General features: G+C 40.1%; 2 protein-coding genes across 5 annotated transcripts; one reads left to right on the top strand and one right to left on the bottom strand.

Moving 5' to 3' along the window:
• Positions 1–5,297: 5,297 nt before the first annotated feature.
• Positions 5,298–73,597, bottom strand: ccdc63.L (coiled-coil domain containing 63 L homeolog). Of its 4 annotated transcripts, none has more exons than XM_041568436.1 (15): positions 73,415–73,597; positions 69,335–69,409; positions 65,585–65,681; positions 62,701–62,890; positions 61,373–61,489; positions 54,348–54,461; positions 51,399–51,466; positions 50,396–50,583; positions 45,859–45,993; positions 39,017–39,099; positions 36,769–36,937; positions 27,035–27,198; positions 22,899–23,002; positions 16,779–16,872; positions 5,298–5,844 (listed from the first exon to the last, which is right to left on the bottom strand). In XM_041568436.1, the coding sequence occupies exons 2-15, from the start codon at positions 69,399–69,401 to the stop codon at positions 5,758–5,760; spliced, it is 1,677 nt and encodes a 558-aa protein (XP_041424370.1). In that variant the 5' UTR covers positions 69,402–69,409; positions 73,415–73,597; the 3' UTR covers positions 5,298–5,757.
• Positions 73,598–85,605: 12,008 nt separating this feature from the next.
• Positions 85,606–111,293, top strand: emp3.L (epithelial membrane protein 3 L homeolog). The gene is given in 5 exon segments (NM_001087148.1): positions 85,606–85,656; positions 105,551–105,636; positions 106,247–106,349; positions 107,164–107,304; positions 109,287–111,293. Coding segments are annotated over 4 exon segments (492 nt in total). The 5' UTR covers positions 85,606–85,656; positions 105,551–105,558; the 3' UTR covers positions 109,457–111,293.
• The last annotated feature ends 7,884 nt before the right edge of the window (positions 111,294–119,177 follow it).

Here is a 119,177-nt window from a genome sequence, read left to right as displayed (position 1 = left end):
CCACTGGGCAAATACCCCCACCCTAAAATTCCCTAGAACACAAGCAGGACAGTGCAAATATAATCCCTTCTAAGCAGCCCAACCCATAAATAAGTACATCTGGCCGTTTTTCCTCTGCAAGGAGCTGGAATGACCCGCATCTAAAAATGTCTCAAGAAAGAGACCATAAAGGGGACATTTGTTCTCACAAGGAGAACCTGATGTCATTGCAATCGCTTTAAATAGACAGAATTACAGGGGCAGGCTGCCCGGCTCAGTTTATATTTCTAACAGGGAGGGGTGGAAACCTGTAGCTGGAAAAACAACACATGAATCAGTTTACACACATAGGAACAGAAATAGTGTATTGCTGCCACAAAGCTTTGTGGGTTACGTGGTTTTATCTCTAGAATCCAATGTGGCTCTGTGTACAATCAACAAAGAGGATTTTTTTTTAATCAACTTTCAGAGAGGCCCCTGAACAGAAGTGATCTCTGTATGAGAACTAGTACACTGCACTTCTGCCAGGATGTATCATAATAAATGAACCCTATTAGCTTCTCACAGTTGCCTGAGTTTTACACTTCAAGCCCATCTTTGAAGTCCAGCCTATGGTCAGGGCTCATCTGAACTCAAAACGTAGTTACAGATATAGGCACATTTGTTTTATGAGTCATTCAGCTATAGTTGTATATAGGGCCAGAACTAGGGGCAGGCAGAAGAGGCAGACAGGCGTGTGACTAGGGCACAACTATGATGGGGGTTAGGTAAGAGTAGGCGATAGATAGATAGATAGATAGATAGATAGATAGATAGATAGATAGATAGATAGATAGATAGATAGATAGATGATAGATAGATAGATAGATAGATGATAGATGGACGGACGGACGGACGGACGGACGGACGGACGGACGGACAGACAGACGATAGATGGATGGATGGATGGATAGATAGATAGATAGATAGATAGATGATAGATAAATAGATAGATAGATAGATAGATAGATAGATAGGACATGAAATAGCTTGTCACACCAAATCTAACTATGTACACCTTCAAGCTGGGCTTCAGGTATTTAGGAGAGCAAATAGTCATTATTCTCTTAGTTTAACCTAACTGGCTTTCAGGCATCCCACCTGCTACTGCAAATCCCCCAATGGGGCCAACCCCACAGTTTGGGAACCACTATTTTATCTGATCCTGAAACCTTATTGCCCCTAAGGCTATGGGAAGATGGAGCGTTGGCTCTGCTGCTCTCAGTCTGCATATTTTCTCAGGCTGTGAGAAGCGGATCCACTGAGATAACAGGGCTCATTGACGAATGCAAGTGTATTGGGTAAGTGCAATTTCAGGTGCAAGACCCTATGTGTTTTACCCACAGTGTTTGTTCAGCGTAATTGCTAGCGATGCACCAGATCCAGGATTCGGTTCAGCATTCAGCCAGGATTTCGTTTTTTTCAGTAGGATTCAGATTTGGCCGAATCCTTGTGTCTGGCCAAACCAAATCCGAATCCTAATTTGCATATCCGTGGCAAAGCAGTGACAAAACTGAGGCAATTGCAGGCAGTGTGTTAAAAGAAGCACAATTGTGCGTACATTTTGGTCTGACATTCTTTGGTGTCGGGATGTCATCATTTCCACTGACAAAATGAGCCCCCACAGCAGTGAGATACAATCTGCAGAGCTGTCGTTTGCATTTAACGGATGATCAAGGCAGGAAATTAATTTGATAAAAATCTTGTGACATTTACATACAGGAGAAGCAACACTACAGTCATCTAGTAAGGAAATGAAATAGTCACTACAATTACATATAATAATAATAATAATAATGATGAGTTACTGGTCCTCTAGTAAGTAAATGAAATACAGTCACTTAAATGATATATAATAATAAGAAGAATAAGAAAAATAATGACAAGTTATAGGTTTCACAAAGAAGCCTGCATTGCCCTCTGCTGGATGTAAAGCTAATGACACACGGCTGTGCACGCTACATTAAAGGGGATCCTGTCATCGCAAAACATGTTTTTTTCAAAAACGCATCAGTTAATAGTGCTGGTCCAGCAGAATTCTGCACTGAAATCCATTTCTCAAAAGAGCAAACAGATTTTTTTATATTCAATTTTGAAATCTGACATGGGGCTAGACATTTTGTCCGTTTCCCAGTATGATGTAGAGCAGGGATCTCCAACCTTTTGAAGTCGTGAGCAACATTTAGAAGTAAAGGGAGTTGGGGAGCAACACAAGCATGAAAAATGTTCTTGGGGTGCCCAATAAGTGCTGCGATTGGCCACTTTGCAGCCTCTATGTGGATTGTCCACCTACATTGAGGCTCTGTTTGGCAGTGCAGCTGGATGTTATACAACCAGAACTTGCCTCCAAGCCTGGAATTCAAAACTTAGCACCTGAATTGAGGCCACTGAGAGCAACTTGTTGCTCACGAGCTACTGGTTGGGGATCACTGATGTAGAGAGTGATATTCTGAGACAATTTATAATTGGTTTTCATTTTTTTTATTTGTGTTTTTTGAGTTATTTAGCTTTTTTATCCAGCAGCTCTCCAGTTTGCAATGTCGGCAATCTGGTTGGTAGGGTCCATATTACCCTAGCAACCATGCACTGATTTAAATGAGAGGACCTTACTAGAAAGATGAGAAATACAAATTAGCAATAAAAAATAAATTTGTAACCTTGCAGAGCATTTGCTTTTTAGATGGGGTCAGCGACGCCCACGTGAAAGCCGGAAACAGTTAGAAGAAAAGGGCAAATAATTATAAAACTATATAAAAAAAAATAATGAAGACCAAAAAGTTGCTTAGAATTGGCCATTCTATTACATACTAAAAGTTTACTTAAAGGTGAACCACCCCTTTGATAAATCTGCCCCTTACTGATGAATCTTCACAGATTGAAATGCTTATCCTCACCTAAATGATGGCAGATGTGATTGGCAGATCTGGAAACTTGATTGGCCAATGCACCAGATGGAAAATAAATGGGGAGACACAGCTCTTTACCCCCCTGCTTCTTTCTCTTCTTTTCTCTTTCTTTCTTTGCCCAATGAGCTGAACGATAGAAAGGTGATTATTCCATATCTCAGTATCCCAGAAGGGAATGATACCTATTGACAATATGATGAAGTGTTTGCTGGTAACACTGGATGTCACTGTTGCACCATAAACACTGCAGATCTAAAAGCTCCAACCCACTGAGGAATCTCTATTATTAGGCTGGAATAATAAATATTAGCATTACCTCAACATTAACTGCATGGCCTATCCATTCTATCTAAGCTTGATGTAGACGGGTTGCTTGATTTCTACCAGATACAGGATCTTTCTGTAATTTGGATCTTCATACCTTAAAAAATTATTTTAAAGGGATTGTTCACCTTAGTATTTTAGTAGGATGTAGAGAGGGATATTCTGAGACAATTTGCAAATGGTTTTCATTTTTTATTATTTGTGGTTTTTAAGTTATTTAGCTTTTTATTCAGCAGCTCTGCAGTTTGCAATTTCAATGACAAAATTAGAGGAGGTGGTGAAGTCCTCAAGAACGATTTTAAAAACAGGTGAAAAGTTGAGGGCGGGGTCTTCCAAGGTAATTTTCTCCGAGATATTACCTGTGCCACGAGCAAGAAGACAGCGGGAGCTTAATGCGTGGCTGAGAGATTGGTGTAGGCAGGCAGACTGGCAATCTGTGGGTTCTGGCAAATGCCAGAGGGGCTGCTGTAAGGTGCCATAGAAAGTCACTATTTAGTGGGCTGTTTACATAGTTACATAGTTATTTAGGCCTCTGTGTGGGCCGATTGGGCCTCTGTGTACCTGAAATGCCAGGGCCTATTTTATTTCTTAGTCTGAACCTGGGTGTAGGGGAAGGGGTTTGGGTTTTTGGAGAACTGGGCTGATTTCTCAGTCGGCTACAGGCTCTTTGCCAGGGATGGGCTGCACCTCAATGATGATGGTGCAGCTGTTTTGGGAGAGAAGATGGCTAGAGGGTGGGAGAAGATTTTAAACTAGGTTGGGGGGAGGGTTCAGTAAAGGATCCCGTGGAAGACAGGTTAGATGAGATAGTGGGCAAAGGAAGGGAAAATGGGGAAGGAGATTTGTTGGGGGTACAGGGAGGACCACATGTTGAACAAAATTCTCACACTGGTTAAATGTATGTTTTCCAATGCGAGATAAGTTTGACATCCATGGTGGGCAGATTATTTGAAGGCTTGTTAAAGGGCATGTAAAGGCAAAAACATAAACCCCCATTTTTACTTTCTTTAATGAAAAAGAAACCTATCTCCAATATACTTTAATTAAAAAATGCGTACTGTTTTTATAAGAAACCTGACTGTATGCAGAGAAATTCTCCCTTTATTTACTGCTGTGGATAGGAATTGTCAGATGGTCCCTAACTGCTGGGCAGGGAAACAATCATACTTATGAACAGCAGGGGGAGCCCCCGCCTTACTCCCCAGCCATGCAGAACTCAAGCAGCTTTGTTTATGACGATCCCTAAGCAGCCCAGACCACACTGAGCATGTGCACAGTCTTAGTCTTGCAAAGATGTATAACAATGTTACAAGATGGTGACCCCCCGTAGCCAACTTTGAAAGCATAAATCATTTGTTTGATTAGGCTTGTGGTGCAGTAAGTTCATGTTTATATTCAGTATACAAAATACAGCATTTCTAGCCTTATTCTATTTTAGACTTTACATTCCCTTTAAGGGATCACATTCAAAATGTTGTCCCAGTGAATGGCATTATGAGCAGCAATCAGCATGGCTTTATGAAGGACAGGTCATATCAGACATATTTGAATGCTTCTTATGATGTCAGTAAGATTTTTCCGGGTAAAGTGATTACACTGCAATTCTATTAAATATTTTTTTTCTTACTGTATTTAATAACATAAAATAAACCTCTGGGATCATTCATTCAGACTGCTGACTATATGTCAGGTAGGCTCAGAGAATAGCTGCAGGGGTAGAAGCGGAGGGAAGATGTGGTATATAGAAAATAATATATTGTAGGTCAAAATTACGTGAGTTCACCAATGCTCATTTTTGCAAAGCAGGGAAATGTGAATCTGGAATTTTCTTGCAATGTTTAATGGCTGCAGGAATATGTAGTCATTATGGGGCAGATTTATTAAACCTGCCAAGTTCATGTATAAGTCAATGGGAGAGGTCCAGTGACCAATTTGAAGATGTTAATAGCCTTCCCGACATTCGACTTTTTTTTGGAGCAAAAACCCAATTCGAGTTTAGACAAATTTGGTTCGAGTTTTCAAGTCGGTAATTTTCATTTGAGTTTTAGATTTTTTTTCGAGTATATTCGAATTTATTAAAGTTCAAAAAAATCACACAAATTCGATATTTGACCTTTCATAAATGGGCCTTCCCGTGGCTCCTCTGTCAGCAGTTCAACTACTGTCACTAGAAGGAGCTTTTGAAGTGTGTGTTTTCCTGTATGAAATTCGCCTGTATCTGGAAGGGTGGAAAAGCTACATAAATAGGTCAGTTCAGTAGATGAGTGGTCACCAAATTCTGCATCATACCCCTGAGAATATAGAAGTACTGGTAAACACCTCTTATGTACTTGCTGTGTTATTTTAACCATTAATAAGGCAAAAGAGAATGGAGAGCTTGGATGCTGTTCCCATATGAACAGTGTTATAATAGCAGAGCTATTTAATAAGATTTAACAAACAATATTTTGATTATATGATCAGCTATGGTGGGAATGTAACAAGCTGCACATATTGTCACGCCTGGCCATCATTTCTTGGTAGTGGCTGCCATCTTAACTGTACCAGTCTCATTGGAGTTTGATTTTCTTGTTGCCTTCTGTTCCTTTTTCAGCACCTGGAATATAAAACAGGAACAGTTAAGCATGAGTAGTGAAACTCCATTTGGAGGAAACAGAAATTCAAAACCAGGCAGGGCTTTTGGAAGGTATATTTCCCTTTTAAGCATTCCTCATACATAAAATTGCCCTTGAAGGTATACATTACTGATTAATATAATAGACCTTTAAAAGGGTGGTTCATGTTTCAGTTAACTTTAAGTATGTTACAGAATGATCAAATCTAAGCATCTTTTCAATTGGTTTTCATTATTTGTTTCTTGTAGTTTATGAATTATTTGCCTTTTTCTTCAGACTCTTTGCAGCTTTCAAATGGGGGTCATTAACCCCGTCTAAAGGCTACAAATGTATTGTTCTTGTGTAGGGAATCAGACAAATACTTTCCCTGTTTTTCTGTCTGTGACATCATTGAGCCCATGTTACAGACTGGAGAGCCATCCGTTCGGCTGGGCGCCCCAGTGCATCCTTGGGAGAGGGGGAGTGCCTGACTTTGGAGCCAAATGTACAGGGTTTACGACAGAGCTTTTATAGGAATCCCTGCTGCAGCAGCTAGAGAGAATCATATCTGTGGAGAGTGCAATGGCTGCTTAAAAGGAGTTTCCAGGAAGAAGGAAAAGGAAAGGCTGCGTTTTGTTCTACTTTGAGGAAGTATTTGAGCATCAAGGAGAGCCAGTTTCTATCTCCTGCCTGTGGATACTTTGGCCACTGTGTGTTTCCCCAGGGTGAGGACAGGTCTTGCTCGTGTACCTGCCACATGTGAGGGGCTACTACTTTCAAAGGGAAAGGTACCTTGGGGCAAATAGCGTTACCAGGGACATAAGACATCTTGGGGAAGGGACCGATTTATTTTACATTTATCCACCCGGTGTGGAGTGTGGGACTGTATACAATGTACACCTGTAGTTCACCAATCCTGCAACTGGTGGTGAGTTTCTTCCGTTGACCCGACCGGGTCCCTTAGCAACGTATGTATATAGAAAACGGATCCGCACACACTCTGGTTAATGCAGTCGGGGAGTATACCCTTTTATTTAGCCACCAAACATACACCAATGTTTTGTCGCTAAATAAAAGGGGATACTCCCCAACTGCATTAACCAGAGTGTGTGCGGATCCGTTTTCTCGACACATGAGTGTGGGACTGCGGCATTAAGAGATTGTGCCAGGGGTAGATAGTCTACACATATTCCCCAGAGTAAAGTGATATTGTGTGATTTGCATTTACAGTTACTAAATACAGTTTTACATAAATGTTTATATTTGTTTTATTGCAAACTGTGTTTTATTCTTCCGAGTAGAAACCCCCCTGAGGTATGCGCCTTGGTGTTCCCTAGGTGGAGGCACTGCGCTGTAAATCCCTGTTTCCTGTACTTTTCATATGTAAAAGGGACTCAGGGCCCTGTATTGCCAAGGGTTAATTGTTATTTAAAGAGACAGTAACCAAATTAGGGTTATACTTGCTACTTATTATTACACATCTTTCTATTCAGGCATCTCTTATTCATACTCCAGTCTCTTATTCAAATCAATGGACCCTAGCAATCAGATTGCTGAAAGTGGAAACTGGATAGTGGTAGAATAAAAAGCTAAATAACTGAAAAACCACAAGTAATACAAAATGAAAACCAACTGCAAATTGCCTTGGAATTTCACTCTCTATATCATATTAAAAGTTAACTCAAAAGTGAACAACCCCTTTAAGAATTCCTCATACATAAGAGGACCTTGCAGGTACAGGTATGGGACCTGCTATACAGAATGCTTGGGACCTGGGTTTTCTAGGTAAGAGGCCTCTCCATAATTTGAATCTCCATACCTAAGTCAACCCCAAAATAAAAATTTGCCTAATAAAAGAAAATGTCAATTTAAGCAAATTTCCAATATACTTTCATTATTTTTCAGTGCTTTTAAAGTTTTGTAAAAACAATTGCTATTGAAAGCAGCATTTGCTTAACTCCTGTTCTTTCTGTTATTTGGATCTCCATACCTTAAATCTACTAAAAAATATGTAATAGAAATGCAATAGAATTGGTTTGCCTCCAACAAAGATTAATTATATCTCAGTTTGGACAAAGTACAAAGTACTGTTTTATTACAGGGAAATAATAAAAAAATGTAATGATTTGATTAAAATGGAATCTATGGGAGACGGCCTTCCTGTAATTCGAAGCTTTCTGGATAACGGGTTTTAATGTATGCATTTCCAATCGTTCATCGATTAATATAGTATATGTTTAAGGAATAGGATACTAGAATGACAAATCTAAATGTCACATCTAATGGCTGAAAAACATCATCTACCCAATTAGAAGCAACATGTGCCCTATAAATGTTAGTATCTCCCTTTGCCACCATTCTAACTCTGCCTGAGGCAAGAATTTCCTTTATGGGCCAATTATATCCAAGAGATACCATGCAAAAAAAACCCAGAAAAACAATGACCCCTCTTGCTAAGTAAATGACATTTTGCATGTGGCACTGGATACAGTGTAGAAATGACAGTTTACATACATTAATGGAAGAAGAATCGTGACTCTCTAAAGGCTCCACACAAACTCCCATTAAGATTTTCTGAAAGTGAATAAAGACCATGTGGAGAATACAAGAAAGGAATGGTTTCTGGCACAGCAAGGGCCGTTCTTGGCTACTAATGCCGTTTGCTTTGATGACTTCCCTACAGTAGGCCGCTACGATTAGCCTAATGCTTAATGTGTATTTTTCTTTCCCCGTGTCTTTAAATTCCTTCATATTACGGGAGAAAACGGGTAAAAGAGAATGTAATTTGCTCAGCGGTGTCACTGGGATCATGTAATCAAGCTGTGAAGGAATTGTGCCTGGGGCTTTCCTGGGGCAACAAGGGAACGGATAGATAGTGGTAATCAAGCAGCTCATCTGTGTCATTGTCACATTAATATTGTATCATAGGGGGAAGGGGGGATGGTTAAAAGGAATGAAATGAGCTGCAGCGGCAGGAATGTTCTGCTACATGATCCATGCAAACTTGGGGCTCAACAGGGAAGACCTGCCTTTAATTATATCTCTGTGGATCTCCAGGTTGGAATCAGAATGGCAAGCATATAGCATAGGATTCATTTACAGTTTAGGGCTCTATAGAATTCCCTTAGGCATGTGCTTAATTATGTATGAATTAGACATCCGTAGGCATTTCTCCTGCACATTTGTACCTGTATTAAAAAAACAAAAGGAATATTTAGGTAGTAAATCCGGCTTGGCTGTAGATGACGGGGTGCATGATGTAGATGATGGCCGAGCTCTTTGGCTTTCTCATCACTGAGAACATGGAGGCCTGAAAAGTTGTCTAACTAGCATCACTAGCAGGTCCAGAATGAGATTCAAAATAGGCACTGGCATTCCATGGTATAAGTATGGGACCTCGTAATTCGGAAACCCGTTATCCAGAAAGCTCCAAATTACGGAATGGCCATCTCCCATAGAATCCACTTTATCCAAATAATCCAAATTTTTTAAAAAATGATTTCCCTTTTCTCTGTAATAATAAAACAGTAGCTTGTACTTGATCCCAACTAAGATATAATTAATCCTTATTGGAAGCCTATTGGGTTTATTTAATGTTTACTTGATTTTCTAGTAGACTTAAGGTATGAAGATCCAAATTACAGAAAGAATTACGTTATCCGGAAGACCCCAGCTTCCGAGTATTCTGTATAACAGGTCCCCTAACTGTACACAGAGGCCCAAACAGCCCCCCACAGGTCCAAGCAACAGTGACTGTCTATGGCATCTTACAGCAGCCCCTCTGGCACTTGCCTCAATCCACAGATTGGCCTGATCTGGGCCTGATCCCAAGTACAGATGATCTGGAAACCCAAAAGGGGTTGTTCACCTGTGAGTTAAATGTTAGTATGATGCAGAGAGTGATATTCTGAGACAATCTGCAGTTGTTTTTCATATGTGGTTTTTAAGTTATTTCGCTTTTTATTCAGCAGCTCTCCAGTTTGCAATTTCGGCAATCTGGTTGCTAATGTCCAAATTACCCTGGCAACCATGCATTAATTTGAATAAGAGACTGGGATATGAATGGGAGAGGCCTGAATAGAAACATGAGTAATAAACAGTAGCAATAACAATAAATGTGTAGCCTTACTAGGGTTGCACCAAATCCAGGATTCGGTTTGGGATTCGGCCTGGATTTGGCCTTTTTTTATCCACAGGGGAGGATGAGGCATTTGGATTTAAGGGTATGTTTTAACATGACTTAAAGTGATGAGAGATTTCCATACAGTGAGCACCAACCATTTGGTTTTTTGGTGTGCTACCACCGTTAATGTGAATATGATCTTAAAAGTTCTTGTGGTAACATGGGTGTAGTTTACAGTGGGTGTTGTTTAAAATAGGGGAGTGGCCAACACTGACTTCCATTATCGGCCCTCCACCACATAGGCCAGTAAAATTCTGGCCCTTGGTACCACAGAAGTTGGACAGCACTGGTACAGAGTACAAGCAGTGGTTATTTATTGCAGGGAAACTGCCATCTCATTTGCAGGCAGTTATTTTGAACACACTGAGATGTGTCAGACTTGGCTCAAGACAAGGCGGCCATCAGCAACTAATGAGACAGCGACGCATCAAGCCCTATCACGCATTTGTCACTCTTCCCTCAATCCGTGTCCAAGTCAGGTGTTCAATATTTGATGGGAGAAATTGATTTATTTTAATTACATAAGCGCCTTACCGGCTTCACATTTTCAGATGAATTATAAATACGTTGCGCCAGCAAATAACAAAATGTCCATTGACCCTTAAAGGGAACTGATTCTGGCATGCAGGCCTCATTTCCATTACAGGTAGTGCACCCGTTATCCAGAAACCCAATATCCAGGAAGCTCTGAATTATAGGAAAGTTGTCTCCCACAGACTCCAGTATCAAAAATTCGAAAACATATTTTATTCATCTCTGTAATAATAAAACAGTAGCTTGTACTTGATCCCAACTAAATAATTAATCCTTATTGGAGGCAAAGCAACCGTATTGGGTTTATTAAATGTTTTGAGTTTTTTTTTCAGTGGCTTTTGCTCGAAAAGCAGATTAATTTGAGCAATTCGAGTTTTTTCACCATAAACTCGATTAATTCGAGTACAGGTATGGGACCTGTTATCCAGAATGCTTGGGACCTGGGGTTTTCTGGATAATGGATCTTTCTGTAATTTGGATCTTCATACCTTAAGTCTACTAGAAAATCATGTGAACATTAAATAAATGCAATAGGTTGGTTTTGCTTCCAATAAGGATTAATTATATCTTAGTTGGGATCAAGTACAAGCTACTGTTTTATTATTACAGAGAAAAAGGAAATCATTTTTAAAAATCTGGATTATTTGGATAAAATGGAGTCTATGGATTTCGTAGCTTTCTGGATAACAGATCCCATACCTGTATTTGAGTTTTTCCCCCCAATGGCACTGATTCGAGTTTTTTCATAAATTACAAAACAATTGAGTTGAGTTTATTTAAGGTATAAAAACTAGGGATGCACCTATTTTGGATTTGGCCGAACCCCCAAATACTTCGGCCAAATACCAAACCGAATCCAACTCCTAATTTGTATATGCAAATTAGAGGTGGGAAGGGGAAAACATTTGTTAATTCCTTGTTTTGTGACAATAAGTCAAGCGATTTCCCTCCCAGCCCCTAATTTCCATATGCAAATTAGGATTTGGATTTGGTTCGGCTGGGCAGAAGGATTCGGCCAAATCCGAATCCTGCTAAAAAAGGCCGAATCCCGAACCAAATCCTGGATTTGGTGCATTCCTAATAAAAACCTCACAAACTTGACCCTTGATAAAGCCCCAAAGTATATAAATCCAAATTATGCAAAGTCCCTTTACCTGGAAATCCCCAGGTCTCAAGCATTCTGGATAATAGACTCTATACCAGTATTGCAAAATGTTGGGGCCTGCTGCAGCAAGTGCCTGGAAGTCTAAACAGGGGGACTGGGATCCGTTATCCAGAAAGCTCTGAATTATGGGAAGGCCATCTGCCACAGACTCCGTTTTAAAAAAATAATTAAAATCTTTAAAAAATGTATTCCCTTTTCTCTCTAATAATAAAACTGTAGCTTGTACTTGATCCAAAGTAAGATAAAATCCATCTTTAAAAAAAGGCAAAACAATCATATTGGGTTTATTTAATGTTTATATTTTTTTTCAGCAGGTAGGGAGGTAAGGTAGGGAGAATCTGCATTCTCTAAGGTTAATCAAAGGAATAGTTCAGTGTAAAAATAAAAACTGGGTAAATAGACAGGTTGTGCAAAATAAAAAATGTTTCTAATATAGTTAGTTAGCCAAAAATGTAATGTATAAAGGCTGGAGTGACTGGATGTGTAACATAATAGCCAGAACTCTACTTCCTGCTTTTCAGCTCTCTTGGTTTCCACGGATTGGTTACCACCCATACCTCCCAACTGTCCCATTTTTAGAGGGACAGACCCTGTTTTGACAGCTCAACCGTCAGTCCCTCTTTTGTATCGGAAAGTCCCGTTTTTCTCTGCACTGAACAGCCAGAAAAAGAAACAAAGTTTCTAACTTAATTGGCTTTTGGCAGAGAGCCCAGAACAGCCGCAGCACAAAAGATACTTTTGTAACAATTTTGAGATAAGCAAATAAGTAATTGTACAATATAAGATAGCAGATCCCTTGGGAAAAGTTAAACTCACAGCTTAAAGGGCAATTCACCTTCATTAGCAAACCTTTCATAACCTGCCAAATTTTGTAAAATTAACATGGTAATTAGGGGGTGTGGCCACAAATATGGGTGTGGCAACTTGTTGTCCCTCTTTTTATTTCCAAAATGTTGGGAAGTATGTACCAGGCAGTAACCAATCAGTGACTTGAGGGGGGCCACATGGGTCATAATCGTTTGCTTTTGATTCTGAGCTGAACGCGGAGGATCAATTGCAAACTCACTGAACAGTTATGTCCCATGTGGGCTCCCTTATAGTCACTGACTAACTCAGAGTTAGAGAGCTGAAAATCAGAAAGTTGGATTCTGGCTATTATGTTACTACTTTTGCTAACTATCTTCCAAGCTCTGCCAGTGTTATAATTGCTCAAAGTTGCACCTCAGACCCTGAAGGTACAATTGCTGTAGGTACAATTTATAATGACTATAGCATTATACAAATTTGTAAAAGATTTCCCTTCCCCTGCAGGATTGTGATTTTATGGGATACACTGGGCACTCAATTGAAATGCTTAGCTATTACTCTTGTATAATGAGCTAGCAACCTAATTGTGTTACCAGCTTGATACATGGTTTATTTACATTTGTAAATCTGTTGGTATTTGTTATTGCACTTTTCACAGTGGTGAGCAGGACTGCTCGGCGGCACCTTTAAGAGCCTGAGGGTAATTGGAATTAGGGAGAAAGGTTGGACTGCTCCGTTTGAAAGATTTTCCCCCTGTTTCATGGGACACTCCGGATAAGATGCCTCCAAGCAATCAAGGTAGAAAGGTCAACAGAAAACACAAAAGAGCTTCTTATTGGAGATGACAGCTGCTACAGGGCCCGGGGCTTTCACTGATGGGACTGTAATAAGCCATCACTTCGAAATATATTTCATGCCTTACCTTATTTCTGTGTAAACAGGTTAATTTAATAACCAGAGTATTAAGAGAGATGTAGAACTAGTGGGGGTTAAAAATCAAATTTATAGTGCTATCTATATTTTTAAAATGAACCTAGACATATAAAGGTGTGGGTTGGCTGAAACAAGAAAAGCACAATTTTATTAGAATATTTGTTTGCCTGTTATTTGCCTGTTATTATAGGGCCCTAAACTGAAGCTTAACACAAGAAAAGGGTGAAAACCTCCATTAAATATATACAGGTATAGGATCCCTTATCCGGAAACCCGATATCCAGAAAGCTCCGAATTACAGAATGGCTGTCTCCCATAGACTCCATTTTATCCAAATAATCCAAATTTTTAAAAATGATTTCCTTTTCCTCTGTAATAATAAATCAGTTACTTATACTTGATCCCAACTATATCCAGCATATTGGGTTTATTTGATGTTTAAATGAATTTCTAGTAGACTTAAGGCATGAAGACCCAAATTACGGAAAGATCCTTTATCAGAGAAAACCCGAGGTCCCGAGATTCTGGATAACAGGTCCCATACCTGTATAAATAATGTATTACATTACCATATATAACACATTGCACTGAGAGTTCTATGAAGTTCTCTTTTTGGTCTAAAGAATCCAGTTGCCTTACATTTAGGGGGTTATTTATCAAAGAACCAGTTGTGAAATTTTGACAAATATGAGTTTATTTTCACTAGAAAACTCGAATTTGTATTATACCCAGATGCGGCAAAAAGCCAGAATCCGAAAATCCACCATTTCAGACTTATTGAGGTCCTGTATAAGTGAATGGGAGAGGCACCTATCTCGAGTTGAAGTTTTCGTGGTTGGGTTTAGCTCGAAAATCGGACATTTTCTAGAATTTTGGGCAAAAACTCAAAACATTTTTGCAATTCAGGGTAAAAAAGCCAGAAAAATTTGAGCGATTTGGGTTTTCGCTCGATTTTATAGAGTTTTTCCACGATCCCTTTACGTCAAGTTTTTTTTTATTAATAAATAAACTAAAATTGGGCATGGGAGTTTGGTCATGTTTTTTTTTAATAAAATATGAGATAAATTTGTATTTTAGTAAATAAACCCCTAAAAGGGACTTTAGTTTTTTTTATGTTAAGTTCTGTAAGCTTAATTTATTAAGTGTGGTGTCCAACCTGCAAAAATATTTGGACTTGCCTGCCCAACACGTAAGGGCAGATTTATCAAAGGTTGAAGTGTAAATTCCAATTTTAAAAATTCTAATTTCAAGCTAATTTTTGAGTACTTCGACTAGGGAATAGTCAAAATTTGATTTGAATTCGAAAAAAAATCATATATTCGAATTTCAAAATTTATCATGTACTGTCTCTTTAAAAATTCGACTTCGACCATTCGCCATCTAAAACCTGCCGAATTGCTGTTTTAGCCTATGGGCGACTTCCTAGAACCTACTTGGAGTCAACTGCTGGACTTTTGGAAAAACTTTGTATCGAATTCGATCAAATTACTTAAATACTTACGATTCGAATTAGATCAAATTACTTAAATTCTCTACGATTCAAATTCGATCAAATTACTTAAATTCTTATGATTTGATCAAAAACAGACCTATTCGGCCAAAAAAAACCTTAGATTTAATTTTGGTTGGTCTTTTTGATTTAGAATTTCAACGTTTTTCAAATTCGACCCTTGATAAATCGAGAGGCACATTTATCAAAGGTCAAATTTCAAATTCATGTGAGTTTTTAAAAACTCCCCTAAACTCCCATAAAAATATATTTAAAAGATCTAATTTTTTAAACTCGGATGAATGTAATACGACAGATTCGAAAACTCAAATCAAATTCAATTTGAATTTTAAAACCTCAATACAAGTTTTTTCTCCAAAAAAAACTTGAATGTCAGGAAGGCTGCAAACAACTCCAAATTGATCCCTGGATCTCTCCCATTGACTTAAACAGCATTTTGACAGGTTTTTGGTGGCGGAATTTTTGAATTTGAGTTAAAGGGCCAGCGTTTGATAAATCTCAAAAATCGAATTCAAGTTTTTTTTAAAAAAAATTGAATTGAATTTAAATAACTCCCTAGTTGAATTTGACAGTTTTGACCATAAAAAAACTTGAAAATTGTAATTTCAAATTTTCAATTCAACCCTTGATAATTCTGCCCTGTAATGCCCATAGATACAAGTCTTTGAACTCCAGAATAGAGCTAAATATGGCAGTGCTGTATTCATGAGAGGCAGGTTATGGGTGTAGCTGTTGAGAAGCTAAGCTTAGGGGTCGTCAATAATTATCCAGCAGAAAATGAGGTTCCCCTGTAATATAAGCTGATGCTACAGGGCTGATTATTAAATTCTGATGCTAATTGCACTGGTTTCTGTGCTGCCATGTAGTAATTATCTATATTAATTACTAATCAGCCTTATATTGTGACATTTCTATTCTATGTGTACTGTATATTGTGAGTGGGTCCCTAAGCTCAGTAAGTGACAGCAGCACAGAGCATGTGCAGTGAATCAGCAGAAAAGAAGATGGGGAGCTACTGGGGCATCTTTGGAGACACAGATCTTTACTGCTAAAGGGCTGCGGTTGCCTTGGGCTGGTACAGAAGCACAAAACATCATGTACAACATTTCTAGCGACTTCTTTAGTTAAGCTTTACTTCTCCTTTAAGCAGTGGCATAACTGACTGCAAACACAACTGCTAAGACTCTCTCTCTCTCTCTCTCTATATATATATATTAATATAGTTTAGGTTTTGAAAAAGGTCTTAGTTGGCCTGTTTTTTAATTAACTTAAATAAAATTATGGTTTTAAAATAGAACCTTTGGAAAGGTTCCCAGTGTGCACTCATTTCTGTTTGGACAAATATCATTACGTTTAATTGAGAAGCACCTGGTTTGTTTGCCTAATACAGTGGAATGCAGAAAAAACAAGGATTTTATATATATATATATATATATATATATATATATATATATATATATATATATACCGTATATATATACAGTATAAAATAAATAGTGTAAAAAGAAAAATAGTCCCATTATTTCTTGAACTGTGATCCGATCTAGCGATACCTGACCTGCCTTTCTCCTCTACGTGCAACACAGCAATCAGTAGTTTTCCCTTCATTATATGAGTAATTGAATCTCCTGTCTGTGATTAAATGCAGGAAATGGAAATGACTTCCCACAGAGATTATTAATGGCATAAGTATAATCCATTTTCTAAGTGCGTCTCGGCATGTGCTGACAAATGCGCATACATATCCATACATTTTGTCAGCAGTAACCTGTTGGGAATTGTGTGCCGTTTCATATTCACCTACCCCCTTCATGATTCTTTCACGGAGCTCTGTGTGCGTTAGGGGTCTCTCTTCCTCCTCTGCTGATGGGAATTCTATGTCGCTGTCATGATCCTCCCTGGGAAAAATCAGCACATAAATCAATCACAAGGATATTATTTTATTTATCATGCCAACCAGTTACACAGCACTTTATAGATACCTGGTCATCATTCCTATCAGTCTCTGCCCCAGAGGAGCTTACAGTCTAATGTCCCTATCCCATTCACACACACTATGGTTGGTTAACCTGCCTGTATGTTTTGGATTATGGGAATAAACTGGAGTAACATGAATCCAAAACCAACACAGATGCACTGGGAATAATTAAATCCAGTTTTATCCCACACTCCTAAAACATACAGGCAGCTTAACTGGCTCATGATGAAATAAACCTTAGAGTGTGACTGTGAATGTGATGGGACCTCAGATTGTAAACTCCACTGGGGAAGGGAATGCTGTGAATTTGATGGGGACCTTATATTGTAAACTCCACTGGGGCAGGGACTGATGTGATGGGGACCTTAGATTGTAAGCTCCACTAGGGAAGGGACTGATGTGAATGTGATGGGGACCTTAGATTGTAAGCTCCACTAGGGAAGGGACTGATGTGAATGTGATGGGGACCTTAGATTGTAAGCTCCACTGGGGCAGGGAATGCTGTGAATTTGATGGGGACCTTAGATTATAAGATCCACTGGGGCAGGGACTGATGTGAATGTGATGGGGACCTTAGATTGTAAGCTCCATTGCGACAGGGACTGATGTGATGGGGACCTTAGATTGTAAGCTCCATTGGGACAGGGACTGATGTGATGGGGACCTTAGATTGTAAGCTCCACTGGGGCAGGGACTGATGTGATGGGGACCTTAGATTGTAAGCTCCTCTAGGGCAGGGACTGATGTGTAGGTCATAGGAATCTTAGATTGTAAGCTTCACTGGGGCAGGGAAAGATGTCAATGTTATAGGGACCTTAGAATGTATGCTCTACAGGAACTGATGTGAATGAAGTATAAAGCACGGTGTACATGTGTTATATCAATAACAGAATAAATAAAGAACTGTATTCAGCTATTAGCTAGATCAGACCAAATTCAGGTCAGTGACAGCTATTATGAGTTAAGGTAGGTGACATGACATGATTTGCGGGACACAAACAAATATGGCGGCAAAAACTGCGTTAATATTTCCCAATGCAGGTGTTAATTCCAGCGCAACGTTCCCACAACGGCTCTAAGTGCAAGCTGAAAGGTTCATATTGGTTCACATGTCACATATCTTGCATAAAGAAGCTTAAAGGAGATGGAAAACTAAAACTAAGTAAGCTTTATCAGAAAGGTCTATATAAATGCACAAGTAAACTCTCAAATTAATGCTGCCCTTAGTCCTCTGTCAAAAGAAACACGGCATTTCTTTCCTTCTATTGTGTACTCATGTATCAGACTTCCTTCTTTCAGCATAAACCTCCAGGGCTAGGGCTTGAGCATGCTCAGTCTGCTACTTTCTCCCTCTCCCCTCCCTTTTCCCTCCTCTCCTCCCTGCTGTAATCAGAGCCCAGAGCTGGGAGAGACTCAGGCAGGAAGTGATGTCACACCAAACTAATATGGCAGATTCTAGAGCTGTTTACTCAGGTATGGTAAAGCATTCTGCATAATAAATATAGTATTAAAGCTTGCACTATTGTGGCTAATCTATTGGCTGAATGATCTCCCTGCATGCATGCACTTGCACATTGCTTTGCTTGCACATACGTTTTGTTTTTTTCCACCAGGTTTGCTGCTCTGCACCGAGCTGCTATGTTCTGTGTAAATGCAAAAATGATCAATTTGTGCTTTTCTGCCTCTATATATTATACCTGTATCAGCTAGTGGGCAGAACTTTGCACATGGCATCTAATGACCACTAAATCCCTTCTTTCAGAAAAAACCAAGTCCCGCGCTAATGAGATGAGCAGCAACAGTCTATTACACATGCTTTTTGGCATTTAATGGAAGATGTGCCAGCTACAAAAATAATAATAATAAGCAGAGCCTTTGTAAACATAATGATGAAAAGATTACATTATCTATTGGCTACATGACGTATAAATTACCCTCAAAAGCTCCTTGCAAAATAAGAGCAGAGGCAGCCACGTACAAAATTAATGCCATTAATTTCCTAGACAGCTGCTATCCACAAATATGCACATTCTAAATGTAAACTATAATTATAATGCCACTCTACAACAATAACTTCTCGGCTTCATAAATCATAAGTGCAAGCTCATAAACTATGGAAAATTAGGAAGTTCTCTCAAAGACAGGCTGCTTCTGTTCGCGTTGGGGCGACCCAGGCACACAAACTGTTACAAAAAAAGAAAAGGGCCTCAAGGGAACAAGATATTGTGGTGTAGGCCAGATTTTTGACCAATGCCCACTGCTATTAAAGGGCATTTAAAGTCTAAAATAGAATAAGGCTAGAAATGCTGTATTTTGTATACTAAACATAAACATGAACTTACTGCACCACAAGCCTAATCAAACAAATGATTTATGCTTTCAAAGTTGGCTACAGGGGTCACCATCTTGTAACTTTGTTATACATCTTTGCAAGACTAAGACTGTGCACATGCTCAGTGTGGTCTGGGCTGCTTAGGGATCATAAACAAAGCTGCTTGAGTTCTGCATGGCTGGGAAGTAAGGCGGGGGCTCCCCCTGCTGTTCATAAGTATGATTGTTTCCCTGCTCAGCAGTTAGGGACCGTCTGAAAATTCCTATCCACAGCAGTAAATGAAGGGAGAATTTCACTGCATACAGTCAGGCACAGTTAGAAAGAGAGACGTTCCAAAGGAAAACAAGAGTTCTGATGTTGCTCTGCTTAAAAGGGATGTAAAGGCAAAAAAAAAAATCCCATTTTTACTTTCTTTAATGAAAAAGAAATCGATCTCCAATATATTTTAATTAAAAAATGTGTACTGTTTTTATAAGAAACCTGATTGTGTGCAGTGAAATTCCCCCTTCGTTTTACTTGCTCTGACTGCTGTGGATAAGAAACTTCAGATGGTCCCTAACTCCTCTGCAGGAAAACTGATCATACTTTCAAATGGCAGGGGGGAGTCCCCCACCTTACTTTCTAGAACTCTAGCGGCTTTGCTTGTTTCCCTGTAGAGAAGCAAGCGTCTGTGTAGAGATTCGTATTGGATTTTATTTGTTATTTGTTAAATGTTTCCAACTCCAGTGGCAGGGACAGAGATCATATAGCTAGATTTAAACATAAACTGGGATATATGTACAGCATACATAGGTTGTATTTTATCTATAGTTTCCTAGTGACTAGTTTAACCCTTTACGTGCTACGTTCTTTTGATAATCACTTCATGTTGCTAGCAAACACAAGGCAAGGCATAAATTATAAGGTTGTAGAATGTATACTGCACATTGGTACGTTAATGTCAGCACAGGGCCAGACTGGGCGAGCAAAACAACGGGGAAAAAAACACGGTGGGCCCTGATGGCCCAGACCCGTAAATTCTATGGCAGAAGGTACTTAAAGGAAAGCTATACCCCCCAAACAATGTAGGTCTAAGTAAAAAGATATTGCATAAAACATATAAAATATGTAAAACCCTGCTTCAAGTAATAAACCTTTTCCATAATAATACACTTTTCTAGTAGTATGTGCCATTGGGTAATCATAAATAGAAAATTGTCATTAAACAATGGCCGCCCCTGGGATGGTATGATTCACTGTGCACACAAACACACAAAGAAACCATACTTGTTAGGTCAATTGAGCCAATTAACAGGCAGAGTTCTGTCTTTTGCTTCCACACTTCTTCCTGTTACAGTTAGAGCTGCAGTATTTCTGGTCAGGTGATCTCTGAGGCAGCACACAGACCATCACAAAATGGTGGCTCAAGGCAAATGATATAAAAGGACAATATTTACTTAAATATATATTCCAGTTTGGTAAGATTCTTTAATATGCCACTTAATATGATATGAACTATCTGTTGCTTAAGTGTTCATTTTGGGGGTATAGTTTTCCTTTAAAGAGTTAAGTGAATGCATTTCTGTTCCAGATAAAGACACTTGCTGCACTGAGCCTGATACAACTGATACTAACCATTGTACTTGTTAGGAAGAAGAGGCTATACAATTAACTAATAGTTTCCTGGTCCTGTACAGTATTGAACAAAGGCAGTAGGAGAACTAAACTTGTTTAAAGTAAGCTCAGGATATAAAAGGCTTAGCGTTGTTCCTGGCCTAAATTCCATAGCTTCCAATTAATGACTCCAGTTTCCGCCCAAGGGAATTTTGCTTTTTAACTTATCAGCTCAAATCAATAAAAGGCCAGAAGTAAAATGAATCAATGCTAATGGTGTTTAGCTGTTTTTCTCGCTTAGGCCAGAACAATTGTAAATCTAATGATTTCTCAGGAGATCTAGTAGATACCCAGTTGCAGTTCTAGGGGAAGCGTGGAGCTGATTTTGGCTACTACAGTAAGGGTAATGGCACATGAGGAGATATGTTGCCCGAGGGGATTCTGTACTACCTATGGGCAACAAATCTTCCAGTGTGCCCTCCCCCTAAGGGCGATGACAAGCAGGTTGATTTGTCACCCACAAAAATCAATGTAACTGCACATGGAGAGCCTGGTTAATACCTTCTTACACAATTTCTTCAGATAATCCAGGACCCAATTGGAGGGGCTGCTTTAAGATGCCATAGTCACAATTTATTGGGCCTCCAGGGGGGGGAGGGAGCAGTTTGGGCCTCTGTGTAGCTGAAAATTTAATATACCGGTAAGCTAAATCATACTGAAATAAGAAAATTTTCGAATTACAATTGAAAATTCTGAAATAGTCAAGTTTATCTTTACTATTCCTCTCTCTGCATCTCTTTCTCTTCATTCTGTCTTCATTCAGGAGTTGGGTGTCAGATATTTATTGACCGTTAGATCCATTATATCTTATAGAGGAGCATCCTTTCCTAGCAGATGTAATCGGGGCAGGACTACACGGACGATTCCGCCACAATCCGACGCGCTGCTCAAAATCGCAGGCGTCGCATGCAATGGAAATAAGGTAAGTAATTCAATTGTCGGAACGTGTCGCAGCATTGATACGACACAACTGTCGGATGCAGACGCTGCACACTGAGTCTGCATCTATCATTCGCGTCGCATCAACAATGTGATACGATCCAACAATTGAATTACTTACCTTATTTCCGTCGCATCCGACGTGACGCCTGCGATTTTGCGCAGAGCGCCGGAATCGGCTGTGTAGTCCTGCCCTTAGAGCTCACTCAAATAACTGATTCCAGTACAAACAAATTATAACAAAATAACTGCCTTTTGCACAAATCCTGCATGTAGAGAGACATGATGTCTGGTGATTTTAATAGAGTGAGCTTTAATCTTCTAGGCAAAAAGAGCCGCCCCAATGGATCTAACTGTCAATGAATATCTGACACCCAATTTCTGCATGAAGAGAGAATCAAGAGAAACAAATGCTGAGAGAGGGATAGTTAAGATAAACTTGATTATTTCAGAAACGATGCAGAATATTTAATTGATTGTATTTGGAAAGTTTCTTATTTCAGTATGATGAAGCTTATATTACATTTTCATTTTCGCGATAGTTCCCCTTGAAAGATTAGGGTCTTTTATGAATCTCAGTCTATACCTCCTATATGCAATTGTTTAAAACAGAACAATAAGGGAAATCAAGCTCATTTTACATTAAAATAATGGGGGAAAGAAATGTTTTCCTTGTTCAGAAAAACTGAAAAACAGCAGCAAATTTGCCCCCACACAGGAAAAAGTAAAACAAGTTGAATTTTTTTCTCACCATGGGGTATATTTATCAAAGAGTGAAGTTAGAGATCGCCACAGTCTTCTAGAGTAAACTTCCACCACTCTCCATTCATTTCTATGGGATTTTTAAAAGAGTATTTATCAATGGGTGAAAGTGAAAGTTCATCCATTGATGAATATACCTTTCAAAATCCCATAGAAATGAATGGAGAGTGGCGGAACTTCACTCTAGAGGACTGTGGCCATCTCTAACTTCACTTTTTGATAAATATACCCCATGTGTTGCAATGAGTCTGAGACCTTACCCTGTTGTAGGTGGCTTTATCTGAAGCACCGTTGGTGGCATGTCTGTCAGTGGGCCCAGAAGAAGTCGGGCGGTTTCCTGTGGATCATATGGCTTGTCGTAGTTCTGGGAAAAACCACAGTGAAGAAAATTAAGAGAAATTCTCTTCTCATGATACCTAACAACTGGAATTGGTTTGCATTTTTTTATTATTTGTGATTTTTGGAGTTATTTAGCTTTTTTATTCAACAGCTCTCCAGTTTGCAATTTCAGCAATCTGGTTGCTAGGCTCCAAATTACCCTAGCAACCATGCACTGACACTGGCATATGAATAGGAGAGCAATGAATAAACGTGGGAGCACTTTACAAATGATTTTAAAAGGACCTGAAAATTGTTAATAAATGTATATTGGAAATGTGCTTAGAATTATGTTTTCTTTAATTAGAAAAAAATTATTTTGGGGTTGACTTGCCCTTTAAGAGAATAATAGCCACTGATATAACCAAAGTAATAAAAAAAAAAAAGAAGGAACCACTTGTACTCGTTAAAGAGCAGTGGAATATATCCGCACTGTTTAAATAAAGATTAATAGCATTTGTAATAATTTAATACAGCTTCCCCTTTATTCATATGAAAACATAGGACAATAATTGCTAGTCTTGGCCAGACTGCTGTAATGTAGAAAAGTCTTGGCTCACTCTAGGGATTCCCTGCTGGCTGCATTGCTGCACTAACTCATGGCCGACATGAAATATCGCCAGTTGTATTTTACCACCTTGGCAGAAAAATTCCAAGAAGTTATAATGAACTTCTCTAGTGGTCAGAGAACTGCTGAACTGTGATGAATATTGGTGATTAAAGGCCTTTCGGTTTTTAGCGTGCCGGGGGTTATTGATTAAAAGCAAAAAGGACCATTCTCTAAGGCAGGGCTGTCCCAACTGGCGGCCCGCGACCCCCCCCATGCTGTGTCTACTTAACATATGTAAACTTTAAAAGGTATCACTACAGAGATTAATTGGCCCCTGCATTGTTTAGGGCTCTTACAGACGAGCGTTTTTACCTGCGCTCCCCTGCGTTCCGTTTTTCTGCGTTCCGTTTTTTGCGTTCAGCCGCAGGGGAGCGCAGGAATAGACGCATTACATTTTTTCCAATGGGGCTGTACTCACACAGGCGCGTGTAGGCGCTGAATGCAGGTTGAGACACAACATGCTGCATTTTTCCTGCGTTCGGTGTCTACACACGCCTGTGTGAGTACAGCCCCATTGGAAAAAATGTAATGCGTCTATCCCTGCGCTCCCCTGCGGCTGAACGCAGAAATGCAGAATGCAGTACATGCACAAAAGGAGCCATGCGCATGCACAAACTGCGCAAATTGTTGTTTTTGTAGGGCCAGGTGATTGGGAGAGGGGGTCTGGCCTGGTGGGGCCCACAAGGGTTTTTTCCCGGTGTCCCGTTGGACCAGTCCGACCCTGCACGAAACGCGTAAGGCGTGAGATGGTTGTTTAAATAAAGGGTTTTTTTGTACTTTTTAACTATTTGACTTTTGGGTCTGATCTATACGTGGCAGCACCTGGGTCACTATTCAACTGTGGTGACATCATACTACGATTGGATGGACAATGATCCGTACAGCCTGTTAGAGAATTGTGGGCTGGAAAACACCACCACCTGCAAACTTCAGTGTTAAAGGAGAACTAAACCTCCCGATAAGAAAAGCCCCATCTTTTACCCTAGATAGCCCCCCCTCCCTGCTTCCTCCTTGCATAGTTCATTATTCCAGAAAGTGTCCCTGAAGAGCATGCTCACTTATTTATGCAGAGTAGCACAGCGGAGCTCATGGGCGCCATCTTCCAGATCTTCGGTCTTCTTCAGATCCTCTTCCTTCCCTTTGGCAACTCACTGAACTTTTGGTGCATGCACAGTTGGTATGAATACAAGACTGCTCCAACTGCACCAAATACGGCGGTCCCTTACAGAAGAAGACCGAAGATATCGAACTATGTGGGGAGGAAGCAGGGAGGGGGGACTGTCTAGGGTGGTGGATGGGGTTTTTCTTATTAGGGGGTATAGTTCTCCTTTAAATGGGTTGTTCACCTTTAAATTAACTTTTAGTATGTTGTAGAGAGTTTGTATTGCAATTTTTTATTTGTGGTTTTTCAGTTAACTTTTTATTCAGCAGATCTCCAGTTTGAAATTTCAGCGATCTGGTTGCTAGGGTCAAAATTCCACTAGCAACCATGCACTGATTTGAATTAGAGACTGGGATATGAACAAGAGAGGGTCTGAATAGAAACACGAGTAATACAAAGTAGCAATAACAATAAGGGGCGTATTTATTAAACCTCTATTTTTTCTAGTCGGGGTTTTGAGGGGGAAAACTTGAATTTTTTGTGGAAAAATAAAAACTTGAATTGTTTGAGATTTATTTTACCCCAAAGCTGCTAAAATTCAGAATCTGAAAATACTCCATCTCAAACCTGTGGAGATCATATAGAAGTCAATAGCATATGCCCCTTCAGTTTCTTGACATTGTGATCTGTGCTGGATAATCCGATAAATTCTGGGTTTCGGACGGCAACTCGGAAAGATTGATTGATCCAGGCGACAATTCATACGAATTGATGCTGGATTTTGTCTTGAGGTTTTGTCGTTCTGATCGTTTTTAGAGAAAAACTATTGATAAATGAGTTCAAATCGTGGAAGGGAGTTTGGGCAGATTTGTTTTCATTAAAAAATTTGATTGATTTGCATTTTAGTAAATGTGCCCCTAAATGTGTAGCCTTACAGAACATTTGCTTTTTAGATGGGGTCTGTGACCCCCATTTGAAATCTGGAAGGAGCGAGAAGAAGAAGGCAAATAATTAAAACTATAAAAAAAGGAAAAATGAAGGACAATGGAATAGTTGCTAAGCCGCTAGCCATTCCATAATATACTAAGAGTTAACTTAAAGGTGGTGTGCCTTCATTCATTGGGCCTAAAAGAGCTCAGAAGGAAGACTTGCATACCTGTACTGATGTTGCAGCTTGAGTCCTACAGACTGAAACTAGGTTATAGCAGGACAAATACATAAATGCAATGAGACACAATACATGCATATTAATATTACATTGAGCTCATTAAAGGAAAACTGTCTTTGGAAAAAAAAAATTTCAAAATGAATCAGTTAATAGTGCTACTCCAGCAGAATTCTGCACTGAAATCCATTTCTCAAAAGAGCAAACAGATTTTTTTATATTCAATTTTGAAATCTGACATGGGGCTAGACATTTTGTCAATTTCCGAGCTGCCCCTGGTCATGTGACTTGTGCCTTCACTTTAGGAGAGAAATGCTTTTTGGCAGGCTGCTGTTTTTCTTTCTCAATATAACTGAATGTGTCTCAGTGGGACATGGGTTTTTACTATTGAATGTTGTTCTTATATCTACCAGGCTGCTATTATCTTGTGTTAGGGAGCTGTTATCTGGTTACCTTCCCATTGTTCTTTTGTTTGGCTGCTGGGGGGAAAAAGGGAGGGGGTGATATCACTCCAACTTGCAGTACAGCAGTAAAGAGTGATTGGAGTTTATCAGAGCACAAATCACATGACTTGGGGCAGCTGGGAAATTGACAATATGTCTAGCCCCATGTCAGATTTCAAAATTGAATATAAAAAATCTGTTTGCTCTTTTGAGAAATGGATTTCAGTGCAGAATTCTGCTGGAGCAGCACTATTAACTGATTCATTTTGAATTTTTTTTTTTTCCCATGACAGTATCCCTTTAATGAAACGGAGTGATTGGGACTATGTATGTAGCTGATTCTTTGTGATTCATTATCTATCACTGTGCGCATGCTATCATTTCTTCTACTTTAACCCAAATGAAAGAAACAAGATAGCCCGAAGTCTAGCAAACATTTTTTTAAATAGTTTATTTGAACTTGACAAAAAAAAATGGAATGCAACCGAAACCCCTCCAATATATTGCTTTTAAAATTGAATTGAGATTGCATTTCCGTCCCTCTTTCATTTCTGCATTCAGCGGGCACTTTGATAGCACATGGGGATATATTAGGCTGAGTAAAACAGACGGTCTCCCTGATCTGGCATTAACCATTCTACCCATGCCTTGCACTGAATGATGGGCATGCTTTGCAAGAAAGGTGTTCTTTTACCTACCTTTGAGTCCAGGAAGGATTGAGTGGCCAGAAGCTCATTAGTTTTCTGCTCAATGAGACCAAGGTACTGCATTATGTTTGTCTCGCGGATGCTAGAAGAGGAACCCAACATTTCATCCAGGACTGAGCAGTCACAATTTATCTTCTTGAACAAGGAATCAATTCCTAGGGAATAAGTATCACTGTGTCAACAACTAGAGGCAAGTCAATTAGCCAGGAGTTCGTGTAGATACAGCCAACAGAAATAAGAGCTGAAAAATAAATACGCCCAAATCTAGTCAAAAAGCTTCAGAGTGCAACAAAAATACCCAGAGGCCTATTTGTCAAAGGTCGGATTTTAGTTGTTTTAGAGGTTTTTGAAACCACCACTAAACTCGCAAACTCTAAAACTACAAATGCCATGGGATTTATTAAAAGATTCGAATAAAAATAGTAGGAACGGAAAATAATGTGCTAAAAAATATGAATACCTCGAAAACCGTTTCAGACAATTCCTAGGGAAGAAAAAATCCTCTAAAAGTCCAAACTGATTTAAAACAGCACAATAGGATCAGTGCAAGTATCTTCTATAGGACCTTGATAAATTTTACCTGGTTTTCATGGTTTTTACACTTAATAAATAGAGATGAGCGAAATTTTTTGCCAAGTTGGCTCCAATGGGTGAAAAAAATTGTTGCATGACAAAAAAATTGGTTGCACCGCCTCGCGTTTCAAAAAAATATTGTCACCTATAGACTTCAATGCATTTTGGCTAATTTTAAGCGAAACGGGTCAGATTCACCCATGACTATTAATGAATCTCAAACTTTTTGGGCTTATAAGAATTTTTTTTTAGAAATTTGTGAAAAAAATCGAAATTTGATTGTTGGTAAATGGGCCCCTTAGTGTAATGAGACAATTGTGACGCATTATACTAACTATCAAGTAAAACAAAAACTTAAGAAGACTCCATGAATAGATGGAAGATTTTCCATTGAAGAAGGAATAATTATATATCAATATAAAGCAGTTGGTCTCTTTGTAGGGTGGCTAAAGCCCCCTTAAATCTTCACTATTCTGTGTCTATTTTATGCTAATATCACCAAACTTGTATAGAGACTTTTTAACAAAAACTGCAAGAACTTTTCCTACATCTCATCTCGTTTTGACTCAGTTAGAGTGAGCACAAAGGAAAGAAAATTCAGTATGAAAGAGATAGGTATGAAGATATTTTAATGAGATCTCTGCAGGTCACTGTGATCTGCTCTAAAGTAGAAAAGGTTCCACACTTTGTTGTGTTGTTTTCCTGTAGCCATGAGCAGGCTTCTCCTTCACCTCCTCTTACTCTCAACCACTGTAGCAAATATGCTGCCAACATAGGGGGCCTAATTTTTTAACAGTAAATGTTTCTGGTCGAGTTTTTAGGGCGCAAAAATAAATGTTTCGAGATTTATTTTGCTCCAAAGCTATTAAAAATTCCAATAATAAAATACTCCGACTAAAACCTGTCAAAGTCATGTAGAAGTTAATCGCAGAGGTCCCTTTTACAATTTCGAAGATGTTTCTTGCCTTCATGACCTTTCATGATCGCAGGTTTTTGTGGTTTTCAGGCGACAATTCGAAATTATCTTTCCCACAAGTACAATTTTCGATCTGATTTGTTAGTAAACTAAGCCAAATCGTGGTTGAGAGTTAGGTCAAATTTTTATTTTTAAAATGATGAGAAAATCTGTTCATAATGAGAATTGGCTGTTGTGTGCCAAGTTATCCTGATTTTATTTTGAAGGAGCAGAAACGCCAAGAAATAAGAGTGCCTAAAGCCAATTGCATATCATTTGGCTGCCTTTCTATGAAGAGTTATAGATTTATTTGAAAATACCTGCATTTTTGTCTGTGCTACCCTAATATTTAAAACGGATGCCCCAGTAAATAATTGTGCAGCTTCTGTCACATGTATACATACTGGGGCTCATTTATCAACACTGGGCAAATTTGCCCATGGGCAGTTACCTATAGCAACCAATCAGTGATTAGCTGTTTAAAGCCAGCTGCAAGTAGAACAATGAATGCAGCAGTTTGATTGGTTGCCATCGGTTACTGCCCATGGGCAAATTTGCCCAGTGTTTATAAATGACCCCACTGTCTTGCATCAGCTGTTCAAACTCTGTTAGCTGTCTCATTCTGCTCTGTAAAATCATATTAAAATACTCCATAATCCATTTTTATTTATAATGCAGTTAATGTCAGAACTGGAAGTCATTTTTTTACACATCTGTGTGGCATAAGCAACGCATTTGTTGGCAGTAAAGTAACAATCGAAAAGAAAAAGGAATCAGTCAGGAGACAGAAGCCTTTGGAGAACTTCAAGTTCTTAGTAAATTAAAGGGCGGTGACCCAAGTAAAGGATATTAAAGGTTTGAATTGCAGCAATAGAAAGGAGGAACAGCTTGTCCTGCAACTGAGACTTTCAGTGCTATGACCAAATATGCCCACATTTGGGCAATAATCGATGTGCCGCACTCGACAGGGGATCCCTGTGTATTATAACATAGGGCAAATCCATGACAAAATGAGAACACATGGGGCTCATTTATCAACACTGGGCAAATTCGCCCATGGGCAGTTACCTATAGCAACCAATCAGTGATAAGCTGTTTGAAGCCAGCTGTAAGTATGACAATGAATGCAGCAATCCGATTGGTTGCCTTGGGTTACTGCCCATGGGCAAATTTGCCCAGTGTTGATAAATGACCCCCATGTGTTCTCATTTTGTCATGGATTTGCCCTATGTTATAATACACAGGCATCTCCTGTCGAGTGTGGCACATCGATTATTGCCCAAATGTGGGCATGAGCATTTTCATGCCTTAATTATGCCTGATTACATTGACAATCTTCATTACTAAACAGAGAAATTCAGTGCTTGGCCAATTAGATTTTCCCTTTGAAGGGTAATTAAAGGGATTCTATCACAGGAAAACACGTTTCTTTCAAAACGCATCAGTCAATAGAGCTGTTGCAGCAGAATTCTGCACTGAAATCCATTTTTCAAAAGAGCAAACATATTTTTCAATATTTACTTTTGATACCTGACATGGGGCTAGACATGTTATCAGTTTCCCAGGTGCACTCAATCACGTGACTTGTGCTTTGATAAACCTTAGTCAATCTTCTTACTGCTGCACTGTTGGAGTGATATCAAACCTCTCTATTTACATTAAAATGTCTCCCCGTCCGACATTTTTTTGTTTCTGGGGAGAAAACTGTTAATGCCAACATCCACCAGCTATCAACATTTCAAAAACTAATCATGAGGGTATACCTCCCTGATATATGTAGGTGCTTTATAAAATTGCTCTGACCCCAATGAACTACTCTCAGGTAGACTGACTGGAATTCTATGTGGAGGCATAGACTAATACAGTCCCATGTCAGATGAGGACAAGCTATACAAAGAAATGTGGTCATTGGTGAGCCTACATTTCTATTTTAGCCAATCAACACTGGTGTAATCCCCATATGAATAGTTAGGGAGCCAACACTTGGACTAATGATCATACAGTTTAAGCGAAACAATATAATTATTGGGCAGTGTGTCTTCATCTCTAAGCAGACTGAAATTAGCCCAAGGACTGGTCTCAAAGCAGAGGATTAATTATTTCCCAACCACGGGGAAGATAAATCCCTTGAAGATGCATACAGTTATCAACTCGTAACTACTAATAGAAGCTATTTTTAAAGACAAACATAAATCTGATTCATGTTTAGCACTGTCAGATGAGGCAATGCAGCCCATGAATTGTACGTTTTCCGTGACATCTGAGAACATTCTACGCATTTTAGTAAAGCCTGTCGTCATTAAAGCTCTGAACTTCTAAATCTAAATAAAGAAACATTACATTAGCTAATTATTGAGGTTTGCTTTTATCTCCAGAGTGTGAGCCATTCTCTTGGAAGGAGTAGATCCATCATTTTGTTTATACTTGCACTGACTGACCTTCAATCCACCACAAGTACATGTTGGGTTCCGCTCAGCTACAAAAACAATGTTATCATCTGAAACATCAGAGACTGACCTTCAATCCAACACAAGTACATCTTGGGTTCCGCTCAGCTACAAAAACAATGTAATCATTAGAGAAATGTTTATAAGGTGTCAAAGAAGTTTGCTTTCCTCCAAACTGCATTATTTAAAAGGTATTATACAGGAGTGTAACATGTCAGCCTGTATCCCTTTATTTATATCATGACCTTCACAGCCCACCATACGGTTTCCCTGCTATAAGCTACGGTAAGAGACCGAGTAGACCCTTTCTGGTAGGTGCATTCAATGTCATAACTTCTGCATGACCCGTTCTGGATCAGTGCAGTCTATCCATGTCCAGTACATATCAATTTGACACGGCAAACAAATCACTCTGCTAGCTTTCCATTGGAAACTGTGAATTAGAAGCCAAAATGTGATTGAAATGGAAGGTCTGTGGGTTACTGAATGTGAATGTAGTTTTATATTATAGTGCACTAAGATACTGTAATTATTGGAGATAGCCATATTTGTAGGGCTTAACGTAAGTGCTGGGTGTTTTGTAACATGTCAGTTTAGAATGCAAAAGTAGAATGTTTCTGCCTACTGTCATGTTCTATAATACTGAAATGATATTAAGAGAAATAAAAATGCCCTTTAGGCATCTATAATGTACCCTCTATGATTTCAAAATGTTCTTATTTATTTAATCATTTATTTAATACCTTTTACTGACAGTTAGTCATCACGTTTCCATGATGATGAATTATTTGAAAATAATAGTCACCTTGTGCGTGGATCAGTGGCATAATGATGTGCTAAAGAACACCTTGCTGCCCAATTCAAAATACAAGGATGTCCCCAGTCCTAAGTCTCTTAATTCTTCTGATTATTGGTTTAATGGCTTCTTACCTGTTTCTGATATTGGATATTGCTGCCTGCCTGTACATTGCCTCAGTATAGACTACAAGCCTATTCATCCCCTTGGAAATTATGCAATTGCACTTTGGCCTGTTCCAGTCTTCTAGGTCCTGATGCTTTGGGGAAAATTCCCTAACCTGCGAAAATTTGGCAGCGACAGCTTCGCAGCCATCATAACACTTCGCCAGGCATAAATTCGCTAGGACAACGCCAACTCACTAAAGTGCAAAGTTGCGTTCAGGGCGCCAAACGCTGGCGAATTTTAAAATCAAAGCGAAGATGCGCTAGGGTTTTCTAATTTGCTTATGGTGGGAAATGATAAAGTTACATGGATGTATATGTTGCAGCAAACACATTACATTACACAAGTCCAGGGAACTTAATAAATAAAAAAGAGTTGTTATAATGCCCTACACATGAGCCCAGTATATAGTTTATGTTCCATATGTTAGGAAATGGAGGGGGGAACCCAGTTACTCAAAAAAAATTTACTGCCCTTTGCAGGCTATCACTCTGAAAAAAGGAAAAGACGCCAGCGTTTTTAGAAAAACTTCGCACTACAAATTGAGGAAGTCCTATGCACTCCACTCTGGCGAATGAGGTATCGTTCAGTAAAATCCGCATCTTAGTGAATTTGCGGAGCTACGTCCGTTCGCCAGAGTGAAAATTCGCCTGGCGTTAGAGTGCGAAGCAACGCTAGCATCTATCTCCTTTGCTAGCGAAGTGACGCCTGCACCCGTTAGGAAATCGGCAAAGTTCGTGAATTTTCGCTAGCGTTAGTCACTTCGCCCTTTAGGGAATCTGCCCCTTTGTTTTTAAGATTGATATATCTGTCAAAGTATTGCTGTTAGCACAACAGATAAAAATCATAAAGGCAACTATTCAGAACTCTAAGGGCTGATCTAAAAAGCCACAATTGGCCATTTATTTTGCATCAATTTTGCACTTTGCCCACTTGTGGGGCATTTTGGGGCAAATTCTCTAACCGGCGGACTGTTCTTTACCTATCTCCAAAGATGCCCAAGTAAATCCCCATTTTTCCTTTCTGCTGATTCACTGCACATGCTCCGTGCTGCTGTCAATTAAGTGAGTTTAGTGACCAATTTACGATACTGAATATATATAATAGAAGTGCCACAATATAAGACTGATAAGTATATAATTCAGATTACTGGAAACCTGCACAATTAGCATTACAATTTAATAATCAGCCCTGCTGTTTCAGCTTATATACAGACCTCATTTTCTGTTTGATAATTTGCAACGACCCCTAAGCTTAGCTTCTCAACACCTAACCTAACAAAATCCAAAATGGGAAACTCCTGAAACTTTGAAGGCCTCGATCATTACTTCTATAGAGATGCTGAACCCTTAGGCTGTTGCAGTAAGTTCAGTATATAAAATATGACAGTTCTAGACACATTCATTTTTAGGGTTTAGGTCTCCTTTAAAATATGCAAGTGCACGGAGTAATCTCATCTATGCAGGTGAAGAAATCTTCATAGGGGACCCTGTGCCATTTGCCCAAAAGACAGAAAGGGTGGGCATCTTTTATTCTTGATTAAGAAGCTCTTAATAGCTTTCTGAGCACAGAAAGCATTGTTTTCCTTGGTTGGTTCTATGTTTCCCTCAAATAAGGGATGACTTCTTACGTTACTAATTTATAAAATTTCCCAATATTTTAGCAAGATCTTAATTGAATTGCGATGTGCCATATTTACATATGCTACTTGTACTGCGTTACTGAAACGGCAAAACATACATTGAAATGCTCATGACATATATTACTTCTCTAGCAGCTGGGTGCAAATGCTTTCTAACCTCATTTTTAATAGGGGAAAAATACAAAGCATGCAACAAATCTGTCAGCTGCAGTAACCACCTGGCACTTCCATTACAGCAAGGTTTCCATTTAAAGAGGCTAATATTTACTGCATGTGAATGATCTGAGATTTATTTAGATGGAATCAGAGATGGCAGCTATTAAACCTATCATTGTTGGGTACAAACTGTTTTGTTTATTGCCTTGTAACATGTCAATAAAAGTGAATGGTTGCGGGCAGACAATTTCAGTAGATTGTCCCACAGAATACAGATATCAGAAGTATGTTTTTCAATTCACAGTACGTATTACTGAAGGTCAGATTGCTCTGTATGCCAGGATTATTCCTCTAGAAGTGTTTCTGCAAATCTGTTACCTTACCACAAAGATGATATATGAACTTTTTTCTTTCAAACGTAAATGGCGATCTTTTCTTTGTGTTGATTAACAAAGATATAAGTGATGCCAAGATAATATTAGCGAAGCAATGGTGCTCTGGGAATCAGGCAACCTTGTTGTCAGTACTGGAAGATGATAGGGCGGGGGGGTGCCCGTAGACAAGCCAAGAAAATGACACATCTATTTCCTGAAGAAGTTCAAGGTTAACTAAAACTCTAGGCTTATAAAAGTCCCCATACAAAGGACGGTTGGTATAGCTTTACATCAAACTTCGTAAAGTGGGTTACGGTAGCCATAGACGTGCAGATTTACCTTTATATAAGACGAACGATCATTCAGTGCCATCTCCCGACCTGCCACTAACCATTCAGATCAAATAAAGTAGTTAAAGAACAGATCAGACGATGTTCTGCCCCTGACAGCAATCGTACGAAAGTTATGTCTGACAAAACATGCAGAGATATTATTAGCAGCCGACAAATATACGAACCTGTCCGATTGTCTGAATGACCGATCGCCATGGCGCGAAAAACAACGGGACACGGCCAGAAAATCGTAAGAATCAAAGATTCGTACAATCAAATCTTTGCGTCTATGGCCAGCTTAATGCAGGTTTGCTGAATACCAGCTTTTCAAGACAGTTGAGAAAAAGATGCCTTTTATACCTCCCACAACATGGCGGGAGTTACATATCTGCACTGTGATGAAGACAATATATAACACAATGGCATCTAAAGCAAAACACACTTATCTTTTCTTTAAATACTATTCTGTCTCCTTTAAATAATAGCAATAATAGCAATTAAAGCCCTGAAAAAACATAGGACACAGGGTGGCAGTGTCACATTACATGTCCAAGAGAATGCTCCTCTAAAAATTAAAAAAGTATGAAGACAGTGATGTTCTACATATTGCTTTGGGGGGTTAAATACTGACACATTCTAGTATATTTTAACATGGATGTGCCAATATGTCTCAAGCAATTTTGTGTTCTGATCCCTTGCGTCTACGTAGCACCTCCACTTACCCTAACAATGAGGCAGCGGTTTGAAGAAATGACTAGAAGAAGCACCCAAAATGATCAAAATAAAATGAATTAAAACTATAAATATATGAATCCGATTTCTGGTTGCTGGGTGTGGCTCTGCATGACTAAGCCAACTTTCTTTGCATGTTTGTCCAGCTCAGGCCTCCTGCTCTAATATCTGGGTTTACCCTATACAGTATGTACTTTGCACCCTGGGGAGACACACTGCTCTTCAGTTACACCCGTAAGAGGAAAGGGTAGCATTAGGGGCTCTATCTTAAAGGAATTGTTCAGTGTAAAAATAAAAACTGGGTAAATAGATAGGCTGTGCAATATAAAAAATGTATCTAATATAGTTAGTTAGCCAAAAATGTAATGTATAAAGGCTGGAGTGATTTCATGTATAACAAGTCAGTCAGATCACTACTTCCTGCTTTTCAGCTCTCTTGGTTTACACTGACTGGTTGCCCTGGCTACCAGGTAGTAACCAATCAGAGACTTGAGGGGGGGCCACCTGGGTCATTTCTGTTGCTTTTGAATCTGAGCTGAATGCGGAGGGTCAATTACAAACTCACTGAACAGAAATGTCCCATGTGGCCCCCCTTCAAGTCGCTGACTAACTCAGAGTTATAGAGCTGAAAAGCAGGAAGTTGGATTCTGGCTGTTTTATTAGACATCCAGTCACTCCAGCCTTTATACATTACACTTTTGGTTAACTAACTATATTAGAAACATTTTTTATTTTGCACAGCCTATCTATTTACACATTTTTTATTTTCACACTGAACTATTCCTTTAAGAGATATACGGCTGGTGATCATAGGGATATGCTAAGAATAACCCCTGTTATAAACTATAATAAGTACATTGTTAGAACACTGAACAGTAACAAAGTTCAGTGAAGCTCATCTTACCTGCTGGATACAAAGCATTTAAGTACTTTAAAACGACATTTCCCTGAGGGTGTTCCCCGCATAGGGGCCTTTAAAACTACTTAAAAGACTCACTGAAATGTACAAAATGATCTTATACTTCCCGGGTGGTTTTAGTCTCTGCATCTATTCAGTGAAGAGTTTTCTTCCCTTTTCATATATTATAGTAATTGCATCTGTTGCCAAAACTACAGCAAGCTGTGTCTTAAAAACCACAGAGACAGAACACTCATGAAGACGGATTATTATGACCCCGTTTAACATTTCTGCCATGTGCTTCTGCATCTGAGCAGCATCTATGCTGGCCAAATGCACATGATTTTTTTTCACGCAGCTCCGCTGCTTTCTGAAGGGACTGAATGACTGTCTATGTGTGCTTGTGGCCACCCGCAAAGAGATTTGCCTGAAGGAACGACAGGTGATCAGACAAACAGGCAGGCAGAAGTGAGTTGCCTGCTGACTTGATTTTGTGTGTATTATTATGGGTGGCCTTGTTACAGTTCATAACGCTCCACTAGGCCTTTATGTAACCAGATAAAGAATGCACAAGGAATGCAACTGAAGAAGGAATGAGTGTTACACAACATATAGTACTTGACCTATCCTCTTCTGCTCAATCCCACATTCTTACCTGGTTTTAACTGGTCTAATATTTTCATGACACCCTTTAGCTGTTGCTGGTAGCCATCTGCTTGTTGCACGGCTTCTTCCTGCTTGTGTTCTATGCTCCTCAGGATTGCCTCGTGTTCTTTGTCCAGACGCACTCCTTGGGCTTGGAATTCTTCAATTTCTTTGTTGATCTTTAATGTGAATGGAAATTACATTTTGCTATATATTAAAACTAGGAGTAAATCAACCTGCCATGATACATAGTCAAATCGTGCATTAAAGGAGAACTAAACACTAAAAATGAATATGGCTAAAAATGCCATATTTTATATAGTGAATTTATTGTACCAGCATTAAAGGAAAACTATACCCCCAAAATGAATACTTAAGCAACAGATAGATTATATCAAATTGAATGACATATTAAAGAATCTTACCAAACTGGTATATATATTTAAGAAAATATTGCCCTTTTACATCTCTTGCCTTGAACCACCATTTCGTGACTATCTGTGCTGCCTCAGAGATCACCTGACTAGAAATACTACAACACTAACTGTAACAGGAAGAAGTGAGGAAGCAAAAGGCAGAACTCTGTCAGTTAATTGGCTCATGTGACCTTACATGTGGTTTGTATGTGTGCACAGTGAATCTTACGATCTCAGGGGGCGGCCCTTATTTTTTAAAATGGCAATTTTCTATTTATGATTACCCAATGGCACATACTACTAAAAAAGTATATTATTATGATAATGGTTCATTTACATGAAGCCGGGTTTTACACATGAGCTGTTTTACTCAGTATCTTTTAATAGAGACCTACATTGTTTGGGGGGTATAGTTTTCCTTTAAGTTTCAGCTTGTCAATAGCAGCAATGATCCAGGACTTTAAACTTGTCACAGGGGGTCACCATCTTGGAAAGTGTCTGTGACACTCACATGCTCAGTGGGCTCTGAGCAGCTGTTGAGAAGCTAAGCTTAGGGCTCGTCACTAATTATCCAGCAGAAAATGAGGTTGGTCTGTAATATAAGCTGATGCTACAGGGCTGATTATTAAATTCTGATGCTAATTGCACTGGTTTCTGTGCTGCCATGTAGTAATTATCTGTATTAATTACTAATCAGCCTTATATTGTGACATTTCTATTCTATGTGTACTGTATATTTTGAGTGGGTCCCTAAGCTCAGTAAGTGACAGCAGCACAGAGCATGTGCAGTGAATTATTATTAACATTTATTTATATAGCGCCAGCATATTTTGCAGCGCTGTAAAGTAAATGGGTTTATACAAACTAAACCACATTAATTACATACATAGAACATATGGAATTACATACATCACAACTAATACCGGTACAAAAGGTGAGGAAGGCCCTGTGCAAAAGAGCTTACAAACTAAAGGGAAGGGAATAAGACACAAGAAGGTGTGGGAGTGGGCAAGATCAGAATTAAGTAAGTGAGATGTAGTACTTATGTGGTATTGCATTTGGTAGTTAAGCAGAGTGAGGGTCTCTAAAGAAGTGTGTTTTAAGAGATCTTTTGATAGCAGAAAGGTTGGGAGAAAGTGGGACAGACCGTGGGAGAGAGCCATTGCAAAGTCTTGAATGCGAGCATGTGAGGAGGTAATGAGAGAAGAGTTGAGTAGCAGGTCAGTAGAGGAGCGTAGTAAGCGGTTGGGTGAGTATATAGAGATGAGTTCAGAGATGTAGGGTGAATCAGCAGAAAAGAAGATGGGGAGCTACTAGGGCATCTTTGGAGACACAGATTTTTACTGCTAAAGGGACGTGGTTGCCTTGAGCTAGTACAAAAGCCCAAAACATGATGTACAGCATTTCTGGCGACTTCTTTAGTTAAGCTTTAGCTCTCCTTTAAATTTATAACTCTGACATAAGAAAACCATAGATTAAATTTTGGCAAAGCTCATCACAGATCAAAGGGCTTGCCACCAGGATTAACTCTTATTATACAAAGACATGGGTTTGGAATTCCTACAATATATATACATTTAAAGGGGCAGATTTATCAAAATGTGAGTTTATAGTTAAATAAATAAAAACTCACCCACGTTCAAATTATTCCTATGGGATGTTTAGAATTGCATTTATCAATGGGTGAAAGTTAGAACTCACCATCTGATAAATAAGGTTCTAAAAATCCCATTGGAATGAATAGAACGTGGGTGAGTTTTTATTTATTAAACTCTAAACTCACATCTTGATAAATCTGCCCCTTAAGGGACAAAATCCAGGTTTAGTTGCAGCTATTCTCACCTCTGCAATGTGTTCCATCAGCCTTTCTATCTTGTTATTCTGTTCATTGACGAAATTGAATAAGGCGAAATTTCGATCTTCCACTGTTGAAAAATAGATATTAAATGTTGCCCATATTGTGTATTCGTAATTTACATAGACAAAAAGTAAGTCGTTTCCTGATAATCCTACAAAGCTGCACATTATATACTTGAAATGCCCAGAAACCAGATTTCTCTTAGAAGTAGAAGACTCATGGGGCCAAATTCCCTAACCGCCGAAAATTCGGCAGTGACGGCTTCACAGCCATCGCAATACTTCGCAAAGGCGTTAATTCGCAAGGACAACGCTAATTCACTAAAGTGTGAAATTGCATCCATGGCGCCGAACTCTGGCGAATTTTCGCTACTTTGCAATCAAATCGAAGATGCGCTAGCGTTGCCTAATTTGCATATGGCGGTATATGTTGCATTGCATTACACAAGTCCAGGGAACATAAATGAATAAAATAGAGTTGTTATAATGCCCTACACATGAGCCCAGTGTATAGTTTATGTTCCATATGTTAGAAAATGGAGGGGGGAACCTGGTTACCCAAAAAAAATTTTACGGACCTTTGCAGACTATCACTCTAAAAAAAGGAGCGTTTTTTGGACTAAAAATTGAGGAAGTCCTATGCACTCAATTGCACTTTGCCTGGTCTGAGCTGGCAAAGGCAAGTCTGGCGAATGAGGTAACGCTCAGTAAAATTACATCACGCTGGCGAATTTTTGCTAGCGTTAGTCACTTCACCCTTTAGGGAATCTGCCCCATGGAGATTGATGACAAGATGAAAATGGTTTCTCCGTGTGGTTATGTCACCGTAACCTTTAATCGTATGTTCTTGAGTCTCGATTTGAGTAGAAAATGGCTGTCAAGACTCTTGTAACGGTGTGACATGACAGCCTATTGAATTAAAAGAGTCTATGCAGAGCAAAATTTAGAATGAATGATGATTAGTATGCAGTGCTTAAGTTGCTGCAGGTCAGCACCATGTCTTTGACTGAGCTGTGTTCATTTATCAGAGGATGAAATGACATTCACTGTCTGGCACTCTGATAATGTTGCGAGACAAAAAAAACGCTTGCTATCATTGACAGCTTGCCTTAAAAAATTGATCCCAAAACATCTTTTAAAATACTAATGTGATAAAAGGAGAGACAAGAAACATGACAAATCCGATAAAATATGATCTAAATATTAAAAATGTGTTAAATGGCATGTAAAGGCAAAAAAATAAGATCCAATTTTTACTTTCTTCAATGAAAAAGAAACCTATCTCCAATATACTTTAATTAAAAAATGTGTACTGTTTTTATAAGAAACCTGACTGTATACAGTGGAATTCTCCCTTCAATTACTGCTGTGGATAGGAATTGTCAGACGGTCCCTAACTGCTCTGCAGGGAAACAATCATACTTATGAACAGCAGGGGGAGCCCCCGCCTTACTTCCCAGCCATGCAGAACTCAAGCAGCTTTGTTTGTTTCCCTGTAGAGCAGTCGGCGACTGTGTAGAGATTTGTATTGGATTTTATTTTTGCCTTTACTGTTTCTGTTTCTATTTGGAGGATTATTTTGCTGCAGCCACTGGTTACTTGTGCTGTTTTGATAATTTATGACGATCCCTAAGCAGCCAAGACCACACTGAGCATGTGCACAGTCTTGGTCTTGCAAAGATGTATAACAAAGTTACAAGATGGTGACCCCCTGTGACCAACTTTGAAAGCATAAATCATTTGTTTTATTAGGCTTGTGGTGCCGTAAGCTCATGTTTATGTTTAGTATACAAAATACAGCATTTCTAGCCTTATTCTGTTTTAGACTTTACTTCCCCTTTAAGTAGAGCACATATTTCAAATGTGTGCTCTTGGATTACTGAAAAAGAAATACATCCTTTTTTCTAAAGCAATATTAGCCCATTTTCTTGTATTTGTAATAAATGACTATTTCTGTGGCACGGTTTTACGGCAAGGGAGTAATGGCCCAGGCGGTGGGAGTGTGCTATGGTATCATCAGGCTCCAGGAAAGGCAGACAGTGACACATAAAGCTCTCTAAATTGCCTAATAGACTATAAAAAAAGAACATGAAAATCTGTTTAGCACAGACATTTATGAGCTTAGTGAGCCTTTAATAGAACCACTCTCTGCAGAATAAATTAAAGGACAAGGAAAGTTATGCATTAAAGGGGTTGTTGCCCTTTAACTTGACTTTTAGCATGATAAAGAGTGATATTCTGAGACATTTTTTATTTAAATTTTTTGCATTATTTAGCTTTTTATTCAGCAGTTCTCCAGTTTGCAATTTCAGCAACCTGGTTGCTAGGGTCAAAATTACCATAGCAACCATGCACCGATTTGAATAAGAGACTGGATTATGAATAGGAGAAGACCTGGATAGAAAGATGAGTAATAGAAAGAAGCAATAACAATACATTTGTTTTTTAGATGGGGTCAGTGGCCCCCATTTGAAAGCTGGAAAGAATCAGAAGAAGAAGGGAAATAATGAAACAACTATAAAAATAAAATAAAATATTGAAGACCAATCAAAAAGTTACTTAGAACTAAAATATAGTAAAAGTTGATTTAAAGTTAAAAACTATACCCCCAAAATTAATACTTAAGCAACAGTTTATTTTAAATTATGTGACATATTAAAGAATCTTACCAAACTGGAATATATATTTAAGTAAATATTAACCTTTTACATCTCTTGCCTTGAACCACCATTTCGTGATGGTCTGTGTGCTGCCTCAGAGATCACCTGACCAGAAATACGGCAGCTCTAACTGTAACAGGAAGAAGTGTAGGAAGCAAAACACAAAACTCTGTCTAATTGGCTCATGTGATGGTATGTTTGTGTGCACCGTGAATCCTATGATCCCAGAGGGAGGCCTGTTATTATGTTACTATGATAAACACGAGCCAGGTACGGGGAGCATCACATCTCTCTCACACTCTCACCTCCATGCTGCACGTAACATCCGTCCCCCTCAGGGTCAAATCCATGAAGTTTAGCCAATACGGAGCACTCGGAGTGATGTGTTAAAATCATTAAATTTTAATAGTCCAAGTTAAAAGAAAATAACAGCGTGTCAACATACAAAATCTCAGATCATCCGCTTTACGCGTTTCATGGCTTCTCGCCACTTCATCAGAAGCGTACCTGATGAAGTGGCGAGAAGCCATGAAACGCGTAAAGCGGATGATCTGAGATTTTGTATGTTGACACGCTGTTATTTTCTTTTAACTTGGACTATTAAAATTTAATGATTTTAACACATCACTCCGAGTGCTCCGTATTGGCTAAACTTCATATTATGTTACTATGGTTTGCAGAGGATTACTGGACCCAGTTTCCCGAGGATGACTTTTTTTGAATAATATCTAAATTTTCAACCTGAACTTCTCGACACAGCTCACTAAGAAGTTAGGGAAGACTGGCTGCCACCTGCTTTCTCCCATGCAAGTAGTGGCACCCAGACTTACTAGGCGCTCTTCAAGTTGACATTTCTGTTGGCTGTACAACTACAGAACTGACCTTTAGAAAAACTGGTCATGAAGGCATCTAATGGATGTTGATGTCATTCCCAGGACCCGATGACATCAGCATTTATTTGAAGGGATACTGTCATGGTAATTTTTTTTTAAACGCATCAGTTAATAATGCAGAATTCTGTACTGAAATCATTTTTCAAAAGACGTTTTTGTAACATTTAATTTTGAAATATGACATGGGGCTAGACATATTGTCAATTTCCAAGCTGTCCCCAGTCATGTGACTTGTGCTCTGATAAACTTCAGTCACTCTTTACTGCTGTACTGCAAGTTGGAGTAATATCACCCTCCTCCCTTTCCCCCAGCAGCCTAACAACAGAACAATGGGAAGGTAACCAGATAGCAGCTCCCTAACACAAGATAACAGCTGCCTTGTAGATCTAAGCACAACGCTCAATAGTAAATTCCAGGTCCCACTGAGACACGTTCAGTTACATTGAGTAGGAGAAACAACAGCCTGTCAGAAAGCAGTTCCATCCTAAAGTGCTGGTTCAGGAATGAAATTGTATATTGTAGAGTGAATTATTTGCAGTGTAATTTAAAAATAAAATCTACATCATAAAAATCATGACATAATCCCTTTAATGACTTTAAGACGTGACCAGTCAACTCAGCTGCACACTAAACTTGATAAAATAAAACTTCTTCCAAATATATTCTAATGCAACTTTTCTAAGACACTTTCCTCTCCTCCAGGGAGCCTCCTTTTAACGGAACAAAAGAGATTAAAATAAGCCTAGGGCAAAGCAGTGCACGAAGAGAAATCTGCCACTTTAAATTAAAAAGACAAGTAAACACAACTTGGCTTTGTGTTCTTCTAAGCCCGTGACTCTGCAATGTTCTTCTAAGTACCTTCTGTCAAACGCACGCTACAAAAGGTAACTGTCATAAATGCAAAAGGCTTTTATTGTTCTGAGGTCCATTGAATGAGCAGCAAAGCAATGCACTGGAGATATTCGCTCAAAGCCGTTTCAACCCTTTCGCTTTCCGATTCTCTCCGAAATGCTGGATGCTTTATAAAACTGAGATTGTAAACAGCAAACACTTCATTAAATTGCAAATAAATAATAATGAAGTCAAGTGATATCTTTCGACTCAACGCTGCATTTCTAAATGATTTTGGTCAAATAAATGGTTGTTTTCTGGACAATGAAATGAAATATGTATAATATATTGTAATAATCTGGAAAACGTGGTTGGTGGTAGTTTTGTGGTGAAGTTATTTACTTCAGTTCAATTCTTTTAATAAAAAGAGATACACTTAAAGGAGAAATAAAACCTAAAGTTAAAAAAACCCTACCCCCCTACCCTACATAGACTCCCCCTCCCTCCCCCCCAGCCAAACTGCTCCCCCTTTCTTTTTTTCTTTTCAATTCTTTTCTAACCCCTCCATGCAGATTATGTCGGCGTTCATGGGCGCCATCTTCATCCCTTTCGGTAATCTTTGGAATGAGACTGTCGCTCCGCCAATTTTCGCGAGTTTCGGCGCATGCACAGTTGTTGAGAAACATAAAAATTGCTCCAACTGCGCATGCGCTGCTACGCTGGTCCCGTTTCAAAGATTCCGAAAAAAGAAGATGGCTGCCGTGAACTCCGCTGGACAGAATCTGCACGGAAGGTTAAGACTTAGGGGCATTTCCCCAGGGTGGCAGCTAGACTGGGGGAGGAGGAAGGGGGGTCTATGTAGGGTAAAGGGGTAGGTTTTTTTTAACTTTAGGGTTTAGTTCCCCTTTAAGTGCATCTCTTTTTATTAAAAGAGTTGAACTGAAGAAGCCGCTCGGATGAAAGTTCAGTTGCTTTAGACTTAAATACTAGATACTGTATACTCTTATTAAAGTGATAGCTTAAGCCTTAAAGGAACAGTAACACCAAAAAATTAAAGGCATGACAATATAATGTAGTGTTGCTCTGCACTGGTAAAACGGGTGTGTTAGCTTCAGAAACACAACTATAGTTAGTCAATAACAATTCTGCAGAATTCCTTTGTATACTACAGAGTTTATCTGTTATCTGCTGTGTATCCTGTGTCTTTTCTCCTTTTTCAGCTTTGAATGGCTGCCTCCATGGAAACACAGCAGCTCGTTTATATCAACTATAGTTGTGTTTCTGAAGCTAACACACCTATACTAATATCTACACTAACTATAGTAGACTTTCTGAATCAAACCCACAAGTTTTACCAGTGCAGAACAACAGTACATTATATTTAATTACTTTGATTTTTTGGTGTTACTGTTCCTTTAAGGTTCCCATTCATATATTGGCTGTCCACTCAGCCAATCCTGACCAAGCTGGCAGCCTACTGACTCGTGTGTTGCTCCAAAATGATTCCCTCTTGACAGATATGTGATTAAGGCTTGTTGAGAACCAAACAGAACAACCTGGTAAATCCCATTAGATAAGGACCATAATAGGCTCTAGATCAGTGATCCCCAACCAGTACTCTCCAACTCCTTGGATGTTGCGCTCAGGGTCCTCAAAGCAGGTGCTTATTTTTAATTCCAAGCTTGAAAGCAAGTTTTAATGGCATAAAACTAAGTATAGTGCCAAGTAGAGCCTCTTGTAGGCTGCCAGTCAACATAGGGGCTACCAAATAGCCAATCACAGCCCTTATTTGGCACCTCAAGGGACTTTTTCATGCTTGTCTTGCTCCCCAACTCTTTTTACTTTTGAATGTGGCTCACAGGTAAAAAAGGTTGGGGACCCCTACTCTAAATATTATCTGTGTCCATTGGGTCTCAAAAGGCCCCAAAGTATAGACTGACATATTTTGCCCCTATCCGATCAGTTTTCTGTGCATGCTTGCTTCCATAGACTTCCTTTTATCCAAATAATCCAATTTTTTTTTTTTTTAAATGTTTTCCTTTTTCTCTGTATAAAACAGTTCCTTCTACTTGATCCCAACTAAGATATAATTAATCCTTATAGGAAGCAAAACCAGCCTATTGGGTTTATTTCATGTTTAAATGATTTTCTATTAGAGTTATGAAGATCCAAATTACAGAAAGATCCATTATCTGGAAAGCATTCTGGATAACAGGTCCCATACCTGTCCTTATATCTTAGAAGTAGTAATGTAATTAACAGGCTAAGAGAAGCAATCATAATCACCATGTACCTATATCAGTCCGAGGGGTATGAAAAGGATATTGGGCATGTTCAATGAAGTAGTGGTTCATAAGTGATGACACATTTGTAATAAGTAATAAGACAAAATGTATTTTGCCATTGGCCGCAGGACATGCTCCGCTCCCTCGGCCTCTCATACCTTCAATGAATCTGGTCACAAGGATGTCTAGGTTGTCCTCTCCAGTAACAGCCTGAATTTGCTGGAAAGCCCGTTCATACGTCTCTGTGGTTTCTTCTGTTGGGTCTCTCTTCTTTCTCTCCAATTCGTCTTTCTCTGTTAATCAATCGATAAAGCATTAACCTGGAGTTAAGTTTGGGGCATCATTAGCTTGACTTGCCTGTACCGAAATGTATTTAAAAAATGTACGTTTTTTTCTGCGGGTGAATAGGCTGCATTCGATCAAATTTCAATAGAAGTGTTTTCAAAAAAACCTTAGATTTTTCAAAGTCCACCAATTGACTCCTAATGGGTTCTAGGAGGTCCCCCATAGGCTAAAAGAGCAATTTAGCAGTTTTTAGATGGCGAATGGTCGAAGTTTTAAAAAGACAGTACATGATAAATTTCGATATTCGAATTTCTAATTTTTTCAAAAAATAGCTCAAGATTTGAATTTTTTTACTTTGAATTTTCAATTCGACCCTTGAAAAATCTGCCCCATAGTATATGCATCTCACTTCATCAACATATAGGGGCTTATTTATCAAAGGTCTAATGTTAAAGGAACAGTAACACCAAAAAATTTGAGTGTTTTAAAGTAATGAAAATATCATGTAGTGTTGCCCTGCACTGGTAAAAGTGATGTGTTTGCTTCAGGAACACTACTATAGTTCATATAAACAAGCTGCTGTGTAGCAATGGCGCAAATTAAAAAAAGTCTATATGGCACAGGTTAAATAGTGGATAACAGATAACACCATTATGTTCTACAGAGCTTATCTGCTGTGTAACCTGAGCCTTTTCTCCTTTGAATGGCTGCCCCCATTGCTACACAGCAGCTTATTAATATAAACAATAGTAGGGTTTTTGAAGCAAACACATCAGTTTTACCAGCGCAGGGCAAAACTGCATTTTATTTTTAATACACTTTAATGTTTTGACGTTACTGTTCCTTAAGGGTAGGACTCCACGATTTTGTCGCGATCCGACAAGCTGTCGCATGTGACAAAAATAAGGTAAGAGATAGAATAGTCGCATGGTGTTGCAGCGTTGATCCAACGCGATACGACTGTCGGATGCAAACGCTGCGAAAAACTGAACATCATGATGGCTATTAACATCTTCAAATGGTTTAAGGGACCCTGCCATTGACTCCTACATAACCTCTACAGGTTTTATATGGTGTATTTTCAGATTCAAGCTATTTCCAGGGTCAGGATATAATACATCTCAAAAAAGTCAAGTTTTTTAATCCAAAAATGTGAGTTCTGACCCAAAAAAACCCTCAAATTTTCATGAAAAACACAACTCGATACCCTTAATTTAAAGGCAGAAACCAAACTGATTAAAGGACAAATATACTCGATATCACCCTATGGGGTTATTTATTAAAGTGCCAAAAACGCAAGGGTGTTAAAAGTCTGAATAAAAAAATCAATGGGTTTCATGCAATAGTCCGAAGATTTTGTGGTTTTCGGGCAAAAAAAAAAACAAACTGCATTTTTGTGCATCAAATCTATAAAATGCGTACAATTTAAAATTTTCATGATTTTTTAGAGTTTTTTCCTGCACATGAGATTTTCGGGAAAATGTATTGATAAATAAGGAGAAAAAACCTGTGTGGAAAATATATTTTCGGATTTTGATAAATAACCCCTGAAGTTTTTACTTTCTTACTCTTACACAGGCATATTTGTTTCTAATCACATAAATGGGACAACCATATTGTTTGTTTGTCTGTAGAAATTAAAACAGCATTATCTATGGCTTTTTGGAGCACCGATTCATTTCTGTCTGGGTAAAAATGTCCACACAGAAGTGGTAGATACTGTAAGTCATGGAAGGAATATTCCTTGCACACAGTAACCTTTCCCTTTAAAATGTACTATGCTACTTAGAATAAAATGAGTGATAGACTGTATTTATTAAATATTTTCTTTCTATGGGTCGAACTTTTTACTTTTGCGTTTCTTTTTAATTTTGTTTTTCGCTTTACTTCAAATGAAAGGTGAAGATAATTAAATCTTGAATCATACCCCAATGTGATTTACAAGTTTCTCAGGTTTGTCCCTAATGCGACCTGCTTTGCATTCATGTGCAGCGAAGTGGCATTTCAGTATCAGTAGGAATGATTAATCTGTTACCAGCTTGTCTCTCTAACAAGTCAGTGAGGAGGGATACGAAAGAAACATTTAAATACAATATGGGGTTTGGGGTAGCAGCATTTTTAACGATGCAAAAAGAAAAGAGAAAGTCAGGTTAAAATGTGGAAAGTTAAATGAGAATAAAAACAAAGGAAAGTGGAATATTATTGTAATAAAATACTAATACTGTGACATTTATGATTCTCTGTGATGTATCTTTTTCAGGAAAGAAACATTGCAGCAGCATTTCAGTGGCATGGGATCAGAACATGACATGCCAGAAATGTTTATTGCATTGGGCAGCATGAAAACTATTGTATAATTCTCCCACTTGTAAACTAGTTTGCCAAGTTGTAGCAAAGAATATAAATTCTTTATCCACATTAATTCAGCTCTAAAGTATACTGGCTAAAGGTTATTACTGTTTTATTGATAAAGGTCAATATAATCTTGTGAACTAGAGTCCTGCACTGGTCAATTTTTTGGAACCCGGGCCGTACCCGACCCCTACCCACAACCTGCAATCCGTAACCCTGACCAGCAACCCGCATTCTTACCCGCTTGGACCATCTACCCGACCTGCAAGTACCTTATCCGCAACCCGGACCCACTGACCATAAAGAATCAGGAAGTTCTGTCATTGTAAACAAGAAGTGACATCATCGGAAGTAGGCGTGATCAGGAAACAAGGAGTAAAACAGGAAGTGCTGTCATTGTAAACCGGAAATGACATCATCAGAAATATGCGTGATCAGAAAAAAAGGAGTAAAACAGGAAGTGCAGTCATTGTAAACCGGAAGTGCCATCATCGGCAGTAGCCGTGACCAGAAAAAAGGAGTAAAAATCGCTATTGAGAAGACCCGCGGCCTGACCCGCAGAACCCCCGACCCGAGTCTATACCCGCACCCGGAACTCCTACCCGCAACCCGCAGGGTACCGCAGGTTTTTGCATGTTACCTGCGGGTACCCGCGGGTATCCAACCCACTACAGGACTCTATTGTGAACTATACAACAGGAGTAAGGCAAACATTGGTAACTTAACGTAAAACCCAACATGGCCTTTCTACTGAGAGATGAAGCCAGTAGAACTTGGGCATTCCAGATAAATTTGGTTGGATGTGATAGGGAGATGCTGGTTGTTGTTGTAAGTACTGAGCTTATGGTTTTCTGAAGCAACCATTTGCAAAGTACACCCTTCCGCTTGTAAATTAGAGATGTAGGTAGCCCTTTGTGCAGGCCCGGATTTGTGGAAAGTCCACCTAGGCCAGGGCCTAGGGTGGCAGGATTTTAGGGGGGAGGCATGCTGCCCAACCACACCTACATTGATTCAAAAACACTGGGGTTGCGCTGGAGATACAATCATTTTTTAAATTTCCCATGCGCCAATCCCCATTGATGATGAAAATTTGCACGAATAAAGGGGGGGGGACAGGGGCGACAAACTGCAGTGGGCCTAGGGGCACCCACTATGTAAATCCGGCCCTGCCTTTGTGAGAGGCAAAGAATTGCCATGAAATAAGTGAATGGGTGTAGGTTGGAATGGTTTGTGGAGTGCAGTGAGGTAGGCAGGCATTAGATATTGAGTGGGATCAAAAACAGAAGGACATGCTAAGAGAAGGGACAGAATGATTTGTATATCAGGAGACTCCTAGGTTTCTATGATGAGACATGGTTTCAGTTGTTGTTCATCTTCCAACACTTTTTTTTAGTTAAATTGTTTTATGATAGTTCACCAGAACTTTCCACTTTTTATTTTTTACGGTTTTTCTAAAATCTAAGTTTAAAGTTGAATGTCCCTGTCTCTGGTGTTTCAGTCTGGCAGCTCAGTAATTCAGGCGCAGACTCTAAACTGTTACAATTTTGCAACATTTAGTTGATACATTTTTCAGCAGCATCTCTGGAGTATCAGCAACTATTGTATCAATTCTAACAGCTGCATGAAATGAAACTCAGGGATTTTGCTCAGCAGCGACAAAGATAAGAAATGTAGCAACTAAATGTATCAATTTAGAACAGTTACAGGGTCGGCGACCCCCCCTCCCAGAGCTGCTTTAGAAGGTGAAAAATTACACTTTACACTTCAATATTAGAAAAGCCATGACAAATAGAAAATAGAAAGCAATAGGTAAAAGTCTTTATTTCTGGTGAACTGTCTGAAACCAACTGAACTGAAAAAAGTGTTGGAAGGTGAACAACACCTTTGAGAAGGAAGTAAAATATATGTATATATATTGGCAAGCATAACTATAGGAGAGTAAAAATGATCTGATATCAACATTCAGTTTGAATTTGAGAGAAGAAACCTTGGCTAACTGGATTGTCTGTTTAAAAGGGGTTATAGTAGACAAATGATAAAAACAGGAGTTGTTTCTACCTTTTTTGCGTCTTGCATTGAGAACCTCCTCACTGATAGCACGTTCTTGAGTTTTTGCTCCCATGAACTCTTTCAGTTTCCGGTCATGATCGATAACGCGCTGGAGCTCCTTGATTTCAGCTGTGTGCTGGTTCAGATCTTTCTCGGCTTTTTCCCTGAGCTGCAACATTTTCGTTTGAGCTTCGTCTCTATCATCATCAGAGAGAGATGGAAAAAGGAAACATTTTTAAGACTAATGCATCCAGCTGTAAAATGCATAAAAATGTTAAAGAATAACTAAAGCTTCCCATAACTGTTTTGTTTTACATCTGTACAGATCTTGTCTTTTGATGACATAACCTTCTGTAAAGATGCATATTTTCAAGCCCAAGGAGTGAAAAGCAAGTGCACAAAGCATTCTCCCCTGGGTACAACAGGTACATTTAATTGTGGGCTTGAGCCAAAACTGTAAAGGTGTGCACAACCCCAGTCAAGCATCAAATGAGCGATCAATCTTTCTGTGCTGCTCATGGACTGTTTGAAGTCAGCTGAGTAAGCTCATACTGAGTTAGCATGAGTTAAGAATCAAATGTTTAAAGATTATATCCAGGGCCGCCATTACAACAACATTTTCGGGGCCTCCGGCTGGGTTCCCTCCCACCCCAGCCCCCTAGCCCCACCCCAGATCCCGCCCACACCACAGTTAAAAGACCACACCGACATCAGCGTTAAAAATTGTAAACCCCCACAAGCCATTGATGGTCAGGGCCCTCTTTTAATTAAGTAAGTGCTAGATACTTTGGGTCTTTTCGCAGCTTTGGGAATTCAACTTTGGCTCCTTTCATGACTTTGGGTCTTTTCGCGGCTTTGTGACTTCAGCTTTGGCTCCTTTCATGACTTCGGGTCTTTTAGCGGCCTTCGGAAGAGGCAGTGTGGCTTCGGGGCTGTCAAGGGGGGCCCAACTATTTCGAAAAGTGCAGCAATAAGTGAGATTTAATACTATTCCCTTTTTGCCGAAAATTACCTGGCATCGTATGCTGCAGATGAGTCGTCAATCACAGAACCAATCTCCTTTCTGGTCTGGAGCAATTCCTGGAGACAAAAAAACCCACAGTGTAAAGACTCTACAATTGTAAATTAGAGCATTTAGGGGGTTATTTATAAAAGGTCCAGTTTGTGAGGGTTTTTTCTACCTTAAATAAACTCACAACTCGCATGTTTGCTTATTTATGAAAAAAACTCGACTCCAGGCAATTGTGGTGAAAAACTTGAATGCTTCAATTGATCGAGTTATCGGCGAAAAAATATCAAAAATTAAATAGCTTGAATTGAATTGATTGATTTTTTAAGCGCAAAACCACTACAAAATCGCCAAAAATCATAAAGGCTAAAAACATCTTCAAGGGACCTCTGCCATTGACTTCTACATGACCTGAACAGGTTTTAGCTAGAGTATTTTCAGATTCAAGCTTTTTGCAGCTTCAAGGCAAAACTCTCAACTAAAAATTTTTTTTTATCACGATAAATTCCAGTTTCCAGCCTCACAAGTGCAACACACTGGTCTACAACATCTTATTAATCAGTTTTACTGTGAAAAGACTTTACTTACTAATTCTTTTGCAATGTTCAGAAAAACATTCAGGTATAGGTTGCTCACCAACCACTTGCATGCTGCCCATTTTTGAATTCCAGCCTTGGAGGCAAGTTTTGGTTACATAAAAACCAGAGCCTCCTGTAGGCTGCCTATCCACAGCATTATTTGGCACCCCCAGGAACTTTTTTCATGCTTGTATTGCTCCACAACTCTTTTTACATTCAATGTGGCTCATGGGTAAAAGGTTGGGTACCCCTGGCCTGGAACTTTTAAATCTCATTTTCGAAATTACTATATATATTATAATTCATTATAATTTATTACAATTTCGTAACCATAATTAATGGAACCGATATGGTCTGGTTATATATTTCCTTTACCCACGCTATTTTTAGCTGACAAATCCCCATACGGGTAAAATATTTTATTTATAATTGAAAAACCGCTAATCCCAAACTCTTTATCATTTTATGCAAATCCCCCAATAAAAGATGATTTTAAACATTGTATACATATTATCAGTATTATAACAATTGTATCATTATGGGTGTCTGTTACATGCTTAGCCCAGCAAAGGTCACTGTGATTTTAAGATCAGTAAAGGATACCAGACACTCGATAGCTAGTGAAGCGGGGGTGACCCCTGCGTGTTTATTGCGTCAAATGTAACGTTTCGGGGGCATGCGCCTTATGTCTGACGAAGGGGCACGCCCCCGAAACGTTACATTTGACGCAATAAACACGCAGGGGTCACCCCCGCTTCACTAGCTATCGAGTGTCTGGTATCCTTTACTGATCTTCAAGTAGGAGAGGCGCCGACCTCTCTAACCAGCACCGGGCTTGAACTTCGAGAGAGGTGGGGAAAGAGGATTATTGTGAACACTGTGATTTTAAACCATTTAAGGAAGTGATGAATATCTCTCTGTATGCCTTTAATTAAGGGAATGCTTTCCCGAAACGCGTAAGACGATGCTGTTACCTCAAATGTTGCAATAAACCCTCCTCAAACCTGTCCGGAGTGCCGTCTGATTTGCTCATTTGGACTAATCATTAAATAAGCCCAATAGGCTGGTTTTGCTTCCAATAAGGATTAATTATATCTTAGTTGGGATCAAGTACAAGCTACTGTTTTATTATTACAAAGAAAAAGGGTTACAAAGAAAATTTGGATTATCTGGATCAAATAGAGTCTATGGGGTAAATTTATCAAAGAGTGAAGTTCCGCCACTAGAGTGAAATTCCGCCACTCTCAATTCATTTCTATGGGATTTTGAAAGGCGTATTTATCAATGGGTGAAAGTGAAAGTTCATCCTTTGATAAATACGCCTATAAAAATCCCATAGAAATGAATGGAGAGTGGCGGAATTTCACTCTAGTGGCGGAACTTCACTATTAACTTCACTCTTTGATAAATATAACCCTATGGGAGATGGCCTTTCCGTAATTCTGAGGTTTCCGGATAACGGATCCCATACCTGTAGTAATTAGCTTAATGGATTTAACAAGCAAGCCTTATATTGAAGAATGAGAGATTTTACTGGTAAAAAAAAAGTTCTCCATCTGCCCAGGTCCATTTGGCTTTGGCCATTATTATATGGATTGAATTACTTTTTTTGTATGATGTGTACAGTGACATTCTGAGCCAATTTGGTCTTCATTTTTGTGTTTAAAAGGTATATCTTTGTTCAGCAGCTCCCTGGTTTACAATTTCAGCAGGTATCTGGTAAACTGGCCAGTGGTTTGTACAAGAGAATTGAAGGTGAGTAGAAAAAGGCCTCAACAGATAGAAAAGTAATATAAAATAAACATAACTGGAGCCTCACAGGGCAATCGTTTTATGGCTTCGGGGGTCAGTGACCACTATTTCAGAACAGGAAAGAGGCAGAATAGTAAGGGGAAGGCAAATCAATTAAAATCTATAAAATATGTAGACCAACTGAGAATTACTTATAATAAAACACTGTATAATTTGGCAAAAGTATAACATAAAGGTGATACATTCATATTTATAAGTGCATTTACCTGTGCACACATCTATGGAAAGAACTAAATATGTAAGAAAGCTTTAGTTCCAGTGTCCTCACATTCCCTTCACCAGTTCCTTAATGTATTCACATGTTTATTTAAATGGATGGAGGCCATGATTTTGAACTATATTACTGATGCACTCTTATATATTCAGACAAATGATAAAATACTGTGCGGTGCCCAAATTCCAATGGTCAGCATATTTTACTTCTAACCAATCTTTATGTACCATAAAACAATTTATTCTTTTTGTCACACTAAAATAAGAGTGTTTCCAACAAACCATTTTCCTTCTGTTTTTTTTTCTGTTGTAGCTTGTTTTCTTCATTTTCCTATAAAGTTTCTCTTACCTTTTCTAGTCTTTTATACAGCTGCTCAAAACGCGATTTTTCAATACGCAGAATTTCGATTTCTTCTCGCATGTTGCCATTTTTTGAAAGCTGAGAATTGAATCTAGTTACGGCCTAAAGAATCAGGATAAAGAAAATCAATAGAGACAAATGTATAAAACAGAGAATGGGCCAAGCGGTGTCACAGCACTGATTCATAATTAAAAACCTGCCCAAAACACTTTCCAATGGTTCATTCAGAAAGGCCAGATAGAACACTCTCTTTAAAGGGTATATGTGAATCCATTACGTCCACATTGCATGCTCAGATTATATTGGTCCATTTACTAAGGGGGTTATTTGCTAAAATCCAAATTTATCTCATGATTCCAATTAAAAAGAGCTCAACCACACTCCCATCCCTGATTTTGCCTTATTTATTAAAAATTTGGAACAGGAAAAAACCCAATAAAATCGAGAGAAAACTCGAATCGTATGATTTTTTCAAACTTTTTCCCCCAAATCTCAATTTTTTTTCTGGTTTTTGCACAAAAACCCCAAAATAACATATCCTCTGGTTAAACTCAGAGCAAATCACATGAACTTCCAACTGGGATAGGGGCATCTCCCATTGACTTATACATGACCTCAACAGGACTGAGATTTTTGGATTTGTGCTTTTAGCCACATCAGAGCATAATAAATCTCAAAAAATTCGAGTTTTTGCTCCAAAAAACCAGACCAGATAAATTTGTGGTTGAGTAGGACAGAGCCTATAATGGCTTCATATTTGCATATACAGGTATGGGATCCGTTATCCGGAAACCATTATCCAGAAAGCTCTGGATTACGGGAAGGTTATCTCCCATAGACTCAAATTTCCTCAAATGTTAATTTTGCAAAATAAAAGGATTTTTTGGCTTTCTAAGCAAGTCCTGCGAGTGATGAGTCGTTGCCGTGGATGTGCTTGCTGAGCTACCACCCATCACCCAGGCAATTGGTGGATTTTTTTGCATGTGACTTCTAATACTATGGTATATATATATAAGCATTTTCATTTGTATAAAAATGCCACCTTTAACAATTGTACTAGTCTAGCATAATGTAATAAGGTTATATTAAGCATATTATGATCTATGATATACAGGTATGGGACTTGTTATCCAGAATGCTCAGGTCCTGGGGCTTTCCGGATAAGGGATCTTTACGTCATTTGGATCTCCATACCATCTACTAAAAACCAATTAAAGATTAAATAAAGCCAATAAGGATTAATTATATGTTAGTTAGGATCAAGTACTGTGTGAGGTACTGTTTTAATTTTATTGTGAAAAAGGAACTCATTTTTAAAACTGTTTGATTAAAATGGAGTCAATGGGAGATGGCCTTCCTGTAATTTATTCTGGATAATGGGTTTCTGCATAATGGATCCATACCTGTATAAATATCATATATGATATAAAAAATTAAATAAGCGCAAAGATATTCTACAGAGCTGTGCAATACATAAATGGGAGTATACACTGAACATACAGATCACATATGCACATAAAAAATTAAATCTCTAATAATAGAAAAATTAGGGATGCACCGAATCCACTATTTTGGATTCGGCCAAACCCCTGTATGCTTCGCAAAAGATTCGGCCGAATACCAAACTGAATCCGAATCCTAATTTGCATTTGCAAATGAGGGGTGGGAAGGGGAAAAACTGTTTACTTCCTTGTTTTATGACAAAAAGTCACGTGATTTCCTTCCCCATTCCTAATTTGCATATGCAAATTAGGATTCGGTTCAGCCGGGCGGAAGGATTTGGCCCAATCCGAATCCTGCTGAAAAAGGCTGTAGTCGATCGTTCAAATTAACATATTTTCAAAAACTTTTCAAAGTCCACCAATTGACTCCACATAGGTTTTTTTACTTCACATTTTCATGTATATATACAGGTATGGGATCCGTTATCCGGAAACGTGTTATCCAGAAAGCTCCAAATTACCAAATAGCTGTCTCCCATAGTCCCCAATTTATCCAAATTATCCAATTTATTAAACATGATTTTTCTTTGTAATAATAAAACAGTACATTGTACTTGATCCAAACTAAGATATAATTAGTCTTTGGTTTATTTTTTTTTATGTTTACATTATTTTCTAGTAGACTTAAGGTATGGAGTTCCAAATTATGGAAAGATCTGTTATCCAGAAAACCCCAGGTCCTGAGCATACTGGATAACGGATCCTATACCTGTATACAGGGCCGCCATTAGAAATCACGGGGCCCCGTACAACAAAATTTTTGGGGCCCCCTGGGCCCCGCCCACACTGACGACCAAGCTCCGCCCCATATCCCGCCCACATCGCAGTTAAAAGACCACACAGACATCAGCGCTAAAAAAGTAACCCCCCCCCCACACAAGTTGTAAAAAGCTATTGATGGTCAGGGCCCCCTTATAAAAAAAATTGGGGCCCCAAAAAAAAAAAAATTAAAATTTTTTTTTTAAAAAAACATTGGTGGCAGGGGCCCCCTGTTAAAAAAAACTTGGGGCCCCAACAAAAAAAAATGTAAAAAAAACTAAAAAATAAACAAACATTGGTGGCAGGGACCCCCTTCTAAGTTAAAAACAAATTGGGGCCCCAAAAAAAAATTTGAAAAAAAATTAATTTTTTTTTGAAAAAAAAACATTGGCGGCAGGGGCCCCCTTATAAGTTAAAAACAAATTGGGGCCCCAAAAAAAAATTTGAAAAAAAATTAATTTTTTTTTGAAAAAAAAAAAAAACATTGGCGGCAGGGGCCCCCTTATAAGTTAAAAACAAATTGGGGCCCCAAAAAAAAAATTTGGAGAAAAAAAATTTTTTTGAAAAAAAAAAAATGGTGGCAGGGGCCCCCTTACAAGTTAAAAACAAATTGGGGCCCCAAAAAAAATTTAAAAAAAAAATAATTTTTTTTTGAAAAAAAAAAAAAAACTGGTGGCAGGGGCCCCCTTACAAGTTAAAAAAATTTGGGGCCACCAAAAACAAAAGTTTTAAAAAAAAGATTGGTGGCAGGGGCCTATAGAATATTAAAATAATACATTGGTGGCCAGGGGATTAAAAAAAAAAAAAACACAAACTGGTGTTCAGTAGAATTGAACTCATGGCTTCAGTACTTCAACTTCGCCTCCTTTCGTGACTTCGGGTCTTTTCACCGCTTCAGGACTTCGGCTTCGGCTGTTTTCGTGACTTCGGGTCTTTGCGCTGCTTCAGGACTTCGGCTTCGGCTGTTTTCGTGACTTCGGGTCTTTTCGGCGCTTCGTGACTTCGGGACTTCGGCTTTTTCCGTGACTTCGGGTCTTTTCGTCGCATCGGCTTCGGCTTTTCGGCACTTCCGCATTCGGCACTGAAGAGGCAAGACGTACGGCTCGGGCGCTCGTAAGGGGGGCCCGGATCTTCAAAAAAATGCAGCGCTGCCGGGCCCCCCTTCATGCCCGGGCCCGGTACGCTTGTCCCCCCTGTCCCCCCCTGATGGCGGCCCTGCCTGTATATATATATATATATATATATATATATATATATATATATATATATATATATATATATATATATATATATATATATATATATATATATATATATATATATATATACACATACCAATTCTCTCATTTTACTGAATAACAAATGCTGTATTGAAATCTTGTTTTTATTTCAAAACAACATTATTTAAAAAAAAATGTGGTATATATTATGTCTGAAAAAAAACTGTATGCAGAAATCACTGAAATACAGCAATGCCATTTCCCAAATTGCCCTTTTTAAATTCTTGATGTTGAACTGAGATTTCTCCCTGCAATAAATAATAGACCCGCTGGTAACTACGTTTGTAACAACCCATGTTGATGGCGAAACGATACCACTGGGTTTTTTTAGCATTTGCATTTTTTGTTTAAGGGTCAGAACATAATGCTTCATTGTATATGAGTGTGTGTATGTTTGATGTATTGCTAATCCTCTAGATAAACCAAATTTAAATTCTGACAAGCACAACATTGAAAAGTGTTTAAATCCTACCAATCCAAAGGCAATTTACAGCATGTATATCACTGTACTAAGGAATGGGGCTCTGGGAATATTACTTTAGATTAAAGTAGAAATGAAGGTGATTGAGGCAGTATAAAAAGCCAGCAGGATACATGGAAGCAGCCGAGATGTATTACTGGTAGCAATAGAGGCCTTGTGATATCACTTTACAGATATCTAGCTGCCTTCACCTACAGTATTGTGTTTCATTACAACGATTGTATTGTCAGTAGCATATTAATAAAATAATAAAGCTGAGAACATAAATACACAATCCAGTCTTCTGAAGGTCTTGTAAATGCTGCACTATTATTATTCCTCTCCCATTGCAGCTAAAATAAAGCCATTATAGCAATATAAATAAAGCCAATACGTCCACATCCCCATTAATCTAATCTTTTATATGTAATTATATATTATAATATAGTTATATAATTATTATATATAATATTATATATTAGGGATGCACCAAATTCACTAAATCTCGCGACTTTTTGACAAAAAACAAGGAAGTAAAAAAGTGTAATAAAAATACCTTGTCCTGGTGGTCTAGTGGGGGGACGGCAGGGACGCCTGCCGCCCCCTCGACGGGGACGCCCGTCACGCCGCGCTGCTCCTGTGCCGGCTCCCTAGTGCGCGCGCGCATGCGCACTTCTGATTTAAAGGCGCATGCACGCTGACGTAATGACGTCAGCGCGAGAGGCGCCAAATTCAAAAAGTATTTAAAGGGCATTCCAACAGTTATCATTGCCCGTGATAGGATTTTGTTCCTGGTGCTTCTGAGCTTTGTGCTATATTCTGAACCTGTTTGATTCCTGTTTTTGACCCCTGCCTGGCTATTTGACTATTCTGACTTCTGGATTCTGACCCTTGCCTGATTACTGACTAAAGGTGGCCATACACGGGCCGATAAAAGCTGCCGACAGACCGTGTCGGCAGCTTATTGGCCCGTGTATGGGGGCCCCCGACGGGCTTCCCCGATCGAGATCTGGCCGAAAGTCGGGCAGATCTCGATCGGATGGGATTAAAAATCCCGTCGGATCGCGGCCGCATCTGTTCGTTGATGCGGTCCCGCGATCCGACCGCCCGTTTGGTGAACGCTAGGATCCGATCGTTGGGCCCTAGGGCCCACGATCGGATCAGCCCGATATTGCCCACCTCAAGGTGGGCATATCGGAGGGAGATCCGCTCGTTTGGCGACATCGCCAAACGAGCGGATCTATCCGTGTATGGCCACCTTAACACTTCTGATTAACCCTCTGATTGACTCCCTGGTTTGACCTTTGCCTGTCTGATAACGTTTACTCTCTGCCTGCCTCGACCCGGCCTGATCTGACTACTCCTTTGCCTAAACGCCTTGTACTGCGATCTTCTGTCCAAAGACTTTGCTTTACTGTTGTGCCCCTCTGCTTATCCAGAACCCTCATCTTGCACCTCTCGTTTAAGTCCAGGTGGCATCCAAGTAAGCCGAGGGCTCCTCCCGAGGCCCAAAGGCGGTCACACTACTGGTGAAGCACGAGCCGATACCAGGGTGCCTGATGTTTGTTTTGGTGTTGGGTGCCGACCGTGACAAAAAGTTTTCCCCTTCCCACCCCTAATTCGCATATGCAAATTAGGATTCGGTTTGGTATTTTGCTGAATCTTTTGTGAACCAAATCCTATTTTGCATATGCAAATTAGGGGTGGGAAGGCGAAAACATTTTTTACTTCCTTGTTTTTTGTCAAAAAGTCACGAGATTTCCCTCCCTGCATATGCAAATTAGGATTTGGTTCGGCCGGGCAGAAGGATTCGGCCGAATCCGAATCCTGCTGAAAAAGGTCGAATCCCGAACCGAATCCTGGATTCGGTGCATCCCTACTTTTAACCTAATATGACAACCTAATATCAAAGTAATAGCACATTCGATTGAATTCGATTCGAAGTTTTTCCAAAAAAAAAAAACCTTCAATTTTTCGAAATAGGTTCTAGGAGGTCCCACATAGGCTAAGACAGCAATTTGCAGGTTTTAGATGGTGAATGGTCAAAGTAGAATTTTTAAAGAGACAATACATGATAAATGATAAATTTCAAAATTCGAATTTTCACATTTTTTTTTAATTCAAATCCAATTTGGACTTTTCCCTAGTGGAAGTATACAAAAATTAGCTTGGAATTTCAAATTTTTTCAATTTTAATTTTCACTTCGACCTGATAAATCTGCCCCAGAGTGAACCATTGCAAGAGAGGGTTATTTGCACTTTTATCCTTTTGGGGCATGTTAAAGTTCTTCTCCAACCTATTCTCCAGAATAGAAGTAACAACAAGATTAGGGGACAGATATATAAAGGGTCTAATTTTGAATTCATGTGAGTTTATAAAAACTCCCATAAACGCCCATGAACTCTAAATTTGACAAATTGAAATTTATTTAAATCTTTTTTTTTTTTTTTTTTAATTCAGGTGAATAGGGTCGACCCAAAAACTTGAATCAAATTCATATTGAATGTCAGGAAGGCTGTAAACAACTCAGAATTGATCTCTGGACATCTCCCATTGACTTAAACAGTGATTCGGCAGGTTTTAGATAGCGAATAATCAAATTCGAGTACTTAGTGCCAGAGTATTCAAAATTCAAATTTGAATTAAAACTCAAATTGAGTTTGGATAACTCACAATTTCGAATTGGAGAGTTTTGACCAAAAAAAAATTAAAAATTCAAATTTTCAATTCAACCCTTGATAAATCTGCCCGTAAAAGTCAAATAATAGTGTAATCATCATTACTTTCTGAACTGCAAAGAGCTAGCAATGTCCAGACTTATTAGCGTGGTGAATTTTTTTTCAAATTCGAATCGAATTTAGACTATTCCCTAGTCGAAGTACTGTACACAAAAAATAGCTTGAAATTCAAATTTTTTTTTCATTAGAAAATTCACTTTGACCTTTGATAAATCTGCCCATGTGTCAAAAATCCAGTTGTCTATACAAAAAAGAAAATAACTCAACATTTACCCTGTCGAGTCTGTTCTCCATGACTTTTACGTGTGTTCCAGCATTTTTCTGAGTAGTCCCAGAAGAAACTCTTCCATGTTTTCTTTGTTGAGATAATTTCTTCTCCAAAATTTTTATCTGCACAAAAGAGAAATTTCCACAAGGAAATGTATTTATCTAAGGCAAAAGAGCAGTCTGCATGAATGTGTCTGGATCACTGCAACATTTTTCTGCAAGCAATCTATCTGTGATATTGTGGAGAGCATGCCTCAATATAAGACTTGCTGCCAACATGCAGTCACATTTACTATAGGCAAATGCATTATGGAAAAGGACCTTGGAGTCCTTGTAGATGATAAACTTGGCTGTAGCAAGCAATGCCAGTCAGCAGCATCAAGGGCAAATAAGGTCTTGAGCTGTATTAAAAGGGTCACAGAGTCATGGGAGGAGAGGGTCATTGTTCCACTGTATAGAGCACTGGTAAGGCCCCATCTAGAATATGCCGTACAGTTTTGTTCTCCATCACTCAAACAGGACAATATTGTATTAGAGAGGGTACAGAGAAGGGCAACTAAGCTGATAAAAGGTATGGAAAATCTTAGCTATGAGAAAGGACTGGCCAAATTGGGGATGTTCACGCTGGAGAAGAGGTATTTAAGGGGTGATATGATAACTATGTATAAATATATAAGGGGATCATATAATAATCTCTCTAATGCTTTATTTACCAGTAGGTCTTTCCAGCTGACACAAGGTCACACATTCCGATTAAAAGAAAAGAGGTTCCGACTAAATATTCGGAAGGGGTTTGTTACAGTGAGAGCTGTGAAGATGTGTAATTCTCTCCCTGAATCAGTGGTACAGGCTGATACATTAGATAGCTTTAAGAAGGGGTTGGATGGTGTTTAGCAAGTGAGGGAATACAGGGTTATGGGAGATAGCTCATAGTACAAGTTGATCCAGGGACTGGTCCCATTGCCATTTTGGAGTCAGGAAGAAATGTTGTCCACCTCTGAGGCAAATTGGAGAGGCTTCAGATGGGTTTTTTTGCCTTCCTCTGGATCAACTGGCAGTTAGGCAGGTTAAAATAGAGTTGAAAGGTTGAACTAGATGGACGTGTGTCTTTTTTCAACCTAACTTACTATGTTACAGTTCTGGGTAGCTTTTTTGGTATCTAGCCACCACAAATAATAACGTTATAAACATACATGTTAGCAGTGGTATGCATTTTATCTGCTAGCAGGGTAGGATTGAATAGAATAGATGGATTTCGATGGAAAAGCTTATAATTGTATATACCTATATAAGAAGTCCACAGTGCTACAGCTATCCAAAACCTCCCCATGTACCTCTTGTTCCAAATTTGCAATTGCTTGCTTCTCTTCTGCAAGTTGCCCATCCAGTTCTCCTTTTTGCTCCAGCAGAAAATGCAGCTTTGCCCGGCTCCCTTGGTCTCGAGCCTGGTTTCTCCGACTTTCTGAGACTGATAGATTCTTTAGAAGCTCTTCTTGCTCTTTTTGCAATGCTTGTATTGTTTTTCTGCACAACGGCAAAAAAAAGATTGTGACCAAGACAGAAAGGGCTCTGTGGTGGATATCAGTGGAGTAACTACCAGGGGTGCGAGGGATTCGACTGCTACAGGGTCTGCACCCCCTCTGGACTCGCTGGAGCAGAAGACTGGAGGAGTTTTTGCACTGTACTAGTGAAAAAGTGTCTGTGGAGGGGGTAGTTATGTAAATCACCGTAGGGATGGCACTCGGAGAGCTTAGTTTTCCAAAGTCGTCCGAAGTTGCCTCATGAGGAGTGTTCAGGCAACTTTGGAAAATGAATGCTCCGCCAGTGATTTACATTCTAGCCGGCAGGAAGGCAGTTCAGGGAGATTAGTCGCCTGAAGAAGAGTCATTTGTCGCCGGGCGTGTGTCTCTGCCCTAAAGAGTAACTAAAGTTTATCAGAGCACAAGTCACATGACCTGAGGGCACCTGGGAAACTGACAATATGTCTAGCCCCATGTAAAATTTCAAAATTAAATATAAAAAAAACTTTTTTGCTGTTTTAAAAAATGGATTTCAATGCAGAATTCTGCTGGAGCAGCACCATTAACTTGTGTATTTTGAAAAAATACAAAACTATTTTCCTGCAATAGTATCCCTTTAAAGCCGACGCACCACTTTAATAAAGTTTAGAGTATTTAGCCTTATACATTATATCAAGTTTTCTGTCATTTGTTAGTTACAAATGTTTATACAGAAAGATAAAGGTCAGTCTTCCACCCTATGCGACCACACAAGTCGCCTGCTCCAAACGCCAGCCTTTCTTATTCAAGATAATTATGGAGGTGGCTGTAACCTGAACGGGATACATAATCACATGCTTACAAAAACCGAGCACAGAAAGACACAAGGTAAATTTAGTAACAAAACACATAAAGAAGGGCAGCTGCGGATTCCTCAAACATTGTCCCTTCAAAAGACATACAAAAAAGTGGTACGCAGAGTTGGTAACCACAAACTAATTACAACAAAGTTCCCCCCTTTTGTTTAAACAAGGCAGCATCAACAGGCAGATAGTGAGGGAAAAGCTGTCTGTTAATTCAAAGTACAGCACACAGCAGCTTCAATACAAGTAACATCTGAAATAGGAGCAAATTCACTGAAGGGCGAATTTTAGCCAGCGACCGCTTCGCCACACTTCGCCAGGTGCAGATTCGTTAACACTATGCTAATTTACTAAAGTGTGAAGTTGCGTCTCAGCAGCAGAACACTGGCGAATTTCACTAGCGTTACTTCGGCAGTGAGAGAATTTCGTAGCAAAGTTTTGCTAGCGTTTATTTCTGCCTAGCGAAACTTCGTTAGTACTCTTATGCTTAGGTTAATTTGAATAGGGAGGGTACATAAAAGTCGTATGGATGTTTTTATTAGTGATGTAGGTGCAAATGCTTGGGGGCAAATTCACTAAAGAGAGAATCGGCTAGCACAAATTCGACAGCGTGACGTTATTTCATTACTTCGCCAATTTACTAATGGGTGCGGGCGTAAATTTGCTTGCGAAGTGGGCTTACTGTAGCGCTACTTCACACCCTTACGCCAGGCGAAGTTGCGCTCTGGCGAAGGGAATTAACTACGCTAATTCACTAACTTGCAGATTTTACTGAACGTTACATCTTGCGCCAGACTTGCATTCGCCACCTCAGACCAGGCGAAGTGCAATAGAGTAGATAGGGATTGCTTCAAAAAAAGTTTAAATTTTTTCTAAGTCCCAAAAAACGCTGGCGTCTTTTACTTTTTTAAGGGTGATAGGCTGAAAAACATCGTAAATTTTTTTGGGGGTACCCTCCTCCCCCCCCTACATTTTCTAGCATATGGCACCTAAACTATAAAGTGGGCACATGTATAAGGCAAAATAACAACTCTATTTTATTAAATGAAGCTTTCCCAGCTTGTGAAGTGTAATGTATTTGCTGCAACATATACGTCCATTGTACTTTAACTTGGCGTCGTATGCAAATTAGGCATCGCTAGCATAACTTTGCTTTGCTTGACAAATTAACGCTAGCGCAACTTTGCTACTCCTTTCGCAACTTCGGATTTTAGTGAATTAGCGGTGGGGGGGTACAGAGTTTTTTTCCCCACAGGTTGAGTTCTCCTTTAAGGAGGATGTAGCTTTGTTTTATCAGTTTGCTTGGTCTAAGGTGGCGAAGTAAACTCTGGCGAAAGAGGTAACGTTCAGTAAAATCTTAGTGAATTTGTGGAGTGACGACCGTTCACCAGAGCGAAAAGTCGCCTTGCAATAGGGAGGGAACGTACGCTAGCGATGGTCTCGGTCGCTAGCGAATTGTCCTCTACACCTGTTAGTGAATTACTGGTGTCCCTGCAGATGGGACATCTGGCGAATTGTCAGCCACTTCGACCTTTAGTGAATCTGCCCCATGGAGTCTTCCTCCCTAATGGAATAACTCAGTAGAACTGATGGTGATGCTTAGCTTTTGATAAACTTTATATGTCTGCCTAAAATAGCCTGTCTATTCTGTGGGAGCTGTTCTTTATGTAACGTAAGATGACAGAAATGGAAGGTGTAGTTTGATGCCTCATGTTTTCAGACAAGCACATCCCAGAGTACCTTCTTGTGCTAGTAAAATAACATTAAGGGAAGAGAGCTGGAGGCAAAGTACTGTCTGTTAGTGGTGTATGTCATACTGCAGAATAGCTGAATAAATGTTCGCTAGGAATACGTACTCTTGTCTCCTTATTTTCTGTTTTTCCTTGGTGGTAAATTCTTGATGCACTACCTCCTTCAGGCGAAACATGCGCTGCAGTTTGGCCAGTTCGCTGTCTGCTGCAAAACAAAGGGTTTTCGTAAGAACGGGGAAGACATTATAATGGGATGTGATGTTTTAGCTCAGGCAACAAGTTAGAGGCCTTTAAGCTCTGAACAGAGAGCACGGCAGGACTGGAAGATTTATTTCTGCTGGCAGCAGCTAGTGTGGAAAGCCATACAATTGCCAATGGGGAAGCCTTCCCTTGAAGGAAAACTCTGACCAGCCATATATTTAATTGTAGGGTTTATATTGCCTTTAATAGTATGTACGGTTTCCTGGTATAATGAGTTACTTTGAGGAATATGTAAAACAAGAAATGTGGGAAGCTAGAGGACTGCTCCAGTCAATCACACATCATGCTCATCAGCCATTGGCTAGACTACAGATGCTGGACAGATTTTGAGTAATGTGCCTCCAATGAATAGAAGAGGGGCTAGACCCAAACCACAGCTTCTTTTGTTTTTCTATTAAAATCAGTTACTCTAACTGAGCCTGTTGAGTGCGGTATTTTTCGCTAATATTTATATATATATATATATATATATATATATATATATATATATATATATATATATATATATATATATATATATATATATAAAGAATCCGACCTGGTGCACTCCACAATAAAGTGGTTAAATGCCTTGGTGCTGGTAAAAATTTACAGATATTTAGTGAAAAAAGACCGCACTCACAGGACTTTGTATGAAAAAAAGCCACAAGGGCTGTGATTTTATTCCTCAACGTTGAAGAAATAAAATCACAGCCCTTGTGGCTTTTTTTTCATACAAAGTCCTGTGAGTGCGGTCTTTTTTCACTAAATATAAATATATATATATATTTATATATATATGTAAACCCGACATTCACAGCACTCACGCAGTGGCGGAATTACCGGGGGAGCAGGGGGTGCGAGCGGGCCAGGGCCAGAACCCCCTGGCAGCGCCACGAACCACTGAAATCCCCCCGGCAGCGCCGCGCGCCACTGAAATACGGGCTGTACGGAGGGGGGGGGGGCCCAGCTGCGCGTCACGCACCAGGGCCCGCCCCCCTCTAGTTACGGTACTGCACTCACCATTAGGAGTCACTTGTTGCCTGGGTGCGCGCCACCGGTAATGTACACGATCCTCCAAAGTAGAAGCCGCACTCGCAGGTCTTATGAATGTATAAATGTTTTATTGAACATAAACTAACGTTTTGGCTGCATTTCAGCGGCTGAAATGCAGCCGGAACATTAGTTTATTTTCAAAAAACATTTATATATATATATATATATATATATATATATATATATACACACACACACACAGGTATAGAATCCGTTATCCAGAAAGCTCCGAATTACAGAACGGCTGTCTACCATAAACTCCATTACAATCAAATAATTAATATTTTGTATAATGATCTCCTTTTTCTTTGTAGTAATAAAACAGTGCCTTTAGCCGGAAACCCATTATCCAGAAAGCTCTGAATTACAGAATGGCCGTCTCCCATAGACTTCATTTTATCCAAATAATCCAAATTTTTAAAAATGATTTCCTTTTTCTGTATAATAATAAAACAGTAGCTTGTACCCAAACTAAGATATAATTAATCCTTACTGGAAGCAGAACCAGCCTGTTTGGGTTTATTCAATGCTTACATGATTTTCTAGTAGACAATATATGAAGATCCAAATTATGAAAAGATACGTTATATGGAAAGCCCCAGGTCCCAAGCATTCTGGATAACAGGTCCCATACCTGTACTTGATCCCCACTAAGATATACTAAATCCTTATTGGTGTGTAAAACCAGTCTATCAGTTTTAATTAACATCTCAATTTTTCTAGTAGACTTAAAGGACCAGTAACAAAAACTTTTTTAAAAAAATTCGTTAAAAAAAGACACAAAGACAAATTAAACTTTTAACAAGTCTTGCTTGCTCTCCTCTTCATATAAGGCGACAATCCATCATGCAGCGCTCGATTTCTCCTCCCTGATATCTCCTATATGGAAGGCAGGGAGGAGAAATCAAGCGCCGCACGATGGATCATCGCCGGATCGCCTTTTCTGAAGAGGAGCGCAAGCGGAGTTTCGGTAAGTTATTTCTTAATAAAGACTTAGTGATTTAAAAGTTTAAATTTTCTTTGAGGTTTTTTTTCATTCTATACTAACAATTTTATCAAAAAAAATTTATGTTACTGGTCCTTTAAGGTATGGAGATCCAAATTACGTAAATATCCCTTATCCAGAAAACCCCAGGTCCCGGGCATTCGTGTCACATACCTGTATATATATATATATATATATATATATATATATATATATATATATATATATATATATATATATATATATATATATATATATATTGATGTTCATGTAATTTTGAAAACACTTTGAATTTTTCACAATATATCTCGGTGTTGCTGGTGATCAATCAGTTTGTTTGATATTTATTTCATTATGATGAATAATCATATTTCTTGTTGTGCTGTTTTTCCAAATTTTCTCTGAAAAGCTAAGCAGATTTTTGGCAGAAAAGGGTGTCTCTAAATGTCATTTATTAGGAGAACTACTTTCCATTAGTGTGGATTAGATGGCAGAATATTTTTTTGGACCTACTGAAGCTTTAGGCAGCTGAGTTGCTCTTTTAAGTAGTTTATATGGATGCCAAGCTAGGATTCTTGCACAACTTTACAGTCTGTGTTTTCTGCTGGTTAAACAAGCAAGGATAGTCTGTGTCCCTGGCCAAGGGCCAAGCCTCTGATGGAAAAGCGACTTTCTGTGCTCTGGTTACTAAAGTAAAAAATTCCTTTAAAAATCTAAACGTGTTCAATGTGAGCTTTACTATTTGGTGACTGAGTAGGGAAAACTCATTTACAGCATTAGGCAGGTTAAAGGGGTGGTTCACCGTCAAACAAATAGTTGTTATCAGATAGATGACCAGAAATAACGACTTTTTCCAATTACCGTATATACTCGAGTATAAACCGTCCCGAGTATAAGCCGAGGTACCTAATTTTACCTCCAAAAACTGGGAAAAATTATTGACTCGAGTATAAGCCGAGGGTCAGAAATGCAGCAGCTTCTGGTAAGTTTCAATCAAAAAATTGAGGGTTTCTGCTCCAATTGGAGGTGCCGGTGTCTCGGTTTTTGGATGCCGATGACCATTCTTGGACGCCGGCGTATATTCTTGGAGACTATTCTTGGACGCCTGCGACTATTCTTGGATGCCGGTGACTATTCTTCGACACCGGCGACTATTCTTAGACGCCGGCGACCGTTTTTGCGCTTGACCTGAGTATAAGCCGAGGTAGCATTTTTCAGCATATTTTGGGGGCTGAAAAACTCGGCTTATACTCGAGTATATACGGTACTTTCTATGTGTAGAAAAAGCATCTCTGGGAAGGGGGTCGCCGACCCTGTAAACTGTTCTAAACTGATATATTTATTTGATACATTTCTTATCTTTGTCCCTGCTGAGCAGAATCCAAATAAAGTATAGATCCCTTATGCAAAAAAGCCCAGGTCTTTAGCATTCTGGATAATAGTTCCCATACCTGTATACTTAAATAGGGGATATTTTATCATTTATCCAAAAAGAAGAAAAGGCTAAAAAAAAAATTAAAAGTTATTACATTCCAAAAAAATTCTTTAATTTTGCAGAAAATGCTGAAAATTACCTATTCCTTCTACGTCAACATCGCTACTGTCACTTCGGGCACTGGATGTAGATCGTCTGAGAGGCATCTTGAATTCTGTTGGGGGGGGTAAAAAAAAAATATTTGAGGTTTTGTACTTTCCATCTCCTAGCAACCAAATGTACAGCACTGCTGCTTTACAGCATTATGGTATTGAGTTTAATAGCAACCAGGGCATGGTCAGTATGAGTTCTCCTAGTAGAATAATGTTGTATCATGTAGCCTTAGATCAAAAACATAGATCAAAAAAGATATGAAGTAGATGATACCTTTTATCGGCTCGATTATAAAATGTCACTCAGCTGTTGAGACTACTTAGATCCCTGTTGCTATGATATACCAGTCCAGGTTAGTATCAAAAGCTTGATTTTTAGAATTCTACATTATAATTGTAGCGCTATAGTAAATTGAGTGCACCTTACTCTACTATCAGCTCCACTCCCAATAAATGTGCTCCGGATGAGACCTTAAAATCTTAGGGAGTGAGCCCTCGCAGCAGTGTGGAGGCAGGGTGTAGTGCAACTGTAACTGTATTCAGGGTGCAAATAATTGGGCGCCAGTGGTTCTTGTAACTTAACCATTGAACAGATTTATTGAACATACAATCCTCAGTGGAGTGTACATAAAGGATAGCATGCAGGATCATACATCACATTGGATAGGCAATACTCACAGCACCTTTGGTCAATATAAGTTCCCTCATGAACGAGAACAATGTATGCATCCTTGAGGAAGTACAGCCAGCTTTCAGCCTTTTTGCTAAGTGGAACCTGAGAGGAATAATCTACCCTAGGTCTGTACACTTAGTCCCTACTTCTGGGCAATTAGTACTACCGGGATCTTAATCCCACTCCTCGGAGGAGCCTCAAGCTGCTCAGCTAAATATCCTGACTGTCTGTCACTCCTAGAGAGACCTATAAAAGCGAGTAGCCTGTCCTTACTAGACCTGACCTGTCTATGTTCCACTCAAGCTCTGCCTGCCTGCTCAGGCTAGAGCAAGCACAAGAAGGACCCTGAAAACGTGGCTTCAGAGGCTTTTATACTCTAATAACAAGAAAATCTGGAGAGTCTTTGAAAGTATGTAGTTTTATTATCGCACTACATGTTTCGGACCCAACTGGTACTTCCTCTGGTGCTAACATCACGAGAGGAAGGATCAGTTGGGTCCGAAACATGTAGTGCGATAATAAAACTGCATACTTTCAAAGACTCTCCAGATTTTCTTTTTATTATATGATACCATGGTGCAGATGGCTACTCCATGTGTCTGCTGAAGAGTCTGACTAAAGAAATTAATTAGTGAATTACTGAGGAATAATTTCCAGCTTTTATACTCTAGCACAATGCCATCTACTGGTCACTGTGAGAAACAACAAGGGGCATAGCTTAAGGCAGGAATAGGAAACAGTTACCCCTCCTAACTGTATTTTAGGACACAGTTAGGTGTCTATAACACTAGGGAACTGCCTGCTAAATAATACTGGGGATGGCTATTTTACACATCCCTACATAATAATAAAAAAAAGATAATTAACCAATTACAGACATAGAACATGACTTGTATAGTTTGTTTTCCTGAGGCAAATCCAGTGTCAAATGCTATTGCTCAGTAAAGCCAAATAAAAATTCCACCATTTTCAATCTGGTCACTAGAGGGCGCTGTTTCATTAGAATCTATGGAAAAGGTGTCCTGATCAGAGTATTAATGGCTTCTTCCACTCATGCAAATAAAAACATGAAGCTATAAACTGCACCTAGAGTATAATAATCAATGGTGATACATTATAATGAACATTTTCAGAAAAATAAAATGACTGTAAACTCTTCTTTGATATATGGCGGAAATAGTTGAATAAAATTCTAATCCAAATGACACATGGCATAAATGAGATCAGATGAGAGGGGAAAGAACACTGAATGAGGCACAGGAAGCAGAGTCACTCTGTGGTTTAATGACTGGACTCTGACTCAGGGAGGTTTGGGTTGTGCTTCAGTAACTATAACTGTCTGTCACAACTTTCTAACTCAAACAAGTCCCCCACTCACTACCAAAAATGACTCACATGTATGATGGGGGCTGAAGATAATTAGTAAAACTGTATACAAAGTAAGTGCTCTATTTGCCTGGTAAAAGAGAATTAAATTATACCAATACATTATATCAATATTAATACCCTCCTCTGTTTCAAGTAGGGCCTATGCTGTTTTTCAAGCGAAGGAAAATGAGGCAGAGCACACTCCTAGAGATTAGATAGCGAGAACCCCTGGTGCCCAGTGTTAGGAGTCCGGCGACCTCCAATATAGCATAAAGTGAGGGAAACACTGGCACACAAGGAACTTTATGCAGGGTTACCCCTTGCGTTTATTAAGTGCGGACGTTTCGGGGCCTTGAAACGTTGCACGTCCGCACTTAATAAACGCAATGGGTAACCCTGCATAAAGTTCCTTGTGTGCCAGTGTTTCTCTCACTTTATCCTATGCTGTTTTTGCCATGAGAGCTTCTGGAACTAAGGGTAGGTGTCGGAAGCGGTACGTGCCTGGCGCCCCTCCACCTAGGCACGTGCCTCTTCTGCCTACCCCTAGTTCCGGCCGTGAAGTCGCATCGACACGACTATCAGATGCACACGCAGCGTGCAGCATCTGCATCCGACAGTCGTGTCGTGTCGAGTGAACGCCTCAACACCATCCGACATTCCTGTTGCTTACCTTATTTCCGTCGCATTCAATCTGATGCCAGCGTTTTTGCACAGCGCGTCGGAGCGTGCCGAAATCGCCCATGGAGTTCCTCTCTAACAGTTACCCAGTAGAGGCATTAGTCGCTCTACAAAGTGCCTACAGTGCCTACTCAGACAGGAGGGTTCCTGCAAATGCCAGAGGGGCTGCTGTAAGATGCCATAGACAATCAATATTTATTGGGCTGGTGGTGGCTGTTTGGGCCTATGTACTTGAAATGCCAGGGTCTATGTGAAATCCCACTCCAGACCTGCTAACACTGTAACCTCACGTAAAGATTGGTATTTTGGCAAGATCATTACCAGGGGCGTAACTAAAGAGGAAGCAGAACCTGCGGCTGCTGGGGGGCCCAGGACGTATAGGGGGCCCAATGAAACCCTAATTATTGAGCAATTTCAATATATATTTGTAAAACAGGACAACCTCTGGATATGTTGGGGGCCCTAAAATTAATCTGCTGTGGGGCCCAGTAACATCTAGTTACGCCACTGATCATTACACTGTGATTAGCTGCCAGTGGTTGCTAACATTTTAAGGGGTTGTTCACCTTTGAGTTAACTTTTGGTATGATGTAAAGAGCGATATTCTGAGACAATTTGCCATTGGTTTTCAATGTTGTGTTATTTAACTTTTTATTCGGCAGCTCTCCCAGTGGCGGAACTACCAGGGGAGCAGGGGGTTCGATTGGGCCAGGTCACTCACTCACACCTCTCAGGGCCCCCCGGCAGCTTGCGCACCGCTGATTCAGAGCGGAAAATCGCATATGGTAGGGGGGCCCGGCTGCATGTCCCGCACCAGGGCCGGCCCCCCTTTAGTTACGTTACTGAGCTCTCCAGTTTTTAATTCAGCAGCTCTCAAGTTTGTAATTCAGCAATATGGTTGTTAGGGTCCAAATTACCCTAGCAACCATTCATTGGTTTGAATAAGAGACTGGAATATGAATAGGAGGGGGTGTAAATAGAAAGATGAGTATTAAAAATGAGCAATAACAATAAAGATGTAGCCTCAAAGAGCATCTGTTTTTAAGAAGGGGTCAGTGACCCCCATTTGAAAGCCGGAAATAATTTAAAAATTATAAAAAAAAACAAATAATGAAGAAATTTAAAAATTGCTTATTGCATTCTAATAAGTACATGTACTAATCAATCCAAATAGCAACTAACAACTAGCCCTGTGGCTATTGAATTCTAATTCCCATAAGTAAAATGGTGCTCCTGTAGAACAGTTCCATAGCATAATAAATCTATAACCAATGCAACAGTACAATCAAACAGCTAGAAAAAAAACATTGCCTCTTTACATGACAACGATTTAGACAGAGATACCTACTCTTCTAACTGTGCTCACTTGAGAAAATCTGATCCAGGCTCAAGGTTTGGTGGGTGCTGCTCGCGTGGGTGTCAGGGATCTCAGCAGACTCAGCACAATCTATAGTATTTCCCAATTGTTGTCAGTGCTGATTTGCTTAGCGACCGTAACCAGGAAGTGCGGTGAGGGAGCCGGGTGGGGAGACACGTGGTCGGGAGCTCGGTTGCTATGTAAACAAAGAACGCAAAGACGTAACAAGGGGAAGTGAAGGCTGAGGGGAGTTGTCTGTGGTCTGGCCAGTTCTGCTTTGAATTTAAATCACAAAGCAGAACTAAGCCAGAAACTAGCCTGTGTTTTCTCCCCAAGGCTTCTATGGGAAGAGAATGTACTGGGCACTGCTGGAAACATTTACCCCCGCCCTAATTTATTTTAATTAAACTTAATTCAGTGATCTCCAAATATTACATTTTTCCCACCCTTTCTCAAAACAGAATATGTCGTAATGTGTTTAAAATAAATATTCATTAACTTTCCTCACTGAAATGTTCATTTGCAGGAGCATGAACTGAAAATAGTCGTTGTTTTTTTTTTACCCTTGAGCTAGCTGTATGTATATTGATTATATTTTAATATATACATATGCAATTATGGCTTGGGCCTGTATTGTAGGGGTTGCCATTCTGCTTAAGAGATGGCATAAGCGGGAGCTCAATCTCACTGAGCCTGCAGCTTTGTTAAGGTGTCCGTACACAGAGATATCTCCAGACGAGTGGATCTCTTCCCCAACAGGGCCGACATCAGAAATCACAGGGCCCCATACGACAAAATTTCCTGGGCCCCCTGGTCTGCGCCCACCGCAAGCAACACCTACAGGTCCACCCACCCCACAGGTCCACCCCCCGACCACACAGTAAAAAAACAAAAAAAAATATTGGTGGCTAGGGTTCCCACATGTTAATAAAAAATAAAAAAAGATATTGGTGGTCAGGGCCCATCATAAAAAAGCATTTGTGGGCAGGGCCCCCCCATTAAAAAATATTGGTGGCTAGGACCCCACATGAGAAAAAAAATTGGTGGCCAAAATTGGTGGCCAGGGCCCCCACCCCCACATTATAAGAAAATTGGTGGCCAGGGCCCCTTAAACGTCCATGCCTTCCCGAAGTCAGCAGCTCTCAGAAAGATGGGGGCCCGGCTAATCAAGTAAGTGTGGCGTGGCAGGGCCCCCCTTACCCCTTACCCCTTGTGAATAAGGCATTTCTCATAAACAGATGCTAAAACTGCATATCCGTCAGTGGGCCAAGAATGCATCAAATGCCCAAGATCTCTTTCTTCTATAATTCAATCCCTGACTTTAAGACATGTGGAAAGAGGTGCCTCATTTATCAAGCTACCATGTGGTGCAAAGGGCAAAAATGTTAGCAATTCCGCATCTGTAAAAACATAGATAAAATACAGTTCATTGCAGTTTGCCAGACAAGTCTAAAATTCCTATAGAAGTGAACAGAAATTAGGAGTTCTCATATCCCAAACGGTGGAAAACTGTCGGCTCTCTCTTGATAAATATGTTTCAGTAGTTGCACTCTAACTTACTCATCAGCACATTTCTAGCACTTATAATGCAAACACCATCACAAACTTGCCCATGGAGACCCTTGGGATCAGAACCACATCAACTCAGTCATGACTGAGTGAAAATAATCGAGAAAAAGATATGAATTTTAGGGCAGCACAATGAAGCTGGGATGGGGGGTCCTAGATTTGATTCCAGTCAAGGCACGGTTATTTAAAGGGATGCATTAAGTTAACTTTTAGTATGTTCTAGAATAGCTTATTTTAAGCAACTCTTCAATCAGCCTTACATTTTCTATTTTTATTGCTTTTTAATTATCTGCCTTTTTCTTCTGTTTCCAGCTCTCAAATGGGGGAGGGGATCACTGACCCAATCTAAAAACAAATTCTCTGTACACATTTATTATTGTTGCTACTTTTTTTTTTTTTACTCATCTTTCTATTTCATATTTCAGTCTCTTATTCAAATCAATGCGTGATTGCTAGGGTCATTTGGACTGTAGCATGCTAAAACTGTAAACTGTAGAGCTGCTGAATAAAAAGCTAAATAACTAAAAAAAACACAAATATTAAGAAATGAAAAACAATGGCAAATTGTCTCAGACTATCTCTCTCTACATTACACTAAAAGTTAATTTAAAGGTGAACAACCCCTTAAATAGTGTCAATGTCCATTGGAAGAGCCAGTCGCTGGACCAACAGGGACATGACTTTGGACACTGCAACCCTTTAACTGTATGCCACCACTCATGGAGTCAAAATAAATATTTCTGTCAACTAATATTCCAGACTGTAAAATACCATAATAATAAGAACAGATTACCAGCTACATAAATTAAGAGGATGGCTAAACAGTTGCCTTGGAAACCTCTTAATATTAATCTTTTGTTGCAGAGTTACAGCATTTCAAGTTCCCAGCTTAATGCACGCTGAGTACTTGGTGTAAAAAAAAACCATCAATTATACATCATTCGCAGTGAAAGTGTCAGGCTCGATTTCTGCCGAATAATGTTTCTTCCGTTTGCATATTGTGGAACCTCAGAGGTCAGATGCTTCAGGCAACAGCAGCAGGTTTCTCACTGTTCCGTTGATTCATAACTGGAGATTGTGAGCTGTTAGGATAAGGGCCAGTCAGCACATCATTTAGCCAATCTTTTTCACTTTTGTTCTCAACAAAACTTTTCTAATCATTGCACTTTATTATGGAGCTTACAGTTAGATTAATATTTTACCATTATATTTGTCAAGTGGAAATAGCCTCAATCTCCTACACAGACGAATGAGGGGCCCAGTCTGACCTTATAGTCTATAGCAGTGATCCCCAACCAGTGGCTCATGAGCAACATGTTGCTCACCAACCCCTTGGATGTTGCTCTCAGTGGCCTCAAAGTAGATGCTTAATTTTGAATTCCAGGCTTGGAGGCAAGTTTTGCTTATATAAAAACCAGGTGCACTGCCAAACAGAGTCTCCTGTAGGTTGCCAGTCCACATAGAGGCTACCAGTAGTCAATCACAAACCTTAATTGGCATCCCATTAACTTTTTTCATGCGTGTGTTGCTCCCCAACTCTTTTTTCCATTTTAATGTTGCTTACATGGAGAAAATGTTGAGGATCCCTGGTCTATAGCTTATAGTCTAAGGTCCTTATCAAATTCTCACAGCACCCTAAGTTTAAAGGACAAGAAAAGGACAATTTATATTATAATCACTTATTTCAAAGCCCAGGCCAGCACTCCTTTTTACTGACAAATATTAGACACTTTTGATCAAGCTGGCAGTCCATTGGTCAGTTCAAATTGCCAAAATTATGTCCTTCCCTATTATTATCTGGTTAGGCAAATAAAAATATTTTTTACAAGCCAATTTAAAAATATTCTTTCATAGACTTCTTATTGTGATATGAATTATGTGTTAGTTACATTCTCATCCACAACATAAGGTATCGCTATAAAGAGAAACTATACCCCTGAACATTTCAGACCTCAGCACTTAAAAAAAAAGTATGCCTCTGCCCACCCTATAATCTACCTTTATAGCAAAGCCAACCTCACCAACTCGTGGGAGAGGCTAAATCTAATTATGAAGAAACTAACACATACTGAATGCTGCTCAAGATACAATTTGCATAATACAAAATAATATGTATTTAGTCTTCTAAGGGGCATGAATATTGCACTAGGGATGTTACACCCATAAATTACAGGAAATGAGACAGGAAGAGCGAGAGAAAAGATATCTATATGCAATCTCTAACTGTACTCTCTCCCTACCCAGCTTACATGAAATGTAAAATGTTAAAGAACTTTTGTCTGCTTTGTGTTTTTGAGACTTGAGACAATTATGTATTAGGACTCACACAGGTGTTTTTTGCTGCACTCCCCTGCGTTCTGCTTTCTTCCGTTCAGCCGCAGGGGAGCGCAGGAGTAGAGGCACTCAATTATTGTCAAGGGGGCTGTATTCACACAGGCGCATGTAAGCGCCAAACGCAGATGGGACGCAGCATGTTGCATTCCACATGCGTTTGACGCTTTCATGCGTCTATATGAGTACAGCCTCCTTGACAATAATAGATGAGTTAACTACTGCACTCCCCCGCAGCTAAATGGTGGAAAGCGGAACGCAGGGGAGCGCAGCAAAAAACGCACGTGTGTAAGAGCCCTTAGGCATGACGATTCCTGTTACATGTAGCATCCTATGCATAGTTCTAGGAGCCATCATATGTTTCTTACATGTATTATCTAGTTCAGTGTCAAGACTTTCATGGAGAGACGCTCTGGAGAGGCTGGAGGTTGGGAGCCTAAAAGCTGGGTAACGAACTTTAATAGACAAGATGAGAAAAACAATTTATAGTGCACAGATGGATCAATACGAATATGCTTGCAAAACACAGTAGCAAATGACCAACTGAGGCAAGATCCAGTTAAAGGCCAAAATTTGGGGGCAGGCAGCAATCAAACAGAGTCAAGGGACAGGACAGGAGTCAGAAAAAGGGAATCTACCAGAACAGGGATAGGAGAGGTACAGGAGATCAGGAGCAAGGCTGGGAATGAGCTAGGAACAAGGTGATATCTCAGGATGCAGGTAGTCATATGATGGCAAGATCACAGCCAGGGCCGCTGTCCCGGGCCTGGTGGCTTCTATATGTTAAGGGGGGCCTGACTGTGCTGCGTTTCCTGGAATAGCCAGGCCTCCCTTGAGCTGCCGAAGTAGGAGCCAAGCCGTGCCGAAGTAGGAGCTGTGTAGTAGTTGTTGAGCCGCTGCCGAAAATCGCAGAAAGGAGCTGAGGAAGAAGAGATGTAAATTCCACTGAACACCAATGGTCTTTCTTTTTTTTTTTCTTGTGACCAAGCACTGAGCAAAGGTCAAGGGCAGGCTTATAAAGGGTCTACATCGAATAATTAGCTTCAGATGGGGATAAGGAGATGGGCAGAGAAAGGGAGCAGAAGGCAGGGACACAACAGGGACATCATGAACTCAAAATAGAGAGATAACTACGGACCTCCAGTGGCACAGCTGGTAAGTATGATACCAATTCCACACAACTGAGTCCATAGATTGAATCCCAATAAATACTGATGGGGTGTTGTTTTAATGTTTCCATAAAGTGGGCCCATTATTTACACAGCCAAGTGATCAGGAAAGGATTATAAAACCATAAAAAAACTCTTGGAGAGCCACTATAACAACCTATCATGTGGTCTATAAAATTAAAGGGTTGTGTCAACATTATGTTAACTTTCAGTATGCTATAGAAAGGATAATTCTAAGCAAATTTTCAATTGGTCTTATTTTATTTTTTATCGTATTTAAAACATTTGATTCTTTACAGCTTTCAAATGGGGGTCACTGACCCCATCTAAAAATCAAATGCTCTGTAAGGCTACACATTTACTGTTATTGCTACTTTTTATTACTCACCTTTCTATACAGTCCCTCTGCTAATCGTATTCCAGTCTCTTATTGAAATCTATGCATGGTTGCTAGGGTAATTTGTACCCTAGCAACCAGAATAATAAATAAATAGCTGAAACAAAAGCTAAATAAGTAAAAAAAAACACAAATAATAAAAAAATTCAAACCAAGTGCAAATTGTTGCAGAATACCACTCTCTACATCATACTAAAAGTTAATTTAAAGGTGAACAATACCCTCATCTGACCACCATTATTGAGATCAACCTCAGCCATCTGACCTATGGCATTTATCCAGGACATGTAGCTTTTTCCTCATTTGAAACATTGTGGGACTCCTCTGTATAGTCCTGTACTTACTCAACATTTATTTTCTGAGATCAAGAAATTCATCTCAGTTTCATGTTTCGGAATTAAAATCAATAAGCAGTTGTTTTAAACGCTGGAGTATTTTCAGCACATTTGTACAGTAGAAACAAAAGAAAATCCTATTATTCTTCTTTGACAAAACACCAGTAATTATAAAGGCATATTCATTATCAAGTCAGGGCTGATTGATGCAAGCAGTGTAAGCGGAGCACCAAGAAAATGCTCTTAATGAGCACATGTCAGTGTGAGACTGATTAGAGAACTTTGAAATAACTTGCAGTGCATCCCCATGGTATGACTTTAAGGGAAATGTTATTTAGAAATTACAGCTCATTAAAACCAGCAATTGTAAGTTGTTATATGTGCAACCGATATACTGATAGACCCAACCATCAAAAAAGTGTCCCACCAACAGTGCATCCCACTGGCATACTGTAAGTAGGTGCTACACTGCACCAGTGCAGTCGCTTAAAGCAACCAATCAGATATTTGCATTCATTTGTTTACTTGTGATTGGCTTTTTCTCCAACTGTGTTTTTCCACCAATGGAATGTTGTGTGACATTGTCCTTAAAGGGATACTGTCGTGGAAAAACATGTTTTTTACAAAATGTATCAGTTAATAGTGCTACTACAGCAGAATCCTGCATTGAAATCCGTTTTCAAAACAAGAAATGGATTTTTTTATATCTAATTTTAAAATTTGCTATGGGGCTAGACATTTTGACATTTCCCAGCTGCCCTCAGGTCATGTGACTTGTGCTCTGATAAACTTCAGTCACACTTTACTGCTGCACTGCAAGTTGGAGTGATGTCATTACCCCTCCCTCCTACAAGCTGCTGTAATGTAAATAGAGCCTTGTCTGCTGAGCCTGTCAATTGAACAATAGGCAGGAATCAAGATAAGCTCCCACTGACACCATTTCAGAAGGACTGAAATAAGATAGTCCTGTGATCACTGCCCCCACTTACGTTTAAAAAAATAAATAAATATATATATATATATATATATATATATATATATATATATATACACACACACAATTCATTTTGGACACTGGAAAAAATATTTTATATAGATAGTTTATTATATTTGTTTACACAAACATAAATGGCAGAAACACAGGAGTACACTCCCAGGACTGATGACAGGGAATAGAAAAAAAGGATAAAATAAGGAGGACATACTTGAAAACCAGGAAAATTTAAGAGGAAGTCTAGGAAGGGTTAAAATAGCTCATGAAAAGGAGGCAGTAAGTAGTTAAAAATCAACTCCATTGTTCTCTAATTGTTTCCCACAATGACCAAGGATTTGCAAGCTAATGTAGCAATTTGGGGGCAGTGGAGCGCACCTTTGGCAGCTGACCGCTCACACTACTAACGGATCTTCTGTGTTGCATCCGTGACACTGGACTGGGGATGGACAGGGCCGGATTTAGTGTACGGGTGCCCCGAGGCAGCACGGTCCCGGCCCTAGCGCCCGCCTGTATACTCCACTCCGGTGCAAGCTCACATGCGCGCCTGCACCGGAGCGCTGGGGAGTGGCTGGGCGGTATGCCGCCCCTATTATTCTACCGCCCTAGGCCTGGGCCTTTGTGGCTTCTCCACATATCTGGACCTGGGGGTGGAGCGATCCTTCCATAGGCTGAAGTCCTGTTTTCATTCGTAATCAGCCTATGGAAGGATTGCACCGCCCCCAGCCCATCATCACTGAAACTGCACTGAAGGTCTTTCAACAGTGTCGGAGGGTCGGGTCAGTGCAGGTGTGCGGAGCTGGGGATGGAGGCTTTGAGGGAAAATATTCTGGGTGCAGCACATACTTTATACTGATAAGTTCCTATGATTTTTATGGGAACGTGTCAGTATCACTTTAATGCCTTTTATTACATAAACCCCTTTATGTTTTGGGGTTTGTAACAGACCAGGCAACCAGCATTGGACTGGGGACCCCACCGGGGTTCTGATTTAGGGGCCCCCACACCCCCCCTGGGCCCCTGTCCCCCCCACAACACCAAGCTGAACCTAACTCCCCCCACTTACCTTCCCACAGGGTTTTTCCAATTTGACCCTGCAGGCAACCGCAGCCCTTTAGTTCCAAGCTGAATTTTCCCCCAGTTGCTCCCCATCTTCTTTGCTGCTGATTCACTGCACATACTCTGGGCAATATCGTTATTGCTCCTCTTTATTACTCATCTTTCTATTCAGGCCTCTCCTATTCATATTCCAGTCTCTTATTCAAATCAATGCATGGTTACTAGGGGAATTTGGACCCCTAGAAATCAGACTGCTATAATTGCAAACCGGAGAGCTGCCGAATGAAAAGTTAAATAAAGATATAGTCATTTCCAGAATGCTGGGGCACAGCTAAGGCTTTAGAATCTTAGCCAACACAATGTGCTTGAGGACATAGTTTATCCCTTATGTCAAATTGATGGAAATTTTGGAACATGCTTCTTGTGTTTATTCAGAATTTAGTTTTGTGAGTCATGAAAGTCATGACGTCCTGGCATCAAAGAAGACCAGGAGCTAAACTGACTCATATCGACTGGTTGTAGAACATCAATATACTTGCCCCGTGTTTCTCCGTAGGCAGTCCTGTAGGCTCAGTGTGTTTTTCATTTGTAACTGGCTGAACTCCCACCGGCCAGGACTTTTAGCAAGTGCCACTGAATGAGCCAAGATTTCTATATAACACGTACCCAATAACAAAATGTCATTTGTTGAAGAAAAATGAAAAGATATTACCCTTTTGCTGTGGAATGCTCTTGTGAGTATTTCTTTTGTGGCAGAACTACAAGAGGGGCCCTGGGTTTGTGTAGCTAGGGGCCAATACAGTAGGGTAATGCTTTAAAATCATTAAAAAAAACTCTAAAAAAAAATAAATAATGATCAGTTGCTTCGAACTGGGCATTCTAGAGCATTCTGAAAATTAACGTAAAGGTGAATTATCCCTTTTATGTAAATGCTGCAACATGTTGGAACCTGCACATAAGGGGACATATTTATGTGATACAATGTTTGGCCTAGGGATGCACCGAATCCACTATTTTGGATTCGGCCGAACCCCCGAATCCTTCATGAAAGATTCGGCCGAATACCGAACCGAATCCAAACCCTAATTTGCATTTGCAAATTTTTGGTGACAAAAAATCATGCGATTTCCCTCCCCGCCCCTAATTAGGAGTCGGATTCGGTTCGGCCTGGCAGAAGGATTCGGCCAAATCCGAATCCTGCTTAAAAGACCGAATCCTGGCAGAATCCCGAACCGAATCCTGGCGGAATCCCAAACCGAATCCTGGCGGAATCCCAAACCGAATCCTGGCGGAATCCCAAACCGAATCCTGGCGGAATCCCGAACCGAATCCTTGATTCGTTGCTTCACTAGTTTGGCCTCACTATTTCACTTTAACTGCCAGGGAATAGCTGGAAATTGTAGTTCTGTACTTCTAAAGCACTAAAGGTTATCTGCAATAAAATAAAAATATATAGTTTTGTTTATAGTTTAATTAACTTGTTGTAGAGCAGTGATCCCCAACCAGTGACTCACAAGCAACATGTTTCTCACCAACCCCTTGTCTTTTGCTCCCAGTGGCCTCAAAGCAGGTGATTATTTTTGTATTCCAGGCTTGGAGGCAAGTTTTAGTTGTATAAAAACCAGGTGTACTGCCAAACAGAGTCTCCTGTAGGCTGCCAGTCCACATAAGGGCCACCAAATAGCCAATATTTTGCACCACCCAAGAACATTTTTCATGCTCTCCAACTCTTTTTACATCTGAATGTGGCTCACAGTTAAAAATATTGGAGACCCACCCATTATACAGTTACTAATGAGGAGAATCATTGGGAGTCACTTTTAAATAGTGTGAAGTGCAAAAAAATAAATAAATAAAAAAAAAACAGGGACCGGCTGCCCTGACATTAGCACCTGCGGGTGTAGCTCCAGAATGCACCATAAATTTAAAATTGCCTCAGGCTGCCTAACGTTAGCCACATAGTGAAACTGGTACAAACTGATTGGGTGGACAATTCCAGCCGATATCTGTGTGCCATGGATACCAGTCAGTTGGTTGATTGGGCATTGGAAGTTTCATCTGTCTGATGCTGAATGAAAGGAACAATACAAGAGCTGCCATAATACGAATGTCCCCCTAAATCCATCCATTTGTCCCATGGGTCCATCTGTGTAAGGTCACGTTAGCAACCATCTGTAATCTACAAGCACAAAATGAATATGCATATATGGGATCTGTTATCCAGAATGCTTGGGACTTGGGGTTTTTTGGATAATAGATTTTTCCATCATTTGAATCTCCATACCCTTTATCTGCTAAATAAAAATCATTTTAACTTAAAGGGTGGTGGCACACGGGGAGATTAGTCGCCAATCGATAAATCTTCGCTACTGCAGGCGACTAATCTCTCCGAAATGCCTTCGGTTTTCAGAAGTCGCCCGAAGTTTTCTCATGAGATAACTTTGGATGACTTTAGAAAACTGAAGCGATACGTATGCCATCTTCGCTACTGTGGCGACTAATCTCCCCGAAATGCCTTCTCGCCGGCAACAATACGAATCTCCAGTTGGGTAGGCATTTCGGGGAGATTAGTCACCCACAGTAGCGTAGATTTATCGCTTGGTGACTAATCACCCCATGTGTCACCACCCTAAATAAACCCAGTAGGATTGTTCTGCATACAATACGGATTAATTATATTTTAGTTGGGATCAAGTACAAGCTACTGTTTTATTATTACAGAGAAAAAGGAAAAAGCTGAATTATTTGATTAAAATTGAATCTATGGGAGAAGGCCTTTCTGTAATTTAAGCTTTCTGGATATCGGGTTTCCGAATAATAGCTCCCATGCCTGTATACAGACACTGTTCCGAATTTTTTTCATTTTTTTCATTACAGAAATAATTAGTGATGGGCGAAATAAATTTGGCAGGCGTAAATACATGTCGCGAAAATGTGGCGCCATCAAAAATTTTTTGCTGCAAAGCGGAAAAGTCGCTCGCGTCAAAACTGTCGGGTTTCCAAAAATAATAGATCCCATGCCTGTATACAGACATTGTTCTGATTTTTTTTAATTACAGTAATAATTAATGATGGACAAATAAATTGGCCTGGCGGTGAATAGATTCATGAAACTGTCGCGAAAATTCGGTGCATTAAATTTTTTTGGATGCGTTTCGATTGCGCCAAAACTGTCATGCGTCATCAATATTTGGAGGCCCATAGACTTAAACACCAGTGTCAAAATTGACGTGGGCATCAAAATTCGCATTTAGCAGGAAATTCTCTAATTTTTCGGTGATGTGAAACAGGACAAATTCGCCCCATCACTAGTACTAATTAGATAATGTGCCAATTATTTACAGCCAATGAGTGCGAGAGGTGCTAAAAGCCATAGAAGGTGCAACCAAACAACCCCTTAAGGTGGCCATACACAGAGAGATCCGCTCGTTTGGCGATGTCGCCAAACGATCGGATCTCTCTCCGATATGCCCACTTTGAGGTGGGCAATATCGGGCTAATCCGATCGTGGGCCCTAGGGCCCAACGATCGGATCCTAACGCATGGGAAACGGGCGCTCGGATCGCGGGACCGCATCAACGGACAGATGAGGCCGCGATCTGACGGGATTTTTTTGTCCCATCCGATCGAGATCTGGCCGACTTTCGGCCAGATCTCGATCGGGGAAGCCCGTCAGGGGGCCCCATACATGGGCCAATAAGCTGCCGACTTGGTCTGTCTACAGCTTTTATCGGCCAGTGTATGGCCACCTTTAGGGATAAAGTAAAGGCTAACAGATTCAATTAACACATTGCTTGCTCCAGTCCTCCTCATCTGTGCAGACTCTGTCCCGCCTTAGACAACATACTTTGAATGCCTGAGGTTATTTTGTTCTACAATGGCACATACACTATGCCCTATACTTGCATTTATTCTGGGAGAAGCGACACAATCCCACCAGTCTTTTTGCACGTTGCTTCATTTGCTTCTCCTGTTTGCTATTGACTTAACTGTATGCGTGCCTTATTTAAGCAAAAACATCTGTCAGAGACAGAGATGAGGAGGGGACAAGATGTAGAAACCAGAGCTGGACAGCTGCCTAGTTTAAAAGGGGGAAGTTGGGCCCTGGGTGGGGAGTGGGAGAGGGGACATGATTAATTTAGTTTGCAAAAGTTCTCTTGGGCTGGTGTTTTTTGATGGGTGTGGGCTGGGCGGGTGTGTGTGTGCTCCATCAACTTGAGGAGAGGGGAGGAGTGCGATGGTACAAACATCTCAATGTGAACTCCCACTCAATGCATCACTTATGCTGAACAGAGAGACTACACAGAGCAAAGGGGGCAACAGAAAGGGATCTAATATTAGCCATCCAGGGGCTACTAGTTTATGCTGGGCTTGAATCAAAGGTAAGTCAGGTCTCTTACTTTATGTAACTCTTCTTAGAACTGATTTGATCTCCGCTGAAGATACATTTGTGGCTTTGAAAGAGTTTGCAACATGGTATCCACTGCCTGCCTCTAGCAATGTGTTCCTTACATGTGTCTTAGACTGTGTTTTTTAATAATCCGACACCTTGTGGCACTGCCGTCCGGAGAGACGACTTGGAAATATTTCCATCCAAAAGTCCAGTTCCAAGCAACTGTCATTCCACTTTGCCAGCGTTTGTAAAGTTACTTCTAACTTGTTTATCCCTTTCTCTTCTCCGGCCCTGACGCTTGTAGCATTGCTGCATTGTTTCAGGAGTCAGAACCAGCAGTGCCGAGAATATAAAACAGATACGGCTTTAAGTAGCAATGACGTTTAGAAATGACTTTAAGACTATCATAATGGCTCATTTAAGTATACTTTGCATATTCTTAGAAATACATTTGCTTTTATTATGGATAAAACCATTTTTGGGTTGAGATCCCTTTTTTTTTAGAAACTGTAAAAACCCTATAACGTGTAGGAACTTATGTTGAACGATAACTGCCGCAGTTGTCTATAGGCTGCCGGGAGTTGTACTCAAAGAACAGCTGAAGGGGCTGAACTTAGTAGTAAAATATACTAGGGAGCATATTGCAGAGTGTTTCGTTTGTGAGATTAACTCATGTACTTTTCCTTCATTAGAACCCAGAAATATATATATATATATATTATTATTTAGTCTATGTTCACATGTGGTTGCATTGAGCAGTCACATGGTTTAGCCCCACAGAGAAAAGAATTCACTAGGAATTTGTGCCAAATAAGAAATGTGACATTTCTTTTTAACCAATTAACCATGTTCCTGCCCAAAGTTATGATGAACACCCACCATTCACATGAACGTCAATCAGATTTTCCAGTTAATCATTAGAAGCGTATGACTCTGTGGCCTACATATACTTATTTCCAAGCCATAAGAAGCATGAAGCTATTGGATTATGGGATAATCTTACCACTTTCTAATGCTTATGCCCCAGACGTTCAGCAAAGGGGAGTAATACACAAAAAATGTGCCTATGATTAAGTGTCCTTGGGGGACATGAAACGCGTAAGGCTTTTATCTTTATACATCAAAGATTTTTTGAATTATTTAAATTTTGGGCTCCTGGATTCTACTAGCTTTGGTGTACCGGAGTGGTGACTGCATATACTTAGACAGAATGGTAACTTATTTACATCTGTTATTGGGAACATTTTCGTGTCCTGTACAAAGACCTTATACATTAATGTGTGGGTCCTGCCGTGGGTATTGAGTGTGTATATGATGTGAAATGTGGGTGCAGGTTAAGCTTCAAGCAGAACAGCTTCCCCACTTCCCTTTCAGCTGCCCCCAATGTTTATAATGATGTTACTGGGTAAAGGGCAGGAACATAGCGTTCAAGGCTGCCAACTGGTTTGGGTCCAGGTCCAATGTGTGTCAACCCATTTAGCCTTGTGTCGGTCTCCTCCCATTTCTGAGATGACTGTTTGTGCATCAACCATTTTTGCAATTGTCAGTAATCTCCCTGATTTAAGCCCCTCTCCCCTGGTCTCCTACAGTAACAGGTCCATGTCCCACTGTCACTAAAATATCCAAAAATCTAACTTACCCGCCATGATGCCCCCTGATCACTTTAGATCTCGGTTTGTTTTTGTTTTATGAAGCCAAACATTATGGCGGTTTTTTATTAAAGGTCGATTGATTTGAATTCTTTTTTTTACTCTAATAAATTCGAATGTACTCACAACTCAAACTGGAGGTTATTTATGTAAATATTCGAACGTCTAAAATACGATTGAATACGAACAACCCGAAAATTTGATTCATATTCTAATCAACTACGCACAAAACTCAAATCGAATTTTCCTCTGAAAAAAACTCCAATGTCAGGAAGGCTATTAAATAGGGATGTACCTAATCCAGAATTCGGTTCGGGATTCGGCCAGGATTAGGCATTTTTCAGCAGGATTCGGATTCACCCAAATCCTTCTGCCTGGCCGAACCGAATCTGAATTCGATTCCTTCTGCCACGCCGAACCGAATCTGAATCCTATTAGGATTCAGATTCGGTTCGGCCAGGCAGAAGGATTCGGGTGAGTCCAAATCCTGCTGAAAAAGGCCAAATCCTGGTCGAATCCCGACCCGAATTTGCAAATGCAAATTAGGGACAGGGAGGGAAAATGCGTGACTTTTTGTCACAAAACAAGGAAGTAAAGCATGTTTTCCCCTTTCCAAAAAAGTGGATTCGGTGCAACCCTACTCCTGCCGTTGACTTGTAAATGAATTCGGCAGGTTTTAGGTGGTGAATTTCTATTAAAACTGTGTCCATGGTTGAGATTTGATAAATCTCACATTCTGATTTACATTCCAATTGGTGCTTTTAAATTCAAAAATTCGAATTCGAATTTATCATTCGAACTTCAATAAATCTGCCCCCAAGACTTTGGTTCTGTTGGGTAGGGTTGCCCAATTTCAATTTTAACCCAAACTGTCTGCTGATCCAAAGGGCCTTTCTAACCACTCTGGAGATCTCAAATGAACCCCACCCCAAAAAGAACAAAATAACAGCAGTCCTTATTTTAGGGATTCTTAACATATGGACCTACAGTACAAATGGATTCCTGTGTTGTTTTCATTGAGTCTCTAAACTCAACACAAACAACACTGCTAAAATGGTTTAATTAATATGAGGTGCACAAAAACTTCTAAACCAATATTTGGGTCGCCTAACTAACTCCCAGACTTAATTTCGTTCCCTTTGCTTGAACAGCATGCAGACTCTGTTATTAATGCCCATGCCCTGATTTAACCAAAAGGGGTGCAAGTTTTTTGCCTGTCCTGATGAATGCTGGGTAAGAATGATGCATTGTGGATAAAAATATTGACAAATATTGACCTTTTCTACACCAATCCTACACCCCATATGAAATGTTAAAAGGAAAGATGTACATTTTCAAATGAAATATTAGTACAGTGGATAAAGAAACTTTGAAACTGATCTTCTATCTTTGCCCTAACCTGAAATAGAATAGCGGTCTGTTTCTAGGGTCAGTGACTATAGACAAAAGAAACACGTGTTAGAAATCTTCAGAGTGTGTTAAAGTAACAAGAAAAACATCCCAGGGTTCCTTGTGCTTGTTATAGTAAAGCGGATACATTTTATGTGACTTCCCAAGGGCAACATCAAGACGGAGCCAAACATTCTTGTCTAACATGATGCCATCAAGAATCCTGTGTATATAATAGATACAGCACCACCAACTCCACTTGGGTCCCCTCTTACACAAAAAACACAGTGCTTGCCATCACAGACTACATGGTCTGCCTTTCCCCATCCTCACTTCTCCTGTGCTTAGACTGGGAAAGGGGTGTAAAGTAGAAATGTGCCGGGACAATAATTCGACCCAACCCGAACCTGGATGGTACCTCTATTTATAGGCCCGCGCCCATCTCTGACGTCATGAAAGAGGGTGGGCCTGGGCAGGCGTGCTCCTATAAATGGAGGCTGCTGGAGCGGAAAGCCAGCAAAATAAGTTCAAGAGCGAGGAGAGTGGAAGAAGAGCTCAACCCAAACCCACCTGCAAAATGTGTGTTGAAGTCTGCCCAAACCTGCCTGGCCCACATAGAGTTGAACTGTGGAATCCAGGGCCCACTGGAGAACCCAAGCAAAGGGCCCACCACTTCAGCCTCACCAGCTCCCCATGAACACACATTCTGACCCACATACTCCTCTACTGCTGCACCACACAGCCTGCCATGGTGCTTGTGTTGGTGGGGTCCAACAAGACCTGGCCCACTAGTTTTTCTTCCATTAAACCGATGCGTCAGTCTGACCCTAAACCCATGGGTATCGGGCCGGTTCGCACATCACTAGCGCGGGTCACAATTTTGGCATGAGTGACAATTCTGATGCTAAAATTTTTTTCTTTATGCCGGCAAATTGTCGCTGCAGTTTCACAAAATTGATTCATGTGCGGCGAGACGTGAAAATTCACCGCAAATTAGTGTCTGCGAATTTATTCACCCATCACTAGTGGGTATATATTTTTATGTACATGAATGGGGGAACACTCTGTGCTGTGTTTTGAAGGAGCATTGTGCCTATAAGAAATAGCTGCAAATCCTAGGGGAGGGGGGCAAGGGGCAAAACATGGCATTTTGCACCTTGTTACTCCTAGTTGTAAACGAGTCTAATCAGCTGTGACATTCATTTCAAACATGTAAAGATCTACTTGCAAGCCACAATACCACCATAGGAAATGAACTGATCTCTTAAACAGCCAATCACAGTGAGTATATTAATATTTCAGTAGTGATGTCCTGAGGTGCACCAGACATGTTTGCCCTCCCTACCTGAATCTATGCAGCATTTAAGTTAACTTTTACTATGTTATAGAATGGCCAATTCTAAGCAACTTCAATTGGTCTTTATTTTTTTTTTTTTATACTTTTTGAATGATTTTCCTTCTTCTGACTCTTTACATCTTTCAAATGGGGATCACTGACCCCATCTTAAAACAATCGCTCTGTAAGGCTACGCGTTTATTGTTACTTTTTATTACTCATCTTTCTATTCAGGCCTCTCCTGTTCATATTCCAGCCTCTTATTCACATCAATGCATGGTTGCTAGGGGAATGTGGATCCTAGTAACTAGATTGCTGAAATTGAATTTCTAAATAACTGAAAATAATACAAAATGAACCCCAATTGCAAATTGTCTCAGAATATGACTCTCTACATCATACTAAAACTTAACACAAAGGTGAACAGCCAATCTCCCCAAACGCCTTCCCTTACTCTGCGCCGGCTAAAATGAAAAATACGCCGGCGCTAATCACACGCGGCGATTCGTTTTCCGAAGTCGCCCGAAAACGAATCGCCGCGTGTGATTATCGCCAGCGTTTTTTCATTTTAGCCAGCGCAGAGTAAGGGAAGGCGTTTGGGGAGATTGGTTGCCGTAAAAACTAGGCGATTAGTCGCCAGGTGACCAAATCTCCCCAAAACCGCCAATGCGGCCTGACCCTTAACCTTATCTTGCAGTCTCCTATATACAGGGATGCTCCAGGGCCCAGCACATTCAAGAAAATTTAAATGACCAGAGTTGATTTTATTTTTTTTTTGTCATCTTGCCTAATGGCAGGAGTTTCCCTGCCTGTTTGGATAAAGCAGTAAAGTATTATTTAATGCACATTGTACAGATGCCACATCTAAATACAGACTGAAGTCTATGAATCCTATGGTAATTATATGTCAGCGACACAAGAGGCAAAAAGGCTTTGTAGTTCTACATTCCAGTGGCATGAAAGAAAGTGAGCGATGTAGCAAAGCAGTGAGAAAAGCAAAGCGAATGTATATGGTAATTTAACCCCTTATGTGCCGGCATCCGTGTATGTTAGTCTGATCATGGAAAGCCCCAATAAAGCATTTATGATAGCTGACTGATAAAGACAAGCAGAGTTGGCTGATGGGTATCTGGTGTTTAAATCTGCTTAAATCTAAATTTGATGTTATTTGCCTCTTATCAGCCAATCAAATGAGGAGAGTAAAGACAATAAGGAGCTGCAGTATTACTAGCATTACTTGTGCGCTGGTTACAGCTTGGTAGAAATGTACCACTAGTTAATGAATTGCATAAGTGACTAACATTATTAGTAGTGATGGGCGAATAAATTCGGCAGGCGCAATTCGCAGCAAATTTCAGCATTTTGCTGGCAGCAAATAAATTGGCAAAACTGCCGCAGCGTCAAAAATTTTTGGACGCACGTCGGAAAAGTCGCTTCCTTCAAAAACATCACGCGTCAACATTATTCGGAAGCCCATTGACTTTAACACTGGCGTCAAAATTGACACGAGCATCAGAATTGACGTGGGGGTCAGAATTTGAGTTTTGCTAATTTTTCAACATTTCACAGGAAATTCACACATTTTTCAGGAAACGAAACGGGACAAATTCGCCCCTCTAATTCTGATGTACATCTCCTACTCTCCCACTACTAGATAGTATGGCAGGTTTCATGATATTCAGCCATGGCCATAATTTATATGTACTACAAACACAGAACCAGATCAATTCAGCTGTGACTTTCAGGCTTATCGCTGAGGAAAGTGTATATCCCGGGGGAACTACAACATTTGTGAGGTTTATAGTCTTTAATAGCAAAGTGCACCTGTTATTCAGCATCACAGCCCCTGTAACTCTTGCATTTAATATTTCAGCTTTTTTCCTATTTCCTGTATAGGAAGAGATAAACTGCATTGTATAAGACTACAATTAAAATTAGGGATGCACCTAATCGAGGATTCGGTTCAGTTCGGTTCGTCCGCATTCTCCTGCCTGGCCGAACCGAATCCTAATTTGCATATGAAAAGTAGGGCGGAAATGGAAATCGCATACATTTTTAGGTAATAAAAAATGTTTATTCCACATTTTCCCTTCCATATTCATATGCAAATTAGGATTCAGATTCGGTTCAGTATTCGGCCTAATCTTTCTTGCAGGATTCGGCCGAATCCCAATTAGTGGATTTGGCGCATCCTTATTTAAAATGGCAGACAAACAAAGAAGAAATATTTTTACAGTATTCATTTTCACATGCATGTTCTCTCTATTTCTCTCTCTTTCTTTTTGTATTAAGTAATTAGAGGAGAGAACTCAAAAAGTCGCAATACGCTGTGGTTGGGTTTATTTAAGACCACTACATATCTCTCTCTCTCTCTCTTTCTCCTTCTGAATATTTTTGTATGTTTATGTGACCCTGAAATAATCCCATATGAGAGTATGGTTGCTACACAACAAATATTATATACATGTATTGTGGCAAACTGGCAGCTTCCACACTGACTTTTGGGGCGATGTCGCCAAACGAGCGGATCTCTCTCTGATATGCCCACCTTGAGGTGGGCAATATCGGGCTGATCCGATCGTGGGCCCTAGGGCCCAACAATCGGATCCTAACGAATGGGGGTCGGATCGCGGGACTGCATTAACCAACAGATGCGGACGCGATCCAATTGGATTTTTTGTCCCATCCGATCGAGATCTGGCTGACTTTCGGCCAGATCTCGATCGGGGAAGCCCATCGGGGGGCCCCATACACGGGCCAATAAGCTGCCGACCCGGTCTGTCGCAGCTTTTATCGGCCCGTGTATGGCCACCTTTAGTCAATGGTGGGCAGGCAGCATAGCACAAAGAGGGGCAATTAGATAGTGACACCCTGCTCTTATAGGAAAACACAGGTTTATTTTCCCACTTTTAAACAAACACAGTCAGTTTTGCACAGGGGTGATCATTGTGGCAAATAAACATAAATCATAAAATAAAAACCTTGCCCACTGGGCACTACCTTCAAACTTTGAAGCAGTCCCTGACTAGACTGGGCCCTTTATGGACGACCAGCACAACAAACAACCTAGTTTGGCTCATCCCTGTACTTACAAGACTCTTTCCTGTAACATTTCAGCTTTCTGGCTTCCTTCAATCACATTGCCAGACTCACAAGCTCATAGGCAGAGGGTAAATTTTTTGTTTGGGAAGGCTAACGTTGACCATACTCTAGCTGACTTAATGCTAATGTCAGATACAGTATTACATGCTGCTAGAAAAAAAATTACTCTTGCAACTACCTTGTGCACCTCCCACTGATTTCAATGGGAACCATGCAGAAGAGCAGGGGGAAGTGCTTTTCCAACCCAAAATGCTCAAGTTAAGTTTACAGTTGTTCCCCTTAATTTTTCTCATCCATAATAAAGGGGTAATCTTTTTTGTTAGGTGTCCTATTTTAGGAAGGATTTTTGTAGACTCAGAGAGTGATAATCTCAGAAAATTTGCAATTGGTTTAATTTTTTATTATTTGTGGGTTTTTTTAGTTCTTTTATTTAGCTTTTTTTCATCAGCCATCCTGTTTGCAATTTCAGCAATCTGGTTGGTAGGGTCCAACTTACCCTAGCAACCATGCATTTATTTGAATAAGAGACTGCATTGTGAAAAAGAGAGGATCTGAGTCCAGTGCATACAACAAAACTAGCATGTTAAATACAATGAAAAGCAGTGAATACTGACACACCAGAAAATGTACATACAGCAAATGTAAGCAGGCATGAACTAGGATTTAAAATAGGCCCAGTCACCCATACAAGCCCACTAAATAGTCACTGACTAAGGCATTTTACAGCAGCCCTTCTGGCTCTGCCAAGGTGCCTTTGGTTCCTGTAATCTCCCTAGCCCCGCCTACTTCTGAGTGCATGATTGGTTGATTTTGCTGACTGTAATGGGAACTGCACTCTGATTGGAGAGGCTGGAAGGAGAAAGATCCAATCAGAATGCAGCTAATTACGGGCCCGGCAGAAAGGAAAAGAGATTTTCACCGCTGTGCTGTTAGTACAAGCTACTCAGTAAGCGTTTTTTAAACTTTTTTCTAGGTGCCAGCCTAGCCTTATTGAAAATCCGCCCATGCACAAGCTTGACCAACTCAAGGTCCAGGTCACTTTCTGCTTCAGTCAGACACAGACAGAATTCACAGCTCCTCTGGGAGTTCTTTACACATCCAGGTCTCCTACCTGCTGAGAGACCCCCTTCAATGTTCTAATTAACTTTAAATAGCCTTTCCACAGGATAGCTTTCCTCTAATGTCTGGACTGGATCTGGAGAATGAGGTGTCTGGCTGCTATTGTCTTTAAACAGGGAACGGATTCAATGTTTAACAACTCCCTTCCATGAGCCTATCTCAGTCATTGGGGAGAAATTAAAGGCTAGAGTGACCTTTTTCCACCTTTTCCTAGTCACTCTACCACAGTATATATAAACACACAATCAGGGTCAGACTGGGGCTGCTATCCAGGGCCCCCCTCTGGACCCAAAAGGCCACTGCCATGTGCGCTTGTGCGCACTGTATTTTCTGTGCGGCCCTGGCAGGAAGGAGTGTTGTTCAGTAACGTAACTAGAGGGGGGCGGGCCCTGGCGCAGGAAGTGCAGCCGGGCCCCGCCCCCTCCGTACGCCCGGAAACGGCCGCAATTACTGAACAAGTCAGTGGCGTGCGAGCTGCTGGGGGGCCCTGGCCCGATCGCACCCCCTGCTCCCACAGTAGTTACGCCACTGGTGTTGATGCGATGATCCGTGCGCACACTACGTTTTCCGGGCGCACGCAGCAGGAAGGCGCCTGGAAATTGCACATCTGGGTGCGGGTCTGGATATTCACAGGATGATTAGACATACAGCATTTAAAACAATCACAGGGATAGTATTAAAAAATGTCATATTCATCCGCCATTAACAAGTGGATAAACGCTAATTGTATATCCATCAGGCATTATTATTTTCCTTTATTGATACAGAGGCAACATATTCCATACATTTAACAACATTCGCTGCCCAACTGGAGATTACTGCAGCTTTAACATCCCTGACTGATATCATTTAACGGGGCCTCCAGCTTTTTTACACTGCCAGGATCCCTACAGTTCTCTGTCTCTACCTCTGAATATCTTTAAGAACTGACAGCTGAAAAAAACCCGGCTGAGAATTTACAGGGAGTATTAAAAGTATATATGAGTTAAGAGCTGGTTCACCATTCTACAACTACATGCTCTTGCCATGCGTTCAACAAGATGTCTTGTCAGTTTTTCAGTTTCTTCGATGGCCTTTGACATACTTGATGATAATTTTTTTTTTCTCTTTTTAATCATTCTATAGAATTTGAGTTATTTTTCCCATAAACCATGAAAGCAAACTCTGTGCTAAATAGAGACCTTGACAGCATCCTTACCTAAAATAACTCTGAAGCCCTGGATGCTGAGAGTGAATTTCACTACCCACTCTATATTGCCGTATTAGCTAGATAATAATGGGTCATTATGGTGCTGAGATATGTTACTGAGATGAGCTCCTCTTGTTGTGTAGCAACATAATGGGTCCAGCTTCTCATCTACTGTGGTGTATTAGGCAATGGGAATAATGATAATATACCTGCAATAGCCTTTTTGAAAGTAAAATGGTAAATTACTCTTTATTTTTTAATGAAATCTGCACATTTAGGGTTTTAGTTGTCTAAAGGTCAGTGGGTATTAACAGAAACACCGAGCAGGCCTGGGTTGACCCTGTATTTTAGTGTCCATGCCAGTGGTATAACTACTGAGGAAGCAGACTGCAGCTTTAGGGGCTACAGGGGGTAATTGTAGTGTGGGTAATTTCGGGTTGCCCACGATTATGTCAAGAGGTGTCCTGGAAAAAGATTTTTCGCAGGGGGCCCCGGCCAACGTTGCTACACCCTTAGTCCATGCTCTGGCTTGGGGATCACAGCCAGATGTAACAGCTGCCAACCTCAATGCAAATCCCAGTTCAACTTGTTAAATACAAAAGTGGGGTGTTCTCAGTATTTATTGAAGGTGCAGCTTACAAACACATGTGGGTCAAATGTTTCGGGACTAGTTTAGCCCTTCCTCATGTGATGAGGATTGCACTTCCAAGAGACGGAGAAGAAGGAATATGTGAGATGCCCAGGAGATTAGGGAGGGGACAATCAGGCCCTTGAAAGACAAGACAGTTTGGAAATGGGTAGGTATGAGTTTCACTTAAAATATAAGAATATTAGAATTCACTGTGACCATAAAAACTTATAAACCTGTAGCACCTATTTGGCTGATTTAGACAATTTCCAACTAGTGTGATAGAGCTGGGGCTACACACCAGGATGGTGCAAAAATGGAAACAAATGCTGATGTTTTAAAAATACAACTCACTAATGCCAAAAATACACAAAAATAGAGTTGGACGCCAGGGGTTCTTTGCAAAACAGATAGAACAGGCTTTATTTAATACAAAGCGCCACAGGGGTTCATAATACTCACAGCTGAGGTAGATGAAAGTACATCTCCAAGCACATTCATAGGTGTAGCAGAGACAGCATGGGCAGACACACCACACTAGGCATAGCCCAAAGGGGCTGAGAGATCACTTTCCAGGATTTCAGTACCTCATGTGGCTTGGACCCCACAGCAGACTTGGAACAGTGTTACACCTTAGTCTAATTCCCTCTTCACTACTGTGGTCCCTTCACTACAGGCAAAGCAAAGCCTGGGGGAGAGCTACTCCCTTCTATCCTCTTAGTTGGAGCTTGAGCTGCTCTTTCTCCCTAGCCTCACTGTCTCACTCTCTCTATAGAGTGCTATAACAGGAGCTACACTACACACTAGCTCACCTCATTCACGGGGTCCCTGTACCCCGACTTCTTCTGGGGCCTTGTTGACTCCAGGCTCGATGGATCCACTGCCCAGCTCAGCTGCTGCAGGCCAAAGAGGAAGTGCCCCTCCCTGCAAAGCACTTTGTTACAACACTGCAGGAAGTGATCACAACCTAGAATCAATAGAAAGGGTATGCAAATAATGTATAAGTTGTTACATTGGGTTTAACCCAGCAACAGTGGAAAGGAGGCACTGGCAGGGAATGAAGCCATTACACTTATAGGTCCATACAAACCTATAGGCCAAGTGCTTAGACGCTTTGTTACAAGGAACTGCTGAGTATTTGTAGGATACTATAGATTGGAAAATGTCATTGATCAGTTGGGGGTACATGGATGGTGGACTGAAGCTCATCGCCTCAGTTCTGCAATTTTATGTCATTGTTCATATCTAGTGTCCAGGCAGTGAAAGAATAAGAGAGCTCCATTGCAGTCTTTATGTGTGTCCCACTGCCATGTCATGTGTTAGACTTTAATTCAGTGAGTGCACTAGGACCTATCAGAGGTTATTTACTGATCAGTGCGGGGCTTAGAAATAAATAGCTTTTTGAGAGGGAGACATTTTTAAAAGCAACTTCTATCTTTGCTTGGATTTAGCTGTATTTTTCCATTCAGTCGTTCTTTCACCATTTCTGTTCTCTTGACAAATGCACTTTTGTTTCCTATTGATTTGTTTTCTGCTCTGCCAAATGACTCTACTAATTCCCTCCCTAGCAGCAATAATGTACACAATCGAATCCATGTATCTGCCCTCCAGAGATCATCAGGTCCTCTCCCTGAGGCCAAGTCTCTACAGGAGAAGCTCTGGACAAAAGGCCATGGCAGACGGTGTTTGATCAGTGGCTCGTGGATACAAATCCGATGATTAATGGGAAATAAGGTCACCATGCAGACAGGGACGAGAGAAAGGCAACCGATAGAAAAGAAGTGTTAGGCTTTATTAAAACGAGCGGATCTCTTACTATGAGCTTTAACCCAATAATTGCTCTGGATGAGACCTATAATACTCAGGGGGTGAGCCCTCGCAAAGGTGTGTAATCAGTGGGATTAATAAAGAATGGACTCCAGTGGTTCTTTGAACAATTACAGATCTGATTTATTAGCACCGATCCACACGGGAGAATAGAGCAACAAATACAACCATGGTGTAGTCAACACATACTACTCACAATGAAAACCAATAGTAGCGCATTCCCTAGGTAGAACTTGACAGAGGTGTATATGTAGCCAACCAGAGTTTCTCCTGTTTCCTCTGGGGACACCTCTTGGTGGAACCCAGGTTGGAGTCTTTCTAGTCCCTACATTTCTCTGGGTCCCTGACTAGGCAAAAATGCCCTTCAGATCTAATCCCTTCTAATAATCGGTGGAGTCAAGAGCTGCTCATCTAGGTAGCCCTAATCTGGCTCTCACTCATAGGCAGTCTGGTGAAAGGATCTAGCTACCCCTTACTAGTCCTGCACTAATATTGGCTCCACAGGAGACTCCAATCCACTCAGGAGTGTCACTGGCAAAGACAATTGGCAAACACCCTGAGACCACATGGCTCATTCAATATATAATTTTACACAGCGTGACCTAGAGCCCAAACTTGGGATAACTAGGGGTCATACTGTGATTCATGAAAAGGAGAATGACTTCCTTTCATAGACTAAGGGCCTCTGTAGTGGCCAAACCTTGGGGGACTATAAATGGGGAATACATTTATCAGTCCCCTACAGAACCATGACTATTTAAGACAGATACATATTTCATGATAGTGTCTCATTACATAGAAGTGTTTGTTATGCCTGTTGCTCTGCTGGAAGGGGTGATAGAATCCATGCCGGGTTTAGGGTCGGGTTTGGATAGTGACGGAGCAGGTTAGGGTGGGGTGTGGGAAAAATTTTGTCAACCCCACACACCAGTAATACACTGCCTTATCACACTTAAGCTCCCCATAGACGTGACGATTCTTCTTGCCGAACGACCGATTATAGGGAAGCCCGAACAATCCTTCGAAATTATCGTGCGGTTAGTGGGATTCGAACGATCGTACATCTTACGATTTTTCGGCCGACATCTGTCAGGAAATTGATCGGCCAGGTCAAAAAATCTTTGTCGGTCCCAGTGCAATCTATCTATGTTTGCAGGGCCAAGCAGGCAGCTCCCCGTTGTTTTCCTGGCAAATTGGTCTTTTTAGTTGATGGTCAATTCGTACGATCGTTCTGAGAAGATCGTGGTCTCACGATGAGGATCTGATCTTTTAAAAATCTCAACATCTATGGCCAGCTCTAGTCACCAGTTTATCTGCATATATGGAGACTCTCTAACGGCCTCATTTAAAAAGTTCATGGTGTAAGCTAACTGATATGGTTTTATTCCGGCTTCTTGTACCCAGGGGCTTTCTCATCTGAGTTTTAGCATTACTGTGTTTCACTGCAACACCGACTGCATATTCATGTGTCTGACGCACGTTCAGAATATGTGGGAATAGATCAATTCTGGTTGTCCTCGCAGAAATGTGCGTAACAAGAGCCCGTGTAATAGCAATATACGTGTTCAGCTTGTATGTCAGGAGATGCACACTGAGTGAGACAGGGGCCCTTAGAGAGGACACAAGGCGTCAGAAGAAGGAGCTGCTAGAGGACAATAAACACCGGGAGAATGTTATAAAGTATACAATGTAGAGAGAAGCACAAGGTTTGGGATGAGAGTGTGGTCAGATGACTTACATCTGGCTCCAATTAAAGGGGAAACACAAGGATATTTTTGAGCAATGATAAAATCTGATCCTTCTGTCCTTTCGAGTTTCAAGTTTTTTTGGTAGGTTTACAAGTCACTAGAAATAATCCTGTAGCCTTCCTTGCCTCTTGCAGGATTCCTGTGTGCTTCCCAGGATACAGGTGAATCTTCCGGCATTCCTTCTAGTTTAAAGGGGGAAAACTGAATAAAGCAACAATAACTGTACTTTTGTAAGAAAGACCCCCATAGTAAGCAGCACTGCCGAGGGGGGCAGAGGCCAGAACTACTTGGTGCTACAGTGCATTATAGATCATTCTTTTATTCAATATGTTATTATTAAAAGGATTGTTGACCTTTAAATTAACTTTTAGTCTGATGTAGAGAGTGATATGCAACTGGTTTTCATTTTTTATTATTTGTGGTTTTTGAGTTATTTAGCTTTTTATTCAGCAGCTCTCCAGTTTGCAATTTCGGCAATCTGGTTGCTAGGGTCCGAATTTCTGAGACAATTTACAATCGGTTTTCAGTTTTTATTATTTGTGGTTTTTGAGTTATTTAGGTTTTTATTCAGCAGCACTTCCAGTTTGCTATTTCAGACATCTGGTTGCTAGGGTCCAAATTACCCTAGCAACCATACAATGATTTTGACTGATTTTGAACAAGTTGCATGAAATCTTTGCTTGCAAAAAGACGATCGCCTTGTCGCCGAAACTTGCTTTTTAAAAATAGCAGGCGACAAATCTCCCTGTGTGTTACTTCCCTTAGGCTAATGGTAGACCCAGCGATTTCTAGTGTATTGTTGCCCAGGTGTTTTGTAGTCTGGTCGGAGGGGGACAAATTCTGGAAATTAAAGGGGTTGTTCACCTTTAAATTAACTTTTCCGAATTTATCTCAAATTTTATTTTAAAAAAAACCACAACTAAACTCCCATGGCCGATTTCGATAGGAGAGGCCTGAATAGAAAGATGAGTAATAAAAAGTAGCAATAACAATACATGTGTAGCTTTACAGAGCAGTTGTTTTCTCTTTAGATGGGGTCAGTGACCCCCCATTTGAAAGCTAGAAAGACTCAGAAGAAGGGAAATCATTCAAAAAGTATAAAAAAAGAAAGAAGGAAGGCCAATTGAAAAGTTGCTTATAATTGGCCATTCTATAACATACTAACAGTTAACTTAAAGGTGAATCATCCTTTAAAGGAGAAGGGGCCTATAAATAGCATATCTGTTCCATTTAAGACAAATGATGTTTGGATAAAGCACACCTGGGGCACTTTCTTTCTATGCTCTGTGTACGTCTTTGCGTAATCCTGGCTTACTATTTTCTAGCACCTGCTCCAGGCGATTATAATAATGACAGTATATTAAGAGGTACTTGCCAAACATAATGAACTGCTTCACACGAGTCCAAGAACCCACTGTGACGGCCACACGGCACCCAATCAAATGAGTTCCCTTTGTTCTGAGGAATAAATAGGAGAATTATTGCCTTTTTTAGAAATTATTGCCATAAAAAACTATCACCAGATTAGCCAAACTCCCTCCCTTTCAGAGTGTGTTGAGAGCTCAGTAAAATTCTTATTTATGTCGTCTGTAGGATAATGACACTTGTTATCCTGTTAGAGCCGTGCATATTAAAGCTCAGTATAAATGCATCTGTAAATATCCATCCATCACTTATATTACATTAGAAAATGTGTGTTTCTAAGCAGTTTTCGCTTCCACTGCAATAAAATTCCCCATTTTAAACCCAAAAGATGTTTATTTATGAGTCTTATTTATGAGTATTATGTGGCTGCTTTTATAGAGGATCCGATACCGATGAAACAAAAGGGATAAAGTAGCGATAAAAGCGTAGCAGTGGCCACGCAAAGCGTTCTGGTGCCCTGGGTTTATAGGTGTTAAATGGATGGTTCACCGTTACGTTAACTTTTAGTATGCTTTAGAATGGCTAATTCTAAGCAACTTTTCAATTGGTCTTCATCATTTATGTTCTATAGTTTTTTAAAATGATTTCCCTTCTTCTTCTGACTCTTTCCAGTTTTCAAACGGGGGTCACTGACCCCATCTAAAAACAAATGCTCTGTAAGGCTACACGTTTATCGTTATCGCTACTTTTTATTATTCATCTTTCTATTCAGGCCTCTCCTATTCATATTCCAGTCTCTTATTCAAATCAATGCATAGGCGTTAGGGTAATTTGGACCCTAGCAACCAGATTGCTGAAATTACAAACTGAAGAGCTGCCAAATAAAAAAAGTAAATAACTGGTACTAGAAAACTCTAATTTGTAGCGGAAAAAAATCTAAAATATTTCAAGATTTATTATACCTTGATGCTGCAAAATACCTGAATCCGAAAATTAGCCGTCTCAGACCTGTCAAGGTCTTGCATAAGTCAATAGGAGAGGCACCAATCTCAAATGTACGTTTTTCATGGTCTGCACTGAGTTCATCCCGAAAATCGGAAACTCGGGCAGAAACACGAAAAATTCTAGCAATCCGAGAAAAAAAAATTCTAGCAATTTAGGAAAAATACCAAAAAATTAGAGAGATTTTGGCTTTCGCTCGATATAATTGAGTTTTTTCCACAATCCGATTAAATCAAGTTTTTTTTAATAAATAAGCTAAAATCTGGTATGGGAGGAATAGGATATGGGGGTAGTAGTCAATTTAGGATTCTGACTCAAGCAGAATTCTCTTTCATTTGAATGTTTAGGGTTCTGCCAAACAAAATAGGAATCCTTCAAATCATATGACTTTAAGGGGCCGATTCACTAAATTCGAGTGAAGGATTCGAAGTAAAAAAACGTTGAATTTCTAAGTATTTTTTGGGCTACTTCGACCATCGAATGGGCTACTTCGACCTTCGACTACGACTTTGAATCAAAGGATTCGAACGAAAAATCGTTCGACTATTCGACCATTCGATAGTCGAAGTACTGTCTCTTTAAAAAAAACTTCGACCCCCTAGTTCGGCAGCTAAAAGCTACCGAAGTCAATGTTAGCGTATGGGGAAGGATATTCCTTCGATCGTTGGATTAAAATCCTTCGAAACGTTCGATTCGAAGGATTTAATCGTTCGATCAAAGGAATAATCAATTTCAATTCCTAGTCGAATATCGAGGGTTAATTAACCCTCGATATTCGACCCTTAATGAATCAGCCCCTAACACTCTAAATTAGTGTTGCACAGGCTGGCCCAAATCCACCTGATTTCTTTTAAATAACAAATGAGATAAATTCAGATTTTACTAAATAACCCCCTAAATTGTAAAAAGAGTTGGGGAGCAACACAAGTATGAAAAAAGTTCCTTAGGGTTTTAAATAAGGGCTGTGATTGGCTATTTGGTGGCCCTTATGTGGACTGGCAGCCTATAGGAGACTCTGTTTGGCAGTACTTCTGGTACTTATACAACCAAAACTTGCCTCCAAGCCTGGAATTCAAAAATAATAATCTGTTTTCAGGCCACTGAGAGTAATGGCCAAGGGGTTGGTGAGGAACATGTTGCACATGAGCCACTGGTTGGGGAAGGAGGAGGTCCTGTTACCCCGTAGGTTTAGTTAGAGGAAGGTTTAGTTAACCCGTAGATTGTACTGGTGAAGTTGCACCTAAACTTTGGGACTAAAGGAGTCCTAAATACTTCAAACCTATGACATTTTACTTTTAGGTTGGCCATCGACGCACAGATAATATCGTAGGAAACAAATTTTCGTACGATAGTCGGTGGGTGTATGGTGGAAAAAGAGCCGACCTATATCGGCAGAAGACTTGGATATCTGTCAGATCGTTGATCGGGCTGGATGGAAAATTTTGATCGGGTGCCTTTGAAGGGACCCAAACACCGGCCATTGTTACTGCTGAATCATCGAATGAAGATTCAGCTCTACACGTGTGTATTGAAACAAACAATCTTTCATGGAAAGATCTTTTCCAAGAAAGATTGTAATTGTTACGTCTATGGCCACCTTTACGATCAATATTCAGTCTCCCACTTTGGTCTTTGTCAAACCATGAATTCTGATAGTTACATGTCACATAGTAACCGCCCTTCATCTCACTGTATTTCCACTTTCTTTCCCGGACAAGAGAAGTAAAAAAAAACACAAATGTTGTTTCAGCTCGAGGGAACAAAATATCCATCTCATCTTGTCTCCAAATGTGACAATCAGATATTATCACCCGCTCAACATCCCTCTCTGGTTTAATTAAAGTAGAGCAATTATCATAGCCAGATTCTTAGAATATTCATGACTACCAGTTATTGCAATTCGGTTATCAGATGGCCTCGGGTTTAGAGACTGAGACGTTGAAAGGCAGATGCCAGAATAATTGTCATTTGTCGGCTCTTCGATCCAATGGGGGTCAGTATAGAACATAAAGGGAAAATTGTAGGTTATAAAATGATCCAGTAAAATATTAACATAAAAATGAATATATACTTTTTATCTAGGGATGCACCAAATCAATAATTTTTGGATCTATGGAAAACTTACAAACAAAAAATCCCCATTCAGTTGTCCAGAGCAGTGATGCACACCTATCCATAAAAAAGCCAGTCCCATTATCCACCTATAACCCAATAGTCCCCAAGGGTCATATGACTTGGGTTCCTAGGGTTGAAGGGTTCCTATTTTGTTTGGCAGAACCCTTAACATTCAAATGAAAGAGAATTCTGCTGGGAGTCAGAATCCAAAATCTACTCCTACCCCCATATACTATTCCTATATTGCTATGTCCATGTTTATTATAACAGTGCATTAAGGGTAAAGCAGAATTCTTAGAATGAGAGGAACAGGGTCAAACAAACCCAAGGGTTCAGGTACGGTATGGGATCCGTTATCTGAAAACCCATTGTCCACAAAGCTCATAATTATGGGAAGGCCATCTCCCATGGACTCCATTTTATCCAAATCTTTTTAATAAAAATTTCCTTTTTCTCCGTGATAATAAACAGTAGCTTGTACTTGATCCCAACTAAGATATAATTAATCCTTATTGGAGGCAAAGCCAGTCTATTGGGTTTATTTAATATTGAAATGATTTTCTAGTAGACTTAAGGTATGAAGATCCAAATTAGGCAAAGATCTGTTATCGGGAAAACCCCAGGTCCCGAGCATTCTGGATAACAGGTCCCATACTTGTACTTACAATGTCAATGTGTCTGAACCCCAAAGGATAAAAATATATTACACTATGAGGCACATTTACTAAGCTCGAGTGAAGGATTCGAAGTACAAAAACTTTGGGTACTTCGACCATCGAATAGGCTACTTCGACCTTTGACTACGACTTTGATTTGTACGATTCTAAGTAAAAATCGTTAGACTATTCGACCCTTAGTAAATGTGCCCCTATATGTAATAAAAGTCACTAAGTTTGCCTAGGAGCAGTAACCAATAGCACCCAATCAGGTGCTATCAGGACTAACTTATTGGTCACCTGTTTAAAAGCACAAATCTTATTGGTTGCTAGGGGTTGCTGCTCCTGTGCAAACTTCATGCTTTTTATTAAATACGAGGGATGATATATAAAAAGGGATACAGTAGTAGTGATGGGCGAATAAATTTGCCGAGCGCAAATTTGCAGCCAATTTCCATGTTTCGTCGCCAGCAAACAAATTCGCAAAACTGCAGAGAAAATTCGCAGGCGAAAAGTTTGCCACGTCAAAAAAATTTGGGCGAACGTCAGAATTTTATGCAGTTGAACAAAATTGTTGCAGGAGACGAAATTGACGCGCGTCAAAATAATTTCGACGCCCATTGACTTCAATGCGAGTCACAAATTTACCCATCCCAATACAGGAGTAGTCTAAGATGAGGTCAAACTGCAATTTACCACTTGTCATTGGAAAATATATTACTAACTGCATGTAGTAATCCTATATGTTCTTCTTCTAGACCTGAAGATGAGCTTCCTACTCTTTGGTGTCACTGCCTTACATCTCATCATACTGGTGATCCTCTTCGTTGCCACACTTGACAATGTAAGTTAAGAAAAAAACAGCAAAGAAAGGGTATAGTTGTATGATGAGGAGACCATCTTCTTTTTTACAAAGGACACACACAACTACATTAGTCCTGGTAGGAATGTTCTTCTAAGCTCAAGAGAACAGTTGTGAATAGGTTATCTGTGCAGACACATAATATAATATGCTTTGCTAGATTCAAAGTCAGCTATGATCGACGCAGCATGTTGGTTCAGTGATGCAGTTTTGAAAAGTTGTGCAGAAAAACTATAGGTTTTGTACCTACAGTCTACAAGAAGGGAACATTGCATGGTGGACTGGGTCATGAGCATGATATTGACTGGACCATGGTTGTAATGAAGTGCACTCCAGCTAGTTGTAATGTACAGCACTCTGCCAAAAATGTGCCTGGTTGCACGGTTTCAATTGGTCATGAATCCCTTTAGCTGTTGGGAAAGACAACGACCTGCTTCTTGACTAGTTTCATTTGGAAGGTTGAAGGATTAACTTATCTTGACTAGTTTCTCCTTTTATTAGCCTTAATGATGATGATGATGATTATAATGATGACCTAAGGATGGAAAACTAAGTTCTGAAATAATAACCCTCTCTTTTTTGTGCTGTCTAGTCATGGTGGGTATTCTCCGAAGAGGAGACTGTGAACCTCTGGTATGATTGCCTTCTTGACAACAACACCGGAGTCTGGTTGTGTTCATCTGTATCTACCAATGGTAAGGCACCACCTTTTATAACAGGGGTATCAAAGCTCTTTATGTCTATTTGCTGCTCCCAGTAGGGAGAGTCATAGGTTCTACACCTCCAATTTAGATATAGAACTGAAAAAATCCTAGTAAACATAATCAGGATTGGCATTAGTGATGTGTGGGTGAAAAAAAGTCAACCAACACTGACCCTAACCTGCCCCCTCCCAACCTGGCAAGTTGTGATTATTTATATACCTACACCCCAATGTCACAGGTGGGGTGGGTATATTAATAAGCAACCAACAAATGCCTGGAGGAGAATCAGCAGTATGTTGATGTCATGGGTGGGGAGGTGTTTGACCAGCTCAAACCCATGGGTTTCAGGCTGTCCTGTAAATCACTATTTGGCAAATATGAAAGTAGTAAAAATACACAGATTACATATACATTCCCACATCAATGTAGTATTTCAGCAGACTGTGTGAAGTCATTTGCCTTTGTATGCAGAGTGTCCTAGGGAGAGCTCAAGCCCATCGATTACAAATTCCCTGTACTTGCTGAGTAATCTTGGTAAATGAGCTGTACTGTGTTTGCCAATATAGACAATAAAGGGGAAAACTTTAAAAAAGTGTTACCCTATAACCGCGTAACCATGAAAACATTTTACCCCAAATGAAGATACTTTATATCATGTCCCCGATGAAGTCAAACCTTCTGAGACACATAATTCAAATCCAGTTCTCCTTGAAGGACACGTCCCTCAACCTCTTCGTTCCCCATCTGCAACCAGTGAACTACTGCCTGCAAGAACATTGCTTGATATCCCACTTTCTTTCCTCAGAATGGTTCCACGCGGTCCAGGCTCTCATGGTACTTGCAATCTTGTTCTCCAGCTTTTCCTTTATGCTCTTCATGTGCCAGCTCTACACCATGCAACGAGGAGGACTATTTTATGCCACTGGTGTTTTCCAGATCCTTGCAAGTAAGTTGCTCCTGCATCTTCAACAAACATTACTTTCATAATAGAAGCTATTTTTACTTTATTTACAATTAACACATGAATAATATGCAATAACTGGTAAATAATTAGCTATCAAGCATTAGTGCAAGTATTTGTGGGGCAAACACAGGTAATCTCTGCTCCATTTTGGAGTGCAGAGGCTGGTGGCAATTCTTCTACCTTCAAGGCAGGTTGCAAAGTACATATGAGATTACTCAAGTTAGTAATTGACCCCTGAGATTAGACCGCGCCATAAAAATGGGGTTCAGCATTGGTTTGGAGTATCCCAAAAAAAAAAGACAAGGGAACTATCTAGCCCCAGAACTTTGCACCTCAGACACAGCACCATTCGTTGTTAGCAGAGGAGGTTTAAAGGAGAATTAAACCCCCCAAAAATATAAATGATAATGAATTGCTGGAGGTGGTACTGGCCAATAATGTGGATACTTTTTATGGAGCATGTGGGTGTCCTAGAAGGAACCCCCCCATGAATTGCTGGAGGGAACGAAGAGGACCTGAAGAAGACCAGAAGATGGAGCCCATGAGCTCCGCTGCACTTACTCTGCACATATATGTGAGCAATTTATTCGGGACACTTTCAGGGGTAGTGAACTATGCGGGGGAAAGGGGGGAAGCAGAGTGGGGGAACTATGTAGGGTAGTGGGTAGGTAGTCTTTTCTTTTTGGGGGGGTAAGTTCTCCTTTAAGCACCAGGTCAGTGAAGGTTAGAAAATGAATTGCTGGAGGTGGTACTGGCCAATAATGTGGATACTTTTGACGGAGCATGTGGGTGTCCTAGAAGGAATAGAAATTGCTATATTGGTGTTAGTATGTAATTCATTCCTACCAATGTAACTATATAGCCTATAAACTCATTACGGGTAATTTATTGTGTGGAGAAGGAGGTGCAGTGCCCATGGAAATCTGCCATGTTTTTTGCATTTTGCTTTCTGCCCTGGACATAGAAGAATTGCTTCGGGTCTTCTCACTCCATTTTGTGTTCCTCCTGCATTCAGCAATTCTGTATTCATAAGGGGCGGGTGGGGGCTAGAACTCAGGTGTTGCCAAAATAAGTACAGGTATAGAATCCGTTATTGGAAAACCTGTTATCCATAAAGTTCCAAATTACAGAAAGGCAGTCTCCCATAGACTCCATTTAATCCATATAATCCAAATTTTTAAAAATGATTTCCTTTTTCTCTGTAATAATAAAACAGTAGCTTGTACTTGATCCCAACTAAGATATTTATCTTTATTGGAAGCAAAATCAGTCTATTGGGTTTATTTAATGTTTACATGATTTTCTATTGGAATTATAAATATCTCTGATTCCAAGAAAGTCCCGGACTTCTCCACCCTTCTACCAATTTCCTTTTCCTACCCTTTCTTGGAATCAGAGATATTTATAATTGCACTTTAAGTAATTTATATGTGAATCGATCACAATTGGTGGCACTTTACCATCTTTATTGGTGTTTTAGCTGGTTGTTAGTAATTCATTAATTAATGTTAAATGAATTGTTTATGAGTTAGAAATTACCAAATACACACAATATTTAAAAGGAAAATTAATTGTGTCTTAGTTTTACCCTATTTAATGTTAATTTATTGAGGTTAAGCACTAGCACTTTGTGGGATAAACTATTAATTAACTCATAGATACTGGATCACGTGACCTAATGGTTTAACTGAAAACAAATCACACAGTGATAATATATATCCTTTTGTAATTTTTCTGATTAAGAAGACGGGGATACGTTTCTTCTTTTCTCCTATACAAAATCAAATACTGACGGAATTTAGATCCCCTCCTTTTAGTCAATCTTATATATCTGAAGTTAGATCATTCCTTTTTTATTGAGGTCCCATACCTGTATAAATATAACAAAAAAAAATCAGAATGGATATTATCTATTTCCATAGTGAATCTAAATATGTGACCTAATATCTTTGTCCTCTGTGCAGGTCTTGCTGTATTCTCCGGAGCTGTCATCTACGCAACCCATGTAACAGATTTCCACCCAGACAGGGCAAAGACGGGCTACTTTGGCCACTGTTTTATATTAGCCTGGGTGGCCTTCCCCCTGAGCATGCTGAGTGGAATCATGTATATCCACCTCCGGAAACGGGAATAAGGCAGTCTGGTATTTTATTTTCTCCTTCCAAACATCAGAGAATATAATACAGGCAAGAGGATACCAAAAAAATATAAAAAGATTTGGAGAACCTCAGTGCCAGCCCTGGGAATGGACTTCATGCTTTTAATTGACTCTCTCATCTTCATCACAAGTTTACGGAGCAGCCTTCACTCTGGCCAAGATCTTCTCGGCTGAGCAGCAGCTTAACCCAGCTCAGTGAATATGACACAGAAATATTAATTTGGAAATGACTAATGTGTCATACGATATAACCGTCCCACGCAATTTATACAAAGCAGACGAGCCGCTACATCACTCCACTTTTACATTGAAAACCAGAAATGAGTCATTGGGATTCCCCTGGATCGTTTCCTCTCTAGAGCCAAGTGTTTCTACTGTCACTTTCGCAAAAGATTTGTTGCTCTGTATTGAGGCAATGACGGTGATGGATTTTCCGGCAGAGGCGCATTCATTTCTTCCTGAGAATCAACTATCTTCCTACCAGCAACTATCTTCATCCACCACCGCTGATATTCTCCATTCTTTTCCTACATCGCTGTTTGGACTAAGTTGGACCAGTGCTGGTTATTAGCACCCACAACAGGACACAACACAACACAACAGGACACAACGCAACAGGACACAACACAACAAGACACAACAGGACACACCACAACAGAACATTAAGCAACAGGACACAACAAGACACAACACAACAGGACACAACAGGACACAACACAACAAGACACAATTCAACAGGACACAACACAACAGGACACAACACAACAGGACACAAAGCAACAGGACACAATACAACAGGACACAGCAGGACACAACAGGACACAAAGCAACAGGACACAACACAACAGGACACAACACAACAAGACACAACGCAACAGGACACAACACAACAGGACATTAAGCAACAGGACACAACAAAACAGGACACAACACAACAAGACACAACGCAACAGGACACAACACAACAGTACACAACACAACAAGACACAACACAACAGGACACAACACAACAGGACACAATGCAATAGGACACAACACAAGACACAACACAACAGGACACAACACAAAAAGACACAACAGGACACAAAGCAACAAGACACAACAGGACACAACGCAACAGGACACAACACAACAAGACACAACACAACAGGACACAACGCAACAGGACACAACATAACTGGATACAACACAATAGGGCACATCGCAACAATACACAACAGGACACAACACAACTGGACAATGCTTCTCAATATGGCTGCTGGTCAGAAAGTCGCCGCATGATATTGCCCATCTAGTGGACACATATTAATAATTCTGTATTTGTCACCTATGACTTCTAAGTAACCACATCTGATAAGAGTACATTGCAATAAAGTTTTACCAATTCCAATAAAAGACCCGTGAGAGAATTGAAATAAAATACTCATGTTTATGGCGACCACATTCAGCGGTAGACATCCTTGCTCCATGCTTGCACTCTTATAAGACGGTCTTCATTATTTTTTTTATTTTTATAGTTTTTTAATTATTTGCCTTCTGATTATTTCCACCTTTCAAATGAGAGGCACTGACTAAAAAAACAAATGCTCTGTAAGGCTACACATCTATTGTTATTGCTACTTTATATTACTCATCTTTCTATTCAGGCCTCTCCTATTTATATACCAGTCTCTTATTCAAATCAATGCATGGTTGCTAGGGTCATTTGGACTCTAGAAACCAGACTGCTAAAATCGCAACATGAAGGGCTGATAAATAAAAAGCTAAATAACTCAAAAACCACAAATAATAAAAAATGAAAACCAATTGCAAATTGTCTCAGAATATCACTCTCTACATCACACTGAATGTTTACTCAATTCTATTCTATTTAATTCTATTCTCAGGATGTGCCCCTCCCTGGGTGTTTCTTCACCAGGAACTTTAGGCTTTCTTTCTGCTCAAAATACTGTTCAATAAATAATGAAATGAATATATCAGATAACAGATATTTGGAATACACTGAATCCCACATTTGGCCAAATCCAGGTACCGGGCCAAAACAAATCGGAATCCATTCGATGACATGATTATGGAAATTGTTGATTTCCCCCCTGGATTATGCTTATTTGCATATGTAAATTAGGATTTCTTGATTTGGCGAATCCTTTGTGTAAAATATGTTATTTGGCCAAATCATGAAAAATGATTCAATCCATTCCTATCCGCTATTGATAAAAGCTCTAGGGATGGTGAATTGAACCCGTTTCGCTTTGCCACAAATTTGCCGTCCGCAAAAATTCACCAAAATGCATTAAAGTTTATAGACGACAAATTATTTTTGATGCGCAACATTTTTTTCTACGTGCAACATTTTTTTCCATTGAAGTCTATGGGTGTAATTTCCGCTGTATTAAAGGAGAAGGAAAGATATGGAGGCATTTTATTGCCAATAGATTAGCTGCAATAGTGCAAGCTACAATGCTATATTATTCGCTAGAATCTCTCTGTTTGTTTAGGATAGCAGCTGCCATATTAGCTTGGTGTGACATCACTTGCCTGAGTCTCTCCCTGCTCACTTATAGCTTTGTGCTCAGATTACAGCAGAGAAGGGAGGGGGAAGAGGAGCAAACTGAGCATGCTCAAGCCCTAGCCCTGGAGGTTTAAGCTGAAAACAGGAAGTCTGATACAGAAGCCCATGAGTATACAATAGAAGGAAAGAAATGCTGTGTTTCTTTTGACAGAGGACTCAGAGCAGCATTACTTTGAGGGTTTACTGGTGTATTTATATAGACCTTTCTGATAAAGCTTAGCTTTCCTTCTCCTTTAAGATATCTGAATCACTCTTCTGTTTCCTGATCATGTGATGACGGGGGGGGGTCAGTTTTGCGTGGTGTCAATTTTTATTTATTGGGTTAGAATTAATTAATCACCTCAATTACTATTGAACACGTAGATGCATTACTGTATTAAATGGGGTCAACGGGACTCATTTTGGGGTCCCTACTAGTAATGAGCGAAAAATGATCGAAACTGACAAAGTTTTGCCAAACGTGGGCGGTTCATCTTGAATTGTACTACAAAAGTATATCAGGTGGAAAAAAATATACTGATCCCTTGACGTAAGGATTTTGTGTTGTGTTGTTCAGTTATAGTACATCAGAATATTATTGTAGAATGTGAGCTCTTTCTACTAAACAGATGAAATGATATAAAAGGCCACACAGCTTTTCAAAAAAACCAGCCTGGGCATCGCAAGGTACAATCTGTCAGTTTCCTGTTGGTTGAAGATTTGTCTCAATGCCCTTTTAGTGCAGCATTTGGCTGAGCCCAGGTATCCGGTAGAACCAAATCTGTACCCTTAAAATCACATGACATTAGACCGCTGGATAAGGGGAAGATGCCATTTTTCGTTTCATTCTCACCTTTACAGCGTCGGACTGGGGTCCCTAGGGTCACCGCGCATGCCCCACAGTATTGTGTAACTTTTATCTCCTTGTTCCGCTGCTGTGATCTAGGAGGGGAGCAAGCAGGGCCAAAGAGGTCCAGGGTTTTCTCCAGTGTCCTGTTGGCCAAGTTTGACCCTTCACCTTTAAAGGGATTCTGTCATGATTTTTATGATGTAGTTTTTATGCCTAAATTACACTGTTTACACTGTAAATAATTCACTCTACAATTCTATTCCTAATCCAGCAAGTGTATTTTTTAGTTGTAATATTGGTGTGTAGGTGCATCTTGCCAGGTCATGTGCTTTCAGAAAGAGCCAGCACTTTAGGATGGAACTGCTTTCTGGCAGGCTGTTGTTTCTCCTACTCAATGTAACTGAATGTGTCTCAGTGGGACCTGGATTTTACTATTGAGTGTTGTTCTTAGATCTACCAGGCAGCTGTTATCTGGTTACCTCCCCACTGTTCTGCTGATGGGCTGCTCCAACTTGCAGTGCAGCAGTAAAGAGTGACTGAAGTTTATCAGAAGTAACATGACTGGGGGCACCCAGGGTCATCATTAGAAATCACGGGGGACCACACAGACATAAGTGTTAAAAATTATACCCCCCCCACACACAAGTTATAAAAAGCCAGTGATGGCCAGGCCCCCCCAAAAAACTGTGACGCCAGGGCCTCCCATAAAAGTTTTTTAAAAATCAATAGTGGTCAGGGCCCCCCATAAGTTAAAAAAAAATCTTGGCGCCAGGGCCCCCCATAAACGTTTTTTAAAAATCAAGATAAAAAAATTGGGGCCCCAGAGAATATTTTTTAAAAAAATATTGGTGGCAGGGGCCTATAGCATTTTAAAATAATACATTGGTGGCTATGGGTAAAGCTGTGCAAAATTAAAACATGTTTCTAATAGAGTTAGTTATCCAAAAATGTCATGTATAAAGGCTGGAGTAACTGGATGTCTAACATAATAGCCAGAACACTACTTCCTGCTTTTCAGCTCTCTTGGTTTCCACTGATTGGTTACCAGGCAGTAACCAATCAGAGACTTGAGGTGACATGGGTCATAACTGTTGCTTTTGAATCTGAGCTGAATGCTGAGGATCAATTGCAAACTCACTGAACAGTTATGTCCCATGTGGCCCCCCTTCAAGTCTCTGACTAACTCAGAGTTAGAGAGCTGAAAAGCAGGAAGTAATGTTCTGGCTATTATGTTAGACATCCAGTCACTCCAGCCTTTATACATTACATTTTTGGTTAACTAGCTATATTGGAAACATTTTTTATTTTGCACAGCCTATCTATTTACCCAGTTTTTATTTTTACACTGAACTGTTCCTTTAACTAATGCGTTTTGAAAAAAACAAAACAAGTTTTCCCATGACAGTATCCCTTTTTAAGATTTTTAGTTGAAGGCTTCACATAACAGTATAACTAAGTCCTCTTTTAACAATGACATATTTTCATACATAAGGGTTTTTAGTAATTTCTGAGATTTCGGGAGGCAAAGAAGAGCAGAAAATGTATAAATATAATATTATCCTAGTGGTAGGAGTAAGCATTCTCCTTCTTCTTCTTTGTGTTTGCATTCCAAAAGCCAAAGGTTCCAGAAAGCCTCACAGCGATGTGAATTAAAGCTTTGTTTCACACTCTGGATCCAAGACAATATTTGCATTCAACACTGCGTTGTTGGTGGTTGAAGAGTCACTTTGCACATGGCAAGCATCCGAGGAATGGACTTGAGCACAAAGACTTTGTTTTCTTTAGAGGAACACTTACGAGCACAAATATTAGCAAAGTACTGTGGAATGATTTGATGTATACCTAAACCCTTCAGATCCCATAGCTGTATGCGTTTTACAGCCTGTAGTTTTATTTTCCCTACATGCATTTCTGGTTTTTCATACTCCCCACAATTCCGCTCTGAAGAATTTTAGTAATTTCCAAGCGGAAAAGCAATTTACACGCAAAATGTAGGCGGACTGATCGTCAATACGCAACGTAATTACGTCAGCGGCATACAAAGCCGCAAATACGTATACATGCTAGGGATGCACCGAATCCACTATTTTGGATTCGGCCGAACCCCCTATTTTGGATTCGGCCGAACCCCCGAATCCTTTGCGAAAGATTCGGCCGGATACCAAACCGAATCCTAATTTACATATGCAAATTAGGGGTGGGAAGGGGAAAACATTTTTTACTTCCTTGTGTTGTGACAAAAAGTCATGAGATTACCATCCCCGCCCCTAATTTGCATATGCAAATTAGGATTCGGTTCGGCCGGGCAGAAGGATTCGGCCGAATCCGGCTGAAAAAGACCGAATCATGAACCAAATCCTGGATTTGGTGCATCCCTAATACATGCGCAATCCATCTCACGAGAGTTTGCCCGCCATATTGAAAATACAATGCGTATTTCATTGGAGAGTATTTCCAAACCCACAGATCCCATAGAGTTCAACAATATGGCGTTTCCTTGGTGTATACTGGCGTCATGTGGCGGATGTTGGCTGGCAAGCACCTAGGGTTGCCACCTTTATGACTGGCTGAGACCGGGCGGGGGGCGGGTCCGTGACGTCAGTGGGCATGTCTGTGACGTCAGTGTATGGGGCTATGACGCGGCGATTGGTCGATCACCGTGTCAATCAAGGGAATCCCGCCCGGTTTTCCTTATTTGGAAAACCGGGCAGGAAGTATAGACCCGGGCAGCCCCTCAAAATACCGGGCTTTCCGGGTCAAAACCGGATAGGTGGCAACCCTACAAGCACCCCATGGGAATTTCTAAAGTGCGTATTCCATTATTAGTAGGGCTTCATTTTGTGTATTTTTACCCTTGAATACGTGGTTTTAAAAACACCTCGTGTGACTGTGCCCTTAGTAGTGAACGGAGTTCAAATGATTATGTCTCTCCTTTGTATTATTGGGTAACTGTTTCCCAGAGTTCAGGGATGCACAGAAGGTGACTTAAAGGAAAACTATACCCCCCAAACAATGTAGGTCTCTATAAAAAGATATTGCATACAACAGCTCATATGTAAAACCCTGCTTCGTGTAAATAAACAATTTTTGTAATAATATATTTTTTTAGTAGTATGTGCCATTGGGTAATCATGAATAGAAAATTGCCATTTTAAAAAATAAAAACAGGCCCCTGGGATCGTACAATTCACGGTGCACACAAACATACCAAGCAAACTATACTTATTAGGTCATATGCGCCAATTAACAGACAGAGAGAGCTGCAGTATTTCTGGTCAGGTGATCTCTGAGGCAGCACACAGACCATCACAAAATGGTGGCTCAAGGCAAGAGATGTAAAAGGGCAATTTTTACTTAAATATATATTCCAGTTTGATAAGAATCCTTAATATACCACTTAATATGATATAAACTATCTATTGCTCAAGTATTCATTTTGGGGGTATAGTTTTCCTTTAATTGAATCCTTGTTTCCATAGTAACACAAATACAAGTTACTTCTGGATTTCGAGGTTACATACTGCTCGTTTGAATTAGTTTCCCTTTCTTACCGGGGAGCAAATCATCAGATTCTGCTAAAACCTATTAGAATGTTATTCAGTTGCATCAGTGTGTTCCTAATGATATTACCGTATATACTCGAGTATAAGCCGTCCCGCGTATAAGCCGAAGTACCTAATTTTACCTCCAAAAACTGGGAAAGCTTATTGACTCGAGTATAAGCCGAGGGTGAGAAATGCAGCAGCTTCTGGTAAGTTTCAATCAAAAAATTGAGGGTTTCTGCTCCCATTGGAGGTGCCGGCGTCTCGTTTTTGGATGCCGGCGACCATTCTTGGACGCCGGCGAATATTCTTGGAGACTATTCTTAGGCGCCGGCGACTATTCTTAGGCGGCGGCGACTATTCTTAGACGCCGGCGACTATTCTTAGACGCCGGCAACCGTTTTTGCGCTTGACCCGAGTATAAGCCGAGGTAGAGTTTTTCAGCATATTTTGGGGGCTGAAAAACTCGGCTTATACTCGAGTATATACGGTACATGTATGGGACCTGATATCCAGGCTGTTTGGGACCAGGGGTTTTCTGAATAAGGGACCGTTCTGCTACCTGTCCGGATTTCACACAGACAGCCTAGTTTTTGGATGGGCTGTTCAGGCGAAAAGTACCTGTCTGGATTTCCCAATTAGGAAATTCGGACAGGACATTGAAGTTAATGACATGGCGAACAGCCAATAGCTGATTGCCACATCATCACCCCGCCATCACCAGCCTGCCCCCATGTCATCCACCCCGCCCCCTGCCCGTTTTCCAGAAAATAAAAAGGTAACAACCCTAAGTTGACTAGAAAATCATGTAAACATTAAATAAACCCAATAGGCTGGTTTTGCCTCCAATAAGGATTAATTATATCTCCGTTGGGATCAAGTACAAGCTACTGTTTTATTATTACAGAGAAACAGGAAATCAATTTTAAATTAAAAAAAAAAAAAATACTGTTACTGGTCCTTTAACAAGCTATAAAAATACATGATAACAATATCACAGCTTTACAGGGCAGGGTTAAAGCTGCCCATACATTGCTGTACTTTTGGGATATTGACAGACTGGCCTGATAAACTGGATATTAGCATAGTTTGTAGGGATGCACCAAATCCACTATTTTGGATTAGGTGGATCCCCCTGAATCCTTCACGAAGGATTCGGCCGAATACCGATCCAAATCCTAATTTGCATATGCAAATTAGGGGTGGGAAGGGGAAAACAACTTTTATTTCCTTGTTTTGTGACAAAAGTCACGTGATTTCCCGATTTGCCCCTAATTTGCATATGCAGATTCGGCCGAATCCAAATTCTGCTGAAAAAGGCCAAATCCTGAACCGAATCCTGGATTCGGTGCATCCCTATTAGTTTGTCCCTATATTGTCAATATCACTCTGATCAGACCAACATAAAGGAAAGTGACCAGGTGCGACCAAAATGGGTCATCAGAATGGTCTTCCATTTAGGACAAGAAGAAGAAGAAAGTTGCGGACAGCTAAACTGGGTACAGCTTTTTGCTTCTGCATAAATTGATTTTCCAATTAGGCTGATCGTTGTGATATCATTAAATGAGAGTTGTGTCTGCCAAATGGCCTGGCAGGGGGCCCACGTCAATAATCGGGATCTTACAGTCCCACCAGAAATCAACAGAACTCTATGAAATATTGCTTCATGCGCTGGGGAAGAAAACATAGACATAGACATTCCAGCTACAAATAAGCACAAGTTGTATCTTCTGCCCTTTCACAATAAAACGAGCATTTGTGTAACAAGATAAGCATTAAATATGGATTTGATGTAAATGTATCAGCCGAGCAAAACAACAGCAGTCACTATTTTATGTCCATTTTATTTCTTTTTTATTGTTTTTTTCTAAGCTCATACACTGAATACATTCCAATCCAAACAGAATTGGTTCCCCCCAACAAAGCAGCCCTCCCTGTCCACCCATCTCCTACCAACCACACACTATTTATTTATACGTAGAACAAGATGATATATGGAACACTATGGGGCACACTGTGATTTACATCTCCCTCTTATCCCATAAGCCCAAATTCTGGCAGCCCATCCTCAGTGTATGTCAGCCCCCATAGATGACACTTGTACAATGAGAAACCAGTATAGAAATGTCATCAGTCCAGTACGGGCCATAAATAAACATTCCTGAATTCTATGGACTACTGAGCACCAATGGCTTCATCCGGCTGCTAACCTTTCACTTTAAGAGTAAGGCCACACGAGGAGATTCGGGGAGATTTTGTCGCCTGGCGACTAATCGGCTCGTCTTTTGAGCGACTATCTCCCTGAACTGCCTTGGCTTTTTCCCCATAGGTTACAATGCAAAGTCGCCTGCGCTAATGCACACGTGGCGATGCGTTTTCTACAGTCGCCCGAAGTTGCCTCAGTGAGGCAACTTTGGGCGACTATGGGGAAAAACGCAGAGGCAGTTCGGGGAGATAGTCGCTCAAAAGACGAGGCGATTTGTCGCCAGGCGACAAAATCTCCTCGTGTGGACTAGGCCTAAGGGAGCTAGCACACGGGCAGATTCGGGGAGATTTAGTCACCTGGCGACTAATCTCCTCTTCTGCGGGGCGACAATCTCCCCGAACTGCCTTCCGCCCGCTATAATGAGAAAATGTGGCGATTCGATTTCCGAAGTTGCCCGAAGTTTCCTCGTGAGGCAACTACGGAAATCGAAGTGCCGCGAGTGCATCATGTGCTCTCAGAAAGAGCCAGCACTTTAGGATGGAACTGCT

This window comes from Xenopus laevis, chromosome 7L (assembly GCF_017654675.1).
Source record: "Xenopus laevis strain J_2021 chromosome 7L, Xenopus_laevis_v10.1, whole genome shotgun sequence".
Taxonomy (NCBI): domain Eukaryota; kingdom Metazoa; phylum Chordata; class Amphibia; order Anura; family Pipidae; genus Xenopus; species Xenopus laevis.
This window is presented reverse-complemented; position numbering and strand designations above follow the sequence as displayed.

Coding starts and splice junctions, on each gene's coding strand:
- ccdc63.L (XM_041568435.1), bottom strand. CDS start 69,401: ATGCCTCTCAGACGATCTACATCCAGTGCCCGAAGTGACAGTAGCGAT. Junction 27,199..36,768: donor ATTAGACCAGTTAAAACCAG/GTAAGAATGTGG, acceptor CTTATTCCCTAG/GAATTGATTCCTTGTTCAAG. Junction 16,873..22,898: donor ATAAAGCCACCTACAACAGG/GTAAGGTCTCAG, acceptor GATTTTTCCCAG/GGAGGATCATGACAGCGACA.